This window comes from Mustelus asterias, chromosome 21 (genome assembly GCF_964213995.1).
Source record: "Mustelus asterias chromosome 21, sMusAst1.hap1.1, whole genome shotgun sequence".
Taxonomy (NCBI): Eukaryota; Metazoa; Chordata; class Chondrichthyes; order Carcharhiniformes; family Triakidae; genus Mustelus; species Mustelus asterias.
This window is the reverse complement of record NC_135821.1, coordinates 80,530,356-80,674,534: the sequence shown is the minus strand read 5'-3', so window position 1 is coordinate 80,674,534 and position 144,179 is coordinate 80,530,356. Positions and strand designations below refer to the sequence as shown.

Genomic DNA, 144,179 nt, shown 5'->3' with positions numbered 1-144,179 from the left:
CTTGGACACACTCTTCTCTCCCTCAAACTGAATATAAAATTCAATCATATTCTGATCACGATAATCCAGTTAATATTATCCAGTAAATATAACCAAGCAAAATAATCCAAATATAAATATAGTACAACCCGGTAATAATAACCTGGTTATTATAATCTGGTAAATATAATCCAGTTAATATAATTCAATTAATCTAGTGCTGGAAAATGGGATTAGGATAGGTGCTTGATGGCTGGTGTGGACACAATGGGCTGAAGGGCCTCCTTCTGTGCTGTGCTGACTTTATGACTCTAATATAACAAGTAAATATAATCCAGTAAATATAACGCTATATATAAAACTCCGTTTATATAATCCAGTTTATATAATCCAGTTAATATAATGCAGTATACTATAACTCAGTGAAGTGTCTTTTCTCTGCTGATTTGTTGATTGGATGTGCGGTTTGGTTTTGTGATTGGGGCAGTTTAAGTCCCCCCTTAGTTAATGTTTTCTCCTCTTTTCTATCAAACAAATAAACTAACTCAAATTAACTTAGTGACAAAGTAAAAGGGACAGCTCCCCAAAAGGAGGGGGAACAGCCCAAACAGAACCAAAGTACAAAGGAAACTTAACATATTAAATCATAATGTGGTTACTGGGGTTTATAATGCACCCCAGTCCCTGCGGTGCCCAACGGGCACGGAAGGTGTCAACTGCACCCGTGGACACCGCATGATCCCTCTCCAGTGATTGGGGCAGTTCAGGGTTAAAGGGACCAGTGAAGGTGTCGAGTTAATGATTGGATGTCAGAATAACAAATTGATTATGCATTAGCCCCTGGGGTGATTGTATAAATTAGTGCAGAGTGAGAGGGAGTCACTGAGATCCACTCCTGAGTGTAGAGTAAGACGGCCACTTGTTGGGGAAGGTTAAAGCCACTCTGATGGATTCTGACACTGGATCATTTTGCAGTCGGGGTTCCTCTCCTGAAATGGGAAATGTCCCCTCTCCCAAACAGCAGCCGCACTTGCCGAGGAATGAACAGGGGGATCCCAACAGGGAGATCTCCAGGAAGGTTCCAGCAAGGAGTAAATCCAAGCGGGTTTTGTCGGAGGGTGAGAGCCAGCTGCTGCGGCTGAGGGTGAATTGCCGGGAGCGCCGGAGGATGCAGGACCTGAATGTGGCGATGGATGGGCTCCGGGAGGTGATGCCCTGTGGACACGGAGCATCCGTCAGAAAACTCTCCAAAATCACCACCTTGCTCTTCGCCAGGAACTACATCCTGATGCTGAGCGACTCTCTGGATGAGATGAAGAAGCTGCTGCCTGAGGTTTACGGGGGTTATCAGAGCTGTGGGCACCCCCCCGCTGCCCAGCTGCCGCTCCAGCCGCTGCCCGCCGTGGCCACTCTGCCCATCGGGTTCCTGGGCATCCACAGAGCCCCCGCCGCTCCCCCCGCTTTATTCAAGGGCTCAGCGCCGCTGAGCGGGGGCTACTGGAGCGGGATTCACTGTCCCTTCAGCCCACACTGCCGAACTGCCCCCCTACATCCCCTGGACAATCACCCACAGCACAACCACCCCCCCCCCCCAAAACCCCAAATAACCTGCTCCTGAACCACTGAAAAGAATCTCCAGGAGGGGGTTGGGGGAATTTACCGGCGCGTTTATGCAAGAAAACTTCAACTTTAAACTCATTGTCCATTAACTAATTTGAGAATCTCTGGACATAAATGCTGCTCCTTAATGTTACAAGAGAGACGGAGAGAGTGACTCCTTCCTGGGTAAACTTCCGAACTCTTTACAACGTTTTATGAAATTAAGATGCTTCATCTACAAACATGAAATAAATGAAAAAATCTGGGGAATAATATTGGAAAACTGGTGAGTTTTGTCAGGTCCAGTAGCAATCTAGATTTATTCCAGGAAGTTGAACCAGTCCTGTTTAAAAATACAACTTGTAAACTTTCCGCCGGGGTTTGGAATGTGATTGAAGTTTGCGAGAGGATAATTAAAGGTGTTTGTCACTGTGTAAATGTTGCTGTTTGTTGTTTAATGAGGGACTGATGTAAAAAAACAAAGATTGTAGAATGTGAACGTGTAGAAAGTTCAGCATTTTATTCTTACCGCACCGCCAGCGATGTCCACGTCCCAGGAATAAATTAAATACTCAGCCGCTTGTAACCCGAGTCTCACACTCGGCAGAATGAGATGCTCACTTGCTGTTTGTTCACAAGGAGATCACTGGGTGGGGACTGGGAGCCCAGGAAAGCAGCTAACTGATTCCAGTCACTAATATCTGATTTATTTCCCAATGGCAGTCAGTGACTAGTGGGATATGACAGGGATCAGCGCTGGGAAGCCAGCTATTAGCCATATATAAATGATTTGGAAGAGGAAACTAAATGTAATATCTTCAAATTTGCAGATGATACAAAGTTGGGTGGGAGGGTGAGCTGTGAGGAGGATGCAAAGATGATTCAGTGTGATTTGGACAGGCTGAGTGAGTGGGCAAATGCATGGCAGATGCAGTACAATGTGGATAAATGGGAGGTTATCCACTTTGGTAGCAAAAACCGGAAGGCAGATTATTATCTGAATGGCTGTAGATTGTGTGCAATGAGACCTGAGTGTCCTTGTGCACCAGTCGCTGGAGGTAAGCATGCAGATGCAGCAGGCAGTAAAAAAAAAGGCAAATGATATGTTGGCATTCATTGTGAGAGGAGCAGGGAATACTTACTGCCATTAAACAGGTTCTTGGTGAGGCCACACCTGGAATATTGTGTGCAGTTTTATGTCTCCTTATCTGAGGAAGCATGTTCTTGCTCCAGAAGGAGTGCAGAGATGGTTTACCAGACTGATTCCTGGGGTAGCACGACTGACATGAGGAGAGATTGAGTGGTTAGGATTATATTTGGAGTTTAGGAGAACAAAAAACAAAACAACGAACACAGGAACAAGCCCTTCGGCCCTCCAAGCCTACACTGACCATGCTGCCTGACTTAACTAAAACCCCCTACCCTTCCAGGGACCATATCCCTCTATTTCCATCCTATTCATGTACTTGTCAAGACGCTCCTTAAAAGTCACCACCGTATCCGCTTCCACTACCTCCCCGGCAACAAGTTCCAGGCACCCACTACTCTGTGTAAAAAATCTGCCTCGTACATCTCCTTTAAACCTTGCCCCTCGCACCTTAAACCTATGCCCCCTAGTAATTGACTCTTCCACCCTGGGAAAGAGCTTCTGATTATCCACTCTGTCCATGCCTCTCATAATCTTGTAGACTTCTATCAGGTCTCCCTTCAACCTCCGTCGCTCCAGTGATAACAAACCAAGTCTCTCCAACCTCTCCTCATAGCTAATGCCCTCCATACCAGGTAACGTCCTGGTAAATCTTTTTTGTACCCTCTCCAAAGCTTCTACATCCTTCTGGTAATGTGGCGACCAGAATTGAACACTATATTCCAAGTGTGGCCTAACTAAGGTTCTATAAAGCTGCAACATGACTTGCCAATTTTTAAACTCAATACCCCGGCCGATGAAGGCAAGCATGCTGTATGCCTTCTTGACTACCTTCTCCACCTGCATTGCCACTTTCAGTGACCTGTTGACCTGTACACCCAGATCCCTTTGCCTATCAATACTCTTAAGGGTTCTGCCATTAACTGTATATTTCCTATCTGTATTAGACCTTCCAAAATGCATTACCTCACATTTGTTCGGATTAAACTCCATCTGCCATCTCTCCACCCAAGTCTCCAACTGATCTACATCCTGCTGTATCCTCTGATGGTCCTCATTGCTATCTGCAAATCTACCAAAATTTGTGTCGTCCGCAAACTTACTAATCAAACCAGTTACATTTTCCTCCAAATCATTTATATATATTACAAACAGCAAAGGTCCCAGCACTGATCCCTGAGGAACACCACTTGTCACAGCCCTCCATTCAGAAACGCACCTTTCCACTGCTACCCTCTGTCTTCTTGTTTTGTATCCACCTTGCCAGCTCACCTCTGATCCCATGCAACTTCACCTTCTGCACCTGTCTGCCATGAGGGACCTTGTCAAAGGCCTTACTGAAGTCCATGTAGACAACATCCACTGCCTTTCCCTCATCTATCATCTTCGTCACTTCCTCAATAAACTTGATCAAGTTCGTGAGACATGACCTCCCCTTTACAAAACCATGTTGCCTCTCACTAATACGTCCACTTATTTCCAAGTGGGAATAAGTCCTGTCTTGAAGAATCCTCTCCAATAATTTCCCTACCACTGATGTAAGGCTCACCGGCCGGTAATTATTCTTGCTACCCTTCTTAAACAAAGGAACAGCATTGGCTATTCAATGTTGTTGAATGAGAGGGGGAATCTCAAAATCGATAAAATGCAGGAAGGATGTTCCTGATGGTGGGAGTGTCCAAAACCAGGGGTCATAGTCTAAGGATACAGGATAAACATTTTAGGAGTAAGATCAGGAAAAATGTCTTCACCTAGAGTGGTAAGACTGTGGAATTTGCTACCATAGAAAGCAATGGTTTTTAAGAAGCAGTTAGATATAGCTCTTGGGGTGAAGGAGATCAAAGGATATGGGGGGAAGACAGGATCAGGCTATTGAGTTGGATGGTCAGCTTTGAGCAGAATGAATGGCAAAGCAGGCTGGAAGGACTGAATGGCTCCGATTTTCCATGTTCCAGTCACCGATATCTGACTCCATTGGGTGGTGTCTGACTCCAGTGCTGGATAGTGGAGCTCTGCATGGGTCAGTGTTGGGACCACAACTTTTCACTTGGTACATCAATGATCTAGATGAAGGAACTGATTGAGAGGACTTGAATATAAAAGCAGGGAGATACTTCTGAGGCTTCATAAGGCTCTGGTCAGACCCCATTTGGAATATTGAGAGCAACTTTGGGCACTTTGGTACTGCCAACCAGACACTGGGCAATGCCAAGGGGGCAGGGCATGCTGGCAGACAGGGCATGTTGAGGGGATGATTAGGGAGGTGATTGAGGGGGACGGGACCCGCTGCCACTCTGCAAGTAGGATCGGTCGGGGAGGGAGTGAGGAGGTGGTCGAGGCGGGCCATCGGGGGATAGGTCGGGATTGGTCATGAAGGGGGAAGGAGGTTCCGGTAGGCTAGCAATTGGGGTGGGGGGAGGTTTGGGTACATTCGGGAGGCCGGCAATGGGTGGGTCAGTGCGCATTCGCTGATCTCCCCATTGACCGATTGGCACATGTGCAGTGGCCCGCTTGGCACCATGCTGCCGGCCCCTCATGTGGGATGAGCACCCCCCCTCCCCCCACCTTTCAGTGTGAATCGCTCTGAGGCACTCTGCATTGCACAGAGTATCAGAGATTTGTTCAGATAAATACACCCAGAAAGTGGCTGGGAAATTCTCCTGTTTTCCTGCCCATTGGGCATTTAGTTTTGATTTGGGAGAATCCTGGCCCTGATTTCAGTCGCAGATATCTGAATCCCATCGTGGATATCAGATTAGTGTGGCTGCATCAAACTGTGCATCGACCCTTGCTACACAAACACCAATATTAGGAGGTGCTGAAGTTCTCTCTGTCCCCAGTGTTGCAGAGGATAGGTTTTGCCACATTGCCGCAAACACTTCATTCAGCTGAACCGTACCAGACCCACTCTCAAACAGTTTATGCAGAAAAACAGCTTTGATCACAAGACAGTGGTTGGTGCATCATATCTTCAAGACTCATCAGGAAAAGGAGATGGTGGATCCTGCCGGGTGGTTTACTGAGCAGATTGTCAAAGTCATTCCACAGCAAAGGAAGCCTCAGTTGAGAGCTGGCTGCAGCAAGAGGACTAAGGCAGGAAAGACTGGCTTCATAATGAGGTGAGAAAGAAGGAAGAGGAGAAGACAGAATGTTTCATCCCCAGAACTTTCAAACAAGCATCAGGATGGAGCTTGTCCGGTGGTGAGAAAGGCCCCACCCCTGTCAAATCCTTCCTCCATGCCCACAGTCTCAGCTCCTCTGCCCATTGTCATCGCGGTGATTGCGGTGGAAAAGAGTCGGTTGTCCACCAAGCAAATGTTTTTTAACTACTTGTTCATTGGCGAATGGTCAGCCGGGATATGAATCATAGGAGCAAAGAATCCCTACAATACAGAAGGAGGCCATTCAGCCCATCGAATCTGTACAAACCACAATCCCACCCAGACCCTATTCCTGTAATCTCACACATTTACCCTGCTAATCCCCCTGACACGAGGGTCAATTTAGCATGGCCAATCAACCTAACCCGCACATTTTAGGACTGGAGCCTGCTAATCTCATTGGACTAGACTCCGATCATGTCACACTTTTTAAGAAGTTGACCCATCTCAGGTCAGGTGTCAATGTCTCAGTCACATGTTTCTGTTGTGTGATGTTGAAGTTGTCTGGGCTGTACACATTTGAAATTGTTTGCTATGAACTCCAGTATTGATTTGCGTCTGTTTTGTTAACCTTATCCAAAGTGAACATTGCAGTGGCACGGTGGCACAGTGGTTAGCACTGCTGCCTCACAGCGCCAGGGAGCTGGGTTCGATTCCCGATTTAGATCACTGTCTGTGTGGAGTTTGCACATTCTCCCCGTGTCTGCGTGGGTTTCCTCCGGGTGCTCTGGTTTCCTCCCACAGTCTGAAAGACGTGCTGGTTAGGTGCATTGGCCATGCTAAATTCTCCCTCAGTGTATCCAAACAGGTGCCAGAATGTGGCAACTGGGGGATTTTCACAGTAAGTTCATTGCAGTGTTAATGTAAGCCCACTTGTGACTAATAAATAAACTTTAAACTAACTAAGCTCCTTTTAATCATTGCATTGAAAACTGACATTGCGTTAATCACAGGAAACAATTTTTAAAAGAGTGTTACTGATAACTTCACAGTTATTTAAACTCAGATTTCTAACCCTTCCCTGCTGAGGTCAGAGGTTACCAATGTTCAGTGGGATGAACTCTGACTCGGTGAGAGGTTTGGATCAGAGGATTTGTATTTTGATGTTGGTTTTTGATCAGGAGTTCATGCCTAAGGTGATTGGAGCGGAAGTGAGGAGATGGGTTTGGGTACGAGCTTGATTCAGGTCAATGCTTTGATTAGACCTTTTATCTGAAATAAATTAGTATTTTGGTGTAACCTTTGTAAATAATCGGTGGTTGAAATGAGGATATTAGATTTAGGAAAAACAGCCCTCAGTTCAAAGCGGTTGGAATAAATCTTAACGCCTGATTCCCCCCAGCCAAATATCCTGATTGCTGGATGTTGTAGCCAATGAATACAAGCCACCTGTTACACACACACAATGCAGGGACCTGCTGAAACAAATACCACCAATTAAAACATAAATTGCAAACCATTCATAACCTGCACTGTCTCTTTGCCACATGGGGCCTTTAAATCATCGACTGGGACCAGGTGATGGGAGCACTCACGACCAACAAACAGATAGTCGGACTGTCTGAGCACCTGCCATCCCCAGAGATCTTTTTTTAAACATGTCACACTTATCAAGGTCCAGAAGAAAACAAGGGGCTGCCCTCAGACTGACGATAAAGCTCAATGAATTATCCTGAACTGTTTTTGCAAAGTGTGTGTCAAGTCCTGTAAATAGACAGGGGCTGTTACCAAGATAAAATGTATTTCCAATAGTATCCCTGATGTTCGAACCACAAGTCTCACATTGGCAAAGACTCTGTTATTGTCGATGGCCAGTGCTATTGTCTGAGCCTTTTGTGTTTTCTGAAGCTTTGCAAACTCTCAGTAGTTCCGATAAAAGCTGTGTCTTCAGAGTGTTTAATCCCAACCGGTTTAGCATTCCAAAAAACAGTCCAAGCGACAAGTGTTATTCCAGTGATGATGTTGCAGCAAGGTTCTATTACTCCATGAATATACCATTATTTTTAGGAAAACAACATAAATATTTTAATTACACTCAATTTATCCCTAAAACCCAAACATCTGCTGGAGTCTCAAAGGCAATTAGGAATAGGAACATTGGAAATGGATAAGAAATGGCCAGTGCAGGGAAATGTGAAACATTCTACAAGATTTTAACAATTTATGTTTCTTTCCTGTGGAGAAATTGCAGTGTATGAGGAAGCTGTGTTAGCAATCTTTATTGCTAAATCTGGTTGCCAAGTTACTTATGGACTCTCTCCTGTCCTTGCAAGAAACGACTCTTCCATCCTTTCTCCCATGGTTCATACTGATACAGAACTTTCACTTCTCCACCTGTTTACGGCGCTTTGTGTCCACCTGCGGGTTGACACTGTTCAACATGCATCCTCTTCCTTCTTTCTCATCCCGTTATGAAGCCAGTCTTTCCTGCCTTAGCCTTCTTGCTGCACCAACTCTTAACTGAGGCTTCTTTTGCTGCCCTGGTCATTCGCAGATATTCTGAATAAAAAAAGTAAAGTTTATTTATTAGTCACAAGTAAGGCTTACTCGACTGCAATGAAGTTACTGTGAAATTTCCCGAGTCGCCACACTCCGGAGCCTATTCGGGTCAATGCACCTAACCAGCGCGTCTTTCAGACTGTGGGAGGAAACCGGAGCACCCGGAGGAAACCCACGCAGACACGGGACAAACGTGCGAATTCCACGCAGACAGTGACCCAAGGTCGGAATACGAACCTAGGTCCCTGGTGCTGTGAGGCAGTAGTGCTAACCACTGTGCCATCAAGCCAAACTATCGTGAGATCTGGAAGTTGTGTCTAAAGTGCACTCAGTCCCCTTTCACTATTCTCAGGTACAAAACCAACATAATTAATCCCTTTCATTTCAGATTTCCATGAAATTCATTTTCCTGCCATTTTCTTGCAAGTTGATCAGTGAAGCATTGAACCATTTTGTGGTGATTGGTGTAAAATTGGCTGCTTTGTATAGTTTGCCTCTGTTCATTTTGGAGAGGGATGTGAATGCTTGACCTTGTCTGTACGATATTTCAGTTATAACACGTGCAGGACATTTTTGTTAATAATGGCTGAGAGAAAAAATTCATTTGCAACTTTTTGCTCAGAGTTATCTCCCAGTGAATGAATAATGTTCACCCGTCAAGCATTTACTTATCACAAGCTGCTCACAAATGGAAAGTCTGTCTCAGGCTATTTTTAATAACAAAAACTACCAAAAAGTACGCTGCCACTTATATTTCAAATTCGTCCAAATACCCGGCAATAATTAGTCAAATTACTTACTCTCTTTGGAAGATAACACATGCTGGAGTTCATGATCGAAGATTTTATAGCAAACCCTTGGAAAACAGTGGCAGGATTGGAGAGTCAGCATAGATTTACGAAAGGGAATCATGCTTGACAAATCTACTGGAATTCTTTGAGGGTGTAACTAGTAGAGTTGATGAGGGGGAGCCAGTGGATGTGGTTTATTTGGACTTTCAGAAGTTTTTCGACAAAGTCCCATATGAGAGATTGGCATATAACATTGAAGCATTTGGGATTGGGGGTAGTGCATTGAGATGGTGATGCGCGATTAATCCACTCGGGAGGCTAGATTGTACCGGGAATAAAGGCTTTTATTCGCAACAAGAATGGAGCATACTGCTTAACAATACAATCCCAGACTAAAGGGTCACTAGGAAGTGCAGTGACCTTTATACTCCTATAGGAAGGCGGGGCCAAACGGAGTGTACCACAGAACAATGCCAACAGGTGGAACACCCCAACCCTAACCCCAACAGTAACAAGAGTAACATATGTACAAGTACCCATAGTGCTAACCATCTATGTTTCAGTATCCATAGTGGTAACCATCTATGGTTCACCACAGATGGATTGAAAACTGGTTGGCAGACAGGAAGCAAAGAGTAGGAATTAACAGGTCTTCCAAATGGCAGGCAGTGACTATTGGATACCGCAGGGATCAGCGCTGGGACCCCAGCTATTCACTATATATATTAATGATTTTAGATGAGGGAACTAAATGTAATATCTTCAAATTTGCAGATGACACAAAGTTGGGTGGGAGGGTGAGCTGTGAGAAGGATGCAGAGATCCTTCAGTGTGATTTGAACAGGCTGAGTGAGTGGGTAAATGCATGGCAGATGCAGTATGATGTGAACAAATGTGAGGTTATCCACTTTGGTAGCAATGATAGGAAGGCGGATTACTATCTGAATGGATATAAATTGAGAGAGGGAAATGTGCAGCGGGACTTGGGTATCGTTGTGCACCAGTCACTGAAGGTAAGCATGCAGGTGCAGCAGGCGGCAAGGAAGGCAAATGGCATATTGGCCTTCATAGCGAGAGGTTTTGAGTACAGAAGCAGGGATGTCTTGCTGCAGTTATACAGGCCTTCGTGAGGCCACACCTGGAATATTGTCTGTAGTTTTGATCTCCTTATCTGAGGAAGGATATTCTTGCTATAGAGGGGGCACAGCGAAGGTTTGCCAGGAACGAGATGAGGAGAAATCTTTTCACCCAGAGAGTGGTAAATCTGTGGAATTCGTTACCACAAAGTAATCGAGGGCAAAACATTGTATGTTTTCAAGAAGTTAGATAAAGTTCTTGGGGCTAAAGGGTTTAAAGGTTATTGAATTGGATGATCATAATGAATGTGGAGCAGACTCAAAGGGCCGAATAGCGTCCTCCTGCTCCTATTTTCAATGTTTCTCATTACTATTTCCCTGAAGTAGCTGAAGAGAGTTATTCACATGTGGTACAAATAAAAATCTTGCGGCTGGGGAGAAATATTTTGGGCAAGTCCCAGAAGTACTTGTAACAAAATGATTCCTTTTCCTAAAACAGACAGAATCAATGTCACAGTTAATTCCAGATGCACTGGCTGTCACTGTGGCCCAAACTTGAAGCCAAATTTTTCAGCTAACATCATTGGTAGCTATGTTTAGAAAGTGATATAAATTATTGTTATTTACGTGTTCTCAGCTTTGTGCCTTTGGCTCACCCCTCTCGCCTCTTATCCAGCTTGAATTATTCTTCCCTCACTTAAAGAGTTTGGGCCTAGTTGTCTCCGATATTGGCAGACTCGGATACTGGGCTGGAAAAATCACAATGGGCCCACCGATGGGAATGGCGGGTATTTCTGCTGCATTGAGTAGCACCTAGAAAAATAAATTGGGAGGCACGGGTTCCACGCCATCTGGCAGGTAGCATCTGATTCTCCCACCCTGCCATCACCTCAGCACTTTGAGGATCTAGATGCTACATTTGAAGACCGCCGCTGTGCATAGCCAGCACACAGTGGAGAATGGTGGGAATCGTTGGCAGCCAGACCCAGGAAACATTCTGCGCCTGGTTTGCCCCCATCTCCCCCGATTCACCCCTTTCCCTCCTGAATCAATCCCTGTCCCACCCTCCTGACCCTGAAGACGCCTCACAAACACTGCGCTCGCGCCCGAGCTCCCCACCAGACGCACACCTTTTGAAACCAATCGTACATCACGCTGCCGTGGGGTGCATTTATCAAGGTTTTGTGCCCGCTGTATCGCCCCCAATATTTAGAATTCCTCCCTCCAGCGCTGATGTGACATCATGTCAGCAAGGCTTGCAATTGATTTTTAGAAACAGGAACCAGGTGAAGGGAAGATGCTGGAGAGCACAGGTAAGTATAACTCCTGGGGGAAGAGGGACAGCCCATCACAACCCTCTGACACTCCCCCTGGCACCCTGGCACTCTTCCCAACATTTCCCCCAGAACTCTATTGGAAGGGGGGTGGGATGTTCCCTTTATCGGTTGGAGTGGGTTCCGTTTGTGCATTGTGGATGGCTGGTCCCCTTTGTCCATGAGGGGTGTCTGTGCATGCATGGGGACTTCCTGTCTTTTCTACTGGAGATAAGGGCACCTTCCCAGCTGCTGGTTTATCCCATTCCCCCTCCACCCCCGCCAGTGCGCGACGTGGGTCACACCGCCAAGTTTGTTCCGTAAATGTGCTGGGTTATCTGGAGAGAAAGGTCGGGTTGTGAAGCGGGAGACCTTAGCCAGCACTCTGTGCAGAGAATGGAAAATTCTGCCCATTATTTGATGTGAGGTTATGACTCTGGCACTTGGGCCTGATAATGATATGCTAATATATTATTGGGTTGGACAATGATATGCTAATATATTATAATGAGGTTTCTGGTGTTGAACACCGATGGGGGGAGCGGACAATCACTTCCTGCCCTCTCGTCAATGTGAAACACCACAAAGGCCGCCTCGTAATAGTTTCCACTCTCGCTGCCAAACCTGCCCAACACAAACGGGAGAAGTTTAAAGTTTATTTATTAGTGTCACAAAAAGGCTAACATTAACACCGCAATGAAGTTCCTCATGTCCCGGATTCCCTGCACATCTTTAATGGCTTTCAGCCAATCCCGGCCCAATTCCCCACTCTCCTCCAACTGTGTATTTGGATTGTGCAATGAAGAGTCCAACAAATCAGCATTCTCTTCCAGACATTCTTCTCTCATCAGGAAAATGCTCCGATTTGGAAAGTTGCTTTTGGGAGTTCGGATGCGAATGTCGAGCTTGGCAAACAATCTTCATTTTCTCTAATCAGACAGACTCTCTTCATCGTCATTCCAACCAATGGGCTGGTGAAGAATTGGACAAGTGTGCCATCTGATGGTGGAACTGCAGTGAGAACCAATTTCCAGAAATACCTCTCTCCAACTGTACCTCACTCCAACCGTACCTCACTCCGAGAGCCACCTCACTCCAACTGTACCTCATTCCGAGAGTACCTCACTCCAACTGTACCTCACTCCAAAAACACCTCACTCCAACTGTACCTCACTCCAACTGAATCTCACTCCAACTGTAACTCACTCCAAAAGTACTTTACTCCAAGAGTACCTCACTCTGAGAGTACCTCACTCCAACTGAATCTCACTCCAATTGTAACTCACTCCAAAAGTACTTTACTCCAAGAGTACCTCACTCTGAGAGTACCTCACTCCAACTGAATCTCACTCCAACTGTAACTCACTCCAAAAGTACTTGACTCCAAGAGTAACTCAATCTTGTTCTGACTTATTCTCAGGTGAAGGTCAGATTAATCATTATCAGAAGGTAGTTTTCACAAATCTCAGTGGGGTTATCTTAAGGAAGGATATTTTGAGGATCACAATATTCCAGCTTCCTGACATGTCAGTGGGGAAGGTGCTTTGAAGCCTTTGTTTTGGGAGAAAAGGGCCAGGGGAATAGATAATGCAAACAATTCCTGACTGGAGCAGTCTTAAATGGATAATTTGGGAGACAGTTTTACCAGAATTTGGCACAGTGTCGGTTCTGGCACGAGAAATGGAGTGAATTGCGCTGACAGCTGTGGTGTAATTCCTGACCGAATCTTGAGCTTCATTGACAAAAGTTTTTATGCCACGAGAGTCGCGGGACACCCGCAACAGCCTCTCTCCAACTCTCCCGCTACTGCTCCACTGAATTGCGCCAATCACTGCGAAGAGTCATTTAAATATCTCCCAGCAGGTGTTCCACAGCGACTGCTGGGGACGACAGCCAGGAAACCCACTCCGCGATTCCCAGAGGGAGCCCTGACCAGACTGCTGGATGGACTGGAGTAGAAGCGGGAGGCACTCTACCCCCGCTCCAGGAGAAGGCTTCCCACCGAGGTCACCACTGCCGCCTGGGATGCAGCGGCAGCCCTGGTGAGTGCCAGCTCCCTGCAGAAGAGGACGGGGGCGGGGGGCAGTGTCGCAGGAAGATGAATGATATTTTTTGCTCAGCCAGGGTAAGTCAGCCTCACGCAGTCTTTTTCTGGACATCCTCGCACACACCCCTCCCACCTCCACCTTCATCTCACACCCAGCCTCTTTGGGCTTTGCCATCACCTGTAAGGAGGCCTTCCTTCTCCTACCCCAATCACCATGTTCCCACAGTAGCTTCCATGCTCCTCACGCTCCAGCTCTCACTCAAGACCCATGCCTGCCACACCTCATCACCGTCTTCAATCTCCTGCCTACACTCTCCCGATCTGTGTCATTGCAGGACAAACTCAACCACAACAAGCGTGAGGACACAGATGTTTCAGGCGGGATAGAGGGAGATGTAAAAGGGGTGGGGGAGTTGCGCTACTGGTTAAGGAGAATATCGCAGCTGTACTGCGGGAGGACACCTCGGAGGACTCATACAGCGAGGCAATATGGGTAGAGCTCAGGAATAGGAAAGATGTAGTCACAATGTTTGGGGGTTTACTATAGGCTGCCCAACAACCAGCGGCAGATAGAGGAACAGCTATGTAGGCAGATTTTGGCAAGATATAAAAGTAACAGGGTTGTTGTGGTGGGAGATTTTAATTTCCCCTATATTGACTGGGACTCACTTAGTGCTAGGGGCATGAATGGAGCAGAGTTTGTAAGGAGCATCCAGGAGTGCTTCTTGAAGCAGTATGTCGATCGTCCAACTAGGGAAGGGGCCGTACTGGACCTGGTATTGGGGAATGAGCCCGGCCAGGTGGTCGATGTTTCAGCAGGGGAGCAGCTCAGGAACAGTGACCACAATTCAGTAAGCTTTAAGGTACTGATAAGAAGAAAGAACAAAGAAAATTACAGCACAGGAACAGGCCCTTCGGCCCTCCAAGCCTGCACCGACCATGCTGCCCGACTGAACTAAAACCCCCTCTCCTTCTGGGGGCCGTATCCCTCTATTTCCATCCTATTCATGTATTTGTCCAGAGGCCCCTTAAAACTCACTATTGAATCTGCTTCCACTACCTCCCCCGGCAGTGAGTTCCAGGCACCCACCACCCTCTGTGTAAAAAAACTTGCATCGTACATCTCCTTTAAACCTTGCCCCTCGCACCTTAAACCTGTGCCCCCTAGTAATTGACTCTTCCAACCTGGGAAAAAGGTTCTGACTATCCACTCAGTCCATGCCCCTCATAATCTTGTAGACTTCTATCAGGTCGCCCCTCAACCTCCATGGAGGGATAAAGATAAGTGCAGTCCTCAAGTGAAGGTGCTAAATTGGGGGAAGGCTAATTACAACAATATTAGGCAGGAACTGAAGAATGTAGATTGGGGGCAGATGTTTGAGGGCAAATCAACATCTGGCATGTGGGAGGCTTTCAAGTGTGAGTTGAGAGGGATTCAGGACCGGCACATTCCATAAGGATAAAGGGTAAGTATGGCAAGTTTTGGGAACCTTGGATAATGAGAGATATTGTAAGCCTAGTCAAAGAGAAAAAGGGAGCATTTGTCAAAGCTAGGAAGCTGGGAACACACGAAGCAAGTGTGGAATACAAGGAAAGTAGAAAGAAACTTAAGCAAGGAGTAAGGACGGCTAAAAAGGGTAATGAAAAGTCATTGGCCGGCAGGAATAAGGAAAATCCCAAGTCTTTTTATACATATATAAAGAGCAAGAGGGTAGCCAGGGAGAGGGTTGGCCCACTCAAGGACTGGGGAGGGAATCTATGCGTGGAGCCAGAGGAAATGGGTGAGGTATTAAATGAGTACTTTGCGTCAGTATTCACCAAAGAAAAGGACTTGGTGGATGATGATTCTGGGAAAGGGTGTGTAGATAGTTTGAGTCATGTTGAGATCAAAAAGGAGGAGGTATTTGGGTTCTTGAGAAACATTAAGCCGGGGCCTGATGGGATATGCCCCAGAATACAGAGAGAGGCAAGGGAGGAAATTGCTGGCGCCTTGAGAGAAATCTTGTATCCTCACTGGCTACAGGGGAGGTCATGATGTGGAGATGCCGGCGTTGGATTGGGGTAAACACAGTAAGAAGTTTAACAACACCAGGTTAAAGTCCAACAGGTTTATTTGGTAGCAAAAGCCACACAAGCTTTCGGAGCTCCAAGCCCCTTCTTCAGGTGAGTGGGAATTCTGTTCACAGACAGGGCATATAAAGACACAGACTCAATTTACATGAATAATGGTTGGAATGTGAATACTTACGGCCAATCAAGTCTTTAAGAAACAAAACAACGTGAGTGGAGAGAGCATCAAGACAGGCTAAAAAGATGTGTATTGTCTCCAGACAAGACAGCCAGTGAAACTCTGCAGGTCCAGGCAAGCTGTGGGGGTTACAAATAGTGTGACATGAACCCAATATCCCGGTTGAGGCCGTCCACGTGTGTGCGGAACTTGGCTACCAGTTTCTGCTCAGCGACTCTGCGCCGTCGTGTGTCGCGAAGTCCGCCTTGGAGAACGCTTACCCGAATATCAGAGGCCGAATGCCCGTGACCGCTGAAGTGCTCCCCAACAGGAAGAGAACAGTCTTGCCTGTTGATTGTTGAGCGGTGTTCATTCACCCGTTGTCGCAGCGTCTGCATAGTTTCCCCTAGAAGTGCCATCTCGCCAAGGCCATCCCCACACCCCCACTTCTTGCCTTCAAACAACCGCACAACCTCAAACAGACCATTGTCCGCAGCAAACTACCCAGCCTTCAGGAGAACAGTGACCACGACACCACACAACCCTGCCACAGCAACCTCTGCAAGACATGCCGGATCATCGACACAGATGCCATCATCTCACGTGAGAACACCATCCACCAGGTACACGGTACATACTCTTGCAACTCGGCCAACGTTGTCTACCTGATACGCTGCAGGAAAGGATGTCCCGAGGCATGGTACATTGGGGAAACTATGCAGACGCTGCGACAACGGGTGAATGAACACCGCTCGACAATCACCAGGCAAGACTGTTCTCTTCCTGTTGGGGAACACTTCAGCGGTCACGGGCATTCGGCCTCTGATATTCGGGTAAGCGTTCTCCAAGGCGGCCTTCGCGACACACGACGGCGCAGAGTCGCTGAGCAGAAACTGATAGCCAAGTTCTGCACACACGAGGACGGCCTAAACCGGGATGTTGGGTTAATGTCACATTATCAGTAACCCCCACAGCTTGCCTGGACCTGCAGAGTTTCACTGGCTGTCTTGTCTGGAGACAATGCACATCTTTTTAGCCTGTCTTGATGCGCTCTCCACTCACGTTGTTTGTTTCTTAAAGACTTGATTAGCTGTAAGTATTCGCATTCCAACCATTATTCATGTAAATTGAGTCTGTGTCATTATATGCTCTGTTTGTGAACAGAATTCCCACTCACCTGAAGAAGGGGCTTGGAGCTCCGAAAGCTTGTGTGGCATTTGCTACCAAATAAACCTGTTGGACTTTAACCTGGTGTTGTTAAACTTCTTACAGGGGAGGTCCCAGAGGATTGGAGAATAGCCAATTTTGTTCCTTAGTTTAAGAACAGAAGCAAGGATAATCCAAGTAATTACAGGCCAGTGAGCCTTACGTCAGTGGTAGGGGCATTATTGGAGAGGATTCTTCGAAACAAGATTTAGTCCCACTTGGAAATAAATGGACGTATTAGTGAGAGGCAACATGGTTTTGTGAAGGGGAGGTCATATCTCACGGGTTTTTCGAGGAAGTGAAGAAGACGATTGATGAAGATAGGACAGTGGATGTTGTCCACATGGACTTCAGTAAGACCTTTGAAAAGATCCCTCATGACAGACTGGTGCAGAAGGTGAAGTCGCATGGGATCAGAGGTGAGCTGGCAAGGTGGATACAGAACCTGCTCGGTCATAGAAGACAGAGAGTCGCAGTGGAAGCTTGCGTTTCTGAATGGAGGTCTGTGACAAGTGGCATTCCTCAGGGATCAGTGCCAGGACCTTTGCTGTTTGTAATACATATAAATGATTTGGAGGGAAATGTAACTGCTTTGATTAGTAAGTTTGCGAACGATACAAAGATTGGTGGATTTCCTGATAGCGATGAGGACCGTCAGAGGATACAGCAGGATATAGATCGATTGGAGATTTGGGTGGAGATGTGGTCGATGGAATTTAATCCAGACAAATATGAAGTAATGCATTTTGGAAGGTCTAATAAAGATAGGAAATATGCAGTAAATGGCAGAATTCTTAAGAGTATTGATAAGCAGAGGGATCTGGGTGTTCAGGTACACAGGTCACTGAAAGTGGCAACGCAGGTGGAGAAGGTAGTCAAGAAGGCATACGGCATGCTTGCCTTCATCGGCCTGGGCATTTGAGTTTAAAAATTGGCAAGTCATGTTGCAGCTTTATAGAACCTTAGTTCGGCTGCACTTGGAATATAATGTTCAATTCTGGTCACCACACTACCAGAAGGATGTGGAGGCTTTGGAGAGGGTACAGAAAAGATTTACCAGGACGTTGCCTGTATGGAGGACATTAGCTATGAGGAGAGGTTGGAGAAACTTGGTTTGTTCTCACTGGAACGACGGAGATTGAGAGGTGACCTGATAGAAGTCTACAAGATTATGAGGGGCATGGACAGAGTGGATAGTCAGAAGCTTTTTCTCAGGGGGCATAAGTTTAAGGTGCGAGGGGTAAGGTTTAAAGGAGATGTACGAGGCAAGTTTTTTACACAGAGGGTGATGGGTACCTGGAACTCGCTGTCGGGAGAGGTAGTGGAAGCAGATACGATAGTGAGTTTTAAGGGGCGTCTTGACAAATACATTAATAGGATGGGAATAGAGGGATATTATCCCCGGAATGGTCGGGGGTTTTAGTTCAGTCGGGCAGTATGGTCGGTGCAGGCTTGGAGGGCCGAAGGGTCTATCCCTGTGCTGTAATATTCTTTGTTCTTTGTTCTTGGTGAGCAAGCATACCCAGCCGCTGCAATGCCGGAGCTCAGAACTCTCACACCATTTGAGGAGTGAGCCCTTGTGCTGGCCAGGGAGGAGGAAGACAGCATTTGCGCTGTTGGGTAAATGGGAGCAGCAGACAACCGTGAAACTCCTCAAGAAATGCTGTAGTTCTTCAAGTATCGATGAGTAATCAATGCTCCCTCCTTTATTCCCTGTAATGCATTCATGCCATCTCCCTTCTCTTGCAGGCAAACCAGCCAAACAGGCTGGATCTCACTGGTGAGGACCTTACAGCTGAAGATCCACAACAGGTGGAGGCAGGGATGTTCCAGGGAACTGACACTCGGAGGGATCCTTGCCAGGTGTCCGCCACTTACGTAGAGTGTCAGGAAACAGATCAATTTTATCAGCTGCTGGTGGACAATGAATTTGGAGGGTGAATGTTATTCTGGTGAGTTAGCCTCAGGTGCAGGTGAATATAAATGTGATTGCTGACATTAATCAGTGGGGAATTCCAGTGGCCTTTATCCCACCATCACTGATTGATTCATTCATTTATTATTGTCACCGATTGGGATACCGTGAAAAGTAATGTTTCTTGCATGCTATACAGACAAAACATACTGTTCATGGAGTACACAGGGGAGAAGGAAAGGAGAGGGTGCAGAATATTGTGTTGCAGTTACAGATAGGGTGAAGAGAAAGATTAGCTTAATATATGATGGATCCAATCAGAAGTCTGATGGCAGCAGGGAAGAAACTGTTCTTGAGTCGACTGGTACATGTTCTCAGACTTTTGTATCTTTTTTCCGACAGAAGAAGGTGGAAGGGAGAATGTCCAGGATGCATGGGGTCCTTGATTATGCCGGCTGCTTTTCTGAGGCAGCGGGAAGTGTAGACGGAGTCAATGGATGGGAGGCTGGTTTGTGTGATGGACTGAATTTCATTAATGACCTTTTGTAATTTCTTGCAGTCTTGGACCACACCAAGTCTTGGAGCCATACCACAATGTGATACATCCAGAAAGAATGTTTGCTATGGTGCATCTGTAAAAGTTGGTGAGAGTCATAGTGGACATGCTGAATTTCCTTAGTCTCCTGAGAAAGAGGCTTCGGTGGGTTTTCTTAACTATAGCGTCGGCATGGGGGGGACTAGGACAAGTTGTTTGGTGATCTGGACACCTAAAAAATTGAAGCTCTTGATCATCTCCACTTCATCAAAATCAGAAGAACAAAATTCCAAATGAATTTCCCATCCTTGTTGGCTTAACCCTCTAAAGTTGGTAGAGATTCAAAAGGAGATTGAAACTGACATAATTGCAATGATTTGAGTGAGCTCATGCATAGTGCTGGTACTAAAACCAGACGATAGCCAGTGACTGTGTGTGGTGCCCTTTATTGCTGCTGAGGTGGTATAATTAACATCATGTTTATTTTTAATGTGGACTAATGCAGTGTTCTGTGGTTTTAATAGTCCTTTGGGGATTGCTGAGTGGGTTTGACTGAGGATAATTGAAAGGGTTAAAAATCACATAAGCTGCGAGCTGAACCTCAGTCACACAGGGAAAGCTATGTATAAATGACAGGTTTTGATTAAAGTCGGCTCAAATAAGGCTCGAGGACTATTTAATCGAACAATCTGCAGCTGCAGTTCATGTCTGTCCATTAGAACAAGGAACAATGGAAAGGGAGGTTAAGATACCATTAGTCAGAGATATAGCTACCATTTCTTGATGATATAACATGCACAACTTTAATTGGACATTACACCCTTATGTATGCATGATGTAACCATAACTATGATTGGATAGAGATAACTGCTATACATCTATTGGTATATGCTAATTACTTGTAATCGATGCTGAGACTTTAATTGCCTTTGTATTTCTGAATTTTTCACTCTGAATGGTATGAATGGCAATTCAGGGTCCTGTAGCTATAGTAAAGTTAATCTTGAAACCACTCTGTTACTTTGTTTGGCTACTTGAGGGGAACAATAGCTTTTTAAATACAACAAGAAAACCATCGGAACAGCCCCAGCAATAATTGACAGGTCAGATGAGGTGCCTGGGACAGCTATTTTTTTCACAGAGCATTCCAAGGTTTTAGTTTTGTTTCTCAGTATGCAGCCATAAGCTGGTGGATTTTAACTTCCCCTGTATTGACTGGGACTCATTTAGTGCAAGGGGCGTGGATGGGGCAGAGTTTGTAAGGAGCATCCAGAAGGGCTTCTTAAAACAGTATGTAGATAGTCCAACTAGGGAAGGAGCCATACTGGACCTGGTATTGGGGAATGAGCCTGGCCAGGTGGTCGATGTTTCAGTAGGGGAGCAGCTCGGGAACAGTGACCACAATTCAGTAATCTTTAAGGTACTGATGGATAAAGATAAGCGTAGTCCTCAAGTGAAGGTGCTAAATTGGGGGAAGGCTAATTACAAAAATATTTGGCAGGAACTGAAGAATGTAGATTGGGGGCAGATGTTTGAGGGCAAATCAACATCAGGCATGTGAGAAGCTTTCAAGTGTAAGTTGATAGGGATCCAGGACTGGCACATTCCTGCAAGGATGAAGGATAAGTATGGCAAGTTTGGGAACCTTGGATAACAAGAGATATTGTGAGCCTAGTCAAAGAGAAAAGGAAGCATTTGTCAAGGCTAGGAGGCTGGGAACATATGAAGCAAGTGTGGAATACAAGGAAAGTAGAAAGAAACTTAAGCAAGGAATAAGGAGGGCTAAAAGGGGTCACGAAAAAGCATTAGCCAACAGGATTAAGGAAAATCCCAAGGCTTTTTATCCATAAATAAAGATCAAAAGGGTAGCCAGGGAGAGGGTTGGGCCACTCAAGGACAGGGGGAGGGAATCTATGCATGGAACCAGAGGAAATGGGCGTGGTATTAAATGAGCACTTTGCGTCAGTATTCACCAGAGAGAAGGACTTGGTGGATGATGAGTCTGGGAAAGGGTGTGTAGCTAGTTTGAGTCATGTTGAGATCAAAAATGAGGAGATATTGGCGTTCTTGAGAAACCTTAAGGTAGACAAGTCCCCAGGGCCTGATGGAATATACCCCAGAATACTGAGAGAGGCAAGGGAAGAAATTGCTGGGGCCTTGAGAGAAATGTTTGTATCCTCATTGGCGACAGGGAAGGTTCCAGAGGATTGGAGAATAGCCAATGTTGTTCCTTTGATTAAGAAGGGTAGCAATAAAAATCCAGGTAATTACAGGCCGGCGAGCCTTACATCAGTGGTAGGGAAATTATTGGAGAGGATTCTTCGCGACATAATTTATTCCCACTTGAAAATAAGTGGACGTATTAGCGAGAAGCAACATGGTTTTTTGAAGGGGAGGTTGTGTCTCACTAACTTGATTGAGTTTTTCGAGGAAGTGACGAAGATGATTAATGAGGGTGGGGCAGTGGATGTTGTTTACATGGACTTCAGTAAGGCGTTTGACAAGGTCCCTCATGCCAGACTGGTGCAGAAGGTGAAGTCACATGGGATCAGAGGTGAGCTGGCAAGGTGGATACAAAACTGGCTCGATCATAGAAGACAGAGGGTAGCAGTGGAAGGGTGCATTTCTGAATGGAGGGTTAGAACAAAGAACAAAGAACAGTACAGCACAGGAAACAGGCCCTTCGGCCCTCCAAGCCTGTGCCGCTCCTTGGTCCAACTAGACCAATCGTTTGTATCCCTCCATTCCCAGGCTGCTCATGTGACTATCCAGGTAAGTCTTAAACGATGTCAGCGTGCCTGCCTCCACCACCCTACTTGGCAGCGCATTCCAGGCCCCCACCACCCTCTGTGTAAAAAACGTCCCTCTGATGTCTGAGTTATACTTCGCCCCTCTCAGCTTGAGCCTGTGACCCCTCGTGATCGTCACCTCCGACCTGGGAAAAAGCTTCCCACTGTTCACCCTATCTATACCCTTCATAATCTTGTATACCTCTATTAGATCTCCCCTCATTCTCCGTCTTTCCAAGGAGAACAACCGCAGTCTACCCAATCTCTCCTCATAGCTAAGACCCTCCATACCAGGCAACATCCTGGTAAACCTTCTCTGCACTCTCTCCAACGCCTCCACGTCCTTCTGGTAGTGCGGTGACCAGAACTGGACGCAGTACTCCAAATGTGGCCTAACCAGCGTTCTATACAGCTGCATCATCAGACTCCAGCTTTTATACTCTATACCCCATCCTATAAAGGCAAGCATACCATATGCCTTCTTCACCACCTTCTCCACCTGTGTTGCCACCTTCAAGGATTTGTGGACTTGCTCACCTAGGTCCCTCTGTGTTTCTATACTCCTGATGACTCTGCCATTTATTGTATAACTCCTCCCTACATTATTTCTTCCAAAATGCATCACTTCGCATTTATCCGGATTAAACTCCATCTGCCACCTCTCCGCCCAATTTTCCAGCCTATCTATATCCTGCTGTATTGCCCGACAATGCTCTTCACTATCCGCAATTCCAGCCACCTTCGTGTCATCCGCAAACTTGCTGATTACACCAGTTACACCTTCTTCCAAATCATTTATATATATCACAAATAGCAGAGGTCCCAGTACAGAGCCCTGCGGAACACCACTGGTCACAGACCTCCAGCCGGAAAAAGACCCTTCGACCACTACCCTCTGTCTCCTATGGCCAAGCCAGTTCTCCACCCATCTAGCCACTTCTCCTTGTATCCCATGAGCCTTAACCTTCTTAACCAACCTGCCATGTGGGACTTTGTCACATGCCTTACTGAAATAAGTGACAAGTGGTGTTCCTCAGGGATCAGTGCTGGGACCTTTGCTGTTCGTAATATATATATAAATGATTTGGAGGAAAATATCACTGGTTTGATTAGTAAGTTTGTGGACGACACAAAGTTTGGTGGATTTGCGGATAGTGATGAGGACCATCAGAGGATACAGCAGGATATAGATTGGTTGGAGACTTGGGTGGAGAGATGGCAGCTGGAGTTCAATCAGACAAATGTGAGGTAATGCATTTTGGAAGGTCTAATATAGATAGGAAATATACAGTAAATGGCAGAATCCTTAAGAGTATTGATAGGCAAAGAGATCTGGGTGTACAGGTACACAGGTCACTGAAAGTGGCAATGCAGGTGGAGAAGGTAGTCAAGAAGGCATACGGCTTACTTGCCTTCATCGGTCGGGGTATTGAGTTTAAAAATTGACAAATCATGTTGCAGCTTTATAGAACCTTAGTTAGGCCACACTTGGAATATAGTGTTCAATTCTGGTCGCCACATTACCAGAAGGATGTGGAAGCTTTGGAGAGGGCACAGAAAAGATTTACCAGGATATTGCCTGGTATGGGGGGCATTAGCTATGAGGAGAGGTTGGAGAAACTTGGTTTGTTCTCACTGGAACGACGGAAGTTGAGAGGCAACCTGATAGAAATCTACAAGATTATGAGGGGCATGGACAGAGTGAACAGGCAGAAGCTTTTTCCCAGGGTGGAAGAGTGAATTACTAGGGGGCATATGTTTAAGGTGCGAGGGGCAAGGTTGAAAGGAGATGTACGAGGCAAATCAGAGGGTGGTGAGTGCCTGGAACTTGCTGGTGGGGAGGTAGAGGACGCAGATACAATAGTGACTTTTAAGGGGCGTCTTGAAAAATGCATGAATGAGATGGGAATAGAGGGATATGGTCTCCGGAAGGGTAGGGGGTTTTTGTTAAGTCGGGCAGCATGGTCGGTGCAGGCTTGGAGGGCCAAAGTGCCTGTTCTTGTGCTGCAATTTTCTTTGTTCTTTGAATAAGGCAGTGTCTCTCTCTGTCTCTCTTTCTTGCTCTGCATAGGCTTTTGAAAGTTCCAAGGCTGGGAAGCCTCGGAGAGTTGATCCAACATTCAAAGGGCCAATTCACAGCAGCTGTTAAAAAGCTGCCAATCCCAGCATCACGTGAGCATACATGTTTCTGTGCCAAGTCTGGAGAAGGGTGTCTGTCTGTCGGATGGTGCTTAACTTAGCTCGCTGTTAGATTTATACTATGACATGTTTAAATCTTGTAACTGGTAAAAATTATGCCAAGTTTTTGTTATATTCCAGCTGTGTTCTTAAATAAACTTTGTTTGATAGAAGTTTCCGAGTGGGTCACTGGAATCATACCTGGAGTGAAACATCTTATGCTCACCCTAATGCCAAAATCAAATGCAAAAACTTAGGGTCTAGGCTATGTTCACAAAATACATTGGAGTTTCTGGTCTGTGTCTTAAAAAAACACTAATAATATTCCAAATGACACAGTAATAATATTCCCACTGACACAGTAATAATATTCCCACTGATGCAGTAATAATATTCCCACTGACACAGTAATAATATTCCCACTGACACAGTAATAATATTCCCACTGATGCAGTAATAATATTCCCACTGATACAGTAATAATATTCCCACTGACACAGTTATAATATTTCCACTGACACAGTAATAATATTTCCACTGACACAGTAATAATATTTCCACTGACACAGTAATAATATTCCCTATTATAATCCAGGTCCGAAACTCCAAGGTATTTTATGAAATCAACCTAGACCATAGGTACGGTAGCACAGTGGTTAGCACTGCTGCTTCACAGCTCCAGGGTCCCGGGTTCGATTCCCGGCTCGGGTCACTGTCTGTGTGGAGTTTGCGCATTCTCCTCGTGTCTGCGTGGGTTTCCTCCGGGTGCTCCGGTTTCCTCCCACAGTCCAAAGATGTGCGGGTTAGGTTGATTGGCCAGGTTAAAAATTGCCCCTTAGAGTCCTGGGATGCGTAGGTTAGAGGGATTAGCGGGTAAAATTAGCGGGTTAAAAAAAAAAAAAGGGATTAGCGGGAAGGGCCTGGGTGGGATTGTGGTCGGTGCAGACTCGATGGGCCGAATGGCCTCCTTCTGCACTGTAGGGTTTCTATGATTCTATGATTTCTATGATAAGTTTTGCAATTTGAATTTGGCGCGGGTAAGCATGAGACGTTTCACTTCAGGTATGATTCAAGTGACCCACTTGGGAGCTTTTATCGAACAAAGCTTATGAAAGAGTACACATCGAAGGAAAATTAACAATAGCTTTTAGCAATTACAAACAAGAAAAAAAACATGATATTGTATAAACCTTAACTCAATGTACTGTTCCAACCAAACAAACCTACTTACAAACATACACCCGTCCCAGGTTTAGCACAATAAATACAAAGGCTCATGTGATGCTGGGTTTTTTAGCACTGCAATACCTGCTGTGAATTAGTCCTTTGGATAGAGAACTGAAACCCTGACCTCCCAGCCCAGTCGCTCCCAGCACCTCGAGGTAGAGGCAGAGTCACTGGTGGCCTCTAGGTAGCAAACCACCAACAGCAAAACTTTCACTCCAGAAAAGTAAGAAAGATTGCTTCCAACTAGCCAGCAGAATTTCTAATATTTGGGAGAGAGACAAAACACCACATCCAGCCTGGAGCCCAAACACCTTCTAACTAGCCAGCAAATAAAACTGAAAGTCGAAGAACTCTTGGGAGGGAAAACCTGTCCCACCTGACCTGTCAATCATCCTCCCAGTGCCCCCCCCCCAACAATTCCAAAAAGGTCATAAAATTCAAGAGAGTGCATTAGGCCCAAATTAAAAATAAAAACCTCATTTAAATCATTTAAGCAGCAATAAAAGGACATCTAGTCAGACTGGTTGGCAACAAGCATACACAGTAATAATATTTTCCTCTGGGTGCTCTGGTTTCCTCCCACAGTCTGAAAGAAGTGCTGCTTAGGTGCATTGGCCATGCTAAATTCTCCCTCAGTGTACCCGAACAGGCACCAGAGTGTGGCGACTAGGGGATTTTCACAGTAACTTCATTGCAGTGTTAATGTAAGCCTATTTGTAACACTAATAAATAAACTTCAACTTAATATTCCCACACACACTCAGTAACAATATTCACATGCACACAGTAATAATATTTTCACACACACACTAATAATATTCCCCAAATACAGTAATAATAGTTCTACACACTCAGTAATAATATTACCACATTACTGTGTGGGGGAATACCAAAAAGCAATGGGTGGCACGGACAAGTTGGGCTGAAGGGCCTGTTTCCGGGAGCGGCACGGTGGCACAGTGGTTAGTGTCGCTGCCTCACAGCACCAGGGACCTGGGTTCGATTCCCGGCTTGGGTCACTGTCTGTGTGGAGTTTGCACGTTCCCCCCGTGTCTCCGTGGGTTTCCACCGGGTGCTCCGGTTTCCTCCCACAGTCCGAAATGTGCGGGTTAGGTGGATGGGCTACGCTAAATTGACCCTGGTGTCCGGGGGACTAGTTAGGGTAAATGCATGGGGTTACGGGGATAGGGTCTGGGTGGGACTGTGGTCAGTGAAGACTCGATGGGCTGAATGGCCTCTTTCTGCACTGTAGGGATGCTGTGTTCCAATGCTGTAACCCGTCTGATTGTTACTGGTTCTCAGCCTTATTTACATGTTCAGCCTGATTTGCATACATTAGCATGACGCAGCACGCACGCACGACAAACGCGGTGACGTCAACGCGCAGCGTCCCGCAGCAGCTGCGGCCGCAGGAACGGAGCGGCTGCAAAATAAACAGATTCCTGAATAAACAAAGCAGCCAACCCGCGGAGACCGGGAATACCGAGCGGGAAAAGCGGGAATACCGAGCGGAGACATCCCGGAGCCCGGCGTCCCGAGCCCCGAGCGGAGCCCCGGGAGCCGCCAACCTCCATGACCCGGGGAAATGGCGGCCGGGTGAGTGCGGGGGGAGGGGGCACCACGGGGCAAGGGGGGAGGGGGTAACGGGGCAAGGGGGGAGGGGGTAATGGGGCAGGAGGGGGTAATGGGGCAAGGGGGGAGGGGGTAATGGGGCAAGGGGGGAGGGGGTAATGGGGCAAGGGGGGAGGGGGTAATGGGGCAAGGGGGGAGGGGGTAATGGGGCAAGGGGTAAAGGGGGGTGGGGGGGTAATGGGGGGGAGGGGTAAAGGGGGGTGAGGGGGGGAGGGGTGGTGGGGGCTGGGGGGGAGGGGTGGTGGGGGCTGGGGGGGAGGGGTGGTGGGGGCTGGGGGGGAGGGGTGGTTGGGGGGGAGGGGTGGTGGGGGCTGGGGGGGAGGGGTGGTGGGGGCTGGGGGGGAGGGGTGGTGGGGGCTGGGGGGGAGGGGTGGTGGGGGCTGGGGGGGAGGGGTGGTGGGGGCTGGGGGGGAGGGGTGGTGGGGGCTGGGGGGGAGGGGTGGTGGGGGCTGGGGGGGAGGGGTGGTGGGGGCTGGGGGGGAGGGGTGGTGGGGAGGGGTGGGGAGGGGTGGGGGGGAGGGGTGGTGGGGTGGGGAGGGGTGGGGGCTGGGGGGGAGGGGTGGTGGGGGGGGAGGGGTGGGGAGGGGTGGGGGGGAGGGGTGGGGAGGGGTGGTGGGGGGGGGAGGGGTGGTGGGGGGGGGGAGGGGTGGTGGGGGGGGGGAGGGGTGGTGGGGGGGGGGAGGGGTGGTGGGGGGGGGGGGAGGGGTGGTGGGGGGGGGGGGAGGGGTGGTGGGGGGGGGGAGGGGTGGTGGGGGGGGAGGGGTGGTGGGGGGGAGGGGAGGGGAGGGAGGGGTAGTGGATGGGCAACTCCTGGTGGGAGGGCAAGATCTGAGTGGCAGTGGGGAAAGCGCCAGTAGTGGGAGGGGTAATTGTGAGGGGGCAGTAAAGGGGTATTTGGGGTACTAGAGTCAGGGGCAGTGGCACGGAGCCAGGGGAGGGGGCAGCTGCCCAGCCTGTGTAACAAGGTGGACATGCCGCCATACTGGATATCTGAAATTGCAGAAATGCTCAGTAGGCCAGGAGTGTTTAGAAAATACTGTTCACGTTCTTTGTTTATATTCACAATAACATCTTCTGTTGGGGAAAATACAAATGTACAAGAATACTGCCTCTCGTCCCGCCTGGCAGTCGGCGTGGGGAGCTGGGAAAATAATGTGCCAAACGGTTTGTTATCTTCCCAGCCCCTTTTTTAATGGTGCAGACCGCTTTACACCCAGAAAGAGCCCAAATCATCATAGCATCAATTTGACTGGATCTCAATATCGTAAGCAAATCTGGCACACATGTCGGGTGTCGTGATGAGGGAGCATATTGGGGGTCAGCCAGGGGACCAATTAGGAGGGTCCAGATACTCTGATGCGGACAACCTCTGGTTGGGATGAGAGGGGGGGGGCAGTAAATGCCACCGATGAAGGGTGGGGAGTGCGTCCCAAAAAAGTGGCTGAGTGTTAAAGGTTGCGACACGGAGTGCACCCGAGAGGGACTGGCATGGCTTAGCCCATGTTTCTCACTGTTATGACACTAAGTTTCTTGGGAAAATTCCACCCTATATTTTCTTGCCTTTTGCTGTTTATGTTGATGTGCATTTGCATTAAAATATTTTTGATCTAACTCCTGATTGTTTAGGCCAGGAAGATTTATGGATTTGTACAAATTCTAAAAAAATACGTTGAAGTAAATAATTGCTCCTGTGCAAGTGAACAAATGATGTCATAACAAACTGAATACTGCCCTGTCTGTTACAATCTGTTTACTGATCTCCATTAAATCTCTACTTAATCTTCTCTTTATGGAGGACAATCCCAGTTTTTTTTCTAGTCCAGCCACATAACTCATTCCTGGTATCGTTCTCACCTATGTAAATCCCAGGCCCTCTTTTCTGCACCCTTGTTAAAATTCAACGTCTGGGTGGAGGGTCGTGACTAGTGGTGTTCCACAGGGATCTGTACTGGGATCTCTGCCATTTGAGATATATATAAATGACTTGGGTGAAAACGTAGATGAGCGGATTAGTAAGCTTGCAGACAACACAAAGACAGATGGGGTTGTGGATAGTGTAGAAGGTTGTCAAATGATACAGAAGAGGTTCACCAGGATGCTGCCTGGATTAGAGGGTTTGAGTTATAAGGAGAGGCTGGACAAATTAGGGTTGTTTTCTCTGGTGTGGCGGAGGCTGGGGGAGTCCTGATGAGTCTATAAAATTATGAGAGCCATAGATAGATGGATTGGATATAGGTGGCACAGTGGTTAGCACTGCTGCCTCACAGCAGCAGGGACTCTGGTTCAATTCTGGCCTCGGGTTACTGTCTGTGTGGAGTTTGCACATTCTCCCTGTGTCTGCATGGTTTTCCACTGGGTACTCTGGTTTCTTCCCACACTTCAAAGATGTGCGGGTTAGATTGATTGGCCATGCTAAAATTGATCCTTAGTGTCAGGGGGATTAGCAGGGTAAATATGTGGGGTTACGAGCATGGGGCCTGGGTCAGATTGTTGTCGGTGCAGGCTCAATGGGCTGAATGGCCACCTTCTGCACTGTGGGAATTCTATTATTCTAATTCTATATAGATCAGCTGCAGATATGGGAGGAAAAATGGCAGATGGAGTTTAATCTGGGCGAGTGTGAGGTGCTGCACTTTGGGAGATCAAAGGCTAAGGGTAAGTATATAGTTAATGGCAGGACCCTGAACATCATTGATGTACAGAGGGATCTTGGGGTTGAAGTCCATAGCCCCCTCAAAGTGGTTGCACAAGCTGATAGGGTGGTAAAGATAGCGTATGGCATGTTTGCCTTTATTGGTTGGGGCATTGAGTACAAGAGTCAGGATGTCAGCTTTGGTGCGGCCTAACTTAGAGTATTGCATTCAATTCTGGTTGCCACATTACAGGAAGGTTGGAGAGGATGCGGAAGAGGTTTACCAGGATGCTGCCTGGATTAGAGGGTATGAGCAATAAGGAGAGGCTGGACAAACTAGGGCTGTTTTCTCTGGAGCAGCGGAGGCTGAGGGGAGACCTGATAGAAGTTTATAAAATTATGAGAGGCACAGATAGAGTTGACAGTCAGAATCTTTTTCCCAGAGTTGAAATGTCTAATATTATGGATTTTTTTTACACACAGTGGGAGGTATCTGGAATGCGCGGGGTGGGGGCGTTTAAGGGGCTTTTAGATAAGTGCATGAATATGCATGGAGTAAAGGGATATAGACCAAGGACAGGCAGAAGGGATTAGTTTAATTTGGCGTCATGTTCGGCACAACATCGTGGGCCAAAGGGCCTGGCCCGTGCTGTACTGTTGGATGTTCTATCATTGTGAATTGTATCACTTCACGGCATGAAATTTCACCCACTGCGTGTCTGCCCATTTCACCAATCCGAATGTTCTCCTGAAATCTGCTGCTATCTCCGCACTGTGATGTGTTTTTGTAAAATTCATTCTAGTTTCCATGGAACCATAGAAAAATTCTAGTGCCAAAGAGGCCACTGGCCATTTGTGTATATGGATCAGTTCAGGAAGTAGCTTTGTTTAATTTCAAAATGCAATGCTTAAACTTGAGTCCATGAGACATAGAAACAGAAGCAGGCCATTCAGCCCATCGAATCTGCTCCACCATTCAACGGGATCATGACTGATCTGATATTATAATCCTCAACTCCACTTTCCTGCCTTATTCTCATAAACATTGATTCCCTTACTGGTGACAAATTAGTGTATCTCAGCCTTCACAGATTTTTTTAAATTTCAAAAACGGCTCCATAATTCTTGGTTGGGTGTAACCATAAACTAAACTGAGGCCCCTGTTTCAGCAAATGTGAAATATTTCATGACACTATTTTGTATTTGAGCAGACAATTGTACTAGTGCCTTGGTCAGCATTCCTGCTTCACCAACTGCATCAGAAATGTAGTTTCTGGTTAGTTATTCACTGGCTATTTGAGACATTGTGTAGCTTGGCTGCCATATTGTATCTGCCTCCTGACTGATGCCAACAGTTCTAAAGTAGATTTATTGGTGGCAAACAATTTGGGATATTGCGCGAATGTGACAGTGTTTCTTATAAATGAGCATGTTATTGCACAGGGTTGAATTGCTATGTTGTATAAGGAATCTCCTCTGGCGGGCAGTGTTAGTATGTTGGACTTCAGTTGGGGAGAAAAGCTGTGTCGGGTTAACAAGTGAAAGTTTTTAGCCTTTGACAGGAGTGAATGGGTCTTTTTAAATTTTGATAAATGAAATAATACAATATCTGTTTTGTGTCTCTAATGGCTTTGTGATCCTGATTTTCTTTTTCTGCTCCTGTGTACTTTGCATGTGAGCTCTTTTGTCCCCTGTTTTCTTCTGTGTTTTTATTTGCCTATGATTGGGCTTGCTCAGTGGGGTGAAAGTATGGGTGGTGGTTAAAGGGGCCTATTCAGAGGCACAGACTGACTTTGGGATGAATGTTTGGAGGCTGATAATGAACAGAACAGGGGAAGATTCCAATGCATGATTCCAGTTGTTCCTTTATCTTTCTCCTTTCCACCAGCCCTGCCTTTTCCTCTCTCCATCTGTTGAAGTTTAATGATTTTGTTTCTGCCCAACTGCAATCCACATTCACCCCCAAATTCCCTGTCCCCTCATTCATCTTTGATTTGTACTTCAGCAACCTTTACCTTCTGTTTTCCCATCCGCTCTGTTACTCTTCTCCAATTCTCTCTGTGAAAACAAATCCTTCTTTCATCTCCACTATCTATACCTTGTCTTCAGCTCTTATTCTCTTCTCTTTTGTCCGTCCCAGTCTTACTTTGCCCCATTCGGCTTGGCACCATATACTCAGTAGCCTTAGCCCATTTATCATTTTCTTGTGCCCACTTCCACTGGCCCAGACCTGATTGCCAGTAAACTAGTCAACTAAGACTTAAAGTACTTTGCACTTGAAAAATAATTCAATATTCGAGAATTGCCTTGGGATGTTTCACTCTGATAAGATGCTATGGGATTATCTCAGTTTAACCTTGTGGTTTACAGTGGCGTTTTGAAGTTGTGCTTCTTTAGATAAGTGACATGTCAACTGATTTGAGACAGAGACTTGAGAAATTTGCTTCAAAACACCATCAGTTAATTTAGCTAATAACTGTAGCATAATTGGTGATTGTGAATGGAAATTCCCATGTAACCAATTATATAGGCATTGCTATTATTGTATGTTGTCACAAAGTGTAACAATTGTCATGACAACAGGAGTTGTAAGTTGTAGACAGACAAGGCACACATGTTTTGTGTGGAATCTTTCTGTTGTGAATATTGATTAACTGGATTCATAAGCCTTTATTAGGATATAGAAGCTGAACTGGACTTGGCATATAAGTACTGTGCCTACAAGAGCAGGTTAGAGGCTGGGAATCCTGTGGCAAATAACTCACCCACCTGACTCCCCCAAAATCCACCATCTACAAGGCACAAGTCAAGAATGTGGTGGAATACTCTCCACTTGCCTGGATGAGTGCAGCTCCAACAACACTCAAGTTCAGCACCACCCTGGACAAAGCAGCCTGTAGATTGCTACCCCTTCTACAAACATTCAATCCCTCCATCATCGACGTACAACGGTAGCCTTGTATACCATCTGCACTGCAGGAGCTCAGCAGGGCTGCTAAGGTAGCACCTTCTAAAACCATGACCGCGATTATCTAGAATGATGAGAACAGCAGACACCTGGGAGCACCACGACCTGGAAGTTCCCTCCATCCTGACTTGGAAACATATCGCCATTCCTTCTCTGTCGCTGGGCTAAAATCCTGGAACTTCCTCCTAACAGCACTGTGGGTGTACCTACAGCACTGTGGGTGTACCTACACCACATGGACGATGCACCTTGTCAAGGACAAGTAAGGATGCACAATAAATGTTAGCCTCGCCAGTGACACTTACATCCCCTAATTGAATAAAAAAATGAGTTACTTGACCTGTATCCACAAAGTGATGAAACAAGTTCAATCCAATGAGAGCATTGTGAATTTCTGAATGACGTTTTTCAATACTTTTTAAAAACTCCATACAGACAGTGACCCAAGCCGGAAATCGAACCTGGGTCCCTAGCACTGTGAAGCAGCAGTGCTAACCACTGTGCCACCGTGTTAGGGTGTGAGACCTGGACCCCAGCAGTTTTCCTTTTTGGCATAGATGTGAGGAAAGGATACATCCTTCCAGGAATAATTCCACCCATAAAATAGGGTTTTTTTTAATAGTAAAACAAACTTTATTTTATAACACAGTTTAAGTATAACTCTCTCAAATGAAGTAACTTAACAGTTGAACAATATTTAAAAATTAGAAGGAGGCTACTTTAATTTTTAACTTATCATGGTTTCAGTTCCACATGAACAACATTCCTCTTGCAGACTTAAAGGCCACTTTAAATACAGTTAGCAATCATAAATATACTTGCTATATTGAGTATAGACAGTCTTGAAGCTTTCCGAGAGAAAAATGAGTTTCAAAAGCCTGCAAAATACCTTGAACTTCAACCAGGCTTCAGCTACAAACTAAACTGCTTTCTGCGAAAAGCTTTTTCTCTGCACAGACTCAGGACTGCACATAAACCACATGATCCTGTCAAACACTCTGATCAGAAATCCCAAGTAAACAATTGTCCATTAACTCTAAACATAACCACTTGCAAGGCTAAATGAGTAATTACCTTGCTCTCCGGAAGTCTGAACTACATTCTGTCCAGACAGACTGCCTGTAGCATGAAGCTGAATTTTTAAACACTCCCCTTAAATACAAAACAATATAATATTTCTATCCATCTCAATTGCATCACTATCATCGCAACATGAGCTATGATGTTTGTAGTGGAGTTCCCCAGGGATTAGTGTTGGAACCCCTGCTTTTCCTGATATATATTAATGACCTAGACCTTGGTGTACAGGGAACAATTTTAAAAATTGGTTCACTAAAATTTCAATTCTGAAGATCGATTGGTGATGTTAGAACTTTTATTCTTGGAAGAAAGAAGACTAAGAGGATATTTGATCGAGGTATTCAAAATCATGAGGGATCCAGACACAGAAAGTGAGGAGAAGCTATTCACACTCGTGAAAGGATTGAGAACGAGAGGGTATAGATTTAAAGCAATTGGCGAAATAAGCAAATTGGTATCAGAAAAAACTTTTTCACATGTAGTAGGGTCTCTAATGCGCTGCCTGTGTGTGTGATGGAGGCAGTTTCATTTGAAGCATTCAAAAGGGAAATAGACTGATCCTTTTCAAAAAACAATGTGCCGGGTTACAGGAGAATGAGCACTTCACTTATTGCCATTCAGAGAGCCAGTGCAGTTATGATGGGCTGAATGGCCTCTTCCTGCACTGTAGTGATTAGGATTCTAGGGATGAGGAACTTAAGTTATGTAGATGGATTGGAGAAGTTGGGGCTCTTCTTGCTTGGAAAAGGGAAGGTTGAGGAGATTTGATAGTCACATTGAAAATCACATGGGGCAGAGTTTGTGAGGAGCATCCAGGAGGGCTTCTTGAAGCAGTATGTGGATAATCCAACTAGGAAAGGGGCCATACTGGACCTGGTATTGGGGAATGAGCCCGGCCAGGTGATTGACGTTTCAGGGGAGCAGTTCGGGAACAGTGACGACAATTCAGTAAGCTTTAAGATACTGATGGATAAAAATAGGTGTAGTCCTCAAGTGAAGGTGCTAAATTGGGGAAAGGCTAATTACAACAATTTTAGGCAGGAACTGAAGAATGTAGATTGGGGGCAGATGTTTGAGGGCAATTCAACATCTGGCATGTGGGAAGCTTTCAAGTGTAAGTTAATAGGGTTTCAGGACTGGCACATTCCTGTAAGGACGAAGGATAAGTATGGCAAGTTTTGGGAACCTTGGATAACGAGAGATATTGTGAGCCTAGTCAAAGAGAAAAAGGAATCATTTGTCAAAGCTAGGAGGCTGGGAACACACGAAACAAGTGTGGAATACAAGGAAAGTAGAAACTTGTGTAAGGAGGGCTAAAAGGGGTCATGGAAAGTCATTGGCCAGCAGGATTAAGGATAATCCCAAGGCTTTTTATACATTTACACATATATAAAGAGCAAGAGGGTAGCCAGGGAGAGGGTTGGCCCACTCAAGGACAGGGGAGGGAATCTATGTGTGGAGTCAGAGGAAATAGGCAAGGTATTAACAAAGAACAATACAGCACAAGAACAGGCCCTTCGGCCCTCCAAGCCTGCGCCGCTCATGTGCCCACTAGACCATTCTTTTGTATCCCTCTATTCCCAGTCTGTTCATCTGGTTATCGAGATAAGTCTTAAACGATCCCAGCGTGTCCGCCTCAATCACCTTGCTTGGCAGTGCATTCCAGGCCTCCACCACCCTCTGTGTAAAATACGTCCCCCTGACATCTGTGTTGAACCTTGCCCCCCTCATCTTGAACCCGTGACCCCTTGTGTTCGTCACCTCCGACGTGGGAAAAAGCTTCCCACTGCTCACCCTATCTATGCCCTTCATAATTTTATACACCTCTATTAGGTCGCCCCTCATCCTCCGTCTTTCCAGGGAGAACAACCCTAGGTTACCCAATCTCTCCTCATAGCTAAGACCCTTCATACCAGGCAACTTCCTGGTAAACCTTCTCTGTACTTTCTCCAAAGCCTCCACGTCCTTCTAGTAGTGTGGCGACCAGAACTGGACGCAGTATTTCAAGTGTGGCCTAACCATCGTTCTATACAGTTGCAACATCATATGCCAACTTTTATATTTTATGCCCCGTCCAATAAAGGCAAGCATGCCATATGCCGCCTTCACCGCCCTCTCCACCTGTGCTGCCACCTTTAAGGATCTGTGGACTTGTATGCCCAGGTCCCTCCGTGTGTCTATACTCCTGATGGTTCTGCCATTTATTGTATAGCTCCCCCTTACATTGGATCTACCGAAATGCATCACTTCGCATTTATCTGGATTAAATTCCATCTGCCATTTCTCCGCCCAATATTCCAGCCTATCTGTATCCTGCTGTATTCTCTGACAACGTTCATCACTATCCGCAACTCCAGCAATCTTTGTGTCGTCCGCAAACTTACTGATCGCACCAGCTACATCTTCTTCCAAATCATTTATATATATCACAAACAGCAGAGGTCCCAGTACAGAGCCCTGCGGAACACCACTAGTCACAGACCTCCAACTGGAAAAAGACCCCTCCACTGCTACCCTCTGTCTTCTATGGCTAAGCCACTTCTCCACCCATCTAGCTAGCTCACCTTTTATCCCGTGAGATTTAACCTTTTGCACCAGCCTATCATGAGGGACCTTGTCAAACGCTTTACTAAAATCCATATAGACGACATCTACGGCCCTTTGTCAATCGTTTTTGTCACCTCCTCAAAAAACACAACCAAATTTGTGATGCATGACCTCCCTCGTACAAAACCATGCTGTCTATTGCTAATGAGATTATTCAGTTCCAAATGCGCATATATCCTATCTCTAAGAATCTTCTCCAACAACATCCCTACCATGGACGTCAAGCTCACTGGCCTATAATTACCCGGGTTATCCTTGCTACCCTTCTTAAATAACGGGACCACATTTGCTATCCTCCAATCCTCTGGGACCTCACCTGTGTCCAGTGAAGAGACAAAGATTTCTGTTAGAGGCCCAGCAATTGCATCTCTCGCCTCCCTGAGGAGTCTAGGATAGATGGCATCCGGCCCTGGGGATTTGTCTGTCTTGATGCTTCCTAAACAACCTAACACTTCCTCCCTTGTAATTGAGATTTTTTTCTAACGGGTCAACACATCTCTCTGAGACACTATCAGTCAACATGTCCCTCTCCTTTGTGAATACTGATGCAAAGTATTCGTTTAGGATCTCACCTACTTCCTTTGGTTCTAAGCATAATTCCCCTCCTTTGTCCCTGAGAGGTCCGATTCTTTCCCTAACAACCCTCTTGTTCCTAATGTATGTATAAAATCTGAGGGTTTCAGATACTTGGATAATTGAAACACATTCTGGGGAAGGTGGGACCTGTACAAACAGGACGGGGTGCACCTGAACCAGAGGGGCACCGATATCCTAGGAGGGAAATTTGTTATGGCTCTTCAGGGGGGTTTAAACTAATTTGTCAGGGGAGTGGGAAAAGGAGTTGTAGTCCAGAGGTCAGTGAGGGTGGTGAGGTATTGGGGAAGGTATCAGGGTCAAGGGTGGGTACCGGTAGACAGGAAGGTGGGTTGAAGTGTGTCTACTTCAATGCAAGGAGCATCCGGAACAAGGTAGATGAACTTGGGGCGTGGATTGGTACTTGGGACTACGATGTTGTGGCCATTACGGAGACGTGGGTAGAACAAGGACAGGAATGGTTGTTGGACGTTCCGGGGTATAGATGTTTCACTAAGTGTAGGGAAGCTGGTGGAGGAGTGGCATTGTTAATCAAGAATAGTTTAACGGCTGCGGAAAGGCACTTCGAGGGGGATCTGCACACTGAGGTAATATGGGCTGAGGTTAGAAATAGGAAAGGAGCGGTCACGTTGTTAGTTTATAATAGGCCCCCAAATAGTAATAGAGATGTGGAGGAAGAAATTGCTAAGCAGATTATGGATATGTGTGGGGGTCACAGGGTAGTTGTCATGGGGGACTTTAACTTTCCAAATATTGATTGGAACCTTTGTAGGTCAAATAGTTCGGATGGGGCAGTTTTTGTGCAGTGTGTGCAGGAGGGTTTCCTGACACAATATGTGGATAGGCCGACAAGAGGTGAGGCCACATTGGATTTGGTACTGGGATATGAACCGGGCCAAGTGTTAGATTTGGTTGTGGGAGAGCACTTTGGAGATAGTGACCACAATTCGGTGTCTTTTGTTATTGCAATGGAGAGGGATAGGGCCGTACGGCAGGGCAAGGTTTACAATTGGGGGAGAGGTAATTATGATGCGATTAGGCAAGAATTAGGGGGCATAAGTTGGGAACAGAAACTGTCAGGGAAAGGCACTAATGAAAAGTGGAACTTTTTCAAGGAACAAATACTGGGTGTCCTTGATAGGTATGTCCCTGTCAGGCAGGGAGGAAATGGCCGAGTGAGGGAACCATGGTTCACGAAAGAGGTGGAATGTCTTGTGAAAAGGAAGAGGGAAGCTTATGTAGGGATGAGGAAACAAGGTTCAGATGGCTCGATTGAGGATTACAAGTTAGCAAGGAATGAGCTGAAAAAGGGGCTTAGGAGAGCTAGGAGGGGACATGAGAAGTCCTTGGCGGGTCGGATCAAGGAAAACCCCAAGGCTTTTTACTCTTATGTGAGGAATAAAAGAATGACCAGGGTGAGGTTAGGGCCGGTCAAGGACAGTAGTGGGAACTTGTGTATGGAGTCAGTAGAGATAGGCGAGGTGATGAATGAATACTTTTCTTCCGTGTTCACCAAGGAGAGGGGCCATGTTTTTGAGGAAGAGAAGGTGTTACAGGCTAATAGGCTGGAGGAAATAGATGTTCGGAGGGAGGATGTCCTGGCAGTTTTGAATAAACTGAAGGTCGATAAGTCTCCTGGGCCTGATGAAATGTATCCTAGGATTCTTTGGGAGGCAACGGATGAGATTGCAGAGCCTTTGGCTTTGATCTTTGGGTCCTCGCTGTCCACGGGGATGGTGCCGGAGGACTGGAGAATGGCGAATGTTGTTCCTCTGTTTAAGAAAGGGAATAGAAATGACCCTGGTAATTATAGACCGGTTAGTCTTACTTCGGTGGTTGGTAAATTGATGGAAAAGGTCCTTAGGGATGGGATTTACGACCATTTAGAAAGATGCGGATTAATCCGGGATAGTCAGCATGGATTCGTGAAAGGCAAGTCGTGCATCACAAATTTGATTGAATTTTTTGAGGAGGTAACTAAGTGTGTTGATGAAGGTAGGGCAGTTGATGTCATATACATGGATTTTAGTAAGGCGTTTGATAAGGTCCCCCATGGTCGGCTTATGATGAAAGTGAGGAGGTGTGGGATAGAGGGAAAGTTGGCCGATTGGATAGGTAACTGGCTGTCTGATCGAAGACAGAGGGTGGTGGTGGATGGAAAATTTTCGGATTGGAGACAGGTTGCTAGCGGAGTGCCGCAGGGATCAGTGCTTGGTCCTCTGCTCTTTGTGATTTTTATTGATGACTCAGAGGAGGGGGCTGAAGGGTGGATCAGTAAATTTGCTGATGACACCAAGATTGGTGGAGTAGTGGATGAGGTGGAGGGCTGTTGTAGGCTGCAAAGAGACATAGATAGGATGCAAAGCTGGGCTGAAAAATGGCAAATGGAGTTTAACCCTGATAAATGTGAGGTGATTCATTTTGGTAGGACTAATTTAAATGTGGATTACACGGTCAAAGGTAGAGTTCTGAAGACTGTGGAGGAACAGAGAGATCTTGGGGTCCATATCCACAGATCTCGAAAGGTTGCCACTCAAGTGGATAGAGCTGTGAAAAAGGCCTATAGTGTGTTAGCTTTTATTAACAGGGGGTTGGAGTTTAAGAGCCGTGGGGTTATGCTGCAACTGTACAGGACCTTGGTGAGACCACATTTGGAATATTGTGTGCAGTTCTGGTCACCTCACTATAAGAAGGATGTGGAAGCGCTGGAAAGAGTGCAAAGGAGATTTACCAGGATGCTGCCTGGTTTGGAGGGTCGGTCTTATGAGGAAAGGTTGAGGGAGCTAGGGCTGTTCTCTCTGGAGCGGAGGAGGCTGAGGGGAGACTTAATAGAGGTTTATAAAATGAAGAAGGGGATAGATAGAGTGAACGTTCAAAGACTATTTCCTCGGGTGGATGGAGCTATTACAAGGGGGCATAACTATAGGGTTCGTGGTGGGAGATACAGGACGGATATCAGAGGTAGGTTCTTTACGCAGAGAGTGGTTGGGGTGTGGAATGGACTGCCTGCAGTGATAGTGGAGTCAGACACGTTAGGAACATTTAAGCGGTTATTGGATAGGCACATGGAGCACACCAGGATGATAGGGAGTGGGATAGCTTGATCTTGGTTTCAGATAAAGCTCGGCACAACATCGTGGGCCGAAGGGCCTGTTCTGTGCTGTACTGTTCTATGTTCTATGCCTTGGGATTCTCCTTAATCCTGTCTGCCAAGGACATTTCGTGACTCCTTTTTGCCCTTCTAACTCTCTGTTTGAGTTCTTTTCTACTTTCTCTGTATTCCTCCAGTGCTCCATCTGTTTTTAGCTGCCTGGACCTCATGTATGCCTCTTTTTTATTTTTGATTAGACCCACAATTTCACTGGTTATCCTCGGCTCCCGAAACCTACCTTTCCTATCCTTCCTCTTTGCAGGCTTTGCATCAGTATTCACCAAAGAGAAGGACTTGGTGGATGATGAGTCTCGGAAAGGGAGTGTAGATAGTTTGAGTCATGTTGAGATCCAAAAGGAGGAGGTATTGGGGTTCTTGAGAAGCATTAAGATAAACAAGTCCCCAGGGCCTGATGGAAGAAGGGCGAAAGAAGCAAGAGAGAAAATTGCTGGGGCCTTGAGAGAAACCTTTGCATCCTCACTGGCAACAGGGGAGGTCATGATGCGGAGATGCCGGCGTTGGACTGGGGTAAGCATAATAAGAAGTCTCACAACACTAGGTTAAAGTCCAACAGGTTTATTTGGCAGCACGAGCTATCGGAGCTCTGCTCCTTCATCAGGTGAATGAGGAGTTGTGTTCACAAACAGGGCATATGCAGACACAAACTCAATTTACAAGATAATGGTTGGAATGTGAGTCTTTACAGGTAATCAAGTCTTAAAGGTACAGACAATGTGAGTGGAGAGAGGGCCAAGCACAAGTTAAAGAGGTGTGTATTGTCTCCAGCCAGGACAGTTAGTGAGAGTTTGCAAGCCCAGGCAAGTCGTGGGGGTTACAGATAGTGTGACGTGAACCCAAGATCCCGGTTGAGGCCGTCCTCATGTGTGCGGAACTTGGCTATCAGTCTCTGCTCAGCGACTCTGCGTTGTGTGTCGTGAAGGCTGCCTTGGAGAACGCTTACCCGAAGATCAGCGGCCGAATGCCCGTGACTGCTGAAGTGTTCCCCGACTGGAAGGGAACACTGCTGCCTGGTGATTGTCGAGCGGTGTTTATTCATCCGTTGTTGTAGCGCCTGCATGGTCTCCCCAATGCACCATCCCTCAGGACATCCTTTTCTGCAGCGTATCAGGTAGACAACGTTGGCCGAGTTGCAAGAGTATGTACCGTGTACCTGGTGGATGGTGTTCCCACATGAGATGATGGCATCCGTGTCGATGATCCGGCACGCCTTGCAGAGGTTGCTGTGGCAGGGTTGTGTGGTGTCGTGGTCACTGTTCTCCTGAAGGCTGGGTAGTTTGCTGTGGACAATGGTCTGTTTGAGGTTGTGCGGTTGTTTGAAGGCAAGAAGTGGGGGTGTGGGGATGGCCTTGGCGAGATGTTCATCTTCATCAATGACATGTTGAAGGCTCTGGAGAAGATGCCGTAGCTTTTCCACTCCGGGGAAGTACTGGACGACGAAGGGTACTCTGTCTGCCGTGTCCCGTGTTTGTCTTCTGAGGAGTCGGTGCGGTTTTTTGCGTCGGAACTGTTGATCGATGAGTCGAGCGCCATATCCTGTTCTTATGAGGGCATCTTTCAGCGTCTGGAGGTGTCTGTTGTGATCCTCCTCATCTGAGCAGATCCTGTGTATACGGAGGGCTTTGTCCGTAGGGGATGGCTTCTTTAACGTGTTTAGGGTGGAAGCTGGAAAAGTGGAGCATCGTGAGGTTATCCGTGGGCTTGCGGTACAGTGAACTGCTGAGGTGACCGTCCTTGATTGAGATGCGTGTGTCCAAGAATGCAATTGATTCTGGAGAGTACTCTCTGGAATCAGTTGCATTCTTGGACGCACGCATCTCCATCGAGGACTTTAATAACCTTGTGGCCTAATTCCATGTCAACTCTTGGACGCAAGGATAGTTGATTTGTATTTAGATTTCTTTTGTTACCTGAATGTTTTTGGAATGTCTGGGTGATTTGTGCCTTCGTTAACTTGAACATTTTGATCTGAATGGGCATTCTCGCTGTAAGTGACTGTGCTTATAAGCTGGCACATTTTGTAAGTATAGAACTCTTACAGTGCAGAAGGAGGCCGTTTGGTCCATCAAATCTGCACCGACTCTCCGACAAAGCCCTGTTCTTGTAACCCCATATATATTACCCCGCTGATCCCCCTAACCTACACATCCTGGGACACTAAGGGGCCAATCCACCTAACCTGCACAACTTTGAACTGTGGGAGAGACGGGGAAAATGGGTAAACTCCAAACAGATGGTCACCCAGGGCTGGAATTGACCCCAGGTCCCTGGCACTGTGTCACTGTGCTGCCCACCCTGAGCTTGCTAACAATCAACTGGATGGTTCAGCAATGCATCAAAACAGAAAATGAATGGGATGCAAATAAAAAAACTGTAGATCAGTGAAAATATGTTTTAGTAAATCTGTTTGAATTCAGATTAATGGAATATCTTGCCCTGCAGGGAATCTGGTGGGAGTTGGTGGGGGAGCTGGATACAAGAAGGTTTCCAATCAGTGAAAGAAAAGGTAAGAACAGAGCTTGCCTTTGAAAAATTTATATACTTTGGTCTAGACTCTAACAATTTACAAACATTATTTTGCTCAATAACATTGCAAGATTGGGAATTCTACTAAAATTTACTAAATTAGAGTTTACTGCTCCTACTTTATAATACCACACAGCGTTAACTTCAAGCCTTGATCTGAAACTGATGACTTATGGAATGTTGGTGTATTACCACATTGTGTCCTAAATCATTATGGTGGAATCTAACTAAAACATCCCTGAGAGTGATTGTTAGACTGTTTTAAAGATGGAGCGAATGGAACAGATTGCTGCTTTACTGCGAATAAAGTCAAATTCAACAACCAGTTGACCTGGGTTGCATTTTTATTTTTTCTAACATTCAGCGTGTCATTATCAGATAATAAATCGATGCATGCCAACTGCTTGTCTAGAAATAAGTTCATAAGATATAGGAGCAGAATTACGTCAATCAGCCCATCGAGTCCGCTCCGCCATTCGATCATGGCTGGTATGCTCCTCATTCCCATTTTCCTGCCTTCAACCCATTACCAATTAAAAATCTGTAACTCCTCAAATTTACTCACTGTCCCAGCATCCACCGCACTTTGGGGTAGTGAATTCCAGATTCACAACCCTTTGGGAGAAATAGTTTCTCCTCAACTCTGTTTTAAATTTGCTACCCCTTATCCTAAGACTATGACCTCTCGATCTAGAATGCCCCACAAGAGGAAGCATCCGCTCCACGTCTACTTTATCCATACCTTTTATCATCCTGAACACCTCAATTTGATCTCCCCTCATTCTTCTAAATTCCAGAGAGTATGGGCCTAAACTGTTCAATCTCTCTTCATACGACAAACCCCTCATCTCTGGAATCAATCTAGTGAACCTCCTCTGAACTGCCTCCAATGCCACTGCACCTTTCCTCAAATAAGGGGACCAAAACTGTGCACAATACTCCAGGTGCGACCTCACCAATGCCTTGTATAGTTGCAACAATACTTCCTTACCTTTATATTCTATTCCTTAGCTATAAATGCCAACATTCCAGTCGCTTTCTTTATTATCTGCTGTATCTGCATGCTAGTTTTCTGTGATTCATGAATGAGGACATCCAGATCCCTCTGCACCGGAGCACCCCGAAGTCTCCCCATTTAGATAATAAGTCGCCTTCCCATTTTTCCGACCAAACTGCACGATTGGTAAATAACACAGGCGTTTAAAAGAGGGATGAAACTTTTTTCCCCAAACTTCACACTATAATACTTTGACATCTTCCTGTCCCCATCAACAGTCTACTGAAGCGTTGGAGTTTATGAAACGGGATCTTGCAGAGTTTTCACATGTGGTGCAACATGATACAGCATGTACAATTGCTGCCACTGCGAATGCAGTGAAAGACAAACTGAGTGTGAGTATATACCCGCGTTACTTGTTCAGATAAGTGACTCCGGTTAAAAACATACACTTAACATAATGCGAACGGCGACATAGCATTCCAACGTACAATATCTCTTCTCACCCTGATTTAACAGAGTTCCTGATGAGGACTTGCTTGGGCTCGCATTGCTGATGCTTGGCAATTTTAGATATATTGTCCACGGGTTACAGGTTATTGATAGTTGAGGGTTACAGCGCATAACTCACTGACTAGCCTGGTTCATTTCACCTGATGATGATAGCAGCCCAGATATGAGTGTAACCAGCCTTCCTTTGTTTCAGTCGTGCATCGTAGTTGAAGATTGTTACAGTGTGAAGAGAATGTACAGACGTGGAGGGGGGAAGTGGGTAAACTTGTTTTCTTTGCTTCCTGTATTAACCCTTGTATTTAACATGCTCTTGTTTGGGATGGATCAGCCTGAGGCATCTCCACAAATACTGTTAACCGGGCTTCATCAGGAGGTAATCCTCCTCACTGTGATGCGATGCTTCTTTAGAGATGCCACCAAGAAAGGCAAGCTGAACCCTAAAGGCAGTCATGATTTTGGATGCTAGTTAATCGCAGCTTAAGATCCCATTTCAATGGCAAACATTCCAGCCACCTGTCGGGATTTCTTCCTGCATAATTCACAAGCGCGTCTTCTGTTTTAAGGTTTAATTTCTTTATTGCCTTTTCTGTTGATGGTTATGCATTTTTCATAACTTTGTCACAGAGCCCTGTACTCAAAACCCTTGCAGTGGTTGGTTTCAGGCAAGATTTTAATCATAGTATTTGTGGGCATTTGTATAACTTTCAATTAAATATTTGAGTATTAAGTATTTGTATTAAGTATTTGAGTGGCTTGTGCATTTGAAAGATAATTGTGACTAATAGAAAAATCCACGGCTAACTTAAGTCTTTTAATTTGTTTTGCCAAATACAGGTCGGAATATAATTCCTTTATTTATTTGAATAATATTTTTAATTCCCCCAATATTATTTCTGTTCAATAAGTGCTTCTCCAGCGACACTTTGAACTCCCATTGGCCGTGTATTCACACTAATGCTAAGAGTATATATGACTCAAAAAGTGAACACCAAACAGCAATCATCTCTCATAATCTGAGAATAAAGTTTAGGAAGTTTTGCAATCATCAATAAAGACATGACTGTCAATATGCAACAAAAACTGTAAATTAAACAAAGTGTAAAATCCTGCTGCAGGAGTTGCCATGTGCAGAGATAGAGTATGCATTGTTAAATTATATTAATTGAAAAAATAATAAAATCTAAATGCACTTGTTCTGATATTTTGTTTGTAGGCAGAAACTTCTACAGGAGCAGGACAGCAAGTCAAAAAAGGATTATCAAACATTCTTGGAGTTCTCTCAGACACGTTTGCTCCCCCTCCAGACAAAACTATTGATTGTGATGTTATAACACTGGTTGCAACACCATCTGGTACTACAGAACTCTATGACAGTACTAAGGTATTCGGAGTAATTTGCAACTCACTTCTAGTCTTTAAGAAGCTACTTATTTGAACAGTTTGAGTCCCTTTGGGTGTTACTGTGGAGGTGGTGGGGTGGCCAGCCACATGATGGATGTTTATAAATGATCATTTCTAAAGCCATTTTGGTACAGGTTGTGTTTGAATCTCACCTGAAATTTTAAAGAAAATTACATTGCTCCAAAACTGTGAATTTCATGTTGCAAATAATTCTGTTGCATTATGAATTTTGGGTATTGGTTTACTCCATTTCCATCATTTATGGCGATGTATTTGATTTTGGGTGGAACAAACAAAGAACAATACAGCACAGGAACAGGCCCTTCGGCCCTCCAAGCCTGCACGGCTCATGTGTCCAACTAGACCATTCGTTTGTATCCCTCTATTCCCAGTTTGTTCATGTGGCTATCTAAATAAGTTTTAAACGATCCCAGCGTGTCCGCCTCAATCACCTTGCTTGGCAGTGCATTCCAGGCCCCCACCATCCTCTGTGTAAAATATGTCCCCCTGACATCTGTGTTGAACCTTGCCCCCCTCACCTTGAACCCGTGACCCCTTGTGTTTGTCACCTCCGACCTGGGAAAAAGCTTCCCACTGTTCACCCTATCTATGCCCTTCATAATTTTATACACCTCTATTAGGTCACCCCTCATCCTCCATCTTTCCAGGGAGAACAATCCCAGTTTACCCAATCTCTCCTCGTAGCTAAGACCCTCCATACCAGGCAACATCCTGGTAAACCTTTTCTGTACTCTGTCCAAAGCCTCCACGTCCTTCTGGTAGTGTGATGACCAGAACTGGACGCAGTATTCCAAGTGTGGCCTAACCAACGTTCTATACAGCTGCAACATCATATGCCAACTTTTATATTCTATGCCCCGTCCAATAAAGGCAAGCATGTCATATGCCTTGACCACCCTCTCCACCTGTGCTGCCACCTTTAAGGATCTGTGGACTTGTACAGCCAGGTCCCTCCGTGTGTCTATACTCCTGATGGTTCTACCATTTATTGTATAGCTCCCCCTTACATTAGATCTACCGAAATGCATCACTTCGCATTTATCTGGATTAAATTCCATCTGCCATTTCTCCGCCCAATGTTCCAGCCTATCTATATCCTGCTGTATTCTCTGACAATGTTCATCACTATCTGCAACTCCAGCAATCTTTGTGTCGTCTGCAAACTTACTGATCACACCAGCGGCACGGTAGCACAGTGGTTAGCACTGCTGCTTCACAGCTCCAGGGACCTGGGTTCGAATCCCTGCTCGGGTCGCTGTCTGTGTGGAGTTTGCACATTCTCCCTGTGTCTGCGTGGGTTTCCTCCGGGTGCTCCGGTTTCCTCCCACAGTCCAAAGATGTGCAGGCTAGGTTGATTGGCCATTCTAAATTGCCCCTTAGTGTCCCGGGATGCATAGGTTAAAGGGGTTAGTGGGTAAAATATGTAGGGATATGTGGATAGGGCCTGGGTGGGATTGTGGTTGGTGCAGACTCGATGGGCCGAATGGCCTCTTTCTGCACTGTAGGGTTTCTATGATCTAATACACCATCACATTGTTGCCTACACTGATGAGCTACATCTTCCTCCAAATCATTTATATATATCACAAACAGCAGAGGTCCCAGTACAGAGCCCTGCGGAACACCACTAGTCACAGACCTCCAACTGGAAAAAGACCCCTCCACTGCTACCCTCTGCCTTCTATGGCTAAGCCAGTTCTCCACCCATCTAGCTAGCTCACCTTTTATCCCGTGAGATTTAACCTTTTGCACCAGCCTGCCATGAGGGACCTTGTCAAACGCTTTACTAAAATCCATTTGGACGACATCCACGGCCCTTCCCTCGTCAATCGTTTTTGTCACCTCCTCAAAAAAAACCAAATTTGTGAGGCATGACCTCCCTCGTACAAAACCATGCTGTCTATCGCTAATGAGATTATTCAGTTCTAAATGCGCATATATCCTATCTCTAAGAATCTTCTCCAACAATTTTCCTACCATAGACGTCAAGCTCACCGGCCTATAATTACCCGGGTTATCCTTGCTACCCTTCTTAAATAACGGGGCCACATTTGCTATCCTCTGGGACCTCACCTGTGTCCAGTGAAGTGACAAAGATTTCTGTTAGAGGCCCAGCAATTTCATCTCTTGTCTCCCTGAGGAGTCTAGGATAGATGCCATCTGGCCCTGGGGATTTGTCTGTCTTAATGTTTCCTAAAAAACCTAACACTTCCTCCCTTGTAATTGAGATTTTTTCTAACGGGTCAACACATCTCTCTGAGACACGACCAGTCAACATGTCCCTCTCCTTTGTGAATACTGATGCAAAGTATTCGGTTTAGGATCTCACCTACTTCCTTTGGTTCTAAGCATAATTCCCCTCCTTTGTCCCTGAGAGGTCCGATTCTTTCCCTAACAACCCTCTTGTTCCTAACGTATGTATAAAATGCCTTAGGATTCTCCTTAATCCTGTCTACCAAGGACATTTTGTGACCCCTTTTTGCCCTTCTTACTCCCTGTTTGAGTTCATTTCTACTTTCTCTGTATTCCTCCAGTGCTCCATCTGTTTTTAGCTGCCTGGACCTCATGTATGCCTCTTTTTTCTTTTTGATTAGACCCACAATTTCACTGGTTATCCACAGCTCCCGAAACCTACCTTTCCTATCCTTCCTCTTTACAGGCACATGCCTGTCCTGCAGTCCTATCAACTGCTCCTTAAAAGACTCCCACATGCCAGATGTGGATTTACCCTCGAACAGCCTCTCCTAATCAACAGCCACCAAATCCTGCCTCATCCGGCTGTCGTTAGCCTTCCCCCAATTCAGCACCTTACCCATAGGACAACACTCATCTTTTTCCATTACTATCCTAAAGTTTACAGAATTGTGGTCACTATTTGCCACATGTTCCCCTACTGCAACTTTGATGACCTGACCGGGCTCATTCCCCAGTACTAGGTCCAGTATAGCCCCCTCTCTAGTTGGATTGTCAACATATTGTTCCAAAGAACCTTCCTGTACGCATTTTATAAATTCTTCCCCGTCCAGGCCCCCAGCCCTAAGCGATTTCCAGTCTATACCAGGGAAATTAAAGTCTCCCACTACAACAACCCTATTTTTTCTGCACCTGTCCAGAATCTCCTTACATATCCGTTCCTCCACTTCCTGTGGGCTGTAGGGAGGCCTGTCGTATACCCCCAGCATAGTGACTGCGCCCTTCCTGTTTCTGAGCTCCACCCACAGTGACTCGTTACCTGACCCTTCCAAATTGTCCACCCTCTGTACTGCTGTAATATGCTCCCTAACCAGTATTGCTACTCCCCCACCTCTCCTCGCCCCTCCTCTGTCTCGCCCAGCACACTTATACCCCAGAATATTCAGCTGCCAGTCCTGTCCTTTTAACCATGGGAAGCAGAGAGTGGAAACATGTTTATATTATGCAACTCTAATAACTGGATTACCTGAAAGTCAGTGGAATAAATTTGTGTCAAAAATGTGGAAGACGTTTACAAAATAATAGTTAGTTAGCAGAAAAGACTGAATATTTTGTCCTTTACCTTGGGCTAAATGCTTTGTCTTGTATTGCCATGTTATTTCTACCCTGGTTCCAAGAAAATTCTAGCACAGCAGTACAGAGGATCCAGATACAGATGGCATATTTCTGTTTTAAAGCAGAGAATGTTATTAATAATGCAAGTTATAAGATACCACTTTGTGACTTAATTGTGTTCACAGCATGGATTAATAATACTACATCATTTTTCCATATATACGCATGCAGCAACCACATTTTTAAGCCGTGTTTGCCTGTCCAATTTTTCAAATTTATACCATTTATGTAAAGTGACTATTGCAACCTTTATTTCCACGAGTTAATGAGTTAATTGGAAATGGTGCCACTGTGCTGTCACGTCTGTATTTCCTGCATTACACAATGATTATGTTTTAAAAAGTACTTCATTGACTATAAATGTTTTAAGATTTCCGGTAGTCATGAAAAACACCGTTTGATAACAAGTCCTTGTTTCAGGAGTTGCTCAAAATAGCTTCTGTTGGACTTGTTAAGTTTAGCAATTTCAGAACAATGACAATTTACATCAGGGTAAAACTTGATGAATCAAAACAGAAAATAGGAGCAGGCGTAGGTCATTTGGCCCTTTGATCCTTCTCCGCTGTTCAGTATGATCATGGCTGATCCTCTATCTCAACACCATACTCCTGCGCTCTCCCATTGCACCTTTCAAGTCCTGTAAACTTTCTGTTTCTTAATATATTCAGTGAGTTGACTTCCACAGCCTTCTAAGGTAGAGAAGTCCCCAGGTTTGCCACCTACTGAGTGAAGATGTTTCTCTTTATCATGGTCCTAAACGGCCTAACCAGTATCCTGAGACTATGACGCCCCTTGTTCTAGACTAGAAGTGGACAGCCTACGGCCTGGGGGCCTCATGAGGCTCGTCTGGGTTCTGAGTGCAGTCCATGAGATATTTTGTTGACTGTTGCCCACGTGCAGGGTTGCTACATTCCACTGATTTCCATCTGCATAGTTTTTCTTCCTACCGGTATGACTGAAGTGATTTGCACGTAAAGCAAGGGCAGGCGAAGCGAGGAGTGTGCTGATTGCTCACAACATTGACTCTGAGAGCCGTGCGCTCCCTGTGTCCAAAGTGCCAATATTTCTTTTGTTTTTACCATTTGAAGTTGATAGTTCAAAACTCGTTATGAAATATTCAGTGTGTATTAAATGTATTTAATTTTATTTGTGGGGTCGCGGTTAGTGAACAAGCCCAGTTTCAATCTTGTAATCCACTGAGCTGAAGGAGAGCCACTCGTGTGGCCCAATCATTGGCCTACATTGCCCATCACTGTTCTGGACCCTGCAGCCAGAGGAAGCATAATCCCTGCACCCAGTCTGTGTACAGCCCTGTCAGAACTCTATATGTTTCAATGTGATCCTGCTTCAATCTTCTAAATGCCAGTGAATATTTTTTTTATTCATTTGTGGGACATGGGCGTTGCTGGCTAGGCCAGCATTTATTGCCCGTCCCTAGTTGCCCTTGAGAAGGTTGTGGTGAGCCGCCTTCTTGAATTGCTATATCTGGGCTTAGTCGTATGACAATCCTGCCATCCCAGGAATCAGCCTGGTGAATCTTCGGTAAGGTGACCCAACATCCTGGGGGGTTATCATTGATGTGGAGATCATGACCACATCTCCACATCATGACCACCATCGACACCGCAAACTGCCGGCTCCAAGTGGAGAGGATCTCCAAGAAGATCGCGCATATCTTGGGCGGCACGGTAGCACAGCGGTTAGCACTGCTGCTTCACAGCTCCAGGGTCCCGGGTTCGATTCCCGGCTCGGGTCACTGTCTGTGTGGAGTTTGCACATTCTCCTCGTGTCTGCGTGGGTTTCCTCCGGGTGCTCCGGTTTCCTCCCACAGTCCAAAGATGTGCGGGTTAGGTTGATTGGCCAGGTTAAAAACAAAATTGCCCCTTAGAGTCCTGGGATGCGTAGGTTAGAGGGATTAGTAGGTAAAATATGTGGAGGTAGGGCCAGGGTGGGATTGTGGTCGGTGCAGACTCGATGGGCCGAATGGCCTCCTTCTGCACTGTAGGGTTTCTATGATTTCTATGATTTCTATGATATCGACACAGACATCAAGTTTCTACAAACATGCCAGAAAGCAGACAAGATACCGAAAGGACTACGGATCATGAACCCACTCAGGTCAACCTTTAACACAGACTACGCTGAGAGACACCTCAAACACCTCATACACCAACTGTACAGCAAACGCCGCAGCCTGGAAACCAAGATCGAATCCATATTCTCAACTTGCGCTCAGGACGCAGACCAGCTGCGAAACTCTGCCAAGCAGACGAGACAAAGGAACTACACCATCTACATGCACACCAAGAACAGGAAACTTGAGAAACTCGGCATCACCACCAGCAGCAACCAAGCCTCCCCCGGTACCACAGTAGAAAACAGTACCACTGCAGGAAAGTCCATTGTCAACTTATCGGACTACACACTTCAGCCAGATGAAATCGAAGTTCTCAGCCGAGGGCTCAACTTTTGCCCCACGACCAAAATAGACCCCATCAGTCTCGCAGCAGACACAGAGGAATTCATCAGGCGAATGAGGCTGCGGGAGTTCTTCCACAAACCCCAAGAGGCCAACAGCGAACACAATGAGACAGCTAATGAACCGGAACAGCAGACAGAGAGATCCGCAGTACAACCGAAGAGGAAAGAGTCGAATTGGACTCCTCCGGAAGGCCGCTGCCCTCGACTTGACATGTATGCCCAAGCCATCAGGAGGTGCGTCAACACCAAATTCATCAGCCGCACTCACAAGACAGCACCGAACATCACCCAAGCACAACGCAACGCCATCCGCACTCTCAAGACCAACTGCAACATTGTTATCAAACCAGCAGACAAAGGAGGGGCCATCGTCATACTGAACAGAACGGATTACTGCAAAGAAGTGTACCGACAACTGAACAACGAGGAACACTAGACAGTTACCCGCAGATCCGACCAAAGAACACACCCGTCAACTCAACACTCTGATCAAAACCTTTGATCCGGACCTTCAAAACACCCTCCGTGCTCTCATCCCACGTACTCCACGCGTTGGAGATCTCAACTGCCTCCCAAAAATACACAAGGCAAACACACCCGGCCGTCCCATCGTTTCAGGCAATGGAACCCTGTGCGAGAACCTCTCCGGCTATGTCGAGGGCATCTTGAAACCCATTGTACAAAGAACCCCCAGCTTTTGTCGCGACACTACGGACTTCCTACAGAAACTCAGCGCACATGGAGCAGTTGAACCAGGAGCACTCCTCGTCACAATGGATGTCTCGGCACTCTACACCAGCATCCCCCACGATGATGGCATTGCTGCAACGGCCTCAGTACTCAATGCCGTCAACTGCCAGTTTCCAGATGCAATTTTACAACTCATCCGCTTCATCTTGGACCACAATGTCTTCACCTTCAACAACCAGTTCTTCATCCAGACACACGGAACAGCCATGGGGACCAAATCCGCACCTCAATATGCCAACATCTTCATGCACAGGTTCGAACAAGACTTCTTCACCGCACAGGACCTTCAACCGATGCTATACACTAGATACATCGATGATACTTTCTTCCTTTGGAGTCATGGTGAGCAATCACTGAAACAACTATATGATGACATCAAGTTCCATCCCACCATCAGACTCACCATGGACTACTCTCTGGAATCGGTTGCATTCTTGGACACACGCATCTCCATTAAGGACGGTCACCTCAGCACCTCACTGTACCGCAAGCCCACGGATAACCTCACGATGCTCCACTTCTCCAGCTTCCACCCTAAACACGTTAAAGAAGCCATCCCCTACGGACAAGCCCTCCGAATACACAGGATCTGCTCGGATGAGGAGGATCGCAACAGACACCTCCAGACGCTGAAAGATGCCCTCATAAGAACAGGATATGGCGCTCGACTCATCGATCAACAGTTCCGACGCGCCACAGCGCAAAACCGCACCGACCTCCTCAGAAGACAAACACAGGACACAGTGGACAGAGTACCCTTCGTCGTCCAGTACTTCCCCGGAGCGGAGAAGCTACGGCATCTCCTCCGGAGCCTTCAACATGTCATTGATGAAGATGAACATCTCGCCAAGGCCATCCCCACACCCCCACTTCTTGCCTTCAAACAACCACGCAACCTCAAACAGACCATTGTCCGCAGCAAAGTACCCAGCCTTCAGGAGAGCAGTGACCACGACACCGCACAACCGTGCCACAGCAACCTCTGCAAGACGTGCCGGATCATCGACACGGATGCCATCATCTCACGTGAGAACACCATCTACCAGGTACACGGTACCTACTCTTGCAACTCGGCCAACGTTGTCTACCTGATACGCCGCAGGAAAGGATGTCCCGAGGCATGGTACATTGGGGAAACCACGCAGACGCTACGACAATGGATGAATGAGCATTCAGCCTTGGATCTTCAGGTAAGCGTTCTCCAAGGCGGCCTTCACGACACACGACAGCGCAGAGTCGCTGAGCAGAAACTGATAGCCAAGTTCCGCCCACATGAGGACGGCCTAAACCGGGATGTTGGATTTATGTCACATTATCAGTAACCCCCACAGCTTGCCCCCTGGACTTACAGAATCTCACTAGCTGTTCTGTCTGGAGACAATACACATCTCTTTAACCTGTGTTGAATGCTCCCTCCACCCACATTGTCGGTACCTTTAAGACCTGGCTGGCTGTAGGGATTCGCATTCTAATTAGTATTCTGTAACTTGATTTCTGTGTCTGTGCACTGTTTGAGAGCACATTTCCACTCCATCTGACGAAGGAGCTGTGCTCCGAAAGCTTATGGTATTTGCTACCAAATAAACCTGTTGGACTTTAACCTGGTGTTGTGAGACTTCTTACGGGGTTACCAATGACCAGAAACTGAGCTGGACTAGCCATATAAATACAGTGGCTACCAGAGCGGGTCAGAGGCTGGGAATCCTGTGGAGAATAACTCACTTCCTGACTCCCCAGAGCCTGTCCACCATCTACAAGTCAGGAATGTGATGGAATACTCTCCACTTGTCTGGATGGGTGCAGCTCCAACAACACTCAAGAAGCTTGACACCATCCAGGACAAAGCAGCCTGCTTGATTGCCACTCCTACAAACATTCAATCTCTCTAGCTCTGATGAACAGTGGCTGCCGTGTGTACCATCTGCAAGATGCACTGCAGGAACTCACCAAGGCTTCTTCGGCAGCACCTTCCAAATCCCGACCACTACCATCGAGAAGGACAAGAGCAGCAGATACGTGGGAACACCTGGAGGTTCCCCAGCATTCTGACTTGGAAATATATCACCATTCCTTCACTATCGCTGGGACGGCATTCTGGAACTCCCTCCCTAACAGCAACATGGGTGCACCTACACCTCATGAACTGCAGCAATTCAAGAAGGCAGCTCACCAGCGCTTATTCGAGGGCAACTAGAAATGTGGCAATAAATGCTAATTAGGTGCATTGGCCATGCTAAATTCTCCCTCAGTGTACCCAAACAGGCACCAGAGTGTGGCGATTAGGGAATTTTCACAGTAACTTCATTGCAGTGTTAATGTAAGCCTACTTGTGACACTAATAAATAAACTTTAAACTTTGTTCTGTTTTTCAGGCTCGCCTTTACAGCCTACAGGCTGATCCAGCAACGTACTGCAATGAGCCAGATGGTAAGAAACTTCAGGGAATCTAGCCTTTTTGACAAATGTTCATCATTTACAAACTATATGGTAGTGAATTTTGGTCTAATGCTTGAACCTTCTGGATTGATGTCTGTTGAGTTTACTCTAACAGTTAGTAGGTTTCAAAGAGACTTTAAATTGAGAGGATTAAATGAGATATGTAGGAAAGTATAGAGGAAGAAAAGACTATGCAGTTGGCCAATCCCAAAGATTGATGCCAGTAAATTCCCCTCTTTAAAAGCCCCTTTAGATATCAGATTTTTCATTCCATCTGCTTCCAAAGGCGCAGACTGTTCCACACATTCACCATGCTCTTTGTAAAGTAATGAAGTCTCGGTAAGTTTAAGTTTGTACTCCCCGGTTCATTTTATCAGGGAACAATTAATCATCTATTCTGTTAGCAATGTCAAATTATTACCCTAATTTTTTGACATTGTTAATTTATTTGTATGTAAGCAATATATCTCAAACTAATGCATGGATTTCAAGAAAATGTGGTATACAAATAGGATATGAATCAATCATAGAATCATACAGCACAGAAGAGGCCCTTTGGCCCATCGAGTCTGCACTGACACATTAGGAACACCCAAACTCCCACCTAATCCCATCTGCCAGCACTTGGCCCATAGCCCTGAATGTTATGATGTGCCGAGTGCTCATCCAGATACTTTTTTGATTTTGATTTATTATTGTCACATGTATTACTTTTTAAAGGATGTGAGGCAACCCGCCTCTGCCACCCTCCCAGGCAGCGCATTCCAGACTGTTGCCCATGCCCAGGGGGCACCACTCTCACCACTGCCCGGCCTGGGGGGCCCCAATTGCCCCCCCTTCACTCCATCAGGGTCATAAGAGACCATAAGACCATGGTCTTTTGATTTGATTTGAATTATTGTCATATGTATTAACATACAGTGAAAAGTATTGTTTCTTGCGTGTTATGCAGATAAAGCATACCGTTCATAGAGAAGGAAATGAGAGAGTGCAGAATGTAGTGTTACAGTCATAGCTAGGGTGTAGAGAAAGATCAACTTAATGCAAGGTAAGTCCATTCAAAAGTCTGTCAGCAACAGGGAAGAAGCTGTTCTTGAGTCGGTTGGTACATAACCTCAGCCTTTTGCAACATTTTCCCGACGGAAGAAGGTAGAAGAGAGAAAGTCCGGGATGCATGGGGTCCTTAATTATGCTGGTTGCTTTTCCGGGGCAGCGGGAAGTGTAGACAGAGTCAATGGATGGGAGGCTGGTTTGTGTGATGGATTGGGTTACATTCGTGACCTTTTGTAGTTCCCTGCAATCTTGGTCAGAGCAGGAGCCCATACCAAGCTGTGATACAACCAGAAAGAATGCTTTCTATGGTGCATCTGTAAAAGTTGGTGAGAGTCGTAGCTGACATGCCAAATTTCCTTAGTCTTCTGAGAAAGTAGAGGCGTTGGTGGGCTTTCTTAACTATAGTGTCGGCATGGGGGGGACCAGGACAGGTTGTTGGGATTTGGACACCTAAAAACTTGAAGCTCTCGACCCTTTCTACTTTGTCCCTGTTGATGTATACTAGATGATGTGGAGATGCCAGCGTTGGACTTACAATGTATACTGGGGCATATTCTCCTCTACGCTTCCTGAAGTCGATAGGTCGTCCCGATAGTTCCCTGAAAATGGGGACCTACTGTAAACCCCGCTAGAATGAAACACTCTGGCGGAGTGGGAGAGACTAGCGGGCCCAGAGAATTCAGTCCCAGGCCCAATAATTAAATTTAAGTTATATTAAAATCACTTACCTGGTGTTCCTGCCGGTTTCCAGTGCAGATCCAATGGCGCCAGGAATCTGGCAGTGCGCGAATCCCACGTGTGTCCGGCTATGAGATTCTCCCAGTCCTCTGTTAGAAAATAATTTTTTTTAAAGGATCCATTTACATTGGGGGATAGATTGCACTGAGTTTTCAGATCAGGCTGTTTCATGTGAATTGACTGGAGCCTCCTCAGTGAATTGGAAACTCTTAATAAATCAACATTTTTTTTAGCTTTGCATTTACAAAGTATCAACAATTAGGGAAAGACTGCGAGTAAGAGCTGCATAATTGTAATCATGTTGAGCTAAGCACTGAGTGCCCCTGTTGTCTTGTTGAACACTGTTTCCCTCAGCCATTTCATCATAATTATAACTGCAGGGTATTACCCTCTCCTCATAGCTATGTGTCAGTCCTGTTCTTCTTTGCACTGCCTGTAGTGCCGGATACCTTTGCTGTCATGTGGTGAATAAAGGAGTGTGTATTCCCTGGTGTGGCAGATTCACTTGTATTTCTGGTTTTGTGCTGCCTGGCTGTACGTTCTAGGCCTAAGTTATGGAAATGTTTTCTGTATGAAAATTAAAACCTGTAGTTATCCCGCAGCTGCCATTCAATGATGTCTGGTATTCTGATTATTTTAAGCAAAATTTTAAAATAGAGACCTTCACAGAATTTTCGGTCAGTAGAGAGGACGAATTTCTTTCTTCATATCTCTCCAGGCAAGATTCCAACCCAAGCATTGATGCTAATCCATTAATTACTTGGCAAAATCCCTGTGTTGGGGTTTTTCCAAGTGAAATTAGTTTGGAAACATCAAACCAATTTAATTTAAATATTAGTTTTCAGCACAAAACTCTTCCATCACAGTAATTGAAGTTAATTTCACAGACCAATTGGGAAAAACAGAATAACCAATGTATAAAATGTAAAGGTTATGTTATAATGTTTAATCACCGGAATTTATCATTCAGATTGTGGCAGCCTTTTTGTAATGGACTCTTTGTTTGTCTTCAGGTCCTTTGGAGCTCTATGAAGAGTGGGTTGCAGCTTTTAATCTTGAAGACCAAAAAGGGGAAATCTCAGGCCTATTGGTTAACAGTCCTTCAGTACGTGCACTATACACAAAAATGGTACGTACTGTGTAAACCATTCTGTTTGCACTTGCTGATTCTCTGTCTAAATGGAATTGCTAGATCAATCCCAATTCTATCAAGTGATGGGCCAATTTTGCTTTGTGGGGTAATTTCAGTATTTGATGTTGCCAAACTCACTTCGCTTGAACAGTCATGAAATGGGGATTAACAATGTCTCCGATTACAAACTTTTTTATTGTTACCCTCTTAATAAAGATATACCACTATAATTTGACATGGAATAATATTGTTTGGTAGATTTTCCCTGAACTCTTGCACAGTAAATTCCCAGTTATCAGCTTGATAGATGGGAGTGCCAAACACTTTATCATGGTTTTAAAAATTTGAGGACAGGATACCTTGATGTACTTGGCATTAACCCTAGTAGGCAGCTTAAAGAACCTTGATTGAGTTCCGGGAGCGCATTTACATGCTGGCTGGCAGTAAAGGATTTGAATGGGGCTCTTACCAAAATATTTGCAGGTTTTTTAATTTACTTCATCAATTTAAAGTTTACATATATGAGTTGTCAACTAGAACTTGTGTTCTGTGAGGCGAAACTCATGTTTACATACGAGTTGTGAAGTAGAACTGATGTTTTATTTTCTTTAAACAGGTGCCGGCAGCAGTTTCACATTCAGAATTTTGGCATCGATACTTTTATAAACTTTATCAATTGGAACAGGTGGGTCATTCCTGAGAATTGAATAATGATGGCAGTGCACTCACTGTTGACATTTAGAACATAGAACATAGAACATTACAGTGCAGTACAGGCCCTTCGGCCCTCGATGTTGCGCCGACCAGTGAAACCAATCTAAAGCCCCTCTAACCTACACTATTCCAATATCATCCATATGTTTATCCAATAACCACTTGAACGCTCTCAAAGTTGACGAGTCCACCACTGCTGCAGGCAGGGCATTCCACGCCCTTACTACTCTCTGAGTAAAGAACCTACCTCTAACATCTGTCCTATATCTCTCACCCCTCAATTTAAAGCTATGTCCCCTCGTGCTAGCCAACACCATCTGAGAAAAAAGGCTCGCACTATCCACCCTATCTAATCCTCTGATCATCTTGTATGCCTCTATTAAGTCACCTCTTAACCTTCTTCTCTCTCTCACGAAAACAACCTCAAGCCCCTCAGCCTTTCCTCATACGATTTTCCCACCATACCAGGCAACATCCTGGTAAATCTCCTCTGCACCCTTCCCAACACTTCCACATCTTTCCTATAATACGGCGACCAGAACTGTACGCAATACTCCAAATGCGGCCGCACCAGAGTTTTGTACAGCTGCAACATGACCTCCTGGCTCCGAAACTCAATCCCTCTACCAATAAAAGCTAACACACCGTACGCCTTCTTAACAACCCTATCAACCTGGGTGCCAACTTTCAGGGATCTATGCACATGGACACCCAGATCCCTCTGTTCATCCACACTACCAAGTATCTTACCATTAGCCCAGTACTCTGTATTCCTGTTACTCCTTCCAAAGTGAATCACCTCACACTTTTCCGTATTAAACTCCATTTGCCACCTCTCAGCCCAGCTCTGTAGCTTATCTATGTCCCTCTGTAACCTGCCACTTCCCTCCGCACTGTCTACAACTCCACCGACTTTAGTGTCATCCGCAAATTTACTAATCCATCCTTCCACGCCCTCATCCAAGTCATTAATAAAAATGACAAACAGCAGTGGCCCCAAAACAGATCCTTGAGGTACACCACTAGCAACTGAACTCCAGGATGAATATTTCCCATCAACCACCACCCTTTGCTTTCTTACAGCAAGCCAATTCCTGATCCAAACCACTAAATCACCCTCAATCCCATGTGTCCGTATTTTCTGCAAAAGCTTACCATGGGGAACCTTATCAAACGCTTTGCTGAAATCCATATACACCACATCAACTGCTTTACCCTCATCCACCTCTTTGGTCACCTTCTCAAAGAACTCAATAAGGTTTGTGAGGCACGACCTACCCTTCACAAAACCGTGCTGACTATCCCTAATCAAATTATTCCTTTCTAGATGATTATAAATCCTATCTCTTATAATCCTTTCCAATACTTTGCCCACAACAGAAGTAAGGCTCACCGGTCTATAATTACCAGGGTTGTCCCTCCTCCCCTTCTTGAACAAGGGGACAACATTTGCTATCCTCCAGTCTTCTGGCACTGTTCCTGTAGTCCATGACGACCCAAAGATCAAAGCCAAAGGCTCTGCAATCTCCTCTCTAGCCTCCCAGAGAATCCTAGGATAAATCCCATCCGGCCCAGGGGACTTATCTATTTTTACCCTTTCCAGAATTGCTAACACCTCCTCCTTATGAACATCAATACCATCCAGTCCAACAGCCTGCATCTCAGTACTCCCCTCAACAACACTGTCCCTCTCCAGTGTGAATACCGACGAAAAATATTCATTTAGTGCCTCTCCTATCTCTTCAGACTCCACGCACAACTTCCCACTCCTGTCCTTGACTGGCCCTAATATTACCCTAGTCATTCTTTTACTCCTGACATACCTATAGAAAGCTTTAGTGCTTGAATCTTTGGCCAATTATTAGATCAGCTGACCAGGTGTAGATATTTACATAGGAATGGAAATTTTTGCTGTACCCTATCCCCTGCCCATTCCTCTAACTCCCAGATTTTTATGCAATTGCCCTTGCTTCACTGCACTGTTGGTGGCTGTGCTTTTGATTATCTGAGTTCGAGGCCCTACAATTCCCTCTTTAAACTCCTATGCTCTTCCCCCTCCATCAACTTAAATGCACCTCTTCCACCAAAGTTTTGGTCTGTCTTCATCCCCACCTCCAACATCGCTTTCTTGGACTTGGTTACCGTTTTCTGATTAAGCCTCTGTGAAATATGTTGGGACATTTTTCTACAGTAAATAGGATCTGTAGATGCAAGTTGCTGGTTCCTTTGGTATTTACAGGGAAAGGGTTGAAGTTCCCAATGGCGAGAGTCAGAAGCGTAGTGTTTGGGAGAGGATATAAACTAGGTGAAAGTGACAGAGCTGAGTGGAGCAAGGCCTGAACGGATTCAAAGATATCAAGGATTTTGAAATAAAAATGTTGAAGGGTAGGGAACCAGGGTTATCTTGTTAAATGAAAACTAATAGTTACTTGATAAGGATGCAGTAGTGACCAGGAGTTAGTGTGGAACAGGATATTATGGTAGTCTGCCCAGAAACAAGAGTATTACAAAACCTAGGAAATGAAACCAACTCCAAGGAAGCAGAATTTATGGTGTTGGTTAAGATGTCTTTCAACCTGTACCATCTAGAAGGACAAGGGCAACAAATGCATGGGAACATCACCACCTGCAAGTTCCCCTCCAAGCCACTCCTCACCCTGACCTTTTTAAAAAGTTTATTTATTAATGTCGCAAACTGCAATTTGGAATGTGAGGTGTCTCCGAGAATCCACCCGATCTATACCTCTCAACATCTTGTACACCTCTATCAGGTCACCTCTCATCCTTTGTCTCTCCAAGGAGAAAAGACCGAGCTCCCTCAGCCTATCCTCATAAGGCATGCCAACCAATCCAGGCAACATCCTTGTAAATCTTCTCTGCACCCTTTCAATAATTTCCACATCCCTCCTGTAATGAGGCGACCAGAACTGAGCACAGTACTCCAAGTGAGGTCTGACGAGGGTCTTATATAGCTGCATCATTATCTCGCGACTCCTAAACTCAATCCCTCGATTTATCTAGGCCAGCACACCATACGCCTTCTTAACCACCTCCTCCACCTGCGGGGCCGATTTTAGAGTCCTATGGACCTGGACCCCAAGGTCCTTTTGATCCTCTACACTGCTAAGAGTCTTACCCTTGATATTATACTCCTTCATCCCGTTTGACCTGCCAGAATGGACCACTACACATTTATCCGGGTTGAAGTCCATCTGCCACTTCTCCGCCCAGTCTTGCATCCTATCTATGTCACGGTGCAGCTTCTGACATCCCTCCAACCTATCCACAACACCACCAACCTTCGTGTTGTCGGCAAACTTACCAACCCATCCCTCCACTTCCTCATCCAGGTCATTTATGAAAATGACAAACAGCAAGCGTCCCAGAACAGATCCCTGGGGCACTCCACTGGTGACCGACCTCCATTCAGAAAAAGACCTGTCTACAACCACTCTCTGCCTTCTGCAGGCAAGCCAGTTCTGAATCCACAAGGCAACAGCCCCTTGGATCCCATGCCCTCTCACTTTCTCGAGAAGTCTTGCATGGGGGACCTTATCGAGCGCCTTGCTGAAGTCCACGTAAACCACATCTACCACTTTTCCTTCGTCGATGTGTTTAGTCACATTTTCAAAGAACTCCACCAGGCTCGTAAGGCTGATTTGCCTTTGACAAAGTCGTGCTGACTACTTTTGAGCATACTAATCTTCTCTAAATGTTCATAAATCCTGTCCCTCAGGATCTTCTCCATCAACTTACCAACCACTGAGGTTAGACTCAGCGGTCGATAATTTCCTGGGCTATCTCTATTCCCTTTCTTGAATATAGGAACCACATCCGCAATCCTCCGGAACCTCACCCGTCTCCATCGACGACGCAAAGGTCATCGGCAGAGGCTCTGCAATCTCTTCCCTCGCCTCCCACAGTAACCTGGGGTACATCCCATCCGGTCCCGGCGACTTATCTATCTTAATGCTATTCAAAATTTCCAACACATCCTCTTTCTTAATGTCCACATACTCAATCTTTTCAGTCTGCCTCAATCCTGTAGTACAACAACCCAGGTCTTTTTCTACCGTGAATACCGAGGTAAAATATTCATTAAGCACCTCTGCTATTTCTTCCGGTTCTGTACAGACTTTCTCACCTTCACCTTTTATAGGTCCTATTCCTTCACATCTCATCCTTTTACTCTTCACATATTTATAGAACGCCTTAGGTTTCTCCTTAATCTTACCTGCCAAGGCCTTCTCGTGACCCCTTCTGGCTCTCCTAATTTCTTTCTTAAGTCCCTTCCTACAAGCCGTATACTCATCTAGATCCCTATCATCGCCTCGCTCTCAACCTTTTGTACGCTTTCCTTTTCTTTTTGACTAGGTTCAGCGCAGCTTTCGTGCACCACAGTTCCCGTAACCTACCAACACCTCCCTGTCTCATCGGAACGTTGTCATGCAGAACTCCAGACAAACATTCCTTGAAAATCTGCCACCTTCAGTACTTTTCCTCGAGAATGCCTCCTTCCAATTTACGCCTCTAATCTCCTGCCTGATGGCTTCATATTTCCCCTTACTCCAGATAAACACTTTCCTAGCTTCCCTGATCCTATTTCTTTCCAATGCTAGCGTAAAGGTTGTTAGACTTCTTACTTAATTATTTGGGACATTAATTCTTATTTTTCTATACCTATACTTACGTCAACTTGCAGTTAGTTGGAAATGCTGTACACCTGAACTGGGCACAATATTATTTCATCATGCATATAAGGATTGTTGCTAAAATATAATATTTATTCATTTAAGCTTTATAGATCTGTTTTTTTTAAATTTTGCATCTTATTGTAGTTCCTGATCTAAAAACAATTAAATAAACTCATCAAATTATTATTAAACATCTGGTTTAGCAACATGTCCTGTTAATTTTTCTATATTATGTGATTTCTAGTAGTTCCTTTTAGCATGTGCTAACTGTCAATGTGTTCCTACAGGAAGAAAGTAGGAGAATAGCATTGAAACAGAGAGCGGAACAGACTGCTCATTCAGAGGAGCTTCAGTGGGAAGAGGAAGAAGGCAAGAACATTTTAATAAATTACAGTGTGTAACCAGACAAGTGAATAACTATTGCTGAAACCTTTGTTGCTGCAGGGCCTTGAATTGCAAGAAATGTTTTGAAGATATTTGGACTATTCATTGAAATATCAGAGTTTTGAAGTTGGACTTAGTTACTCACATAATCGTAATCTTGGTCCTTTCTAAAAATGGCAATCATTGGAGGAATCTTTTCCAAGATCCCCTTTGCCATCAAATGTGTACAGATTTATTTTGATAGCTTATATAAAATGTAAGAGATTAAATGTTAAGATGTTGAATGGATTGACAATATTGAGTTGGAAAAAGTGATTTTGTATAATGTAAATTGAACTTGAAATGTTCATTTAAAATGAACACAGGAAGAACCAGCAATGCACGTGTTGAGTACTTGATTCCGTGTACGATACTTTATAAATTTAGGTTGAGTTATTTTGAAGCTGTAATATACACTGGAATTCTACCGCCCTGCCCGGCACGGAATTGGAGCGGGCGAGGGGCGGCCAATAGAAATGTCCGTTGACCTTGGGTGGGAATTTCCGGTCTCGTTTGAGTGAGACCGTAAAATCCCGCCCATAGAGTTAAAAGCAAAGCGCATTGAATTAATAGCGGGCAGCATTGATTTCATAGTTAAATAGGCCTAGAAAGTAGAACAATCAGGTTAGAAATCCACAGAGCATGAAATGAGAAGGGATTATTTAATCTATTAACTCTGTTTACCTCTTGTGAACATTGTTTAAACTCCAGGGCGGGTGAAAAATCCACATGGATAAATACTCAATCTCAGATTATCAGTCTATTCCTTACATCAGCACTGTTCATCCTGGCTAGATCTAGGGGTACAGTAGCATTGTCGCTAAATTACTGCACAGTAATTCAGAGGCCTGGAGTAATGATACAGAAAAAGGAGTTCAGATTCTACCACTGCTGTTGGGGAATTTAAATCCCATTGATTAACCAAAAGCTAGTTTCAGTAATGGTGACCACAAAACTACTGGATTGTCATAACCCAGATGGCTCACCAGCGTCCTTTAGGGGAGGGGTTCTGCCGTTCTTATTCAATCTGACCTGTGTGTTATTCCAGACTCTCAGCAATGTGGTTCATTTTTAGAAACATAGAAAACTACAGCACAAAACAGGCCCTTCGGCCCCACAAGTTGTGCCGAACATATCCCTACCTTTTAGGCCTATCTATAACCCTCCATCCTATTAAGTCCCATGTACTCATCCAGGAGTCTCTTAAAAGACCCTATTGAGTTTGCCTCCACCACCACTGACGGCAGCCGATTCCACTCGCCCACCACCCTCTGTGTGAAAAACTTCCCCCTAACATTTCCCCTGTACCTACCCCCCAGCACCTTAAACCTGTGTCCTCTCGTAGCAGCCATTTCCACCCTGGGAAAAAGCCTCTGAGAGTCCACCCGATCTATGCCTCTCAACATCTTATATTCCTCTATTAGGTCTCGTCTCATCCTACGTCTCTCCAAGGAGAAAAGACCGAGCTCCCTCAGCCTATCCTCATAAGGCATGCCACTCAATCCAGGCAACATCCTTGTAAATCTCCTCTGCACCCTTTCAATCTTTTCCACATCCTTCCTGTAATGAGGCGACCAGAACTGAGCACAGTACTCCAAGTGGGGTCTGACGAGGGTCTTACATAGCTGCATCATTATCCCCGCACTCCTAAACTCAATCCCTCGATTGATAAAGGCCAGCACACCATACGCTTTCTTAACCACTGGCTATTTTATTCATTTGCGCGGTATGGATGTCACTGGCAAGGCCAGCATTTCTTACCCATCCCTAATTGCCCTTGAGAAGGTGGTGGTGGGCTTTCTCTTGAACTGCTGCAGTCTAACTGGTGTAGGTACACCTACAGTGCTGTCAGGAAGGGAGTTTCAGGAGTTTGACCGAGCGACAGTAAAGGAACGGTGAACTTGTCGGGGTACTTACAGGTGATGATGCTCCTATCTGTAGGCTGCCTTTGTTTTTCCAGGTTGTAGAGGTTGTGGGTTGGGAAAGTGCTGTCAAAGGAGCCTTGGTGAGTTGTTGCGGTAGATAATGTCGACACTCCAGGGGTGAGGGTGTGAATATTTAAAGTGGTGGATGGGCTGCTTTGTCCCGGGTAGTTTCCAGCTTCCTGACTGTTGCTGGAGCTGTGCTCATCCAAGCAAGTGGAGACGATTTCATCACATTCCGAACTTGTAAATGATGGACAGGCTTTGGGAAGTCGGGCGGTGAGCCTCCAACCTGCCCTCGTAACTGGAGTATTTATATGGTTGGCCCAGTTCCATTTCTAGTCAATGTTGTGAGAGATTTAGCAATGATAATGCTGTTAGTTGTCAAAGGGAGATGGTAATTGGCTGGCAGTTGTGTGGCGTAAATATTAGGGGATTTTCACAGTAACTTCATTGCAGTGTTAATGTAAGCCTATTTGTGACGAATAAATAAACAAACTTTACTTGTCACTTATCTACCCAAGCCTGAATGTTATCCAAGCCTTGCTGCATGCGGGCACTGAGTGCTTCATATCTGAGGAGTGTGAATGGTGCTGAACACTGCAATCACCAATGAACACTTCCACTTTTAACCCTAGATTAGAGGAAAGATTTTTGAAGCAGCTAAAGATGGTTGAACTGAGGACACAACCCCGAGTAACTCCTTCAGTGATGTTCTGGGGCTGAGATGATTGGCTACAGCTTGTTTCTTTGTACTAGGTATGACTCCAACCTTTGGAAAGTTTTCCCCCAATTCCAGGTGACTCAATTTAGTTCAGGCTCCATGATGCTGCTGCCTTGGTATCAAGAGCACATGAACCCTAGCTCTGATATTCTGCTCATTTGGAAACTAGGAACAGGAATAGGTCATTCAGTCCTTTGAGCCTACTCCACCATTCGTTATGATCGTGGCTGATCATCAGTTGATTTGTCGCTGGGCGAAAGCTACAATGAGGTCTGGAGTTGAGTGGTTATGGAGGAAGCCAGATTGAGGATCGGTGACCAGCTTGATAGCACCGTCGCTGACATGTTCCTTGACTTTGCTGAAGATGAGGAACAGATCAATGGGGTGGTATTGGTGATTGGATTTGTCCTGCTCTTTGTGGACAGGACATAACTGGGCAATCTTCCACATTGTCAGGTAGATCCAGTGTAACTGTACTGGAACTGTTTGGCTAGGGGTTTAGGCAATTCTGATGTACGAGCCGTTAGTGTGACAACTAGAATGTTGTCAGGGCCCATAGCCTAAGCTGTATATATTAACTCTAATGCCACCTTTTGAAGGGTAATTGGGGATGGGCACCACGCACGTCTTTCTCAACCCCAGCAGCATAGACATTGTAATTGTAAATTCAGACCCATTCCTATATTTTTGTCAGTTTATTTCTGAAGGAAATATTAACTAATCAGATTGAAAACCAGCTTAGCACTACAAACATGGTGATAATTGAAAAGCTGTGGCTCGGAGACAGTGACAGTGGAATTTCACCCAAATCTATTAAAAGCCCCTGATGATGGGGAGATAATTCAGAAATCGGAAGTGCAAAGGGACTTGGGAGTCCTAGTTTATAAAGTTTGTTTATTTATTAGCACAAGTAGGCTTGCATTAACACTGCAGTGAAGTTACTGTGAAAATCCCCTAGTTGCCACACTCCAGCCCTGTAGTGCAGGATTCTCTTAAGGCTGACTTGGTAGTTAGGAAGGTAAATGCAATTCACTTCAGTAGAACTAAAATACAAAAGCAGGGATGTACTGCTGAGGCTATACCAAATTGGGAATATTGTGAGCAATTTTGGGCCCCTTATCTGAGGAAGGATGAGCTGGTCTTGGAGAGGGTCTAGAGGAGGTTCACGAGAATGAAAGCTTGACGTATGAGGAGCATTTGAGGACTCTGGGTCTGTATTTGATGGAGCTTAGAAGATGAAGGGGGTTCTCATTGAAACTTACAGAATGCTAAAAGGCCTGGATAGAGTGGATGCGGAGAAGGTGTTTCCATTAGTAGGGGAGACAATCCTTTAGAACCGAGATGAGGAGGAATTTCTTCAGCCAGAGGGCGATGAATCTGCGGGATTTATTGTTACAGAAGGCTGTGGAGGCTGGGTCATTGAGTGTATTTAAGACAGCGATGGACAGGTTCTTGATTGGTAAGGGGATCAAAGGTTATGGGGAAAAGGTGGGAGAATGGGGTTAAGAAACGTATCAGCCATGATCGAATGGCAGAGCAGATTCGATGGGCAGAATGGCCGGTTTCTGCTCCTATATCTTGTGGTTTTATGCTCTCACTGTGCAGGAATAATTTGTAAGATATTATTTCTTGTAATATTACACATCATATTATTTTCCTTGGTCTTTTTATTCTTTCATGGAGTGTGGGCATCACTGACATAGCCAGCATTTGTTGTCCATTGCTAATTGCCCTTGAACTGAGTGGTTTGCTAGACCATTTCAGAGGACAATTAAGAGTAAACCACATTGCTGTAGGTCTGGAGTCACATGTAGGCCAGACCCCGGTAATGACTGCAGATTTCCTTTCCTAAGGGACAATGATGAACCAGGTAGGTTTTGATAACAACCAATGGTAGTTTCATGGCATCATTAACTGAGGCTAGCTTTATATTCAAGATTTATTAATTGAAGTTAAATTCTACTCGCTGTCGTGGTGGGATTTGAAACAGTGCCCCCCAGAGCATTAGCCCAGTAACATGGGTGAAAAATACAAAAGCTAAACAGCATTCAAAAAGAAGCAAACCCCAACTAAATCAAGAAACCATGGAGGTACAAAGTAATTGTACTGGTGATCAATCTTAATAAAATCCATAGTGGAACATAGAAACTAGAAGCAGGATTAGGCCTTTCGGGCCTGCTCCACCATTCATTTTGATCATGGCTGATCATTGAATTCAATATCCTGATCTCCCCCCCCCTTCCCCTCATATCCCTTGATCCCTTTAGTCCCAAGAGTGATATTTAATTCCTTCTTGAAATCACACAACTTTTTGGCCTCAACTACATTCTGTGGTAGTGAATTCCATGCAATCACCACCCTCTGGGTGAAGAAATTTCTCCTCCCCTCAGTTTTAAAAGGTTTACCCCTTAACATCCCTAGTTCTGGACTCCCCCACATTGGGAATATTTTTTCTGAACCTACCCTGTCTAACCCTGTTACAATTTTATAAGTTTCTATGAGATCCCCTCTCGCTCTCCTAAACTCCAGTGAATATAATCCTAACTGATTTAGTCTCTCCTCATCTGACAGACCTGCTATCCCAGGAATCAGCCTGGTAAACCTTCGCTGTACTCCCTCTATCGCAAGGACATCCTTCCTCAGTTAAGATCAAAACTGCACACAATACTTCAGGTGTGGCATCATCAACACCCTATACAATTGCAGCAAAATATCCCTATCCCTATACTCAAATCCTCTTGCTATGAAGGCCAACATTGCTTTCTTTACTGCCTGCTGTACCTGCGCACTTACTTTCAGAGACTGATGCACGAGGACTCCAGGGTCTCGCTGAGTATCCACCTCTCTCAATTTACAAGAAATGTGAAATATGTGCACAGGGAAGCAGTGTCACATTGACTGAAATTTTCCAGCAAGTGATCAATAATTCCACCTATCTCCTGTTCCAGTTTTGCTGACGTCCAATTTGAAACTTGGCAAAACCGGAACATTAGAATACGTCTCTGGTATTTAATGATCAAAAATTATTCAGCATTTCTGAAATGCTCTGGAATAGACTAGTCAAACATGAAATTAAAAGAAAGTGCTGGAGATACTGAACAGATCAGGCAGTATCTGTTGAGAGTAACAGTTCACACTTAAGGTTGCTAAACACCCTTCTGATGAAAGATCGTTGACTTAAATGCTAACTCTGTTTCTCTCTCCACAGACGCTGCCACATCTGCTGAATATTCCCATCATTTTCTATTTTTATTTCAGATTTCCAGCATCCATAGTATTTTGCATTTGTATCAGCCAATATTTCAAATTTAAGTCAAATTGTTTGCAAAAGTGTGTAAATAAGAAATTCCTTAAACAGCAAGCTTTATAATGATGATTTTAAATGCTTTTCAAAACACAAAGTGGCATTTTCTTGATTATCCTTGATTTCTTCCTCTGATCATGGCAGTGTAGCTATATGATTCTAGAGTATTTAGATCTTTAGAATTTTCAACATGAAGAATTAACTGCATACAGTGCAAAAAAAAATCGATGCAATGTTTGTCCTCTTGCAGATGAATTCGTCGGGGCTTCACCTGTCAACCCGGACTTCCGCCATTTGTCACAAAGTCCATCGTCACCAGTGCAATCTCTAGTTGCATGCTCCAGGCTGGAGCATTCAATTGAACTTCAGAACCAGAATATTGATGACATTACGCAAATGCCAATGGAATGCCAATCTATAAACACTGTCAGCACCCCCACAGAACTCCAATTGAGAAATCAGATCTCCACTTCCAGTGAGACATCTAGGTCTGAGGAGACGGTGAAAGAAATTGCAGGGAATGTGGTAGAAACCAGTGTGGAGCTGGTGGTAGAACAGGAATTGAAGCTCAAGTCTAAGGACAGGCTTTCAATCCCAGACAAAGAAGCAAATGAATCACCAAAAGATCAAAAAACGAAGGAGTTTACTGCAGTACCCGCTGGCGTAATGATTGAGGCAAAGAACACGGGCAAACTGGACACTGCAAAAGACGATGGACCAATTGATTTGAGAGTTTATGAACTCAACTCAGACAGTGGGAAATCTACACCCTCCAATAATGGAAAGAAAGGTGATTATTGCTACAATGGAGGATATGTGTAAAGGGGGAATAATGGAAACTAATCCATGCTCGTCTTAAAATGGTAACCTAAAGAACATATAGGCATATTTAAAAAGTGAAATTTGTCAATGTGATTTTTAACTAAAGCATCTGAGAGATTATCAAAAGTGATAGGGACATTTGGAATGGAAAATAATCAACAGGAAAAAACTTTTGAGGCTTTGAACAATCGTAACACAAGTGACCAAGAGCAGGGTGATCTTGGATAGTTCATTAATGGATTCCCCTCTCACTGAAACTGAGGAAAGATTCGGTGCAACAAAAGCAGCCCCTTTCTAATTTTGTTGAATTGTGTTAACTTGTTTCCAACTACAGTAAATGTCTCCAGCTCTCTGGATCAGCAATTCACTTGATGCCATTCCCACCTTACCCTGTGACCCCAGATATTGTTCATTTTCAGATAATTGTCTATATTCCTTTGGAATGCTTTGAGTCAACCTGCCTCCATCACACTCTCGGGCATTGAATTCCAGGCCTTAATCACTCGCTGCATGAAAAAGTTGTTTTTCATGTCGTTTTTGCTTCTTTTGCCAATTACTTTAAATCTGTGTCGTCTTGTTCTCGATCCTTTCATGAATGGGGATAGTTTCTCCCTGACTACCCTGTCCAGAATCTTCATGATTTTGAATAATTCTATCAAATCATAACGTAAGAGCAGGAATAGACCATTAAGCCCATTGAGCCTGCTCCACCATTCAGTTGGATCATGGTTGATCTTCTACCTCAATGCCATTTTCACATGCTATCTCCATATCCCTTGATGTTAATAGCACCTATCGATCTCTATCTTGAACATGCTGAATGATTGAGTTTGTGCACCCCTCTAGGGCAGAGAATTCCAAAGATTTATCACACTGAGTGAAGAAATTTCTCCTCATCTCACTCTTAAATGGCTGACCTCTTATTCTGAGAATGTGTCCCCTTGTTCAAGACTCAACAACCAAGGGGAACATTCTATCTACATCTACAATGTCACACCCTGTAAAAAGACTTTTAATTTCAGTGAGCGGGACTTGATGGTTTGAGTTATAAGGAGAGGCTGGATAGACTGGGACATTTTTCCTCTGGAGCGTAGGACGCTTAGGGGTGATCTTATAGAGGTCTATAAAATAATGAGGGGCTTGGATCAGCTAGATACAAAAGTCTGAGGTCATGTACCAACTGTCTGAAGAACAGTTTCTTCCCTGCTGCTGTCAGACTTCTGAATGGACTTACCTTGCATTAAGTTGATCTTTCTCTACATCCAAGCTATGACTGTAACACTACATTCTGCACTCTCTACTTTCCTTCTCTACGTACACTAAGCTTTGTCTATAGTGCGCAAGAAACAATACTTTTCACTGTATGTTAATACATGTGACAATAATAAATCAAATCAAAGATAGTCAATATCTTTTCCCAAAGGTAGGAGAGTCTAAAACTAGAGGGCGTAGGATTAAGGTGAGAGGGGAGAGATACAAAAGGGTCCAGGGGGCAAGTTTTTCTCACACAGGGTGATGAGTGTCTGGAACAATCTGCCAGAGGTAATAGTAGAGGCGGGTACAATTTTGTCTTTTAAAAACGTTTAGACAGTTACATGGGTAAGATGGGCATAGTGGGATATGGGCCAAATGTGGGCAATTGGGACTAGCTTAATGGTTTAAATAAAAGGGGAGGCGTGGACAAGCTGGGCCGAAGGGCCTGTTTCCATGCTGTAAACCTCTATGACTCACCTCTCATTCAATAGAAATCTAAAGACTACAGGCCCAGGTTTCTGAATCTCTCCTCATAGGACAATCCCAACATCCCAGGGATTAGTCTGGTGAACCTCTGCTGCACTCCCTCTGTGGCAAGGATATCTTTCCTCAGTGAAAGAGACTATAACTGTGCACAGTACTCCAGGTGAGGCCTCACCAAGGCTCTGTGCAATTGCAGCAAGCCATATTTACTTCTGTACTCAAATTCCTTTGCAATGAAGGGGAACATACCATCTGCCTTCCTAATTGATTGCTGCATCTGCATGTTTGCTTTCAGTGACTCAGGTCCTTTTGGACATCACTTCTAACCACTCATCATTTAAGAAATACTCTGCATTTCTGCTTTTTCTATCAAAGTGAGTAACTTCACACTTATTCACATTATATGCCATCTGCCATGCTCTTGCCCATTTACTTAGTCTGTTCAAGTCATAGAATCATAGAATCATAGAACCCTACAGTGCAGAAAGAGGCCATTCGGCCCATCGAGTCTGCACCGACCACAATCCCACCCAGGCCCTAGCCCCATATCCCGACATATTTTACCCACTAATCCCTCTAACTTACGCATCTCAGGACACTCGGGGGCAATTTTTAACCTGGCCAATCAACCTAACCCGCACATCTTTGGACTGTGGGAGGAAACCGGAGCACCCGGAGGAAACCCACGCAGACACGAGGAGAATGTGCAAACTCCACACAGACAGTGACCCAAGCCCAGGAATCGAACCCGGGACCCTGGAGCTGTGAAGCAGCAGTGCTAACCACTGTGCTACCGTGCCGCCCGTCTTGAAGCCTCCTTTCATCCCCCTCAAATTTACTTTCCCACCTAGTTCTGTTCCATCAAATTTTTAAATATTTTATTTGCTCCCCACATCCCAATCATTTATATCGATTGTGAGCAGATGTGGCCCCCAGCACCTTCAATCCATTTTTTTGAGTACTAGGTTTTTATTAATACAAATTTCTTCCAGTTCTTCATTTTCATAAGTCCTTGCCTAGCCTACTAGTATCCTAGTATTTTCTGTACCTTCCTCCCTAAAGACAGGCACAAAGTAATTACAAAGAACAATACAGCACAGGAACAGGCCCTTCGGCCCTCCAAGCCCGTGCCGCTCCCTGGTCCAAACTAGACCATTCTTGTTTAGTTTCTCCACCATTTCCCTATTGTCCATTATAAATTCTCCTGTTTCTGTCTGTAATGGATCCACATTTGTCTTTACATTTTTTTTATTTTCACATACCTAAAGAAGATTTTACAATCTGCCTTTATGTTTCTCACTAGCTTGCATTCATAATCTCTTTTCCCTTTCTTTATCAATTCTTGGTCCTCCTTTGCAGGATTCTAAATTGCTCCCAATCTTCAGACCGTGTAATACTTACTTAAATACCAGCCATTGCCTATTTGCTGTCAAATTCTTTTGTGTATTTTCCCGATCCACTTCAGCCAGCTGCTCCTCATATCTTCATAGAGTCCTTTGCTCGATTTAAGATGCTAGTTTCAGAGTGAACTATTATCACTTTCCAACTTAATGTATGGTCACTATTTCCGAAAGGCTCCTTTACAGCAAGGTCATTAATTAGTTCTTTCTCAAACTAAATCTAAAGTAGGCCGATCTCCAATTGGTTCTTCAACATACTGCTCCAGAAACCCATCTCGTACGCACTCCAGGAATTCATCCTCAGCAGTCTATATTTAAATTGAAGGCGTCCATTATTGCTGCATTATCCATGTTACATGAAGCTCTAATTTGTGTTGTGTCCAACTTTGCCACTAGTGTGGTGGCTTATAAACAACTCCCAGTAATGTTTTCTGTCCCTTGCTAATTCTTAGCTCCCCTCAAACTGATAATGTCTCAATCTTGGTCGCCCTGTAACCACGCCTTTGTAATGGCAATTAAATCATCGCTACTTCCCTCTATTTGTCCCTTCAAATCATCTACCTTGTTGCAAATACTGCACAGTAAGGAGTCTAACAACACCAGGTTAAAGTCCAACAGGTTTATTTGGCCTTTATTGCTACCAAATAAACCTGCTGGACTTTAACCTGGTGTTGTTAGACTCCTTACTGTGTTTACCCCAGTCCAACGCTGGCATCTCCACATCGCAAATACTGCATGCAGTCATGTAGGGTGTCCTTAACTTTATCTTTTTAACATCATTCTGACCCTATTGATTTATCCTATTCTTTTCCTTCACTTTGTCTGCCTTCTAATTTTGCCTAATCTCCTCTCAACTTCTATTCTCCAAGGACGACAGCCCTAACTTCTCCAATTTACAATGATTCTCATGAATCTTTTCTGCATTCTTTCCAACACCGTTACATCTTTCCTAAAATGTGGTGCCCAGAACTGGATACCATGCTCCAACTGAGGCCAAACCTGGGTGTGATTGTACCAGAAATGCAGAAAGTTAGTTTGCAGATGCAGCAGGCAATTAGCAAGGCCTTTATTGCAAGTGGATTGGAATACAGGAACAAAGAAGTCTTGCTATAATTTTAGAGTTTTGGTGAGCCCACATCTGGAATATGGTGTGAAGTTTAGATCTCCACATTTCAGGCTATTCTTGCATTAGAGGCGGTACAGCGAAGGTTCATTAAATTGGCCCTGGAATAAGGGGATTGACCTATATTGAGAGGTTGAGTAAATTGGGCTCAGATTCCCGGCAGTTTAGAAGGAGAGGTTATTTCATTGAAACCTACAAAATTCTGAAATGCAGAAAGTTCTGCATTTCAGAAGTTTGATAGGGTGGACATTGTGAGATTGTTACCTCTGGTTAAGGAATGTAAAACACAGGGACACCGGCTCAGGATAAGGGGCTGATCGTTTAGGATTGATGTGAGGATAAATTACTTCATCGAGTTGTGAATCTTTAGAATTCTCTACCTCGGTTTCTTGTTAGTCTGTTTTCAGCTTAACCCAGCTGAGGAGCTGACAAGAGTGCAAGAGTTGGCTTTCACACTTCCCTAGGGAAATTGGCCTGTGTTCCCAAAATAGATAATTGCTTTTCCCCTTTGGGGGTGTGCATATTTGAGGAGAACTGGTCAGACTCAGTCCCAAGCTGCCCTGTGGTCAGAGTGTGTGTTGCACTCCCTGTCCAAGTGATGCCACATGAGGTATTGAAATGTTGCTGATGCCTGTGGAAAAACAACCCAGCCAGGAATCTGCACGATCAGGAGAAAAAGGATGAAGTTTGGTACAGAGAATAGCAATTCTGTCCATTAGGATTGTTCAACTGATTACTAAATGCTAATATGTCACTCAGAAAATAATCTGGCAAAGAGCCTGGGGCTCTTAGAACTTTTCCAATTGCCTGTCACCTGACCATTTAATAGCAACTTGAGTTTCATGTTTTTGACCACTTTCATTCTAATTAGTTTCATTTTAATAAGTTGCCACTTATTTCAGGGTCTAGCACGGACATCAGTGAGGACTGGGAAAAAGATTTTGATCTGGATATGACCGAAGAAGAGGTCCAGTTAGCATTGTCTCGGGTGGACATATCGGAACAGGTACAGTACTTTGGTTATTGGCTTGAACACGCTGGGAGGTGTTTAATGTTACTGGCAACTGCTGTTTAACTACTTTACACAAGTCGAAGGAATTGGGGCTGTATTGGCATTCAGTGTCATAATGTGGAAGCTGTAATTTAATTTCAGAGAAATTTCCTCTCTGCTATTGAAGGAAGACTTAAGGATAGCGATTTAAAACTGGTCACTTTCATACATTTTGGGCTTTTTCCTGATACTTGAGTTCCTGGCTAAATTAATTTCCTGAACAGACTAATCATATTGGCCCAAAATGAATAACTTTATTCACTATTTGGTTGCGTTTCTACAGCTCCTGTTTAATGAGTAACTTCATCAGTTGGGATATCTGCCACGTTCCCTCATGATATAAGGGAATAATAATGTGATGCACTGAATACAGACTAAGCTACTCTGTTTACAGATCTAAATGATATAGAGAAGCGAAAAGGCAAATGTCATTAATACTTAACCCTTTGTGGGCTGATTAGAATCATAGCAACATTCTTTTTTCTTGCCATCACCAAGTAACAACTTTGTTGGATTGAACAGTTGTGTTTTGTCCTTTGGCAACCTTTTTGGGATAAAAGGTTGCAGGTGGATGAAATAAATTATACTGCTGAAACTAAAGAATACAGGAGAATTTCTCAGTCTTGTATAGTTTAATGGCCTTTGAATGTACTGTTGTCAATCGCATGATCAAAAATGCGCCATTAAGGATGATACTGTCTAATAGTAATGAACGATTAACATCACAATATCTGGGCGTCTAACTTATGCTAGAATTATGAACATTGTTATGATCCTTGGCCACATCCCGAGTCATTGGGATGGGTGAGATCCAGTTAGAAATAATAACATTTTCTTTAAAGTAGATAAAGTTTTTGATTCAAGACTCTTACTAAGTGAATGAAGCCACAAGATTTCATGGGTTTGAAACAAACAAAAATAAACTTTACTATGCAAGCTCAGAAAGGTGAAACCGTTTACAATATTTGTCATATATAAGTCTGAGGTACATGTGATTCAATAGGCAAGGTGTGATCGAACACATCACACTGCACGATAAATGACAGATGTGACCAAACCAAATTCCATGGATTTCTCAACAGCCCACTCAGGCATTTGTCACATTGTGAGCCTATCAATCTCACTGAAATTTCCTCTTTCTCATGAGGGTTTCCAATCTCCACCTTTGAAGGATTTCTCCTTGGAATTCACTCCAAATGTTGCTCCTACTCGAATGACTTCACCAATCTTGCCTTCCAAGATTCATTTCCCCTGGATCTCTGAGTACATTCAAGTACCATTTCAGATCTCTGGCTGTGTCAGGCAGAACACCGCTGCTCCAAAGGGGTACCTTTGCTCCAACAGCCCGCAGCATGGAGTCACCGACCTTCGGCTGCTGCCTTGGCTCTTCAAGGCTTCTCTTGTGCTTGAAGTTTGCTCCCTGCAGCTCTTTCTTTAATTTGGAACCTATGCCTCTGCTCCTTTCTTTTAACTAAATGGAACCTATTTCTGTCCCGATCTTTATCCCTTGCTCTTTATTCCTTACCTGGGGATTTCCTTTAGGGACCTCTCCCTGTCTCCCTCCCGTGTCCTGCTCCCTGGGACACTCGTTGTACAATGGTGTTCCCTTTCAGGTCCCCATACCTGCGTTTTCGCGCCATTTCCTCTTTCTTCCATGCAAAGCCAGTCCTCGGCCTGCAGAACATTAAAAGATAATCTGAGCTACACGTGTGTGGCCAATTCCTGGCTGCACATGCATGGGAGACCCAAGGTTCGCTGGGAACTGGAGTTCCCGAATTTAAGACTAAGGTAATTTTAAGTTCCGTGACAATGTGTACAATTTAATTTTCGGTGAAAGTAAAGTCTCCTAATTTCCTGATCAATCAACTTTGGCCAATCTACAAATGGAATGTCTTTTGTCCTTGACAGTGAAAGGAAAGTTGCCTCTAAATTAAACAGCACATTAAAATCGTTTGAGTTGCTAATATTGCCCCATCTTCTGTAGGTTGAAATCGATGAGTGTCTTTTTTATTGATGCTTGGTATTGCTGTAACCTCTGTCAGCTACAACAAACATTACTGAACTTTCATTTTTGCCTGCGTGGCTTGGCTAACTGTGATCGAACCTGACTAATTCTTGCTCCATTTGATTTCTACTGACTAACAATGAACAAGATCACAAGAAAATTCACTAATTTTAAGAAAACACAGGTATTTCCCTATTGGGCGGCACGGCGGCACAATGGTTAGCACTACTGCCTCCCAGCGCCAAGGACACGGGTTCAATTCCCAGCTTGGGTCACTGTGTGTGTGTGGAGTCTGCACATTCTCCCTGTGTCTGTGTGGGTTTTCTCCAGGTGCTCTGGTTTTCTTCCACTGAAAGACGTGCTGGTTAGGGTGCATTGGCCATGCTAAATTCTCCCTCAGTATACCCGAACAGGTGCCGGAGTGTGGCAACTAGGGGATTTTTACAGTAACTTCATTGCAGTGTTAATGTAAGCCTACTTGTGATAATAAATAAACTTTTATTTGTGACACATTACATGAGGGGAAGTTTTTCTAGTGTTTTTTTATTGGACATTCTAATGTGCTCTGTTTAAATATGCAGATTTGCGATCTGCTTTCCCCTCCTTTGGTAAATTGACATTGTGCTTCTAAAAATAATTGATAATATTGAACATGAAGAAGTACTTTGAAAAGTTTGAAGTAATGTTTCATGCATATAAATGTGAATATTTGTGAATTTCATTATTTCTGAATGGTCTTGGTGCTACAGTGCTCACGTAATGAATATTGATAGCTAATAGCTCATTATGTAGCCAACATTAGTCAGAACAAAATGAATAGAAATTCAAATTTTATGAAATTGATTACATAGAACATAGAACAGTACAGCACAGTACAGGCCCTTCGGCCCTCGATGTTGTGCCGAGCTTTGTCCGAAACCAAGATCAAACTATCCTACTCCCTATCATTCTGGTGTGCTCCATGTGCCTAACATCCCATCTTAGGCTCCAATAACAGCTTGAAAGTTCCTAAAGTGTCCGACTCCACTATCGCAGCAGGCAGTCCATTCCACACCCCAACCAATCTGAGTAAAGAACCTACCTCGGACATCCCTCCTATATTTCCCACCATGAACCTTATAGTTATGCTCCCTAGTAACAGCTACATCCACCTGAGGAAATAGCCTCTGAACGTCCACTCTATCTATCCCCCTCATCATCTTATAAACCTCTATTAAGTCACCTCTCATCCTCCTCCGCTCTAAAGAGAAAAGCCCTAGCTCCCTCAACCTTTCCTCGTAAGACCTACCCTCCAAACCAGGCAGCATCCCGGTAAATCTCCTTTGCACTCTCTCCAATGCTTCCACATCCTTCTTATAGTGAGGTGACCAGAACTGCACACAATATTCCAAATGTGTTCTCACCAAGGTCCTGTACAGTTGCAGCATAACCCCACAGCTCTTAAACTCAAACCCCCTGTTAATAAACGCCAACACACCATAGGCCTTCTTCACAGCTCTATCCACTTGAGTGGCAACCTTCAGAGATCTGTGGATATGAACCCCAAGATCTCTCTGTTCCTCCACATTCCTCCGAACCCTGCTGTTGACCCTGTAATCCGCATTCAAATTTGTCCTACCAAAATGAATCATCTCGCACTTATCAGGGTTAAACTCCATCTGCCATTTTTCGGCCCAGCTCTGCATCCTACCAATGTCTCTTTGCAGCCTACAACAGCCCTCCACCTCATCCACGACTCCACCAATCTTGGTGTCATCAGCAAATTTACTGACCCACCCTTCAGCCCCCTCCTCCAAGCCATTGATAAAAATCACAAATACCAGAGGATCCAGCACTGATCCTTGTGGTACACCACTGGTAACTGGTCTCCAGTCTGAAAATTTTCCATCCACCACCACCAACGGCAGGAATGTCTTCTATGAGATAGCCAGTTACAAAGAACAAAAGAACAAAGAACAATACAGCACAGGAACAGGCCCTTCGGCCCTCCAAGCCCGCGCCGCTCCCCGGTCCAGGATTGAATCCTGAATCCAGGATCCCCGCCCAATTTTCCAGCCTATCTACATACCAATATCCTATCCACCGAGCTGTCCCTCACAGCTACGATGCTTTGTTCATTACAACCTATTAACTCACCCCCACCCCCCTATTCCAGACCATGTGATCCCCAGGGAGAGGCGAAAACCCAGAGTGAAAAACCCCAGGGCCAATATGGGGAAAAAAAAAATCTGGGAAATTCCTCTCCGACCCCCTGAGGCGATCGAAACGAGTCCAGGAGATCACAATGGCCCTGATCGGAAAATGCTTCCCAACCCTAGTCATTTCCACTTCCATGAACACCATATGAATTCCCTGCCCCCGAGACAGGTTCCCAACTATCCGCAGTCTCGCTCTGTACTGGCACCAGCAAGATGATCATAGAATGAAGCCTTGAAACGAGAAACAAGGAACAATTAGCCCGCGCCGCTCCCTGGTCCAAACTAGACCACTCTTTTGTATCCCTCCATTCCCACTCCGGTCATATAGCTGTCTAGATAAGTCTTAAACGTTCCCAGTGTGTCCGCCTCCACCACCTTGCCCGGCAACACATTCCAGGCCCCCACGACCCTCTGTGTGAAATATGTCCTTCTGATATCTGTGTTAAACCTCCCCCCCCTTCAAAGAACAAAGAACAGTACAGCACAGGAAACAGGCCTTCGGCCCTCCAAGCCTGTGCCGCTCCTTGGTCCAACTAGACCAATCGTTTGTATCCCTCCATTCCCAGGCTGCTCATGTGACTATCCAGGTAAGTCTTAAACGATGTCAGCGTGCCTGCCTCCACCACCCTACTTGGCAGCGCATTCCAGGCCCCCACCACCCTCTGTGTAAAAAACATCCCTCTGATGTCTGAGTTATACTTCGCCCCTCTCAGCTTGAGCCCGTGACCCCTCGTGATCGTCACCTCCCACCTGGGAAAAAGCTTCCCACTGTTCACCCTATCTATACCCTTCATAATCTTGTATACCTCTATTAGATCTCCCCTCATTCTCCGTCTTTCCAAGGAGAACAACCGCAGTCTACCCAATCTCTCCTCCTAGCTAAGACCCTCCATACCAGGCAACATCCTGGTAAACCTTCTCTGCACTCTCTCCAATGCCTCCACGTCCTTCTGGTAGTGCGGCGACCAGAACTGGACGCAGTACTCCAAATGCGGCCTAACCAGCGTTCTATACAGCTGCATCATCAGACTCCAGCTTTTATACTCTATACCCCGTCCTATAAAGGCAAGCATACCATATGCCTTCTTCACCACCTTCTCCACCTGTGTTGCCACCTTCAAGGATTTGTGGACTTGCACACCTAGGTCCCTCTGTGTTTCTATACTCCTGATGACTCTGCCATTTATTGCATAACTCCTCCCTACATTATTTCTTCCAAAATGCATCACTTCGCATTTATCCGGATTAAATTCCATCTGCCACCTCTCCGCCCAATTTTCCAGCCTATCAATATCCTGCTGTATTGCCCGACAATGCTCTTCGCTATCCGCAATTCCAGCCATCTTTGTGTCATCCGCAAACTTGCTGATTACACCAGTTACACCTTCTTCCAAATCATTTATATATATCACAAATAGCAGAGGTCCCAGTACAGAGCCCTGCGGAACACCACTGGTCACAGACCTCCAGCCGGAAAAAGACCCTTCGACCACTACCCTCTGTCTCCTATGGCCAAGCCAGTTCTCCACCCATCGAGCCACTTCTCCTTGTATCCCATGAGCCTTAACCTTCTTAACCAACCTGCCATGTGGGACTTTGTCAAATGCCTTACTGAAATCCATATAGACGACATCCACGGCCCTTCCTTCATCAACCGTTTTTGTCACTTCCTCAAAAAACTCCACCAAATTTGTAAGGCACGACCTCCCTCTTACAAAACCATGCTGTCTGTCACTAATGAGATTGTTCCGTTCTAAATGCACATACATCCTGTCTCTAAGAATCCTCTCCAACAACTTCCCTACCACGGACGTCAAGCTCACCGGCCTATAATTTCCTGGGTTATCCCTGCTACCCTTCTTAAACAACGGGACCACATTCGCTATCCTCCAATCCTCAGGGACCTCACCCGTGTCCAAAGAAGCGACAAAGATTTCCGTCAGAGGCCCAGCAATTTCCTCTCTCGTCTCCCTGAGCAGTCGAGGATAGATGCCATCAGGCCCTGGGGCTTTGTCAGTTTTAATGTTCCCTAAAAAACCTAACACTTCCTCTCTCGTAATGGAGATTTTCTCTAACGGGTCAACACCTCCCTCCGAGACACTCCCGGTTAACACGCCCCTCTCCTTCGTGAATACCGATGCAAAGTATTCATTTAGGATCTCCCCTATTCCCTTGGGTTCTAAGCATAATTCCCCTCCTTTGTCCCTGAGAGGTCCGATTTTCTCCCTGACAACTCTTTTGTTCCTAACGTATGAATAGAATGCCTTAGGATTCTCCTTAATCCTGCCTGCCAAGAACATCTCGTGCCCTCTTTTTGCCCTTCTAACTCCCCGTTTGAGATCTTTCCTACTCTCTCTGTATTCCTCCAGAGCTCCATCTGTTTTCAGTTGCCTGGACTTAACGTACGCCTCCCTTTTCATTTTAATCAGATCCTCAATTTCCCTGGTTATCCACGGCTCTCGAATCCTACCTTTCCTATCTTTCCTTTTTACAGGCACATGCCTATCCTGCAGCCTTATCAATAGTTCCTTAAAAGACTCCCACATGCCAGACGCGGACTTACCCTCGAACATCCTCTCCCAATCAACATCCACCAATTCCTGCCTAATCCGGCTATAGTCAGCCTTCCCCCAATTTAGCACCCTGCCCGTAGGACAGCACTCATCCTTGTCCATTACTATCCTAAAGTTAACAGAGTTGTGGTCACTATTTGCCACATGTTCCCCTACCGAAACTTTGATGACCTGACCGGGCTCATTTCCCAGAACTAGGTCCAGTATAGCCCCCTCTCTAGTCGGGCTATCTACATACTGTTCCAAAGAACCTTCCAGTACGCATTTTACAAATTCCTCCCCGTCCGGTCCCCCAGCTCTAAGCACTTTCCAGTCTGTGCTAGGGAAATTAAAGTCCCCCACTACAACAACCCTATTTTTTCTGCACCTATCCAGAATCTCCTGACATATCCTTTCCTCCACTTCCCGTGGGCTGTTGGGTGGTCTGTAGTACACCCCCAGCATAGTGACTGCACCCTTCCTGTTTCTGAGTTCCACCCACAGCGACTCAGTACATGACCCCTCTAAGTTGTCTACCCTCTGCACCGCGGTAATATGCTCCTTAACTAATATCGCTACTCCCCCACCTTTTTTAGCCCCTCCTCTGTCTCGCCTAAAACACTGATACCCCGGAATATTTTTTATATCGGCTAAATTTCCCTCTATCCCACACCTCCTCACTTTCTTCATGAGCCGACCATGGGGAACCTTATCAAATGCGTTACTAAAATCTATGTATACAACATCAACTGCTCTAACTTCATCCACACACTTCGTTACCTCCTCAAAGAATTCAATCAAATTTGTGAGGCAAGACTTACCCTTCATGAATCCGTGTTGACTATCCCAGATTAAGCTGCATCTTTCCAAATGGTCATAAATCCTATCCCTCAGGATCTTTTCCATTAACTTACCGACCACCGAAGTCAGACTAACCGGCCTATAATTACCAGGGTCATTCCTATTTCCTTTCTTGAACAGAGGAACAACATTCACCACCCTCCAGTCCTCTGGCACTATCCCTGTGTAAGAAGTCTAACAACACCAGGTTAAAGTCCAACAGGTTTATTTGGTAGCAAAAGCCACTAGCTAGTGGCTAGGGGACTATTGGCTTTTGCTACCAAATAAACCTGTTGGACTCTAGCCTGATGTTGTAAGACTTCTTACTGTGTTTACCCCAGTCCAACGCCGGCATCTCCACATCATGACTATCCCCATGGACAGTGAGGACCCAAAGATCAAAGCCAAAGGCTCTGCAATCTCATCCCTTGCCTCCCAAAGAATCCGAGGATATATCCCAACTGGCCCAGGGGACTTATCGACCCACAGGTTTTTCAAAATTGCTAATACATCTTCCCTCAGAACATCTACCTCCTCCAGCCTATCAGCCTGTATCTCTCACTTATCCTCAAAAACATGGCCCCTCTCCTTGGTGAACACTGAAGAAAAGTATTCATTCATCGCTTCTCCTATCTCTTCTGACTCCATGCACAAGTTCCCACTACTGTCCTTGACCGGCCCTAACCTCACCCTGGTCATTCTTTTATTTCTCACAAGAGTAAAAAGCCTTGGGGCTTTCCTTGATCCGACGCGCTAAGGACTTCTCATGTCCCCTCCTAGCTCTCTCCTAAGCCCTTTTTTTTTTTAGCTCATTCCTTGCTACCTTGTACCCCTCAAGCGACCCAATTGAACCTTGTTTTCTCATCTTTACATATGCTTCCTTTTTCCTCTTGACAAGACATTCAACCTCTTTTTTGTGAACCATGGTTCCCTCACTCGGCCATTTCCTCCCTGCCTGACAGGGACATACCTATCAAGGACATCCAGTATTTGTTCCTTGAAAAAGTTCCACTTTTCATTTGTGCCTTTCCCTGACAGTTTCTGTTCTCATCTTATGCTCCCTAATTCCTGCCTAATCGCATCATAATTACCCCTCCCCCAATTATAAACCTTGTCTTGCCGTATGGTCCTATCCCTCTCCATTGCAATAATGAAAGACACCGAATTGTGGTCACTCTCCAAAGTGCTCTCCCACAAACAAATCTAACACTTGGTCTGTTCATTACCCAGTACCAAGTCCAATGTGGCCCCACCTCTTGTTGGCCTATCCACATATTGTGTCAGGAAACCCTCCTGCACACACTGTAAAGGTTCCAATCAATATTTGAAAAGTTAAAGTCACCCATGACAACCACCCTGCGACCTCCACACCTATCCATAATCTGCTTTGCAATTTCTTCCTCCACATCTCTATTACTATTTGGGGGCCTATAGAAAACTCCTAACAACGTGACCGCTCCTTTCCTGTTTCTAACCTCAGCCCATATGACCTCAGTAGGCAGATCCTCCTCGAACTGCCTTTCTGCAGCCGTTAAACTATCCTTGATTAACAATGCTGCTATTCCACCTCTTTTACCACTTTCCCTACTCTTACTGAAACATCTATACCCCGGAACTTCCAACAACCATTCCTGTCCCTGTTCTAACCATGTCTTCGTAATGGCCACAACATCGTAGTCCCAAGTACCAATCCACGCTCCAGGTTCACCTACCTTATTCCGGATGCTCCTTGCATTGAAGTAGACACACTTCAACCCACCTTCCTGTCTGCCGGTACACTCCTGCGACCTTGATATCCTCCTCAGTACCTCACTACACTCAACACTGGCTTCTGGACTACAGCTCGTTTTCCCATCCCCCTGACAAATTAGTTTAAACCCCCCCCCCCCGGAAAAGCCGTAGCAAATTTCCCTCACAGGATATTGGTGCCCCTCTGGTTCAGGTGCAAACCGTCCTGTTTGTACAGGTCCCACCTTCCCCAGAATGTGCTCCAATTATCCATGTAACTGAAACCCTCCCTCCTACACCATCCCTGCAGCTACGTGTTTATCTGCACTCTCTCCCTGTTTCTTAACTCAAATTGTTGAGTTAACATTATGTTTTTATGAAAGAACATTGTAGAAATAATCTTAGATTGGTTTATTGAATCATAGTCAAAACAAAGTAGGATTGAAAGTGAAAGCTTTGAGGGAAACATGGCTGTTAATTTGAATCCAAGCCTTGATCTTGGCTAATATTCCTTTTGCTAATTAGTTGTGTGTACTCCCTTTAAATTATTTTGCACAGCTGTGCACACACTTTATTTATCACAGAACAAGGCTCATGTGTTACCTTCTGTGTGGCTGTGCAGCTTAGCAGGATCTTCACTTGGGACTGTGTTTAGGTTACTGTAGAGGGAGAGAGGTTTTCTTACTGTGACATGGGAAGTTGTCCTACCACGCCGCTCCACTGTGCCACTCCCTCTCGAGTCTTTGAATATTTTTAAGGTAGAGGTCGATAGATTTTTGGTAAGCAAGGAGGTGAACGCTTATTGGGGTAGACGGGAACATGGAGTTGAGGTTACATTCGGATCAGCTGTCATACTGAATGGTGGAGCAGGTCGAAGGGTCCCGTCAAGTGGCCTACTCCTGTTCCTCATTGGTATGTTCAGTGAGGGACTGCATTATGGTATCATTTGACTTGTCTGCCAGACTGACAACCATGCAGGTTGTGGAAGGAATTGGTAAATTTCTTGTGATGGGGCTGGGAAGAGAGATAACAGTAAAGTATTTTGTGTTGGAGATGCCATTCTGGCAATATCTTGATTACATCAAAGTCGCCTATTATATTCACACAATGCCATGCCATGTTAAAAAGTGTTGACATTAAAGATGGACATTTAGAAAGCAAATTGTCTACAGTTGTATCCATTTTTAGAAGCTTTACTTTTGGCTCCACTGAATGCTTTACTGCGGTGGCTGTTCCTAACTGTTCACTCGGGATAAACCCCAAACAACTCAAAACTCCTGCTCAACTCGGAGCTAAGCTTCAAACCCCAACAGCTTATTTGTTGCCATGCCAACATACTCTCTTCTCTGAAACATCACCAGCCTTTCTGACTATTTAATTCCTTTCTGCATTCTTCCATTGCCTCAAGGTGACTTCGCCAACCTCTTGAACTTACACAAACTTAAATTTGTCTGAAATGCTGCTTCCCATGTTTCTCTCACCCAACATCCCTGTTTTTGCTGAGCTGCACTGTGTCTGCTTCCACTATCCTGTACCGATGATTCTGGGCTCTTGTGTTTACTGTTATCTCAATGCATTCCTTGCCACTTGACAAGAGTTCTCAGCCCTCTTGCCTCCATCTTCAAACTCCCTCCATCATCCCGTTCATTGTGTTTCTATTCTCTCCTCTCAACTAACTGAAAACTTATATTTATGACTGTGCCTTCAGTCAATTCTCCTAAATCCTCTATCCGATAGGAAGAGCTTTGAGATTTTTTAATTTATTATTTATTGCATGCTGATTGGGAGGGGGGAGAAGAGGACAAATATAATGTATGTAATTTAAAATGCTTTGTTTTCTCACTCAAACGATAAGGCCCATTTCATTCGAGCACCCTATCCTGAAGTGTTAACTATTAGTCACTTGTTTATTATGATGTTTTTGGATTAGATCTTCATGATATGAGTTTTAAGTTTCAATTGAATACATTTTTTCTGGCCAATTCTGCTGATGTTTCTGTATTTTGTGAAAATAGTGAACATTTAAAAGTGATCAGAACATCACTTTACCTGGCAGCTGGTTACCAAGGTGTGGGTGCAGGTTATTAATGTTTCAGTATGTGAACAAGACTGACTGGTGCTTTTGAATATCTTAGCTTTTTGGAGATTTGTGGAATATATCCTTGCTGCTTAATTATATAATCTGTTAAATGTTATTGTCTGACTAATTGAAAACCCTGCTTTGTTTCAGCTGGAAGAAGAAGACTGGGAAGATTGGGAATAAAATGGAATTGGACATTGCTGCTTCAGTTGATTTCTTGAATTATTTCATTCTAATGTAATGAGCGTTGTGTTTATATTCCTAGCCTGTAGTGTATATACAGGTTTCCTGTGCCATTGCTTCAATAAGCTAGGGTAACATGTTTTATACTGCATGCTATTGTATCATATAGCAGGCTTTTTAGCATGTAACTACAAAGGACTAAGAAGCATGGGTTATATTTCATTGTTTAGACTAAAGTTATATTCAGTGGGAGACATTGCTATTAGTGTTTCTAATGGTGTTTTGGTTTTGCGTATTAACAGCTGATTGGTTGTGCAATATATATTTTAAATATGCATTTTCTAGCTTTCAGATATGGGAAACCATTAGTTTTGTAATTCAAATTCCCTTAGATCTTTTACAGATTTGCACTTACATCTATTAAACTTAAATTATACAAAGTTAATTGACTAATGCTTTCAGTGTTTAAGCACTTTTTAAAAGAAACAAAATGTCAGCTAAACATGCTAATTGGAAATTGAATTCCACCATTTTACTGAGTAGTGATGAAGGAAATACTCTTCTAAAACTGGAGGGTTCCCAAAAAGAGGGATATAATTTTGATGCCTGAGCTATCTGGCATTTTAAATCTTTGGAGTACTGGATTTATTTTAAACTTTCAAGTTGCTTGTAACCAATCATACATTTCTACAGATTTGTTTCTCTGTAAATTGTGAATGGTGATTATTGAAGCCCCAGTGGAACCTGTAAAGGGGGACCATTGATTTTGTCATATTTTGGTGAAAAGGGTAGCAGAAGCGTCAGAAACCTGCCAACCCAGTTAAAGTTTATAGTTTTTCCAGCTAAAGTGCTCGCTTATTCATGTTTAGGGGAGGAGGCGTTGGCAAGAAATGGGAAAAGGGAAAAATTGGGTTGTTGAATTGAGCCCATGAATGGATTAGGAAGCAAGTGTGACAATCGTTCAGAAATCTGTTGACTCATTGACCAAACCTTCCTGTTAAACAGTAAGGACTTGCTCTGTTAAGCAAGCCGGAAAATGAAACAGTGCACGATGCTTTGGGGAAGCTGTAATATTTGAGTGAATTGAAAGCACCAATAACACTAATGGTCATCTGTGCTGTATACAGCTTTGTGCCTTCAGTACTGAAGTGAAATCAGTATCATTGTTTCTGTACGTATGATTGAATTGTCCATTGACTATCAACATGCTTCCAATCTGAAAAGGTAAATGTAAAACAGAACAACATATTCTAAAACCAAAATATGCATTCTGGAAATTTAAAATAAAAACCAAAAACACTGGAGATGCTCAATAGGTCAGGCAGCATCTGTCACAAGAACCGAGAAGCTGGCTGATATTTCAGGTACAGGATACTTCCTCAATATTTAACCAAAATGTCAACTGACTTGTGCTATTTTGACAAGTTGCCTAACCTACTGAGTATTTGCTGTTTATTTTTATTTCTTTAATAAACTTTTAGTCATATTAATATTGCAGATGCAGATATTTCAGTGGAAGGTACATGAGAAACCACAATACATGGGTTGAAACTCAGTACTTCTCAGATTATGTAACAATGGGTTGAAGCACTAAAGCGTGATCTCTCCTTTCTGGCCACAACTGGAAGTGACAAATTGAATACTGCTTAACTCTAAAGATGACTTAGTGGGGTGTGATCTCCCCTCACCCCCTCACCCCTTTCTATCATGTATTGATTCTAATATCCTAAATAAACCCAGACTAAACTGATGCAGATGGAAATTATGGTACCTGCACTTTCTGTTGGAGTGGCTTGCCTGTAAATAAGATTTAATTTTTTCTTTGTTTTAAATGAAATAAAAATCTATCGTTTACTGTTTTCACATTGGTGCAGAGTATTGAAAACTTATGGTAAGTAATTTTCTATGGACAGATCCTTTGATTTTTTTCAAAATGCCTGAGAGAACAGTTTAGGTACCGTAGATATTAGCATATAAGTGGGCCTTAAAAGCCATGAGAAATCTCTCCAAAAATGGGGATCACCTTATCGACTGAGTAATTAAGTGGGTCGTCGGCACAGGTGTGGGTGATCGCCATTTTGAAACGTCATTGGCGTCCGATACAAAGCGTGGGCATGCCTTAAACTCGCATATATATTTGCAGCAGAGACTTGCTGTTGCCTGCTTCACCCCTTGTGCCTAGTTATAAATTATCAGTCAGTAAAACATGCGTTTGTGGAGTGAAAAGATCGAGGCTGAATGCAACTATGATTATTGCGGGAGGTTGACATATATACCGAGTGTTTACAAAAACATGATTATTGGGCCTGGAAAAATGGGGTCAACCTATATGCTGTGAGTATTCACACTATTCTTGCTTTATCTTTACAGACTCAAAGAAAAACCTCAAACTAAAAATGTCATTTGAAATTCAGTGAGTGGTTGGCAGTAGGTATTTGGTGACCTGGAAAGAATGTTGTTGTCATTGTCTGAGAGATTATGACTGACACGTGCATTAACCAAATCCCTTGTAGCACCATAGCCCTGAAGTGTTTCAAAGGGGATCTCATAGAAACATATAAAATCCTGATGGGACTGGACAGGCTAGATGGGGGAAGAATGTTCCCAATGTTGGGAAAGTCCAGAACTAGGGGTCACAGTCTAAGAATAAGGGATGAACCATTCAGGACTGAGATGAGGAGGAACTTCTTGACTTGGAGAGTTGTAAACCTGTGGAATTCTCTACCATAGAAAGCTGTTGGGGCCAGTTCATTAGATATGTTCAAGAGTGAGCTAGACGTGGCCTTTGTGGCTAAAGGGATCAAGGAGTATGGAGAGAAAGTGGGAGTGGAATACTGAAAGTGCATGATCAACCATTATATTGAATGGTGTTGCAGGCTCGAAGGGCCGAATGGCCTACTCCTGCATCTGTTTTCTATGTTTCAAAATCTTTCTACAGACTGAAGCATGTTATTCACCTGCACTACATTCTCGAGTTGTGTCTTTCAAATATTGCTTTAAATTATGTTCCTTTATCCCAGCACTTCCTATATGCAATTATATACTTTAAGTATAAAGCAACAGTATAAAGCAATGAGGCCTGTTCATCCTGGAGTTCAGTTACTCGTGGTGTACCGCAAAGATCTGTTTTGGGGCCCACTGCTGTTTGTCATTTTTATAAATGACCTGGATGAGGGCGTAGAAGGATGGTTAGTAAATTTGCGGATGACACTAAAGTCGGTGGAGTTGTGGACAGTGCGGAAGAATGTTGCAGGTTACAGAGGGACATAGATAAGCTGCAGAGCTGGGCTGAGAGGTGGCAAATGGAGTTTAATGTGGAAAAGTGTGAGGTGATTCACTTTGGAAGGAGTAACAGGAATACAGAGTACTGGGCTAATGGTAAGATACTTGGTAGTGTGGATGAGCAGAGAGATCTCGGTGTCCAAGTGCATAGATCCCTGAAAGTTGGCACCCAGGTTGATAGGGTTGTTAAGAAGGCGTACGGAGTGTTAGCTTTTATTGGTAGAGGGATTGAGTTTCGGAGCCAGGAGGTCATGTTGCAGCCGTACAAAACTCTGGTGCGGCCGCACTTGGAGTATTGCGTACAGTTCTGGTCGCCGCATTATAGGAAAGATGTGGAAGCATTGGAAAGGGTGCAGAGGAGATTTACCAGGATGTTGCCTGGTATGGTGGGAAGGTCTTATAAGGAAAGGCTGAGGGACTTGAGGCTGTTTTCGTTAGAGAGAAGAGCGTTAAGAGGTGACTTAATAGAGGCACATAAGATGATCAGAGGATTGGATAGGGTGGACAGTGAGAGCCTTTTTTCTTGGATGGTGATGGCTAGCACGAGGGGACATAGCTTTAAATTGAGTGGTGATAGATATAGGACAGATGTCAGAGGTAGGTTCTTTACTCAGAGAGTAGTAAGGGTGTGGAATGCCCTGCCTGCAACAGTTGTGGACTCGCCAACATTAAGGGCACTTAAATGGTCATTGGATAAACATATGGATGATATTGGAATAGTGTAGGTTAGATGGGCTTTAGATTGGTTTCACAGGTCGGTGCAACATCGAGGGCCGAAGGGCCTGTACTGCGCTGTAATGTTCTATTTTCAATTTTTGTCTTCTAAGAAAAAAAGCATTTTCATCAGACTTGTAATACAAAGAACAAAGAATAGTACAGCACAGGAACAGGCCCTTCGGCCCTCCAAGCCTGTGCCTTGGATTTATATTGAAACTGAAAGCTTTGTGCCCTTTGTGTCTCAAGTCACTCATTTGTCTTGTCAGGCTAATTTAAGAGCTCCCCAGGGTAGTGTTCTAAACCCAAACTGTTCAGTTGCTTCATTAATCATCTTCCCTCCATCGTAATGTTAGATATGTGGATATTCATTGATCATTGCACATTGTTCCACACCATTCACACTGCTCAGATACTGAAATAGTCCATGTCCATGTGCAGAAAGACTCGATCAACATTTAGGCATGCGCTAAGTGGCAAGTGACATTTGCACCGTACAAGTGCCAGGCATTGACCCTTTCCAAAAGGTTTAATCTAACCATCACCCCATGACATTCAGCGGCATTACCATCACTGAATCCCCCATTATCAACATCCTGAGGGTTACCATTGACCAAAAACTTAATGGGAGCAACCAAATAAATACTATAGCTACCAGAGAAAGTCATATGCTGGGAATTCTGTGGTGAGTATCTCACTTGGTGACTCTCTAAAGCCTGTCCCCCTTCTACAACCGGATTAGAAAGGATTTGGAGGCGGCTGTTTGGGGGTAAATCCACATCTGGCATGTTGGAGTCTTATAAGGAGCAGTTGATCGGAGTGCAGGACAAGCGTGTGCCTGTGAAAAGGAAAGACAAGACAGGCAGGATTCGGGAACTGTGGATGACCAGGGAAATTGTGAGTCTTACCAAGAAGAAAGAAGATGCGTACATAAGGTCCAGGCAACTAAAAACAGATGAAGCACTTGAAAAATACAGGGAAAGTAGAAAAGAACTCAAAAAGGAGTTAGGAGGGCAAAAAGGAGTCACAAAATGTCCTTGGCAGACAGGATTAAGAGAATCCCAAGGCATTTTATACATATGTTAGGAACCAGAGGGTAGCTAGAGATAAAATTGGTCCACTTAAGGACAAAGGAGGAAAATTATGTGTAGAACCAATGGAAGTGGGTGAGATCCTTAATGCATACTTTGCATCGGTATTCAGAAAGGAGACGGACACGTTGATTGGTAGTTTCTCAGAGGGGTGTGTAAACCCTTTAGAACAAGTCATTACAAGGGATAAAGTGTTAGGTGTATTAAAAAACATTAAGGTAGACAAATCCCCAAAGCCAGATGGAGACAAGAGGGGAAATTGCTGGGCCTCCAACAGAAATCTTTGTTTCAACGTTGGCCACTGGTGAGATCCCAGAGGATTGGGTGATAGCCAATGTTGTCCTGTTATTTAAGAGGGGTAGCAAGGATAATCTGGGTAATTATAGGCCGGTGAGCTTGATGTTAGTGATAGTGAAACTGTTGGAGAAGATTCTTAGGGATAGGATCTATACACATTTGGAACTGAATGGTCTTATTCGTGACAGACAGCATGGTTTTGTACGAGGGAGGTCATGTCTCTGAGTTTTTTGAGGTGACAAAAATGATTGAGGAAAGGGCTGTGGATGTCTACATGGACTTCAAGAAAGCATTTGACGAAGTGCCTCATGGTAGGTAGGTTGGTACAAAAGGTTGAATCACATGGGATCGGGTGAACTAGCTAGGTGGATTCAGAACTGGCTTGGCCATAGAAGACAGGGTAGCAGTGGAAGGGTGTTTTTCTGAATGGAGGTCTGTAACTAGTGGTGTTCCACAGGGATCAGTGCTGGGACCTCTGCTGTTTGTATTATATATAAATGCCTCTGAAGAAGACATAGTTGGTTTGATTAGCAAGTTTGCAGATGATATTAAGTTTGGCAGAGTTGCGGATAGTGATGAAGATTGTCAGAGAATACAGCAGGATGTAGATAGGCTGGAAAATTGGGTGGAGAAATGGCAGATGGAATTTAATCCGGCCAAATGCGAGGTGATGCATTTTCATAGGTCTAATTCAGGTGGGAGCTAAAAACAAAAATGGCAGAACCATCAGGAGCATGGACACACAGAGCGATCTGGGCATGCAGGTCCACAGATCCTTAAAAGTGGCAGCACAGGTGGAAAAGATGGTGAAGAAAGCATATGGCATGCTTGTCTTCATCAGACGGGGCATGGAGTATAAAAGTTGGAAAATTGTTAGTTATATAAAACATTGGTTAGGCCACATTTGGAATATTGTGTCCAATTCTGGTCACCGCACTACCAGAAGGATATGGAGACTTTGGAGAGAGTACAGAAAAGGTTTACCAGGATGTTGCCTGGTATGGAGGGTATTAGCTATGAGGAGAGATTGAATAAACTGGGATTGTTCTCCCTGGAAAGACGGAGGCTGAGGGGTGACCTGAAAGAAGTTTATAGAATTATGAGGGGCATAGATAAGGTGAACAGTTGGAAGCTGTTTCCCAGGACAGAAATGACAAATACAAGGGACAACAAGTTCAAGGTAAAGGGGGAAAGGTTCAGTGGAGATGTGCGGGGGAAATCTTTTTCCACAGAGGCTGGTGGGGGCCTGGAATGCATTGCCAAGCAAGGTGGTTGAGGCAGACACGTTAGCGACATTTTAAGACTTCCTGTATAGACACATGAACAGCCGGGAAATAGAGGGATACAGGCAGTTGATCTCATAGAATCATAGAAACCCGACAGTGCGGAAGGAGGCCATTCGGCCCATCAAGTCTGCACCGACCACAATCCCACCCAGGTCCTACCCCCACATATTTACCCGCTAATCCCTCTAACCTACACATCTCAGGACTCTAAGGGGCAATTTTTAACCTGGCCAATCAACCTAACCCGCACATCTTTGGACTGTGGGAGGAAACCGGAGCACCCGGAGGAAACCCACGCAGACATGAGGAGAATGTGCAAACTCCACACAGACAGTGACCCGAGCCGGGAATCGAACCCGGGACCCTGGAGCTGTGAAGCAGCAGTGCTAACCACTGTGCTACCGTGCTGCCCTAGATAGGACAACGTGATCGGCGCAGGCTTTGAGGGCCGAAGGGCCTGTTTCTGTGCTGCATTGTTCTTTGTTCTTTACAAGGCACTTGTCAGGATTGTGATGGAATAGTCTTCACTTGCCTGAATGGATGCAGCTCCAACAACACTCGGGGAGCTTGACACTATTCTGGACAAAGCAGCCCGCTTGATTGCCACCCCATCCACCAGCTTGAACATTCACTCACCTCACCATTGACGCATGGTGGCAGCAAGATGTAGCAGCTACAAGATGCACTGCAGCAACTTACCTTCAGCAGCATCTTTCAAACTGGTGATTTCTTTCACCTAGAAGAACAAGGGCAGCAGATACATGGGAACACCCCACCTGGAAATGGCTCACCGAGTACTCATCATCCTGACTTGGAAATAGATTGCCGTTCTTTCATTGTCATTGGATCAAAATCCTGCAACTTCCTTTCTAGCATGTGTGCGCATCTACATCACAAGGACTGTGGCAGTTCAAGAAGGGCGCTCACCACCACTTTGTCAAGGGCAATTATGGATGGGCAATAAATGCTTGCCTACTCAGCGATGCCCGCATCTCATGAAATAATTTAAAAAAAACTTTTCAAAGTACTTTGCCAAGTGCCTTTTTGATATCACAGCCAGAATTCTCCGACCATTCATGCCAGCGGGATGCTCTTGGTCCAGCTGCAGTGAACAGAGATTTGGCTGAATGCATGTCTGTGAAGTTTCCACGTTCTCCCTGTGTCTGAATGAGTTTCCTCCCACATCCAAAGATGCATGTTAGGTGGACGGCTATGCTAAATTGTCCCTTAGTGTCTTAATATGTGTAGGTTAGGGGGATTAGCGCGGTTATGGGCATAGGACCAGGGTGGGATGCTCTGTTGGAGAGTCAGTGCAGGCTCAATTGGCCAAATGGCCTCCTCCACTGTATGGATTCTAAGATGAGGCGATGGGATGATGGGGGGGGGGTTAGGGGCTGTGGTGGGGTGATGGGGGTGTGGGGATGAGTGAGGTGGGGGATAGGAGGTGGGAAGGCTTTTAAGGCTTAGTGCCACAAAATTAAATGCTGTAAAGGTACTGTAATGTTAATGAGTGTCCAGGCAGTCACCAAAAACAGTATCATCTGCAGTGTTATAAATAACAAATTTTCCAGTCAAAGTAATATTGCATAATGCTGTTAAAGTAAAATTTGTACCCTCTGGTTTGCTTAATAATCACATTGGGATCACCTATAGGGTGAAAAAGCTGCTTTATATCTCTTAATTCCTTCATGGAATGTTGGTGTCACTGGGCAAGGCTGTCACTTAGTTCAATGGCAACTAAGGATGGACATTGAGTGGCCCGCTTGGCCATTTCAGAGCTGGAGCAGTTAAGAGTCAACCACATTGCTGTGGCTCTGGAGTCACATGTAGGCCTAGTAAGGAGGGCAGATTTCCTTCCCTAAAGGACATTAGTAAACCAGATAGGCTTTCATAACAATCGATAGTTTTATGGTCCCCATCACTGAGACTAGCTTTATATTCTGCATTTATGAATTGAATTTAAATTCCACCAGCTGTCGTGGTGGGATTTGAACCCATGTCACCAGAGCATTAATAATAAAAATGCTGGAAAAACAGGTCTGGCAGCATCTGTGGAGAGAGAGAAATAGATTGAGTCTGTAAGAAACTGTTTTTCTCTTCACAGACGCTGCCAGACTTGTTGAGTTGCAACAGCATTTTCTATTTTTTATTTCAGAGTTCCCCCATTTGCAGTATTTTTTATTCTCCCAGAGCATTAGCCTGGGCCCCTGGATTTTGATTCCAATCACATTACCATTAAGCCATCAGGAGGCATATGACATGCATAGGCAGCTGGGATCAAGTGAATCCCTTGAAGAGTATAGGGGGTGTAGGAGTAGAGTTAAGAGAGAAATCAGGAGGGCAAAAAGGGGACACGAGATTGTTTTGGCAGATAAGGCAAAGGAGAATCCAAAGAGCTTCTACAAATACATCAAGGGCAAAACAGTAACAAGGGAGAGAGTAGGGCCTCGTAAGGATCAACAAAAGATGGGTGAGATCCTAAATGAACATTTCTCATCAGTATTTATTGTTGAGAAAAGCATGGGTGTTAGGGACCTTGGAAAAATAAATAGTGATGTCTTGAGGAGTGTACATATTACAGAGTAAGAGGTGCTGGAAATCTTAAAGCGCATCATGGTAAATAAATCCCCGGGACCTGATGAAGTGTATCCCAGGACATTGTGGGAGGCTAGGGTGGAAACTGCGGGTCCCCTAGCCGAGATATTTGAATCATCGATAATCACGGGTGAGGTGCCTGAAGATTGGAGAGTGGCAAATGTTGTGCCTTTGTTTAAAAAGGGCTGCAGGGAAAAGCCTGGGAACTACAGGCCAGTGAGCCTCACATCTGTGGTGGGTAAATTGTTGGAAGGTATTTTGAGGGACAGGATCTACGGGCATTTAGAGACACAAGAGCTGATTAGGGACAGTCAGCATGGCTTTGTGAGTGGAAAATCATGTCTCACAAATTTGATTGAGTTTTTTGAAGGGGTAACCAAGAAGGTAGATGAGGGCAGTGTAGTTGATGTTGTATATGTGGACTTTAGCAAGGCCTTTGACAAGGTGCCGCATGGTAAGTTGTTGCATAAGGTTAAATCTCACGGGATCCAGGGTGAGGTAGCTAAATGGATACAAAATTGGCTTCTTGACAGAAGCCAGAGGGTTGTAGAAGGTTGTATTTCAAACTGGAGGTCTGTGACCAGCAGTGTGCCTCAGGGATCAGTGCTGGGTCCACTGTTATTTGTCATTTATATTAATGATTTGGATGCAAATATAGGAGGTATGGTTAGTAAGTTTGCAGATGACACCAAGATTGATGTCATAGTGGACAGTGAAGAAGGTTATGTCGGATTGCAACGGGATCTTGATCAATTGAGCCAGTGAGCTGATGAATGGCAGATGGAGTTTAATTTAATAAATGTGAGGTGATCCATTTTGATAGATTGAACCAGGGCAGGACTTACTCAGTTAATGGTAGGCTGTTGGGGAGAATTACAGAGCAAAGAGATCTAGCGGTACATGTTCATAGCTCCTTGAAAGTGGAGTCACAGGTGGACAGAGTGGTGAAGAAGGCATTCAGCATGCTTGGTTTCATTGGTCAGAACATTGAGTACAGGAGTTGGGACGTCTTGTTGAAATTGTACAAGACATTGGTAAGGCCACACTTGGAATACTGTGTACAATTCTGGTCACCCTATTATAGAAAGAATATTATTAAACTAGAAAGAATGCAGAAAAGATTTACTAGGATGCTACCGGACCTTGATGGTTTGAGTTATAAGGAGAGGCTGGATAGACTGGGACTTTTTTCTCTGGAGTCTAGGAGGCTGAGGGGTGACCTTTATAGAGGTATATAAAATAACGAGAGGCATAGATCAGCTAGATAGTCAATATCTTTTCCCAAAGGTAGGGGAGTCTAAAACTAGAGGGCATAGGTTTAAGGTGAGCAGGGAGTGATATAAAAGTGTCCAGAGGGGCAGTTTTTTCTCAGAGGGTGGTGTCTGGAACAAGCTGCCAGAGGTAGAGGTGGGTACAATCTTGTCTTTTAAAAGGCATTTAGATAGTTACATGGGTAAGATGGGTGTAGAGGGATATGGGCTAAATGTGGGTAATTGGGACTAGCTTCGGGGTTTAAAAAAAAGGGCGGCATGGACAAGTTGGGCTGCAGGGTCTTTTTTCATGCTGTAAACCTCTATGACTCTATCTCCCACAGAACCACTATGCTGCGTGTTTATTGCACAATATTTGTAACCAGATGCCAACAAAGGGCACTATTATTTTACTAGCACCGTTGTGTGATTGGTGAATTGATAGGGGGAAGGTTAAAGGGGTGTGTGGGGGAGGGGGCATGAGATTTGACATTTTCCTGAAAGGGGCTCATGTGGTAAAGTTTGTGAAGCACTGATCGAGTATGTCATGACCTCAGAGATGTCCAAAAACACTTTACAGCCAATTAAATATTTTTGAAAAATAGCCAACCTGCTTATATTTTTCTAATAGTGCCTCTCATGTTTTATCAAATGCTTGTGAAAGTTGTGGTGTGCAATATTAATTGGATATTTCATCCACTATTCAGGTCAATTCCTTAAAGATTTACCCTTGTTGTGGGAAAATTACCACCGGAGTCAGACTGGAGGTTCAATAATACAGCTTTATTTCGGACACGAAGCTTCAAGGGAGAAAGCGCTGGTACTCCGCAGTACTTGGCAGCTACCTTCTCAATAATACAATAGCACTTGGTCATTTTTATACCTTTCAGACAATGGATAGTCTGGACATTAGCCATTTAACACATCGTTATAGTTGAGTAGACAGATCATGATGATCGATAGTTAACACATCGTTACAATCAGACAGATACAGACATGGGCATTTAACATCGCATTGTTTCATAGAATGGATACATTTCCTCTATCAATGGCTATCAATACATACAGTGATTGGTTTTGCAGCATTTATGTATTTCTGTCCTCACCTGTGGCTAATCTCTTTATCAGACCTTATTGTCTTGGGTCTGACCTTATCTTTAAAGTGCCTCAAGCCCTTACTGGCTTCCTGCAGTATTTGTTCCCTGCATGTTTAACTTTAAATAACTGTCTGTGCTGCATGTTTTAATTTTAAGTAGCTGTCTGTGCTGAAAGTCAGTGCCTGTTTAATGTCTCTTTCCAGGTAACCATTTTATGTGCCAGGCAACCCATTTTGTGTGTCAGGTACCCATCTCTGTGATTTTCCCCACTACACCCTAATCGGAGTAGGATTCTATGTACTGAAACTTAATGTAAAATTGAGGAGATGTAGCAATTTAAGATTGAATATCTGCGTCGTAAAGAGAAAAGAAATCAGCATCTTAGTGTCAATCATATAAAAACAAGAAAGATAGTAATATGATTATTGTGAATCTTCAAACTCTTAGTGCTGAGCATCTACTCCAAGCAACTGGCGAGAAATAAAGGCAAATAGGGACATGATCAAAATCTTTTTGTAATCATTGTGATTTATACAGTGTGGTTAGATAGGTTATTTGAAAAATAATGGTAGAACCAGACATTAACCTCTTTGTCTATCAATATTATAGAGTGTAATGTCAGGAGGTATTTATTTTCAGAGATTATTGGATTTGACAAGTTATTGGGCTTGGTTGTATGGGCAAGTTATGATTGTGATGAGGCATGAGCAACTGCGATTCCCCCACACGGTTTTCCTGAAGCAGCCAAAGATGTTTTTTAATCTTTCCCAGGCAGTGGGAAGATTGCTCTGGTGACTTGATCGATTTGTCTTTCCCTTAACACCACGATTTTCTCCTTCCTCTTCCTCCAAACCTGAGACTATTAATGCACAAGTTTTCTATCACCAAATTACTCCCTGAAATATACTCTTTCATCCTTTTCTGATCATCATTGGGAATCATTTTGTTCAAGATTCTCTGAAGGTTAACATGCAGGTTCAGTCAGCAGTTAGGAAGACAAATGCAATGTTAGCATTCATGTCGAGAGGGCTAGAATACAAGAGCAGGGATGTACTTCTAAGGCTGTATAAGGCTCTGGTCAGACCCCATTTGGAGTATTGTGAGCAGTTTTGGGCCCCATATCTAAGGAAGGATGTGCTGGTCTTGGAAAGGGTCCAGAGGAAGTTCACAACAATGATCCCTGGAATAAAGAGCTTGTCGTATGAGGAATGGTTGAGGACTCTGGATCTGTGCTCGGAGTTTAGAAGGATGAGGGGGGATCTTATTGAAACTTACAGGAAACTGAGGGGCCCGGATAGAGTGGATGCCGAGAGGATGTTTCCACTAGTAGGAAGAACTAGAACCAGAGGGCACAACCTCAGGCTAAAGGGACGATCCTTTAAAACAGAGATGAGGAGGAATTTCTTCAGCCAGAGAGTGGTGAATCTGTGGAAATCTTTGCCGCAGAAGGCTGTGGAGGCTGGGTCATTGCTGTTTGTCATTTTTATAAATGACCTGGATGAGGGCGTAGAAGGATGGGTTAGTAAATTTGCGGATGACACTAAAGTCGGTGGAGTTGTGGACAGTGCGGAAGGTTGTTGCAGGTTGCAGAGGGACATAGATAAGCTGCAGAGCTGGACTGAGAGGTGGCAAATGGAGTTTAATGCGGAAAAGTGTGAGGTGATTCACTTTGGAAGGAGTAACAGGATTAGAGAGTACTGGGCTAATGGTAAGATACTTGGTAGTGTGGATGAACAGAGAGATCTGGGTGTCCATGTGCATAGATCCCTGAAAGTTGGCACCCAGGTTGATAGGGTTGTTAAGAAGGCGTACGGAGTGTTAGCTTTTATTGGTAGAGGGCTTGAGTTTCGGAGCCAGGAGGTCATGTTGCAGCTGTACAAAACTCTGGTGCAGCTGCACTTGGAGTATTGTGTACAGTTCTGGTCACCGCATTATAGGAAAGATGTGGAAGCATTGGGAAGGGTGCAGAGGAGATTTACCAGGATGTTGCCTGGTATGGTGGGAAGGTCTTATGAGGAAAGACTGAGGGACTTGAGGTTGTTTTCGTTAGAGAGAAGAAGGTTAAGAAGTGACTTAATAGAGGCATACAAGATGATCAGAGGATTAGATGGGGTGGATAGTGGGAGCCTTTTTCCTCGGATGGTGATGGCTAGCATGAGGGGACATAGGTTTAAATTGAGGGGTGATAAATATAGGACAGATGTCAGAGGTAGGTTCTTCACTCAGAGAGTAGTAAGGGTGTGGAATGCCCTGCCTGCAACAGTAGTGGACTCGCCAACATTAAGGGCATTTAAATGGTCATTGGATAAACATATGGATGATATTGGAATAGTGTAGGTTAGATGGGCTTTAGATTGGTTTCACTGGTTGGTGCAACATCGAGGGCCGTTCTCCAAGGCGGCCTTCGCAACACACGACAGCGCAGAGTCGCTGAGCAGAAACTGATAGCCAAGTTCCGCACACACGAGGACGGCCTCAACCGAGATATTGGGTTTATGTCACACTATTTGTAACTCCCACAGTTGACTGGACCTGCAGAGTTTCACTGGCTGTCTTGTCTGGAGACAATACACATCTTTTTAGCCTGTCTTGATGCTCTCTCTACTCACATTGTTCTGTTTCTTAAAGACTTGATTAGTTGTAAGTATTCGCATTCCAACCATTATTCATGTAAATTGAGTCTGTGTCTTTATAAGCTCTGTTTGTGAACAGAATTCTCACTCACCTGAAGAAGGGGCTTAGAGCCTCGAAAGCTTGTGTGGCTTTTGCTACCAAATAAACCTGTTGGACTTTAACCTGGTGTTGTTAAACTTCTTACTGTGTTTACCCCAGTCCAACGCCGGCATCTCCACAGTATGAAAGGACCCCATTGACTACAAAAAACTTATGAAACTTGTAATCTTACCACCACAACCTATTAATCTGACTCTGGTTATGAAGTCATGTGAGTGAATATATTTCCCTATTCAACAGGTTCTCCATTCTCTGGGTGCCCTCATCTTGCAGATACTAGTTTCTGGTTAAGCAATGCTATCTATACACACAGCATATTGTTACAGGTCAGGGATTGCTGGCTTTTAGCACAAGTGGGAGTATTTCAGCCAGAAATGAAAGATACCCTGGGTCAGGCTGCGTCTGATTGGATATCTTGTTTATTGAGAACATCATCTGATCCTTTCCGCCTATAATAACCTTTTGAAAACAATCGCTATTGACTTTAAAATTTTTAGGCATGTGAATTATATTTGGCGACTTTCATTCAGCACATTCACCCTGAAAAAATGTGCAGAAATGTATATTTTAAACTCGTGTCTTCTTGAGCGGAGTCTGTGTGGTTTCTCTGCTCGAACATGCTAAGCAGTAGTGGTTATTAGCATTGCTGCCTCGCAGTGCCAGAGATCAGGGTTTGATTCCAACCTTGGGTCACTGTCTGTGTGGAGTCTGCACGTTCTCCCCGTATCTGCGTGGGTTTCCTCCGGGTGCTGCGGTTTCCTCCCACACTCCAAAGATGTGCAGGTTAGGTGGATTAGTGGGGTTACGGGGATGGGGGGTAGTGGGCCTGGGTAAGATGCTCTGTTGGAGAGTCGGTGCAGATTTGATGGGCTGAATGGCTTTCTGCATTGTGGGGATTCTATGATGACCCAGTATGGAAAAGAAATGTGACCACACCCGACATCCTACCCTGAGAATCCAACAGGAATTTTGGAGGTTTAATATAATCATTAGTTTGTAAATAAATCAGTGGAATATAGAACATAACTGCACAGTACAGGCCCTTCGGCCCTCAATGTTGCGCCGACCAGTGAAACCAATCTAAAGCCCCTCGAATCTATTGACCAGAACTGTATGCAATACTCCAAGTGTGGCCACACCAGAGTTTTGTACAGCTGCAGCATGACCTCATGGCTCCAAAGCTCAATCCCTCTACCAATAAAAGCTAACACACCGTATGCGGAATCCATTATTAAAGAGGAGATAGCAGGGCATCTGGATAGAAATGGTTCGATCAATCAGACGCAGCATGGATTCATGAGGGGAAAGTCGTGCTTGACGAACATGTTGGATTTTTATGAAGATGTGACTAGGGCGGTTGATGGAGGAGAACCAGTGGATGCGGTGTTTTTGGATTTCCAAAAGGCGTTTGATAAGGTGCCCCATAAAAGGCTGCTGAAGAAGATTAGGGCACACGGAGTTGGGGGTAGTGTGTTAAAGTGGATTGGGAACTGGCTATCCGACAGGAAGCAAAGAGTCGGAATAAATGGGTGTTTTTCCGGTTGGAGGAAGGTAACTAGTGGCGTGCCGCAGGGATCGGTACTCGGGCCGCAACTATTTACCATTTATATAGATGATCTGGAGGAGGGGACGGAGTGTAGGGTAACGAAGTTTGCAGACGACACAAAGATAAGTGGAAAAGTGAATCGTGTGGAGGACGGAGAAGATCTGCAGAGAGATTTGGACAGGCTGAGTGAGTGGGCGAGGATATGGCAAATGGAGTATAACGTTGAGAAATGCGAGGTTATACACTTTGGAGGAAATAATAACAAATGGGATTACTATCTCAATGGAAACAAATTAAAACATGCTACCGTGCAAAGGGACCTGGGGGTCCTTGTGCACGAGACGCAAAAGCCCAGTCTGCAGGTACAACAGGTGATCAAGAAGGCAAATGGGATGTTGGCCTATATCGCGAGGGGGATAGAATATAAAAGCAGGGATGTCTTGATCCACCTGTACAGGGCATTGGTGAGGCCGCAGCTGGAATACTGTGTGCAGTATTGGTCCCCTTATATGAGGAAGGATATATTGGCATTGGAGGGAGTGCAGAGAAGGTTCACCAGGTTGATACCGGAGATGAGGGGTTTGGATTATGAGGAGAGGCTGAGGAGATTGGGTTTGTACTCGTTGGAGTTTAGAAGGATGAGGGGGGATCTTATGGAGACTTATAAGATAATGCGGGGGCTGGATAGGGTGGAGGCGGAGAGATTCTTTCCACTTAGTAAGGAAGTTAAAACTAGAGGACACAGCCTCAAAATAAAGGGGGGTCGGTTTAAGACAGAGTTGAGGAGGAACTTCTTCTCCCAGAGGGTGGTGAATCTCTGGAATTCTCTGCCCACTGAGGTGGTGGAGGCTACCTTGCTGAATATGTTTAAAGCGCGGATGGATGGATTCCTGATCGGTAAGGGAATTAAGGGTTATGGGGATCAGGCGGGTAAGTGGTACTGATCCATGTCAGATCAGCCATGATCTTATTGAATGGCGGGGCAGGCTCGAGGGGCTAGATGGCCTACTCCTGCTCCTATTTCTTATGTTCTTATGTTCTTATGCCTTCTTAACAACCCTATCAACCTGGGTGCCAACTTTCAGGGATCTATGCACATGGACACCCAGATCCCTCTGTTCATCCACACTACCAAGTATCTTACCATTAGCCCAGTACTCTGTATTCCTGTTACTCCTTCCAAAGTGAATCACCTCACGCTTTTCCACATTAAACTCCATTTGCCACCCCTCAGCCCAGCTCTGCAGCTTATCTATGTCCCTCTGTAACCTGCAACAACCTTCCGCACTGTCCACAGCTCCACCAACTTTAGTGTCATCTGCAAATTTACTAATCCATCCTTCTACGCCCTCATCCAGGTCATTTATAAAAATGACAAACAGCAGTGGCCCCAAAACAGATCCTTGAGGTACACCACTAGTAACTGAACTCCAGGATGAATATTTCCCATCAACAACCACCCTCTGTTTTCTTACAGCTAGCCAATTCCTGATCCAAACCACTAAATCACCCTCAATCCCATGTGTCCGTATCTTCTGACACCTCCTCCCTCTTAATTCCTCCCCATTACAGTTGAAGGATTATTGCGAATGTTTAGAAGCTAAGTGATCTGTGTGTTTGTGGTTATAGACATCCCCTGCGCTGAACTTTGACAAAGTATTTTTTTTAAATAAAGAAGCGAGGGTTTTTACTAAAGAAGTTTCCTTGCTGCCTTTCCCCGGTTTACCTATCTGTCCTTTATCTGTAACTTGTATGAATGATCAGCCCAGTCGGTGATGACTTTTAATGGTAAATAATATGATAGAAAATATTCACTGAAGCTAATTGCAATGTTGTTAGGATGTTTAGCTGGATAATAGTGGCTGGTTTAGCATCAGAGAGCTGCCTGACAGCCAATGCCTGCTTTCTTGCAGCCAGTACTCGCCCCCTGAACACTCTCGCCACAAACTGTCTCAAAAATGTCAAACCAGCAAGTTGATTCTCATGTTTATTGGCTGTCTGTTAACCATGGATGGAAGCTAACCTCCTGGATGGGAGGTCTCAGACCACAATCGGGTTCCAGCAGTCTCCCGACAAGATCTCGACATTGTCGGCTCAGTTCCAAGTTCTGGGGGAAGACCACCCCATTCTGCTGTAGCCAAAGCATCTTTGGGATGTTCGAGTCATCGAAAGGCAAGTGTCCGCAGAGCATTGTGTACAGCACGATGCCCATGCTCCAAATGTCACTCTTGATGCTTTCGTGGGGCACTCCCTGGAGAACCTCGGGTGCAGCATAAGCCGTGCTGCCGCAAAACGTCTTGCTTAACTCGGCGGTGCCGCTGCGAAAGTCCTTGGCGAAGCCAAAATCTGCTAACTTGACGTGGAAGCTTTTATCCAGCAGTGTGTTCTCACACTTGAGGTCCCTGTGGGCGATGCCGCAGTCATGACAGTATCTGATTGCTGCTACCAGCTGGCGGAATAAACTCTTTGCCAGTTGTTCAGGTAAAGCTCCTTCCTTCTTGATGTGTTCCAGAACATCCCCGCCCTCCGCCAGCTCCATAATGATACAGATCTTCCCATCGTCACTCTCCCAGATCTCGTGAACCTTGATGATGTTTTTGTGATCCAAGTTCTGTACAATTTGCAGCTCTCGTGGGAGAAACTTGTGGATGAAATCTAGAATTGGAAAGTGAATATTTACAGGTTGAAGCCGGTTCTTATCCTCCGCGGTTAATATTATTAAAGCGCTGGTTTTATTTGGAACAGAACAGAGCACTGTTCCAGAGAGACCCTCCCCAATTCCAGGACAAGAGTTACCGAGTTTAATGGTAAATACTGATCTTGCCCATGTCCCGTGTCTGTCTCTGTGGGTGTCTGTATCCTTGTTTGTGTCCGTGACTGTGTGCGTGCCTGTGTCTGTGTTTCTGTCTGTGTGTCTGTTGTGTCTCTGTGTGTGTGTCTGTGTTGTGTCTGTGTGCAAAGACAGCATCACCATAAAACGGAAATGCTTCAGTTATTGATACCGCTTCATCAATTCAAACTCAAATGCCATTTTCATCTTCGAGATTCAGATATAACTGGGGTTTCGATCACATTTACTGTCCCTGTGTCTGTCTGGCTGCCGGAGTGAGAAGCCACAGGAATAACGCAGCTGCCATTCCACATCCCCACGATGTACAGGCTGGAGGCACTGGGTATCACAGGGATAGGGTGGGGGGTGAGCCTGGGGCAGACACTGTCAGGGAGTCAGTGCAGACTCGATGGGCCGAATGGCCTTTCCAGGACTGTCGAGATTCTATGATCTCACTTTTTGAATGGCTGACGGAGTTTGGAGGTTTAAATATTGGGATTTGGATTAGCTTCAGTTTGTCTGCAGCGGGGCGGGGGGGGGGGGGGGGGTGGGGCAGGTATCTTAACCCTCTCCACACTGCCCTCAACTTATGTTTAAATTGAATATTTTCTCTTCCCCCCCCCGCCGCCCAGTTTTCCCTGTTTCTAATTCAGAACTCTCCAGCTATTCACACTTTTACTTCAGATCGATCAAGTTTCTTAAATAGTTTCCTGTTATTATCATTGGTCCTTTCACTATCTGATGTTTTCTCTATAATCACTTAGAACATAGAACATAGAAAAGCTACAGCACAAACAGGCCCTTCGGCCCACAAGTTGCGCTGAACATGTCCCTACCTACTAGGCTTACCTATAACCCTCTATCTTACTAACTTCCATGAACTTATCCAAAAGTCTCTTAAAAGACCCTATCGGATCCACCACCACCACCGACAGCCGATTCCACGCACCCACCACCCTCTGAGTGAAAAACTTACCCCTAACATCTCGTCTGTACCTACTCCCCAGCACCCTAAACCTGTGACCTCTTGTGGCAACCATTTCAGCCCTGAGTAAAAGCCTCTGAGAATCCACTCTATCAATACCTCTCAACATCTTATACACCTCTATCAGGTCACCTCTCATCCTTCGCTTCTCCAAGGAGAAAAGACCTAGCTCTCTCAACCTATCCTCATAAGGCATGCCACCTAATCCAGGCAACATCCTTGTAAATCTCCTCTGCACCCTTTCTATGGCTTCCACATCCTTTCTGTAATGAGGCGACCAGAACTGGGCACAGTACTCCAGGTGGGGTCGGACCAGGGTCCTATACAGCTGCAGCATTATCTCCCGATTTCTAAACTCAATTCCTCTATTGATGACGGCCAGTATTCCATACGCCTTCTTAACCACAGCCTCCACCTGCAACGCTGCTTTGAACGTCCTATGAACCCGGACCCCAAGATCCTTCTGATCTTCCACACTGCCAAGCGTCTTACCCATAATATTATATTTTTTCATCCTATTCAACCTGCCAAAATGAACCACCACACACTTTTATCTGGGTTGAAGTCCATCTGCCACTTCTCCGCCCAGTCTTGCATCTTATCTATGTCTCATTGAAACTGCTGACATCCCTCTACACTATCCACAACACCTCCAACCTTTGTGTCATCAGCAAACTTGCCAACCCATCCTTCCACTTCCTCATCCAGGTCATTAATAAAAATCACAAAGAGCAAGGGTCCCAGAACAGATCCCTGGGGCACTCCACTGGTGACCGACCTCCATGCTGAAAAAGACCCATCTACAACCACTCTTTGCCTTCTGTGGGCAAGCCAGTTCTGAATCCACAAAGCAATGTCCTCTTGTATCCCATGCCCCTTCATTTTCTCAATGAGCCTTGCATGGGGCAACTTATCAAACGCCTTGCTGAAATCCATATAAACTACATCTACCGCTCTTCCCTCATCTGTGTCTCTAGTTACATCTTCAAAAAATTCAATTAGGCTCGTAAGGCATGATCTGCCTTGGACAAAGCCAAACTGGCTATTTCTGATCATACAGATGTTCATAAATCCTGCCTCTCAGGATCTTCTCCATCAACTTACCAACCTCCTGAACACACCTAACAAACTCCTCCCCATCTAAACCCCTGACCCTAGGGATATTCCAATCAATATTTTGGAAATTAAAATCTCCCATCACGACCACTCTGTTATTACCACATCTCTCCAGGATCTGCTTCCCAATCTGCTCCTCCACATCCCTGCTACTATTGGGTGGCTTATAGAAAACACCCAGTAAAGTTATTGACCCCTTCCTGTTGCGAACCTCCGCCCACAGAGATTCCGTAGACAATCCCTCTGTGGCATCCATCTTTTCTACAGCCGTGACACTATCCCTGATCAACAGTGCCACTCCCTCACCTCTCTTTCCTCCTTCCCTGTCCCTCCTGAAACATCTGAAACTCGGCACTTGAAGTATCCAGTCCTGTCCCTGAGATAACCAAGTCTCTGTAATGGCCACCACATCACACTTCCAAGTAGTGATCCACGCTCTAAGCTCATCCATTTTGTTCACTACATTCCTTGTGTTAAAATAAACACATCTCAACCCTACGGTCTGAGTGCTCCCCTTCTCTGTCACCTGCACATCTTCCCTCTCACACTGTCTACGAGCCCCTTTTATTTTTAAGCTAACCTCCTCTCTCCCAGTCACCTCATTTTGATTCCCACCCCCCAACCATTCTAGTTTAAACATTCCCCAGTAGCCTTAGCAAACCTTCCCGCCAGGATATTGGTCCCCCTGGGATTTAAGTGAAACCCATCCTTTTTGTACAGGTCGCACCTGCCCCAAAAGAGGTCCCAATGATCCAGGAACCTCAATCCCTCAGCTATGCATTTATCCTCCACCTTATTCCGTTCCTTCCCTCACTGTCTCGTGGCACAGGCAGCAATCCTGAGATTATTACCTTTGCGTTCCTTCTTCTTAACTTCCTACCTAACTTCCTATATTCTCCTTTCATAACCCCTTCCCCTTTCCTGCCTATGTCAGTGGTACCAGTATGCACCACGACCTCTGGCTCCTCTCCCTCCCACTTAAGGATTTCTTGGACCCTGTCAGAAACATCCCTGATCCCGGCACCAAGGAGACAAACCCCCATTCGCGTTTCTCGACTTCCTCCACAGAAACGCCTGTCTGACCCCCTCACTGTGGAGTCCCCGATCACCACTGCCTTCCTCCTCCTTTCCTTACCCTTCTGTGCTACAAGGCCGGACTCTGCGCCGGAGGCTCGACCACTGCTGCTTCCACCAGGTGGGCTGTCCCCCCCAACAGTACTCAAACAAGAGTACTTATTTTTAAGGGGCACAACCACTGGGGTACTCTCTACCACCTGACTTTTCCCTTTCCTGACTGTGACCCACTTGCCTGCTTCTTGTGGCCCTGGTGTGACCACCTGCCTATAACTCCTATCTATCACCTCCTCGTTTTCCCTGACCAGACGAATGTCCTCGAGCTGCAGCTCCAGCTCCATAACTCGGTCCCTTAGGAGCCGCAGCTCGATGCACCCAGCGCAGATATGCACTTCTGGGAGGCTAGGAGACTCCCACATCCGGCACTGAGAACAGCAAACTGGCTTCACATTCATAATGCCCTTTTTCCTCAGATTCCACAGGGAAAGAACTAAGATTTAAAAGTTGAAAAACAAAAAAAAATTTTTTTTTTCTTTAAACCTACCCTCCCTCGCCCGTTTCCTCCTAAGCCCGTTGAGCCAAAGCCCTTCCGCTCTCTTGGCTAATCTTACTCCCTCTCTAATCTGCTCGGATCAATGTTTCCAATCCTGTTCCTCTATTTTTCCATTTTTAAGGATTCACAGCAGGAACTGGTCTTTGCAGCATTTCTGATTTGGGGGCAGGTTTATTGCTGTTACCCCAACCTTAACCCTCCTGACCTTTACAACTCAAAACCCAAAATACTCACTCACTGTGTAAATCAAGCTGCCTAATTCAATTCAAATGTATTTGTTAACTGTGACCTATCCGATTATAGAATAAATAATGATGCTGATATCAGGGGAAGTTTTAGATCTCTTTTATGCGCTATTCAATCATTCTCAGTAAATCTGCAGACTGGGTAAAGATCCATTTTTCTGTAAAATTCCCCAATGAGCTGTTTTCTGCATTGAAAGATGAGCCCGGGTTTGTGACATAGAACATAGAACAGTACAGCACAGAACAGGCCCTTCAGCCCACGATGTTGTGCCGACCTTTACCTGAAACCAAGATCAAGCTATCCCACTCCCTATCATCCTGGTGTGCTCCATGTGCCTATCCAATAACCGCTTAAATGTTCCTAAAGTGTCTGACTCCACTATCACTGCAGGCAGTCCATTCCACACCCCAACCACTCTGAGTAAAGAACCTACCTCGGACATCCTTCCTATATCCGTGTTAGGGAACTGGAGCTGGAGTTGGAGGAACTTAGGATCATCAGGGACGCAGAGATGGCCATAGACACAAGCTTTAGGAATACAGTTACTCCGAGGATTGAAAACAGATGGGTGACGGTGAGAGGGGCTGGGAGGAAGCAGTCCGTGCAGGGATCCCCGGTGGTCGTTCCCCTTAGCAACAAGTATTCCGCTTTGGATACGGTTGAGGGGGATGACATACCAGTGGGGAGCCGCAGTGAGAGGATCTCCAGCACTGTGTCCGTCTCTGTGGCTCGGGAGGGAAAGGGGGAGAGCGGGAGGGCGATAGTTATTGGGGACTCGTTAGTTAGAGGGATAGATAGGAGGTTCTGTGGCAGCAAAAGAGACTCACGGATGGTATGTTGCCTACCGGATGCCAAGGTCCGTGATGTCTCAGACCGTGTTTTCCAGATTCTGAAGGGGGAGGGGAAACAGTCACAAGTCGTGGTGCACATTGGTACCAATGACATAGGTAAGAGAAGGGACGGGGATTTAAAGCAGGAATTTCTGGAGCTGGGCTGGAAGCTGAGAGCCAAGACGAAACGTGGTCATCTCTGGTACGTTGCCGGTACCACGTGATAGCGAGTTGAGGAACAGGGAGAGAGTGCAGTTAAATATGTGGTTGCAGGGATGGTGTAGGAGGGAGGGTTTCAGATACGTGGATAATTGGAACACGTTCTGGGGAAGGTGGGACCTGTACAAACAGGACGGGGTGCACCTGAACCAGAGGGGCACCAATATCCTCGGAGGGAAATTTGTTACGGCTCTTCAGGGGGGTTTAAACTAATTTGTCAGGGGAGTGGGAAAGGGAGTTGTAGTCCAGAAGTCAGTGAGGGTGGTGAGATATTGGGGAAGGTATCAGGGTCAAGGGTGGGTACTGGTAGACAGGAAGGTGGGTTGAAGTGTGTCTACTTCAATGCAAGGAGCATCCGGAACAAGGTAGATGAACTTGGGGCGTGGATTGGTACTTGGGACTACGATGTTGTGGCCATTACGGAGACGTGGGTAGAACAAGGACAGGAATGGTTGTTGGACGTTCCGGGGTATAGATGTTTCACTAAGTGTAGGGAAGCTGGTAAAAGAGGTGGAGGAGTGGCATTGTTAATCAAGGATAGTTTAACGGCTGCGGAAAGGCACTTCGTGGGGGATCTGCACACTGAGGTAATATGGGCTGAAGTTAGAAATAGGAAAGGAGCGGTCACGTTGCTAGGAGTTTACTATAGGCCCCCAAATAGTAATAGAGATGTGGAGGAAGAAATTGCTAAGCAGATTATGGATATGTGTGGGGATCACAGGGTAGTTGTCATGGGGGACTTTAACTTTCCAAATATTGATTGGAACCTTTGTAGGTCAAATAGTTTGGATGGGGCAGTTTTTGTGCAGTGTGTGCGGGAGGGTTTCCTGACACAATATGTGGATGGGCCGACTAGAGGTGAGGCCACATTGGATTTGGTACTGGGAAATGAACCGGGCCAAGTGTTAGATTTGGTTGTGGGAGAGCAATTTGGAGATAGTGACCACAATTCGGTGTCTTTTGTTATTGCAATGGAGAGGGATAGGGCCGTACGGCAGGGCAAGGTTTACAATTGGGGGAGGGGTAATTATGATGCGATTAGGCAAGAATTAGGGGGCATAAGTTGGGAACAGAAACTGTCAGAGAAAGGAACTAATGAAAAGTGGAATTTTTTCAAGGAACAAATACTGGATGTCCTTGATAGGTATGTTCCTGTCAGGCAGGGAGGAAATGGCCGAGTGAGGGAACCATGGTTCACAAAAGAGGTGGAATGTCTTGTGAAAAGGAAGAGGGAAGCTTATGTAGGGATGAGGAAACAAGGTTCAGATGGCTTGATTGAGGGTCACAAGTTAGCAAGGAATGAGCTGAAAAAGGGGCTTAGGAGAGCTAGGAGGGGACATGAGAAGTCCTTGGCGGGTCGGATCAAGGAAAACCCCAAGGCTTTTTACTCTTATGTGAGGAATAAAAGAATGACCAGGGTGAGGTTAGGGCCGGTCAAGGACAGTAGTGGGAACTTGTGTATGGAGTCAGTAGAGATAGGCGAGGTGATGAATGAATACTTTTCTTCAGTGTTCACCAAGGAGAGGGGCCATGTTTTTGAGGAAGAGAAGGTGTTACAGGCTAATAGGCTGGAGGAAATAGATGTTCGGAGGGAGGATGTCTTGGCAGTTTTGAATAAACTGAAGGTCGATAAGTCCCCTGGGCCTGATGAAATGTATCCTAGGATTCTTTGGGAGGCAAGGGATGAGATTGCAGAGCCTTTGGCGTTGATCTTTGGGTCCTCGCTGTCCACGGGGATGGTGCCAGAGGACTGGAGAATGGCGAATGTTGTTCCTCTGTTTAAGAAAGGGAATAGAAATGACCCTGGTAATTATAGACCGGTTAGTCTTACTTCGGTGGTTGGTAAATTGATGGAAAGGGTCCTTAGGGATGGGATTTACGACCATTTAGAAAGATGCGGATTAATCCGAGATAGTCAGCACGGATTCGTGAAGGGCAAGTCGTGCCTCACAAATTTGATAGAATTTTTTGAGGAGGTAACTAAGTGTGTTGATGAAGGTAGGGCAGTTGATGTCATATACATGGATTTTAGTAAGGCGTTTGATAAGGTCCCCCATGGTCGGCTTATGATGAAAGTGAGGAGGTGTGGGATAGAGGGAAAGTTGGCCGATTGGATAGGTAACTGGCTGTCTGACCGAAGACAGAGGGTGGTGGTCGATGGAAAATTTTCGGATTGGAGGCAGGTTGCTAGCGGTGTGCCGCAGGGATCAGTGCTTGGTCCTCTGCTCTTTGTGATTTTTATTAATGACTTAGAGGAGGGGGCTGAAGGGTGGATCAGTAAATTTGCTGATGACACCAAGATTGGTGGAGTAGTGGATGAGGTGGAGGGCTGTTGTAGGCTGCAAAGAGACATAGATAGGATGCAAAGCTGGGCTGAAAAATGGCAAATGGAGTTTAACCCTGATAAATGTGAGGTGATTCATTTTGGTAGGACAAATTTAAATGTGGATTACAGGGTCAAAGGTAGGGTTCTGAAGACTGTGGAGGAACAGAGAGATCTTGGGGTCCATATCCCCAGATCTCTAAAGGTTGCCAGTCAAGTGGATAGAGCTGTGAAGAAGGCCTATAGTGTGTTAGCTTTTATTAACAGGGGGTTGGAGTTTAAGAGCCGTGGGGTTATGCTGCAACTGTACAGGACCTTGGTGAGACCACATTTGGAATATTGTGTGCAGTTCTGGTCACCTCACTATAGGAAGGATGTGGAAGCACTGGAAGGAGTGCAGAGGAGATTTACCAGGATGCTGCCTGGTTTGGAGGGTAGGTCATATGAGGAAAGGTTGAGGGAGCTAGGGCTGTTCTCTCTGGAGCGGAGGAGGCTGAGGGGAGACTTAATAGAGGTGTATAAAATTATGAAGGGGATAGATAGAGTGAACGTTCAAAGACTATTTCCTCGGGTGGATGGAGCTATTACAAGGGGGCATAACTATAGGGTTCGTGGTGGGAGATACAGGACGGATATCAGAGGTAGGTTCTTTACGCAGAGAGTGGTTGGGGTGTGGAATGGACTGCCTGCAGTGATAGTGGAGTCAGACACTTTAGAAACATTTAAGCGGTTATTGGATAGGCACATGGAGCACACCAGGATGATAGGGAGTGGGATAGCTTGATCTTGGTTTCAGATAAAGCTCGGCACAACATCGTGGGCCGAAGGGCCTGTTCTGTGCTGTACTGTTCTATGTTCTATGTTCTATCTCCCACCACGAACCCTATAGTTATGCCCCCTTGTAATAGCTCCATCCACCCGAGGAAATAGTCTTTGAATGTTCACTCAGGATTTATGATCATCTGGAGAAGTTTAGTATGATCAAAAGTAGTCAGCACGGCTTTGTCAAGGGCAGGTCGTGCCTTACGAGCCTGGTTGAGTTCTTTGAAAATGTGACCAAACACATTGACGAAGGAAGAGCGGTGGATGTGGTCTATATGGACTTCAGCAAGGCGTTCGATAAGGTCCCCCATGCAAGACTTCTTGAGAAAGTGAGAGGGCATGGGATCCAAGGGGCTGTTGCCTTGTGGATCCAGAACTGGCTTGCCTGCCGAAGGCAGAGAGTGGCTGTGGAGGGGTCTTTCTCTGCATGGAGGTCAGTGACCAGTGGAGTGCCCCAGGGATCTGTTCTGGGACCCTTGCTGTTTGTCATTTTCATAAATGACCTGGATGAGGAAGTGGAGGGATGGGTTGGTAAGTTTGCTGACGACACCAAGGTAGGTGGTGTTGTGGATAGTTTGGAGGGATGTCAGAAGTTGCAGCGAGACATAGATAGAATGCAAGACTGGGCGGAGAAGTGGCAGATGGACTTCAACCCGGATAAGTGTGTGGTGATCCATTTTGGCAGATCCAATGGGATGAAGCAGCAGTATAATATGAAGGGTAACATTCTTAGCAGTGTAGAGGATCAGAAGGACCTTGGGGTCTGGGTCCATAGGACTCTTAAATCGGCCTCGCAGGTGGAGGATGCGGTCAAGAAGGCGTACGGCGTACTGGCCTTCATTAATCGAGGGATTGAGTTTAGGAGTCGGGAGATAATGCTGCAGCTTTATAGGACCCTGGTTAGACCCCACTTGGAGTACTGCGCGCAGTTCTGGTCACCTCATTACAGGAAAGATGTTGAAGCCATTGAAAGGGTGCAGAGGAGATTTACAAGGATGTTGCCTGGATTGGGGGGCATGCCTTATGAGGATAGGTTGAGGGAGCTTGGTCTCTTCTCCCTGGAGAGACGAAGGATGAGAGGTGACCTGATAGAGGTTTACAAGATGTTGAGAGGTCTGGATAGGGTAGACTCTCAGAGGCTATTTCCAAGGGCTGAAATGGTTGCTACGAGAGGACACAGGTTTAAGGTGCTGGGGGGTAGGTACAGAGGAGATGTCAGGGGTAAGTTTTTCACTCAGAGGGTGGTGGGTGAGTGGAATCGGCTGACGTCGGTGGTGGTGGAGGCAAACTCGTTGGGGTCTTTTAAGAGACTTCTGTATGAGTACATGGGATTTAATGGGATTGAGGGCTATAGATAGGCCTAGAGGTAGGGATATGATCAGCGCAACTTGTGGGCCGAAGGGCCTGTTTGTGCTGTGGCTTTCTATGTTCTATGTTCTATCTATCCCCTCCATCATTTTATAAACCTCTCTAAAAATGACCTGTGCATTTTACACCCAATCAGCCCCAGGTCGATCAAACACAAGCGCATGTTTGCAGTAAAGCGAATGGAATGTTTTTACAGAGTGAATGTGGGGGCAACTCACCGAAACACAATGAATTCGAGAAACCTGCAGAGAGATGTATTAAAAATGGACTCTAGTTAAAACCAGGAGGTCCTTTTAGAACCGGATTCGGAGTAAATAAAGGCACCCTACTCTGCCGAAATAGAAATCCTTCATTTAGCTGCTTTTTCTGGAGGTTTCCAAGTACTGGAGGAAACGATTTAGAATTTATCTGGTGCTTTTGGAGGATGAGTATATTCCAGGTAAAATGTGACAAATCTTTCGCTTCCAATTGATCCAATTCTGCATGCAATCTGTAAACCCTGCTAACTATTTTCAACTTCTGAAATAACACCCCAACCAATGAAACCTGCAGCCGTGTCAGACTCGGCTGTGGATGAAATGTGGAATCTGCTTCTTCGGATAATGGCTACACATCATCAGCTGGGAAACTGATTCTCTAAATCCTGGATACAATAATGTGTGAAAGATTGTATTGAGTCGGGATGGTGGAAGTGGCTTATTGCTCCTGGCTGTGTCGGGGGAGTGTGTTAATGAAATCTTACCCTTTGGTGCTGTCTGTCGGTTGATGATTTTAATGGCTACTTTCCTCTGCTGGTTTCGGCAGTAAGCTTCCTTCACTTTGGAATAAGTCCCCTCCCCGATCGTGTTTCCAAGTTGATATCCTTTGGACAGCAGCAGTTTTTCCATTGCTTCTCATCCACTTTCTTTACCAGTTTCAGCGATCACATTCCTCAATTTATCCAGTTCCACGCAATCTAAACAATGTTTCTCGGCTTCCTATCTTATTTCTAAAATCGGACATTATATAAAAAAATAGCAATCCTGGGTGTGTTGCACCCAGGCAAAATAAACTCAGCAGGGATAAATGTGACTCCTTTATGATGCCATAATTTCCCTGTTACTAAGGAGACTTTGTGCTGTTTGCTGAAACAGATATTGCCAATATTCATGATTTGAAAAGTCTTAACCAAAATCCTTTACTTTTGTAGATCAGTTATTTTGATTCCATTCCTGTCTGATGCTGAGTTAGTTTGGAAGTTTCCCTCTCGCTATCCCCTCAGCTTTCTCTTTGAACTGAAGTAAAAGCAGCTTCCAAACCCCGGGCCTGAGTCACTGCTCAAACAGCCCCATAATGTTTCTCTGAAAATCCAAAACCCAACAGGATGTGTCTGCTCACAATTTGATTTTTTTGCTCGTTAATGGGATGTGGGTATTGCTGGCTGGCCCAGCATTTACTTCCCATCTCTGATTGTCCTTCAGAAAGTGGTGGTGAGCTGCCTGCTTGAAACGCTGCAGTCCATGAGGTGTGGGTGCTGATGGGGAGGGAGTTCCGAGATTTTCAAGTCAGGACGGTGAGTGGCTTGGAGGGGAACCTCCAGGTGGTGGCGTTCCCAGCTATCTGTCACTCTTTTCCTTTTAGATGATAGTTATCATGGGTTTGGAAGGTGCTGTCTAAGGAACTTTGGTGAGTTGCTGCAGTGCATCTTGTAGATGGTGCATACGGCTGCTGTGCATCAGTGGTGTTGGGAGTGAATCTTTTTTGGATGGGGTGCCAATCAAGCAATCTTTGTCCTGGATGGTGTCGAGCTTCTCAAGTGTTGTAGGAGCTGCACCCATCCAGGCAAGTGGGGAGTATTGCATCACATGCCTGACTTGTGCCTTATAGATGGTGGATAGGCTTTGGGGGGGGGGGGGGGGGGGTTAGGAGGTGAGTTATTCACTGCAGGATTCCCAGCCTCTGACCTGTTCTGGTAGCCACAGTATTTATATGGCTGGGTCCAGTTCAGTTTCCGGTCAATGGTAACCCCCATTATGTTTTGGGGATTCAGTGATGGTAATGCCATTGACTGTCAAGGGGCAATGGTTAGATTCTCTCTTGTTGGAGATGGTCATTGCCTGGCACTTGTGTGGCAAGAATGTTACTTGTCACCTGTCCACCCAAGCCTGGATATTGTCCAGGTCTTGCTGCATTTGGACAAAGACTGCTTCAGTATCTGAAGAGTCACGAATGGTGCTGGACATTGTTCAAACATCCCCACTTCTGACCTTATGATGGGGGGAAAGTTATTGATGAAGTAGCTGAAGATGGTTGGGCCCAGGACACTACCATGAGGAACTCAGTAGAACAAAAGTATTCTGCTTGAAGAACAAGCTCAGGAATGGCCCTGGCGTCGTCTTAACTGACAACGTTGGGCAAAGGTGGCATTTGTCTGTTATACTCACTGAGACTTACTCAAGAGAATTGTCAGTTTCTGGTAACCTTAATCTCGACAAGACAAATCTCTGCAAATGTGGACCTACATTTTAATTCTGAAAACAAATGTTATTTCTTCCGACCTCAGTCTAGCCCAGGAAACTGAATTTTCTGCTAAATTTGACCTCAATTTTAGTTTTTAGCCTTGATAAAACTTAACATCTACACCAATACTCATTTCTTTTACAGTTACAATCATAAATGTTTATCTAAGTATTTCTCCATTTCATAAAAATAATTTTATTTGAAATGCGATTTGTAATTGATGCTGTTTTTCTTAAGGTTTGTACTATTCCATTCCATTCAGCAAGTTCCCTTTATATCGGAGTATCTACAGCTGAAGATGCACATTTATAAACAGTAGCAGAAAGTAAATGCTGCAATAATTTGTTGTATTGTGTGTAACAACCTTGCGATCCAAAATATTTCCAACAATCCAATATAGATTAAACACTTTCTCTTATGATCTAGGAATTCTAAAGAAACTGAACTAAAGAACTAAAGTTAACATTTTTAACAGTTTTAATAGTTTATAAACATTTAATGAAAACAATTTACATATTTCAATGTAAATGTGAAGGGAACAATTGTTACTGAACTGCTCATTCAGAAATGAGTTTAAATTTAGTTAATTAATTAAATCATGAATAAAACATAATCTAGTCTCCGTAATGATGACCGTGAAATTACTGACTGGTTTACTAATGTCCTTTAAGGGAAGGAAATCTGCTTTCCTTTACTCTGTCTGGCTTACAGGTAACAATTTGATTGCCCTCTCATTGTCCTCTGACCTGACCTAGCAAACCACTCCGTTATATCAAGGTAGAAAAGTTGAATAAGAAAGAGAATGGATAGACCACTCAGTTTTGTATTGAGACATGACAAAGGAATACCCACCCAACTGACTCTGTATCTGGAGACCAGTAAGAAGTCTCACAACACCAGGTTAAAGTCCAACAGGTTTATTTGGTAGCAAATACCATAAGCTTTCAGAGCAATGCTCCTTCGTCAGATGGAGTGGTCTCTGTTCTCGGTTCTCTGGAGACCAGTGCCAAAGTTGGGAGAGCTGTCTTACAGACTATTCAAGTAATAGTCTGCTGTAATCGTACTCACAGAATTGTATCTTACAGCCAGCATCCCAGACTCCTTCACTGCTATTTTCTGGGTGTGTCCTGTTACACCCAGCATGACAGATGAAGCAGAGGTGGGAGCACAATCATGAGGGAGTTACCTAGGGAGTCCTCAACATTGACTCTGGACCTCATGAAGTCTCGTGGCATCAGATTAAACTGGGGCAAGGAAACCACCTGCTTGTTACAATCTAGTACCCTCCCTCAGCTGATGAAACAATACTCCTCCAGATGGAACACCACTTACATGAAGTATTGAGGTCAACAAGGGCACAGAATGTTCTATGGTTGGGGGATTTCAATGGTGGCACCAGTACTGAGTGAGCTGACCGTGTTGAAGGATATGACTGCCAGATTTGCGACAAATTGTGAAAGAACCAACAAGGGGGGGAGCCTCATCCTCACCAACATACCTTCCACAGCAATATCCAACCATGGCTGTATCTGTATGAATGACCACCACAAATCCTGGTGCAGACAAAGTCCCATCTTCACATTGAGGACATGATCCATCCCAGAAGGAACTGTGCTAAATGGGATAGATTCAGAACAGATCTAGTAGCTCAAAACTGGGCATTCATGAGATGTTGTAGAACATCAGCAGCAGCACAATTGGTTTCAACCACAATCTGTAACTTACAGCTCCCCATATCACTCATTCTACCAATACCATCAGGCTAGACGTTGCTTCAATTGGAAATGTGGAATCCATGCTGGCAGCAACACTAGGTATATCTTAAAATGAAATACCAACTTCCTGATATGACCAGATGGGATACAAGCAACAGAAAAAGCTACACAATCCTGCCACCAAAGGATCAGATCAAAGCCACAGCTGGTCATAAATGCTGATAGACAATTAAACAACTTCACTGGAGGAGGAGGTTCCACACACACCGCTGTCCGTGATGATGGTGAAGATCTCAGTCCAAAAAAAAAGGCTGAAATATTTGCACACATCATCAGCCAGAAATGTCAACATCTTAAACTCCTCCTGAGGTCCTTCTCATCACAGAGTCCAGTCTGCAGCCAATGTGATTCACTCTGATGTCAGGAGATGACTGAATACATTGGATGCAGTAAAGGCTATGGACCTCAATACTGCTCTGGCTGCAGTGCTGACGCCAAGCTATTCCAGTACAGCTACAGCACTGGTATCAACGTAACAATGTGAACATTGCCCAAGTATGCCCTGTCCACAAAACACAGGGCAAACACATTTAATCTGGCCAAATATCACATCATTAGTCTACTTTCAATCAAAAGCAAAATGATGAAAGGTGTTATATTGACAGTGCGATAAAGCAACATTTACTCACCCATGACCTGCTCACTGATACTTGGTTTGGATTCCATCAGGGTCATTCAATTCCAGACCTCATTACAACTTTGGTCCAAACAGGGGAAAAACCTGTTCAATTCCGTAAGAGAGGCAGAATGATGGTAAGATTGAAATGAACGTGGCATCAAGGAACTCTGGCAAAATTGAAGTCAGTGTGATTTGGAAAATCTCTCCACTCGCTGGCATGTTTTCTATTACGAAGGAAGATGATGTGATCATTGAAGGTCAATCACCTTAACCCCAAGGCATTGTGGCAGGAGTTCATCAGGGCAGTACATTTTCAGCAATGACCTCTCCACCATAAAACCAGAAGTATAGAGGGCTGTTTGCTGGTGATTGCACAGTGGTCAGTTCCAATCACAACTCCTCGAATAATGAAACAGTCTCTGCCCACATGCAGCAAGACCTGGCTGATATTCTGCTTTGGGCTGGTAAGCGACAAATAACAAAAATCTATCAATCTCAGTTTTATAATCAGTAATTGCTTCAGCATTAATTGCCATTTGCAATAGAGAGTTCTAGACTTCTACAACCCTTTACATGAAGAAATGTTTCCTAATTGCCGCCCTGAAAGATGGGGCAATAAATTTTAGACTTTGCCCTTAGTCCTAGTCCGCAAATAGCAGAAATAATTTCTCTCTATCCACCTTATCTGTTCTTATTATCTTGAAAACTTTGTTCATATCATCCCACAGCCCCTGAAATTCCAGGGAATATAACCATAGTTTGTCTAATAGCTCCTTGTAATTAACTCAATGCACTCCCTCCAAGACCAATATATTCTTCCCAAGATGTGGTGCACAAACTGCTCACAATATTCCAGGTGTGGTGTAACCAGGGCTTTGTATCACTGAGACTCGGTTGCTACCTTCCTGTACTCCAGTCCCTGAGACATAAAAGCCAGCATTGCATTAAGATAAAGGCAAAATACTGCGGATGCTGGAATCTGAAACAAAAACAAAAAATGCTGGAGAAACTCAGCAGGTCTGACAGCACCTGTGGTGAACTCTGACAAAGGGTTATCCAGACTTGAAATGTTGGCTCTATTCTCTCTCCACGGATGCTGCCAGACCTGCTGAGATTTTCCAGCATTTTCTGTTTCAGTCCCAGAATTCCATTAGCTTTTTGGATTATTTCTGCACTTATCCTTGATATTTTTATAACCTGTGTACCTGGACCCCAGGTTTTTTGGATCTCCACTGTCTTCACCATTTAGAAAGTCCCCAGTTCCATCTTTAATAAGTCAAATTGCATGAGCCACATTTGCCTACACTGAAATCCACAGTTTTGCCCATTCACTTACTCTATCAATACTGTTTTACAATCGTAAACTTCAACTGACAGTGCTTACAATGTTGCCTATATTTGTGCCATTGGTAACATTGGTCATGTGGCTCTCTATCTCATCATCTTAGCTGTTGGTGAAACCCCAACACAGATTACACCGCAGTCACATCCCGCCGGCGTTACCTATCCATTGTCTCCTACCTGTCCCTGCTAATTTGCTAACCAGGACAATAATTTATCTTCAATTTGATAAACTTTAAATCCAGACACGACACTCTCACGAGGAACTTAATTAAATGAATCCTCCATCATCTATTTCCTACAGGATCAGCAATGATTAGAAGTTGAGTTTGACCAGCCCTATAAATACTATGGCTGGAACAGAGGCGTTCTCCAAGGCGGCCTTCACGACAACGCAGAGTCGCTGAGCAGAGACTGATAGCCAAGTTCCGCACACATGAGGACGGCCTCAACCGGGATCTTGGGTTCATGTCACACTATCTGTAACCCCCATGACTTGCCTGGGCTTGCAAAATCTCACTCACTGTCCTGTCTGGAGACAATACACACCTCTTTAACCTATGCTTAACACCCTCTCCACTCACCTTTAGGACTTGATTATCTGTAAAGACTCGCATTCCAACCATTATTTTGTAAATTGAGTTTGTGTCTTTATATGCCCTGTTTGTGAACAGAACTCCCACTTACCTGACGAAGGAGCAGCGCTCCGAAAGCTAGTGGCTTTTGCTACCAAATAAACCTGTTGGACTTTAATCTGGTTTTGTGAGACTTCTTACTGTGGAATAGAGGGTCAGAGGCTGTGGTGAGCAACTTACTTCCTGACTCCCCAAAGCCTGTCCACCATCTACAAGTGAGGTTTGCGAAGGAATTCTCTCCACTTGCTTGGATGAGTGTAATTTCAACAACGGTCAAAAACTCGACACCATCCTGGACAAAGCAGCCTCACTAGAACAACATCCCGCCCTGAACACTCTCTCCCTTCACTACCCACACTGGCAGCAGTGTGTACCATCCACAAGATGTACAGCAGCCCCTAACACTCAATGAGCCAGCCAGCGACGCTCACATCCCCTGAATAAACAAGGGGCACAGTTACAACCACATCACCAGTTTATTCCATTAATAATCGACCGTACAACCATAAATCCGGCCAAACCGCTTCAGATTCCTTGCAATGAGAGTGGTGTGGGAGCAGTTCTGCAGAGAGAGGTGCCGTTTGCATTGTGTGTTGAATTTCTGCACATGTTGCCAGGCGGGTAACATTGCCTTGTTATTGTGACGTTTCCATTGCTGTATCTGTCAGCGGCTCCAGCCTGTGTAACATTCTGATCAATCTGAAACCCTCGCGGGAGTTGTTCTTAACTACCCTCCATCTCCTTTACCAGTAAGTGGAAGTTCTGCTATTTCAGCCGCTTTGTTTTGCAAACCTTGTAGTAACATCAGCCTCACGTGGCTGACCATTAATCTTTGTCTCTTTCGCTTTCCAACGAGAAATGAGCTCCCCCACAGACCCACAAACCCGGAGGTTCCCCATCGAGGCAGGCGATTCCAAAGGTTCGGTGACGAGGCCAGTAAACCCGGACCCCGAGGTCCCAAACCAACGATCTGCAAGGTAAGCTCCTTCCTCACAGAGTGGGACTGAGTACCTCCTCCATCGCCACAGCATCCAACAACCTCCAACACCAGAACTCTGTGAGGAGCCCGGCTCCCGGGTACAGATGTGGAAACAGCACCCAGTATAGTTTAACCCCAGTGGAGTGTGAGTTGCTTTGAAGTTCTGACCCAGAGAATCGACATTTATTCAGTCAAGTTAGACAATTTGTAGCCAAGTTACAAAGAGTTTTTAAACTTCTCAATAGCAAACATTCACCTACTGTGCAACTTAGAAATATTAAAACGCATTTGAACTTCTGCATCACCTCATAAGGGAGCTTTTAGCATATTAGTGAAGTCTTTATGACATCATACATCACTGCTTATCTCCCTGGAGTATGTAAGTGGAAGCAGGGATATACCAGTGTTTTCAGGAGAAAGTAGTTTCATTTATATAACATTAAACACATTTAAGGATTGTTTGTAGTTTACAATACTGTGGACTCTCTCACACCAGCCTTAAACAAGCTCAAAGCTTCAGGAACAGTTGACTGTGTCTGCCCATTGAAACCGCTCTGCAGATTGAGTAATAATTAATGAAAAGCCAATGGATGTTGAAAAATACAGTGAAATTCACAAAGCTCCTTTCCTCCAGCCCTGGTTGTTATTTCCAGTATTTGTAAATGAGATGGACCTGTTGTGTGTTATCTTCTAATCTGTTCTTCCCACTGCCCTTCCTCGATTGATGAAGATATATACCTTCATGTTGAAGATTACATGGAGGAAGCATTGACAATCTCAATGACACACAATATACTTTGAGTGGAGAACTTCAACTAACCGGAGGAGGAGTTGCTGACTATCCAAGACATAGCTGAGTGCCCTGGCTAAAGTTAAAGCTGTGGGCCCTGACAACATCCCAGCTATAGTACTGAAGACTGATGCTGCAGAACTAGCTGTGCTACTAACCAGGCTGTCCAATACAGCTTCAAGACTGCCATCTACTCTTTCTCACTTGTGTCCTATTCACCAACAAAAACAGCAGAATTCTGACCAATTACTGCCCTAATAGCTGACTCATTAACAAACTGATAGGATGTTGTAAATACTTCTATCAAGTGCTTACGGATGCTGAGTTTGGGTTTCTCCAAGGTCATTTTGTTACCGTAATGAAAACAACAAGTGCTAGAAAAACTCAACAGGTCTGGCAGCATCTGTGAAGAGAGAATCAGAGTTAACATTTCCAGTCTGTATGACTTCTCTTTGGAACTTTGGTTCTGGATCTCATTCCAGGGCACAGCTGAACTCTGAGCTGATATCAGGATGGTGTTTAACCTCGTGTGGGACCAAATGGTCTTAGTATAAAACCAAAACCAAATTCAATGGAGATTGATGGCTGGGGCGGTGGGGGAATCTCTTCAGGGGCGGGAGTCATACTTGATAAAAAGGAAGATCTTTGTGGAGAATCGTGAAGGTTGGCAAAACAGAAGATAATGGGGGTAATTTTCAGCATTGCCAGCTGCAAACAATGGGATAAAAAGTGGGTGTTTTGACAATGGATGGATGATTTGTTCAGTTACTGTCATGGCAAATGTAATTGAAATTTAAAGGGAAAACGCTGGAAAATCTCAGCAGGTCCGGCAGCATCTGTAAGGAGAGAAAAGAGCTGACCTTTCGAGTCTAGACGACCCTTTGTCAAAGCTAAAAGGCACAGAAAGTGGGAGGTATTTATACTGCAGGGTGAGGGAATGAAAGATGAGTCATAGCCACAGAAACCAGGGGAAAGGCTGCTAATGGCAGCCCATATAGAGAATAAAGGGTGTGAATGGCCAAACGGCAGAAAAGTTGAAACAGATGGAGATGTTGTGGGGGAGGGGGGGAAGAGGGATGGAGAATGGAACAGAGGTAGAATGTAGAAAAGGGGAAGTGGCGGGGAAAAAGGTAAGGGAAGAGAGATGAAGTAGGGGGAAAGAGTGGTGGGGAGGGGGGGGAAAGAAAAATGAAGAAAGACAATAAAGAAATAAAAGGTAGAGAACAGTAAAAAATTAAAATAAAATGAAAACAAAGGGGTCAAGGTGGGGTCGAGCGAATCATCTGAAGTTGTTGAATTCGATGTTGAGACCGGAAGGCTGTAAAGTGCCGAGGCGGAAGATGAGGTGCTGTTCCTCCAGTTTGTGTTGAGCTTCACTGGAACATTGCAGCAGGACAAGGACTTGTAATTAAAATTTGTCTTCAAAATCACAGAATATGCAGAAATGTATTGGCAACAGGTAAAAAGTGGATTTATAATGATTTTTATTTTCTTAAAAAATATCAGTGTATTTAGTTCACTGTTATCCAAAAGGATATTTATTGTCTGTGTGGGGATCGTAGAACACCAGACCAAAGTTAAACAAAAACAACTGTTTTATGATGAAATATTCAATCCAATGATCTTCGAATTAAAAACAGAAAATGCAGGAAATTGATGACTCAATGTGGAATGTTAATTTGCCCAATCTGGCGGCATCTGCAGAGCAAGAAGTCTCACAATATTAGGTTAAAGTCCAACAGGTTTATTTGGTAGCAGAAACCACTAGCTTTCGGAGCGCTGCCCCTTCATCAGGTAAGTGAGAGTCTGTCATAGAAAATGACACAGCATCTGCAGTGACAGAAACTCAGTATTTCCAACACTTTCTCCTTTTGTTCACATTTTGAACATCTGCAGTTTTGTTTCTGTGATGAGTTTTGAATTTGGGGGGTGGTGTTTAAAACTTTCACAGCTTTCTTACAGGACAGTGTGAGTCGATTGCGGTTGAGTTTCCACAATATCAGTGAGTGGAATTGACTGATTTGGGGTAAAGGCTGAGGGAATTTATTGTAAGTGAATTACATTCCGCACCGCTTTGGTTTGTGTTTTCTACAAATCTTTTATCCTGGTTTAGGATTCACTTTGGCAGATCAGGAGGAGCTCTTCACAAACCGGCTCTGTGCAAAGGTCGACACCTCTGGCTCAAGAAGGATTTGACAAAGAGTCATCCAGACTCGAAATGTTGGCTCAATTCTCTCTCCACAGAAGCTGTCAGACCCGCTGAGATTTTCCAGCATTTCCAGTTTTTGTGAAGGGTTTTACTGTTTTTGTTTATATAGATGATTTTCACTAGAAACTTGAACTTAGCCTGTCTGATCAGTACAATTTCACCAGCATTTTGGGTGCAATTTCCTGATTCAGAATTGGAGTTCCCCCCGCATTATTTTCATTATTATTTATATTTTATTCCAATGCGGTTGGATCTACAAGATTAACATGAATAGAATGCTTCCATTGGATGAGGGGAATTCAGGATATGTTTTACGGGAGAAAAAGGCTTAACTTCCTCCTGAAATAACTCTTGCATTTTATAGTTTTCCATTGGATCACCTGTTTATAAACAAGATGATAAATCATGACTTTGAGTTTTGAATCTGAAGCAAGGTCATGACCTTATTGTCACAAGGAGTTTTAATAGCCATACGAAGATTACGTTCAGGGATTATTGTGGCTGGGAGGTCACTAACTATATCTCCACTTTCTTTTCTACTTATCCCTTTAACCAGGTTTTATTTTTCATTACGTAGGCAGCTGAGAAGATGTCCAGGTAGTCACTGCTTGACTATTCCTCACGTTTCCATCGATGTTTATATTGCAATGGACAGGAACCCTCCAACACGTGCAACATAATCAGCCACTAAAGTATTAGTATAAATGTGAGAATATGGGAGCAGGTAGTGGAAGACTAGGGGATTGTGGTGGCTGCCTAAGAAAATGTCTCTGTACAATGCAATAAAAATAGTCTTCAAATACCACTCACGCAGTGAGACTATCTTTTACATTTTATCAACTTCATTTTGCTTTATTCCACTATCCCAAATATTTCTCACATTTGCATCTTAAAATCAGGGCTTATCTCTGATTTTGACTTTGATTCACCTGACATGTATAAATAAAATTTCTAGACGATCGAGTCTTTTAAAATGTTCGTGAGAAAGGCTTTCTGGAAATAATGCATTTCAGCTTTTTATTGGAAGTGTAATGATTGGGATAAATCAGAGATCTCCATCCACATAGTAGACAGTAATATCCATCGACACATGACCAGACAAACTTTGAGCAGGAGTAGGCCATTCGGCCCCTCAAACCTGCTCTGCCACTCAGTAAGATCCTGGCTGATCTGATAGTAAACTCTACTTTCCTCTCTATCCCCTATACCCTTTGACTCCCTTGTTAATCAAAAATCTATCTAACTCAGCAGTAAAAATATTCAACAACCCAGCCCCCTATCAATCTCTGGAGAAGACAATTCCACACGCTAACAAACCTCTGATTGAAAATATTCCTCCTCATCGCTGTCTGAAATGGGAACCCCATATTTTTAAACTGTGTCCCCTGGTTCTCGTCCCTCCCACAGAGGAAACATCCTCCCAACATCCACCCTGACAAGTTGCCTTAATGTTTCACAATCTGGTTATTAGTTCTGTAGGTTGACTGTTTACTTTCATTAACTTCAGCCTTTCCATTTGTTCAGTGTCCACTAAAAAATCCCCTAAGCTCTAACTATTTTTCTCTCTCAGACATTCATCCTGAGAAGTTTTGTTGGCTAAAGTCACAGCTATCCTGTCTCTTTTGGAGTTGAAATAGTTGTTGACCTCTGACACCCAAGACATCACATTTATCTTTCCCTCACTTTTTAATCAGCAAGAAGGTTGATGACTCGCAATCTAAACATCCTTGACTGTTCCTTCAGTCGGTGATACGCAGGAATATCATCTTTACATCCTGATGTGCTCAGTGTTACTCAATGCTCCTGTTGTGATGATGCAGACTATCCTAGGGAAATGTGTAAATGGAGTGAGGAGGTTTGCGGCATACTTTACACCCAATTCCTCTGCCTGAGATTTTTCTGCATGTTATTTGCTCAGCTGAATGTTTGGACAAATTTTGTGGCAGGTGTCAGTTAGGGTTAGGGTTATGGTTAGATTTTTATAAGAATGCATGTACAACTATTTAAATAAATAGCTGGTAGTTTCCTGCTTTGGATTATGATCACCTTGATGCACATTTACTTCTTCTATTCTTTCATGGGATGTGGCAAGGCCATCAACTGTTGCCCATTCCTAATTGCCGTTGTACTGAGCGGATTGCTAGGCCATTTCAGGGGCAATTAAGAGTCGACCACATTGCTGTGGGTCTGGAGTCACATGTAGGCCCGACCAGGTAAGGATGGCAGATTTCCTTCCCTAAATGGACATTAGTGACCCAGCTGGGTTTTTCCAACAATCGATGATGGTTTCACGGTTACTATGAATGAGACTAACTTTATATTCCTGGATCATAGCTGTATGCATCTGGAGGATTAATTTTTGTATACATCTTACAGGAAGTTTGTTTCAAAATATCTCTTGGAATTGTCTGTTATTGACAGCTGGCATCAAGAACAAAATATGGTAGGGCGTTGGGGAGAGTTACAGGACAAAGAGAGCTAGGGGTACATGATCATAGCTCCTTGAAAGTGGAGTCATAGGTGGACAGAGTGGTGAAGAAGGCATTCAACATGCTTGGTTTCATTGGTCAGAACATTGAATACAGGAGTCGGGATGTCTTGTTGAAGTTGTGCAAAACATTGGTACGGCCACACTTGGAATACTGTGTACAGTTCTGGTCACTCTATTATAGAAAGGATATTATTAAACTAGGAAGAATGCAGAAGAGATTTACTAGGATGCTACCGGGACTTGATGGTTTGAGTCATAAGGAGAGGCTGGATAGACTGGGACTTTTTTCTCTGGAGTGTAAGAGGCTGAGGGGTGACCTTATAGAGGTCTATAAAATAATGAGGGGCACAGATCAACTAGATAGTCAATATCTTTTCCCAAAGGTAGGGGAGTCTAAAACTAGAGGGCATAGGTTTAAGGTGAGAGGAAGAGATACAAAAGTGTCCAGAGGGGCAATTTTTTCACACAGAGGGTGGTGAGTGTCTGGAACAAGCTGCCAGAGGTAGTAGTAGAGGCGGGTACAATTTTGTCTTTTAAAAAGCGTTTAGACAGTTACATGGGTAAGATGTGTATAGAGGGATATGGGCCAAATGCAGGCAATTGGGATTAGCTTAGGGGTTTAAAGAAAAGGGCGGCATGGACAAGTTGGGTCGAAGGGCCTGTTTCCATGCTGTAAACCTCTATGACTCTATCTATGACGAATAAAAATAAACATTTCCAAAACTTTAGCGGGAACGAAAAGGGAAGATGGAAATGAACTCTTCAGCATCCATTCTCATGGAATGTTCAGGAAGCAACACTGTGTTAAAGATCTGCCTCCCACACACCGTGATTTGGAGAAACTCCACATTTACTATTTCCTGGTGAAAGTGAATAAGATGAAATAAGGCACTTGGATTGCCACTGGCATTAAACCACCGGTTAGCAGCCTTACTGACCTGGAATGAACTAGTTTCACACATTCTGGGGAGCAGGAAGCTTTGCCTTTTGATTCTGAAACATTCCATGGCCATAGCAACCACAGCATTCGAGCTTTCAGTCTTATTCGAAGCTGAGACTGTGGTGGATAAACACTCTGACCAGGTAACCGATCCGTTAGAATTACAGAAAAATTATCACATGGAAACAGGACATTTAACCATTGGGTTAAACATGTGCTGATGTAACTCCTTGACAGGGACAGTCTGGTGTTCCCATGTCGACAAAATATCTTCTACCTGAGACCTTAGATAGAAGCAGATCCATTGGAAAATCTATCAGAGCTAATAATGATGCAGATGTGTATTATCAGGTAGGAATGTCCAGAAACGATTTGACAGAGATTGCGTTCTGTACATGAGGCAAAATTGTTCAGCTTTGCAAATATTAGGAGTCCTTCAAGGTTAGAGTCAGTTTGGTTAGATGAGTCTCCATGTATAAATCATGTTATAAATGTTAGGAAGGTTTACAGAGAGTTACTAACCTGTGATATTGTTTATCATTTTGTGCCACCAATAAGGCCTCAATTCTGTAATTGGGTGAAAGATATGTGGTGAATTTTAGCTGCAATCTATTCTTTATTTTGAATGGACCTGGAATGTTGCTTCTGATGTAATCACATACTGTGATGCTGTATTTATTCTCCTGCTATGTTACAATGAACAGAATCTGAAAGGGCTCATGTCAGATCAATGAGTTTATTGCAGTAATAAGAGTTTCTGTTCCATTCCTGGGCAGCAAGTGTATATGGAATGTCGTGCTGGTGTTATGATGCCAGATCAGAACCCCAAGGTATATTATGAAGCCAGGCGAGAGAGCCCAACGCTTTTTCTGTTTTAGTATAAATATGAGGATGTTGTTTCACTCCAGGCACATTTCTACTGACAAACGAGGAAGCTTTTAGTAAAACAAACTTTATTCAACAACACAGTTTAACTATAACGAATGAATTGGCTTAACATTTAACAGTTGAACAGTTTAAACATGGCAAGAAACAGTTCTTTATAAAAGCAAATTACTGCAGATGCTGGAATAAAGAACAAAGAGAACAAAAAAAAACTACAGCACAGGAACAGGCCCTTCGGCCCTCCAAGCCTGCACCGATCATGATGACCTAACTAAACCAAAGGAAAAACCTTCTGCCCTTACTCAGTCCGTATCCCTCTATTCCCTCCCTATTCATGGACCCATCCAGATGCCTCTTAAATGTTGCTAATGTGCCTGCTTCCACCACCTCCTCTGGCAGCGCGTTCCAGGCACCCACCACTCTCTGTGTGAAAGGTTTCCCTCGCACATCTCCCTTAAACTTTCCCCCTCTCACCTGTGTCCCCTTGTAATTGACACTTCCACCCTTAGAAAAACCTCTGACTGTTGACCCTGTCCATGCCTCTCATAATTCTGTAGACCTCTATCAGGTCTCCCCTCAGCCTCCGTCTTTCCAGTGAAAACAATCCCAGTTTATCCAACCTCTCCTCACAGCCAACACCCTCGAGACAGGGCAAAAGGTGAACCTTCTTTCCACTCTCCAGAGGGACAATTTTTTCACATAGAGGGTGGTGAGTGTCTGGAATGAGCTGCCAGAGGCAGTAGTAGAGGCGGGTACAATTTTTTCTTTTAAAAAGCATTTAGACAGTTACATGGGGAAAATTGGTATAGAGGGATATGGGCCAAATGCGGGCAATTGGGACTAGCTTAATGGTAAAAACTGGGTGGCATGGACAAGTTGGGTTGAAGGGCCTGTTTCCTTGCTGTAAACCTCTATGACTTTCCAAAGCTTTCACATCCTCTAGTAGTGTGGTGACCAGAACCGCACGCAATACTCCAAATGTGCCCTAACCAACGTTTTATACAACTGTAACATAATTTGCCAACTTTTATACTCGATGCTCCATCCGATGAAGGCAAGCATGCCTTATTGCTTTCTTCACCACCTTTTCCACCTTTTCCACTTTTAAGGATCTGTGGGCCTGTACTCCCAGACCTCTCTGTGTGTCCATGCTCCTGATGGTTCTGCCATTTATTTCATAGTTCCCACCTGAATTGGATCTACCAAAATGCATCACCTCGCATTTGTCCGGATTAAATTCCATCTGCCATTTCTCCGCCCAATTTTCCAGTCTATCTATATCCTGCTGTATTCTCTGACAATCGTCATCACTATCCGCAACTCCGCCAATCTTAGTATCATCCGCAAACTTGCTAATCAGATCAGCTACGTTTTCTTCCAAGTCATTTATATACAAACAACAGAGGTCCCAGCACCGATCCCTGCAGAACACCACTAGTTACGGACCTCCATTCAGAAAAATACCCTTCCACCGCTACTCTCTGTCTTCTGTGGCCAAGCCAGCTCTGAATCCATCTTGCTAGTTCACCCCTGATCCCGAGATTTAATCTTTTGCACCAGCCTGCCATGACGGACCTTGTCAAATGCTTTACTAAAGTCCATGTAGACAACATCCACGGCCCTTCCCTCGTCAATCATTTTTGCCACCTCCTCAAAAAACTCAATCAAATTAGTGAGACATGACCTTCCACATAGAAAACCATGCTGTCTATCGCTAACAAGACCATTCAGTTCCAAATGTGTATAGATCCTATCTCTAAGAATCTTCTCCAACAATTTCACTATCACTGACATCAAGCTCACTGCTCCCTTCTTAAATAACAGGACAACACTGGCTCCAATCCTCTGGGACTCACCAGTGCCCAACGAGGAAACAAAGATTTCTGTTAGAGGCCCAGCAATTTCCTTTCTTGTCTCCCTCAATAATCTGGGATAGATACCATCTGGCCCTGGGGATTTGTCTATCTTAATGCTTTTTAATACACCTAACACTTCCTCCCTCATTATGATGACTTGCTCTAAAAGATTTACACGCCCCTCCGAGACACCATCAATCAACCTGTCCCTCTCCTTTGTGAATACCAATGCAAAGTACTCATTAAGGATCTCACCCACTTCCTTTGGTTCTATGCATAATTTCCCTCCTTTGTCTTTGAGTGGACCAACTCCTCCTCCAGCTACCCTCTTGTTCCTAATATATGTATAAAATGCCTTGGGATTTTCCTTAAGCCTGCCTGCCAAGGACATTTTGTGACCCCTTTTTACTCTCCTAACTCCTTGCTTGAGTTATTTTCTACTTTCCCTGTATTCTTCAAATGCTTCATCTGTTTTAGTTGCCTAGACCTCATGTCTGCATCCTTTTTCTTTTTGACTAGACTCACAATTTCCCTGGTCATCCATGGTTCCTGAATCCTGCCTTTCCTGTCCTCCCTTTTCACAGGCACCCGCCTGTCCTGCACTCCAATCAGCTGCTCCTTAAAAGACTCCCACATGCCAAATGTGGATTTACCCTCAAACAGCCTCTCCCAAACAACAGCCTCCAAATCCTGCCAAATGCGGTTGCAGTTAACCTTTCCCCAATTTAGCACCTTAACCCTAGGACAACACTCGTTCTTTTCCATCAGTGTCCGAAAGCTTATGGAATTGTGGTCACTGTTCGCCACATGTTCCCACACTGCAACTTTGATGACCTGGCCGGACTCATTCCCTCGTACCAGGTCCAGTGTAGTCCCCTCTCTAATCGGACTATCCACATATTGTTCCAAAAAACCCTCCTGGATACACTTAACCAATTCCTCACCATCTGGACCCTTAGCCCTCAGGGATTTCCAATCAATATGAGGAAAATCAAAGTCTCTCATGACAACAACCCTATTATTTCTACATCTGTCCAGAATCTGCTTACATATCCGTTATTCAACTTCCCGTGGGCTGTTGGGAGGCCTGTAGTACACCCCCATCATAGTGACTGCCCCCTTCCTGTTTCCGAGCTCTACCCACAGTGTCTCATTACATGATTCTTCCAAGGTGTCCTCCCTCTGTACAGCTGTAATATGTTCCCTAACCAGTATTGCAACTCCCCCACCTCTTTTGCCTTCCCCTCTGTCTCGCCGAAAACACTTATGTCTCGGAACATTTAGCTGCCAGCCCTGTCCCTCTTTTAGCCAAGTCTCTGTTTCTGCAACCACATCCAAGTTCCATGCATGAATCAAGGCTCTAAGTTCATCTGTCCTATCCGCTATACCCCTTGCATTGAAGCAGATGGACTCCAGACCTCCAGGGCCACTGAGTTCGACCTGATTTATTTCCTTCAGTTTTCCCATCCAGGAATGTTATTTACTGCCTCCTTTAGGGTTCCGACCTTACATACCATTTTAAGCCTACATCTTATCGAGGTCAAGCAGTAGTAAGAGGGACTCAGCATTTCAGCGATCCACGGAATCTCTGCACCAAACCTCTACGTATTGCAACCCCTGCCCAAGGAACTTTGTACTGGCAGCACGGTCATTTAGAAATCCCATGACCACTATTCAAGGAAGAGTTGGACAGCTTTCGGTTCAGCATTTATTCCCCGATCACAATTATAAACACGTTATCCAATCATGTAGCGATTTGCTGTGTGTGGGATCTTGCTGTGCGGGAATTGGTTGCTGTGCTTCCGGAAGACGATGACATTCTTGAGTTGTGAAGAGCAGTAAATAACTACAAGCTCTGTTTCTGAAGAATGAGATCTGGGGAGGATTACTGGCTAAGATGTGAATCATGATGTGGAGATGCTGGCGTTGGACTGGGGTAAGCACAATAAGAAGTCTCACAACACCAGGTTAAAGTCCAACAGGTTTATTTGGCAGCTTTCAGAGCGCTGCTCCTTCATCAGGTGAGTGGGAGTTCTGTTCACAAACAGGGCATATACAGGCTGATGCGCGATTGATTCACACGGGAGGCTAGGACGTACCCGGGAATAAAGGCTTTTATTCACAACAAGATTGGAGCACACTACTGAACAATACTATCCCAGACTAAGGGCTACTAGGAAGTAGCAGTGACCTTTATACTCCTGTAAGAAGGTGGAGCCGAACGGAGTGTACCACATAAGAACATAAGAACATAAGAAATAGGAGCAGGAGTATGCCATCTAGCCCCTCGAGCCTGCCCCGCCATTCAATAAGATCATGGCTGATCTGACGTGGATCAGTACCACTTACCCGCCTGATCCCCATAACCCTTAATTCCCTTACCGATCAGGAATCCATCCATCCGCGCTTTAAACATATTCAGCGAGGTAGCCTCCACCACCTCAGTGGGCAGAGAATTCCAGAGATTCACCACCCTCTGGGAGAAGAAGTTCCTCCTCAACTCTGTCTTAAACCGACCCCCCTTTATTTTGAGGCTGTGTCCTCTAGTTTTAACTTCCTTACTAAGTGGAAAGAATCTCTCCGCCTCCACCCTATCCAGCCCCCGCATTATCTTATAAGTCTCCATAAGATCCCCCCTCATCCTTCTAAACTCCAACGAGTACAAACCCAATCTCCTCAGCCTCTCCTCATAATCCAAATCCCTCATCTCCGGTATCAACCTGGTGAACCTTCTCTGCACTCCCTCCAATGCCAATATATCCTTCCTCATATAAGGGGACCAATACTGCACACAGTATTCCAGCTGCGGCCTCACCAATGCCCTGTACAGGTGCATCAAGACATCCCTGCTTTTATATTCTATCCCCCTCGCGATATAGGCCAACATCCCATTTGCCTTCTTGATCACCTGTTGTACCTGCAGACTGGGCTTTTGCGTCTCGTGCACAAGGACCCCCAGGTCCCTTTGCACGGTAGCATGTTTTAATTTGTTTCCATTGAGATAGTAATCCCATTTGTTATTATTTCCTCCAAAGTGTATAACCTCGCATTTCTCAACGTTATACTCCATTTGCCATATCCTCGCCCACTCACTCAGCCTGTCCAAATCTCTCTGCAGATCTTCTCCGTCCTCCACACGATTCACTTTTCCACTTATCTTTGTGTCGTCTGCAAACTTCGTTACCCTACACTCCGTCCCCTCCTCCAGATCATCTATATAAATGGTAAATAGTTGCGGCCCGAGTACCGATCCCTGCGGCACGCCACTAGTTACCTTCCTCCAACCGGAAAAACACCCATTTATTCCGACTCTTTGCTTCCTGTCGGATAGCCAGTCCCCAATCCACTTTAACACACTACCCCCAACTCCGTGTGCCCTAATCTTCTTCAGCAGCCTTTTATGGGGCACCTTATCAAACGCCTTTTGGAAATCCAAAAACACCGCATCCACCGGTTCTCCTCCATCAACCGCCCTAGTCACATCTTCATATAAACAATGATAACAGGTGGAACACCCCAACCCTAACCCCAACAGTAACAAGAGTAACATATGTACAAGTACCCATAGTGATAACCATCTATGGTTCACCACACAGGCACAAACTCAATTTACAAAATAATGGTTGGAATGCGAGTCTTTACAGGTAATCAAGTCTTAACAGTGACTACGACACCATGAACACCATCCACCAGGTACACGGTACATACTCTTGCAACTCGGCCAACGTTGTCTACCTGATACGCTGCAGGAAAGGATGGCCCGAGGCATGGTACATTGGGGAGACCATGCAGACGTTACGACAACGGATGAATGAACACTGCTTGACAATCACCAGGCAAGAGTGCTCTCTTCCTGTTGGGGAACACTTCAGCAGTCACGGGCATTCAGCCTCTGATCTTCGGGTAAGCATTCTCCAAGGCAGCCTTCACGACACACGACAGCGCAAAATCACTGAGCAAAAACTGACAGCCAAATTCCGCACACATGAGGATGGCCTCAACCGGGATCTTGGGTTCATGTCACACTATCTGTAACCCCCACGACTTGCCTGTGCTTGCAAAATCTCACTAACTGTCCTGGCTGGAGACAATACACATCTCTTTAACCTGTGTTTAACCCTCTCTCCACTCACATTGTCTGTACCTTTAAGACTTGATTACCTGTAAAGACTCGCATTCCAACCATTATCTTGTAAATTGAATTTGTGTCTTTATATGCCCTGTTTGTGAACAGAACTCCCACTCACCTGATGAAGGAGCAGCGCTCCGAAAGCCTGTGGCTTGTGCTACCAAATAAACCTGCTGGACTTTAACCTGGTATTGTGAGACTTGGAACATAGAACATAGACCAGTACAGCACAGTACAGGTTTGGCCCTCGATGTTGTGCCGAGCTTTGTCCGAAACCAAGATCAAGCTATCCCACTCCCTATCATTCTGGTGTGCTCCATGTGCCTATCCAATAACCGCTTGAAATTTCCTAAAGTGTCCGACTCCACTATCACAGCAGGCAGTCCATTCCACACCCCAAACACTCTGAGTAAAGAACCTACCTTGGACATCCCTCCTATATCTCCCACCATGAACCTTATAGTTATGCCCCCTTGTAACAACTACATCCACCTGAGGATCCATCCAACTCATCCACTTCTTACTGGGATGTGAATTGCAGACTGGTTTCAGTAGATGGCAGTCCCGAGCTTGCAGATTGAAGAGATCTTTCCATCGTTCAAACCATAGCAACAACCTCCCTGTAATGAGATGAGAGATTTGTGCTGAACAATGTGCTTTGTTTCTCTGCCTTTCCAACTTATTTATTTTCTTTGACTCTGACTTATTCCAATAAACGGCAATACTGTCAGGTTAACTTCTGACACAACTCACTCCGCACTCTGACCTACGACACAACTCACTCTGCATTCTGACCTCTGACATAACTCACTCTGCACTCTGACACAACTCATTTTGCACTTTGACCTCTGACACAACTCACTCCGCACTCTGACCTCCGACACAACTCATTCTGCTCTCAGACCTCTGACACAACTCACTCCACACTCTGACCTCCGACACAACTCATTCCACACTCTGACCTCCAACACAACTCATTCCGTACTCTGACCTCCAACACAACTCACTCTGCACTCTGACCTCCGACATAACTCACTGCACTCTGACCTCTGAAACAACTCACTCTGCACTCTGGCCTCCGACACAATTCACTCTGTACTCTGACCTCCGACACAACTCACTCCATATTGTGACCTCTGACACAACTCACTCTAATCTCAGGCAGACCACAGAACTGTTACAATATAGGAGGCCATTTGGCCCGTCATGTCTGTGTAGGTACAATGACCTGCTCATTGACACTCAGTTTGGATTTTGCCAGTTCCACGCCACTCCTGACCCGATTTGAACTTTGATCCAATAGTCGAGGGGCTGGACACCATCCAAGATAAAGCTTGACTGGCACCCATTCATCACCTTCCAATTTACTGTCTCCACTGCCGATTCACAGTGGCCGCCGAGTGTACCACCTATGACATTCTTCGTAGCAACTTTCCAAGTATCATTTGACAGCACCTACCAAACTCACGACCTCTATCACCTAAAAGGACAAGGGCAGCAGATCCATGGGAACATGATCACCGCTAGGTTCCCCTCCAAATCACTCACCATCCTGACTTGGAAATATATTGCCGTTCCTTTGCTGTTGCTGGATCAAAATTTTGGAATTTTCTCCCTCACAGCACTGTCGATGTACCCACACCACATGGACTGCCGCAGTTCAAGAAGGCAGTTCATCACAATCTTCTCATGGGCAATTAGGGACGGGCAATATAAATACTGGCCTAGCCACATCCATGAACCAATAAAAAAAGGCAATAGTGATCACTGTGCACTCTGACCTCAGGTGGAGCCCACTCTTCGCTCTGTTAGGAACGATGTGTGGCTTGAAATTTAATTTGTATTTCTGTGTTAAAAAAGGTGAAACTGGTTTTAGTTTAAATTAGAGGTTTTTGTGAGCTGGATGCCAGGAAGTCTGGGGTCCTGTTTGTATACATGCATTTTTAGTGAGATCTTGCAACTCTTAATGTGAAGAGATGGGTTAGCAGTTTAGTGAATTTAAAGGAAAACATAAAGTAGAAAAACCTGCGCTGTTCCCCAGTGATAGTGGTCCAGAGTTGCAAAGACAGACAGAGAAACACAAAAGGAAGTTCAGTTAGTGTGCATATATCAGAAAGTGATTTGATTTATCATTGTCACATGTATTAAATACAGTGAAAAGTATTGTTTCTTGCGCGCTATACAGACAAAGCATACTGTTCATAGAGAAGGAAAGGAGTGAGTGCAGAATGTACTGTTACAGTCACAGCTAGGGTGTAGAGAAAGATCAAGTTAGTGCGAGGTAGGTCCATTTAAAAGTCTGATGGCAGCAGGGAAGAAGGTCTAATTTCTCTTATAAGAAATCCTGCAAGGCAGTTGGGGAACTGAATTTAGGGAATTCATGTGTTTGTTCCAAAGTTGAAGTAATAGTGAGTTTAGATTGTGGGTTTGGGGTGTCGCAGGGAGAGATACCAGCTGAAGAAAAGCTTCTGGTGAGTGCTTGGAAGTCTAGGATGGCACAGTGGTTAGCACTTACTGCTTCACAGCGCAAGGGACCCGAGTTCGATTCCTGCCTTGGGTCATTGTGCGGAGTCTGCGCGTTCTCCCCGTGTCTGTGTGGGTTTCCTCCGGGTGCTCTGGGTTTCCTTCCACAGTCCGAAAGATGTGCTTGTTAGGTACATTGGCCATGTTAAATTCTCCCTCAGTGTACCCGAACAGGTGTTGGAGTGTGGTGACTAGGGGATTTTCACAGTAACTTCATTGCAGTGTTAATGTAAGCCTTCTTCTGACACTACTAATAATAATAATAAACAGGAAGAAACCTGCCTGAAACTGAGCTAACCCAAGTAAGAAGTCTTGGTGTTGAGATAGCGGTAAATCTTCACTGGGGCTTTTGTTTCAGTAAGGGTATAGCTGGGATAAAAGCTATAGTGTGAGTTTGAATCATTTTCTGGTGTCCGTATTGAAATCTTTCCTTTTCTGTCTATGGGGAGGCAGTGGCCTAGTGTTATTGTTACTGGATTAATCATCCAGAGGCCCAGAATATTGCCCTGGGGAATCCTGGTTCAAATCCCACCAAGGCAGATGGTGAAATTTGCTTTTGAGGGAAAAAACAGTATTTTATGTTGGTATGATGTTCCTTCAAGTGCTAAGTTGTTCTAGGGGATGATTTGTGGTAAAGCACTTGATCATTTGACCAAGTTAATTGTGGGGCTCCACGGTGGCACAGTGGTTAGCACCAAGGACCTGGGTTCAATTTCCAGCTTGGGTCATTGTCTGTGCGGAGTTTGCATATTCTCCCCGTGTCTGTATGGTTTTCCTGCGGGTGGTCTGGTTTCTTCCCACAATCCAAAGATGTGTGGGTCAGGTGGATTGGCCATGCTAAATTGCCTCTTAGTGCCAGGGGGACTAGTTAGGGTAAATGCATGGGGTTATGAGGATAGGGCCTGGGTGGGACTGTGGTCGGTGTAGACTCGATAGGCTGAATGGCCTCCTTCTGCACTGCAGGATTCTGTGATTCTATGAAGTTGCGTCAGAGCTAAACAATAGGAAAGCAACAAGTCAATAATAAATTAATTACAGAGTTGATTAAATTGTTAGTGTGATCTCAATCAGAATTTTGGTTTTTAGTTTAGAACAAGCTTTTTGCTGGGAACATTCCTTACAAGTAGAATTCTGTTGATTTTCAGTATGCTGATAAAAGAGTTTAAAGCTCTTGTTAACTGTTATGGCATGGCAGATGGTAAGTGCTGAGTGGCCCAAAGAGAAACGTGAAACAGCTGCCAGAACAATTTTGAAATTTGTGTATTATGATGAGGTTTTCTGAAATCAAAAAACAAAGAACAGTACAGCACAGGAAACAGGCCCTTCGGCCCTCCAAGCCTGTGCCGCTCCTTGGTCCAACTAGACCAATCGTTTGTATCCCTCCATTCCCAGGCTGCTCATGTGACTATCCAGGTAAATCTTAAACGATGTCAGCGTGCCTGCCTCCACCACCCTACTTGGCAGCGCATTCCAGGCCCCCACCACCCTCTGTGTAAAAAACGTCCCTCTGATATCTGAGTTATACTTCGCCCCTCTCACCTTGAGCCCGTGACCCCTCGTGATCGTCACCTCCGACCTGGGAAAAAGCTTCCCACTGTTCACCCTATCTATACCCTTCATAATCTTGTACACCTCTATTAGATCTCCCCTCATTCTCCGTCTTTCCAAGGAGAACAACCCCAGTCTACCCAATCTCTCCTCATAGCTAAGACCCTCCATACCAGGCAACATCCTGGTAAACCTTCTCTGCACTCTCTCTAACGCCTCCACGTCCTTCTGGTAGTGCGGTCTGATGGGTCTTTATTACAATCAAATATTTTCGTGGTACCATGACTGAGACGAGGGAGATTTTTTAATTCCAGATTTATTTAATTAACTGGGTTTAAATTGCCATGCTGTGTTAGTGGAATCTGAATTGATGTCTCTGGATCATTAGTGCCGGCCTACAATGTAGCTACAATGTTAACATGTCCTCAAGTATTGTTATCATTGCTTTCATTGGACGATTAAATGATTGTTGGATAATAAACAAACTTCCAGAATGTTTTGTGAAAAGATGCTAATACCACTTCATTTCTCCTTCAAAGCAGTTTTATCCAGCTCTGCTCACTCCCAAAGTCTGTTCCAGGGGAAGTTGGAATGCAGAGTCATGAATAGGACAATAAAATGAATGATTCTTGACCTCTAACTGGGAAAAATCTTGCACAAATGATCTTTTATTAACAAATATTTAGAAGAAAAGGAGACGCATGCAATAATGACTCTTTTCTTTGACAATAAACTTCTAATCGTGGGCTGTTCCCAATTAAAATTCCACTGGAACTAGGAATTTATCCATCTGTTTTACAATCTCTCACTCACTTCACTTTTCTTTATTTTTACTGTCTTGCTGCATTGCTGGCGTTCTGCTCCTTCCAGCTGTCGGTTCAGGCTGCCTCAGGGGCCAGTGGCAGACAGGACTGAAAAGAAATCTGTTAATGGCCCCACCCATTTCTCAATGGAAATGGGGCAGCAAGGGTCACCCTGATGTTATTGACAAAAATAACAAGTTTCTTCACCTTTCTGAAGTAAATGGATATTTTCCCTGTGTTTGAAAGGTCAGTGCAGTGTTTCGCTGCATCTGAGCAAATTTCTACAGCAGAACCTTCCAAAATGTCACAGCAGACCCACACAAACCCAATAAAGTTCACCTTTGGCTCCATTCTACTCAATAATCAATCCACACTGGAAATAAAATGAGTATTTTGAATATTAATGTCTGTGTTATTTTTGAATGACTGTGGTTCCCATGGAACTGTTATTTTTAAAATTATTTTGTAGAACAGACCAATCAAGAGTGAGAGAGACGGCAAAAATGAAATATAAAGGAAACATGCACCCAATCCTAGGATGATGTGGAGATGCCGGCCTCGGCCTGGGGTGGGCACAGTAAGAAGTCTCACAACACCAGATTAAAGTCCAACAGGTTTATTTAGAATCACAAACTTTTGGAGTGCATGAGGACGGCCTCAACCAGGATCTTGGGTTCATGTCACACGACCTGTAACCCCCACCATACTGCCTGGCTTGGCAAAATCTTACTAACTGTCCTGGCTTGAGACAATTCACACCTCTTTAACCTGTTTTTAACCCTCTCTCCACTCACACTGTCTGTACCTGTAAAGACCTGTAAAAACTCGCATTCCAACCTTTCTTCACATTCCAATCTGTAATTACCTTGCAATTGTGTCTTTGCCTATACATGCTGTGTTTGTGAACCTACTTCCACTCACCTGATGAAGGAGCAGCCCTCCGAAAGCTCGTGATTCCAAATAAACCTGTTGGACTTTAACCTGGTATTGTGACACTTCTTACTAATCTCAGGGTGATTCGAGACCCACGCTTCACTTCACCCAAATGGCCAATTCCAGCTCCTATTTCTTACGCTCTTGACCCGTTTCTCTGTTTCAGCATCAGCAGCACCTAATCCCCCCAGCACACCCCTCCTTGCTCCCCAGGCTCTTTTGTTTCCTGGCATCTTGCCACGTTTCAGCCGCTCATGGTTCCTTTTGCTTTTTCACGATTAGCTCCTCCCATTATCCACTCTCCAAGCAATGGTTTGCCTCAACTCTGCAGGTTGGCCTTGGCTCCAGCGAGCACCGAAGTGTCTTTGTTTGTCGCAGCCATGTTTCCCCTGTCTGTCCTTCTTTGTAGCTTTGAGAAACTCCAATGGACAGAATCGCTTTGGTGGATTTGCTGACATTTTGGTTTGAGGCCACCCGACAGGAAGGAGAGAACACAAAACAAGTCTCGACTAGACTAAAACAAGGAGAGATCAGAGGAAATCTGGCAGAAACTTGTGCAACTGTTATTTATTTGAACAGCTTCAAAACTGCCGTGTTGGATAATCCATCAACAGCTTCTGTCTATAAACAGGACTTCCTGTTCTTCTGAGTTGAAATACCTGTTGGTAAACATGCCAAACCCTCTCTGACTGATTCTTACTTCCTCAATATCTGCACTTCTAAACAATACCGGAAATGATTTTGGAAGAAGGGTGAATGAGCAACACTCAATCCCTGCAGAAAACCAAAATGAAAATCGTGACTTGGTAATTTATTTAAAATTGTGAATTTCAGGCGAAATTCCACAAAACGAAATACAGAAGTTGAAGAAAGAGATAAGTCCGAGATTTATTGTATTCTCACTTGTTAACTGCGAGAGTTATTCAAATGTTCCTCTTCCCGGTGCTTCTGGAATCCAGGAATTTTCCTTGGCCTCTGGATGTCTGCCGAAGATTAAGATCCTAGAATCAGCCCCGGAGGTAAATCTATCCCTTTACTCAAATCGATATCCTGTCCACAGGAATGGAGAGGTTTTATTTCCTTTGTTCACCCATCATTTGGAGCACAGGAACTGACAAAACATTCTCGATAAATTGGTGAAATCAGTGAGGTCGGAGTCCTGTGGCCTTACTAAAAACTAACGGGCTCAGAAACATCCAGACTAATGGCATGGAAAGGAAGGGGAGAATTGTAACAAAAGAAATTATTTGACTTTTGGGATTTGATATCCATTCCAGGAAAGGGCTCTGATTTCGGAGCAGTTTTATGGTGGGCAGTGCATCATAAAAAGCGGGAGGAATGATAATTCATTAATGTTGTTAGGCAAAACAGTAAAATATAAATGTGCAAAATAATTACTCTCTAAATAATTCAGACACAAGCAAAGCTGGTTCGATTTAGCAAAACACTGCGGTTATTTC

General features: G+C 44.7%; 2 protein-coding genes across 2 annotated transcripts; one reads left to right on the top strand and one right to left on the bottom strand.

Annotated features, from left to right (window-relative positions):
* Nucleotides 1-27,026: 27,026 nt before the first annotated feature.
* Nucleotides 27,027-89,366, top strand: bsdc1 (BSD domain containing 1). Its single transcript, XM_078238353.1, has 11 exons — nucleotides 27,027-27,285; nucleotides 42,814-42,877; nucleotides 44,173-44,289; nucleotides 45,621-45,788; nucleotides 55,021-55,075; nucleotides 57,889-58,004; nucleotides 58,624-58,692; nucleotides 63,703-63,784; nucleotides 70,039-70,578; nucleotides 75,773-75,876; nucleotides 87,475-89,366. Exons 1-11 carry the CDS (start codon nucleotides 27,275-27,277, stop codon nucleotides 87,505-87,507), a joined length of 1,359 nt encoding a protein of 452 aa, XP_078094479.1. The 5' UTR covers nucleotides 27,027-27,274; the 3' UTR covers nucleotides 87,508-89,366.
* Nucleotides 89,367-105,385: 16,019 nt separating this feature from the next.
* LOC144508916 (testis-specific serine/threonine-protein kinase 3-like) lies at nucleotides 105,386-116,651 on the bottom strand. The gene is made up of 2 exons (XM_078237130.1): nucleotides 116,507-116,651; nucleotides 105,386-106,053 (listed from the first exon to the last, which is right to left on the bottom strand). Exons 1-2 carry the CDS (start codon nucleotides 116,649-116,651, stop codon nucleotides 105,386-105,388), a joined length of 813 nt encoding a protein of 270 aa, XP_078093256.1.
* Between the last annotated feature and the right edge of the window lie 27,528 nt (nucleotides 116,652-144,179).

What these genes read in the sequence shown, in the direction of transcription:
- bsdc1 (XM_078238353.1), top strand. An exon ending in AACTCTATGACAGTACTAAG is followed by an intron (nt 45,789 to 55,020) that starts GTATTCGGAGTA and finishes TCTGTTTTTCAG; the next exon opens with GCTCGCCTTTACAGCCTACA. An exon ending in TCAGTGGGAAGAGGAAGAAG is followed by an intron (nt 63,785 to 70,038) that starts GCAAGAACATTT and finishes GTCCTCTTGCAG; the next exon opens with ATGAATTCGTCGGGGCTTCA.
- LOC144508916 (XM_078237130.1), bottom strand. Translation starts at nt 116,651, where the DNA reads ATGGAAAAACTGCTGCTGTCCAAAGGATATCAACTTGGAAACACGATC. An exon ending in CCGACAGACAGCACCAAAGG is followed by an intron (nt 106,054 to 116,506) that starts GTAAGATTTCAT and finishes TTCCAATTCTAG; the next exon opens with ATTTCATCCACAAGTTTCTC.